This window comes from Lathamus discolor, chromosome 6 (genome assembly GCF_037157495.1).
Source record: "Lathamus discolor isolate bLatDis1 chromosome 6, bLatDis1.hap1, whole genome shotgun sequence".
Classification (NCBI taxonomy): domain Eukaryota; kingdom Metazoa; phylum Chordata; class Aves; order Psittaciformes; family Psittacidae; genus Lathamus; species Lathamus discolor.
In genome coordinates, this window is record NC_088889.1 from 33,523,084 (window position 1) to 33,667,262 (window position 144,179).

The 144,179-nt window shown below is 38.9% G+C and overlaps 1 long non-coding RNA gene across 1 annotated transcript; it reads left to right on the forward strand.

Moving 5' to 3' along the window:
* Positions 1-28,989: 28,989 nt before the first annotated feature.
* Positions 28,990-87,004, forward strand: LOC136017560 (uncharacterized). Its single transcript, XR_010613978.1, has 5 exons — positions 28,990-29,053; positions 31,486-32,825; positions 35,702-35,773; positions 36,618-36,813; positions 86,938-87,004. It is a non-coding gene; the product is annotated as an uncharacterized LOC136017560 (long non-coding RNA).
* Positions 87,005-144,179: the final 57,175 nt, after the last annotated feature.

Here is a 144,179-nt window from a genome sequence, read left to right on the forward strand (position 1 = left end):
TGGCTTAACTAGCCGTTACCTGCTCCTGCGGAGGTGGGTCCTCCTCAGTAGGTCACCCAAAGCCCACCGCGTCCGGCAGGTCGAAAGGGAAGAAAGTGGCAGAACAACTGGGCTCCGGCATGGTACTCTTTTAAGGATCACCACCAAGGTCTCTGTTTTCCATAGCTGCCAATTGTCACCATCACCCAAGGTTTCTCTCAAGGAAAAGAGGAAGGCAATTTTCTTCCCAAGCTGCTGTCCAGCCGGTCATTTGACCCTTACACCCACCGATGGTACTGAAGAACACCCTTCTCAAGCGGCTAAACGCATCCTAATTTCCTTTCTTCTTTTTCCCCCGGCGGCTCCGGCGCAACGCCGCGGAGCGATCTTATCGCCGTGTGCTCATTATTCACCGGTGACAACCAGAGACGCAGAATTCCTAAGTGAGGGTGACAGATTTCAAACGCGGGGCTGCAGCGTACTCAGCCTCAGACACATTCTTCCTCAAACTTTGCCTAGCAAGCAAGTCAGCGACTTAACCCTTCACAGCCCTTTCCTTCGCCGGGGCACAGAGAGCTCAACCCTCGGAGAGCGCTTATTTCAGCGGAGGCTCAGCGCACACGGCTACTCTGCTGGGGACTGGTTTTTGCCTGTCATTTTCTACTCTTGGTTATTTTCAGTTGGAACAAATCAGAAACGCCAACTCCGGGGAGTAGTTGGAGAGCTGAGTACTTCTCTGTAGTTAGGAGCTGGAAAAATCCTCTCGGCAAAGGAGATCTCGAGGGCTCACCTGTGGCCCCTGCTTTGTCACCGAGTCGGGTATGCAAACTGCCACACGCATCGTATGAATCCCTCTCACACACGTATATATGGAGCTTTTGCACTTTCCTCAGCATGGTTTCGCTGAAAGTACAGATCCGAAAGTGCTGTTTCACTTAGATCTCCGGATCCAGCTCGTTTACAGGTTATTAATTATAACAGAGAAAGGAGCAAGTGAGAAAGATATTTCCATCAAATAAAAAGTAATTTTAAAAGCCTTTTTTTCACACGTGCACTTTATAGTCAAAGGAAGTATTTGCCACCAGCAAAGTCCAGCATGACAGAACATGTTTCCTCTGAAGCCGAAAAGAGCCTTAAAAATGAAGGAAAAAGCATGTGCAGTTCAAAGATGAAATGAAGTGTATAAGAGCTTTTCAAACTCAGTACCACCAGCCCAGAGACTGATGTCAAGAAAACAGTGTATCATTTTGATTCGAAGATGCAGAGAGAGAAACAAGGAAATTAGCAAACTGCATTGGTTTTCTAATATTATTTAATTTTTTCAGTAAATTATGATGCTTCTGTTGCCCTTCCCCCCCCCCCCCCCCCCCCCCCGAAGAAACGGACACACACCTCTAACTGAACGACACTAAGAGCCTGGAAGTAGGATGGGCTGCCAGGAACTCCTTCCAGAGCCCCTGTGGTCAGGCGGTAGGAAGGGCACCGAGGCAGGCCGATGCATGTGAAGGGGAATCTGAGTACTCTCTTCATTAAATGTGTAAAATAAGAATGGACCAGGGAGGAGAAGAATCCTTCAATATGCAGACGGGCAGAAAAAAAAAATACTCTCCACCCACATTTCTAAGTTTCGAATTTAAGTATAAGGGGCAAATAAACCTCCTTAGAAGAACACCCCCAGGCCCCCTCCAGAAAAAAAGCAGACCCTTTAGACGTTGTATGCATCCTTGTCCTGTTTATAACGTCCGTGGAGAGGGTGACTAGACCTCTCCGGCTGAGGTTTCCCAGGCGGGAGGACAGGGGCCGCAGGTGCGGCGCGGAGCAGGGCCGCCTGCATGTCCCGCGGTGCGGCCAAGGTGGCAGCAGAGCACAGCTCTTGGAGAGATGCTCGGCGGCCGCAACCGGAGCCGCAGCCACCGCCGGGGAAGATTTCCCCGTGGTTTTCGTCCAACACACGCTGTTTAACCTGGTTCGTCCCCTCAGCCGTGCCCCTCCCCCCCTCCCCCCCCCCCCCCCCCCCCCCCACTTTCCCCGCATTTTGATCTTGGTCATAGTCTGATTACTTGGACTCTAAATATACAACCCACCCTCACTCCCCCACCCCCTACGCCGGAATGTGTTAAACATGTATGTATTTATTAGGAAACTGCTTTGCATGGCTGAAAGGCAGTAAACCAAAAGAAGAATACAGACACATATTCTCTTTAAATTATCTCTGATCATACAGGATGGCTAGTCTGGAGTGATGGTCCACTGAACCATAATACAACCTAACTTATTTTAAGAGAATGTGAAATTGGGTAACATTAAGAAAGATTCTAAAAATAAAAGTGTCTTTTTCCTTTTTTTTTCTTCTTTTTTTTTTTTTTTTTTCCCTGGCAATACGGTTAGAATCATCTCTGCAGCTGCTAGAGAGAGGATAAAAGGAGATGGAAGTAGTAGTTTTGTAACTGGGAGGGCTGGTCTAAAACACTCAATAATGTCAATTTTTGTTGTAATATCAAATTTTGGTTCAGGCCTTAAATTCATACAGTTGACAGAAGAAAAATATCACAAAGCTAATTTTTCATCAAATTTGGGAAAATCGGCGTCTAAAATATTTAGAAGGAAAGGGAAAGGGAGGAGGGAAGGGGAAGGGATGGGGAGGAGAGGGAAGGCAAGGGAGGGGAAAGGGATTGGGAAGGGGAGGGGAAAGGGAATGGGAAAGGGAAGGGGAAGGGGAAGGGAATGGGAATGGGAAGGGACAGGGGAGGGGAATGGGAAGGGGAAGGGGAGAGGAAGGGAAGGGAAGGGAAGGAAAGGGAGGGGGAAGGGGAAGGGAAGGAAAGGAAAGGAAAGGAAAGAAGGGGAGGGAAAGGAAAGGAAATAAGGGAAAGAAAGGAAAGGAAGGGAAGGGAAGGGAAAGGAAGGGAAGGGAAAGGAAAGAGGAAGGAAACAGGAAAGGAAAGGGAAAGGAAAGGACAAAGGAAAGGAAAAAGGAAGGGAAGGGGGAAAAATAGAATAGCAAACCAATGAGTTATTAAGATACTGTTAAGTTGCATTGAATTCTAGACAAATTAAGTGCTTTAACTATAACTACATGAGACTGGGAAAAAAAAAACAAACACAACTATGTGTATTTACCCTGAGCTCTTACTTCTATAGTGACCTTAAAATGAAAATACCATACTGGTTCTGAAACAGACTTTGGCGGAGTTGGTGATATGAGTCAAATGGAAAATTACTATAATTTTGGAATGTAGGCATTATATTTTATTTCCAAATAAAATTAATAATAAAACTTCAGTACGCCATTAGATTGTCCTTGATTGGTTTGTTCCTCATAAGCTATTTCTTCCCTCCCCCTTTCCTTAAGCCCACTGTTGCCTTTTTTATTTTTTGAATTGTATATGTTGTTAGGTATAATTTTGTAATAGTATTCATAATGCCTTGGGTTGCTATTCTTCACAGCCTTGACCTAGCAGAGGTTCTCTCTTCTTTACTTGAAGAGATTTCTGATTTCTGCATTTAGCTTCTGACAATATCATGACAAACTGTTTCTAGGGCCATCCTTCACTGTTTTATCCCAGGAAACACAGGAAGCTGGGAGTCTTACAGATTCTTTTTAATTTTTACTTTGATTTTTATACTTTTCTAAGACTGAGGAGGATGTTCCAAGGTTTTCTCTTTGCAACCTCTTTGCCTAGTAGTTGATTTCCAGTAAAATCAGAAAATAAGCTGGTGAAAATCAGTTGAAAATATTTTTCTTTTTTTTGCCTTTTTGAGGACCTTAGAGATTCACATCAAATCTTGTTCAAGTCAGAATAGATCTACCTAGCTGCCATCCAATAGACAGGTTGGAAATAGATAAATAGGTAAGATGGACTGAACTGTAACATTTTATTACATTTGAAACAATAAAAATCATACTTTTCTGACCACACTTTATGACCAAAATAAACTATGATGAATCACATCACCTATTTTGCCATCTCATTTCAAGCAAAAATGTCTATAAGGAAGACAGAATTCTATGTATAAATTTCTGGTTACTTAATTTTCATGCTGAAAATAGTTGCACAATATAGATTACTACAGCCAACAATTATTTGAATCTAATGAAATTGAGGTAATTGAAATGGCTAAATCATAATGGACATAAGAATCCATCAGTCATTAAACACTGTTATGCATTGTTTCTTCAGTGGCTTCTTTTTCATATATGCAAAATGCAAGGGGAAAATAGAAAAAAAAGTAACTGATGTGGTTTAAACCGAACCACAAACCTCATTCACTCACTCCCCCACTTCTTGCCCTCCCCCTGCTCCTGGAGGGACGGAGAGGAGAATCGAAAAGAATGCAACTCCCACGGGTTGAGATAAGTAAGAACAGTTTAGTAACTAAGGTATAACACAAATCACTGCTGCTACCACCAATAATAATAATTTTAAAGGAAATAACAAGAGGAAAGAATACAACACCTCAACACCAGCCGACCAATAACTCGCCCCACTCCCTCCATCCGAGCACCAACCGATACCTTCTCCAACCCTGCAGTTCCCCCAGCCCTTCCGGGTCACTCCCTGTTACATCCTGGGCATGACGTGCTGTGGTATGGAATACCTCTTTGGTCAGTTTGGGTCAGGTGTCCTGTCTCTGCTTCCTCCCGGCCTCCCTCGTCCCCAGCAGAGCATGAGACTCACAGAGTCCTTGGCCAGAATAAACATTACTTAGCAACAATTAAAAACAATCGGTGTTATCAGCTCTCTGCCCAGGCTGGAAGTCAAAACACAGAGCTGTACTTGCTCCTAAGAAGGAGAAAAAATGACTGCTGCTGCTCAACCCAGGACACTGAAATCAACATATTATGAAAAATTAAAAATTATGATTGACTTAACTACTTACTGTGGTGGGAGTGGAAGGCATAAGTAAAACCTTGTGAATGGCTTACAAATGGTCAAAGTAAGTTCGTTCTTTAACATTTTCTAAGCAAAATAGGTAAGGTCCTTCTCATTGACATTATCATCTTTTAAAATAAATCTTTTGCACTTTGGTTCTGTCACTGACCCTTTTTGTTTCTATAAAAAAAAAAAGCCACACACTTCTATCAGACATAGTCTAGCTGCACCATAGAGAATCGAAACACCACCTCAGTGAAAATCACACAGCATTCATTAAGTTGCACCTTATGCATTCATCATTCTTTTTTTATCCTAAGAGAAGGCTAGAAGGCAGACTATCAATCTACTCTAGAAAAAGCATCTCTTTTCTGATGGCAAGGCCATCTGCCCTGTCTCCCAAGGGACTTCAAGAGCTCACTAATTCTAATTTTCTACTGATTAAAACCCCAGATTCATTTGTACTTTCTTACCCACAGGTTAAGCAAGCTAAAATCATTCCATCACTTTTGTATCTGTTGAGTCCATTTCTGTAACTTTTTGTATTTTCAAGGGGATGGTTACGGTTATGGAAGAGTGTCTCTAAATAATCTAAGATGAGGCAGTTTTCTTTCATCACAATAAACATGAATGGACAGATTTTAGAATAATGAAGATTTATAAAAGCTGGGCAGGAGAAAATTGTTTTAAAACAATTAGCCTGGTCAAAGTCCTTCAATATTATTTAAAGAGATAACATGAAAAAATTGCTACAATTTATAATACGGACCCCAGGGTTCATAGCATAGCTCTTAGAGCTTTATAGCTGCTTGATTGCAGTGCAGCACTTTTGCAAGGCTACCAAGCTTTTTTCTACAGTATTTTAAAAAACCTTGAGCTGTATCTGGCAATTGTTGTTAGCTCTCTTTCAATTCCAGTATAAGCTAATTATGTGTAATAGGATACAAAGGAGAATGTAGGTTTTCTATTGAAATTTATCGATTTTTTCCTTTTCCTGGATTAATCCCTTGATTATTATAGAGACATAATACTATTTTGTGAAGCCTTTTCTAATACTTCCTGTTTATTTAGTTTAGAACATATTACTGTAAACAGGCTAGGTGAAAAGGGAAATTGGTTTCAATTACGTAAAGAAGGAGGTATAAAGCCATTTCCCTGACCATCAAGGTCAAGAATCAGAGGCTACATGATTACACCTCAAATCTGAGAAATAAATGAGCAATAACCTTTGCACGCTGCAAGGGGACCAGAAGGTCCCTTTTCCAGGACTGTTACTAGAGGATAGAGAAGCGTGTCATTGTGGTATGGAATGATTACCTGAAAAAAAAAAAAATACAGGCAGAATGACTAGGCAGATGGTATCTGTTTTGAATCCTGATAAACTGGCAGTAAGCTTTCAGGTCTTTGAAAGGATTTTGAGGCAGTGAAAATATCTTGTGAAACCATTTGCCTTGATCTTCAGCAGTGCAAAGCACAGATTTGTGGACTGAGTGGAATAGGAATGTTGTCATAGCAGTCAACAACTCTTCATCAGTTTCGAAACATAGGGCACCTGCTTAATTTTGTTCAGTCCTAAATTTTTTCTTAGGATCTAGTAGAAGAAAGCTTATGCCACTTCAGTAATCCCTTTATGAACAGGAATGCATTGCCTTTTAGACTTAAGGGAAATGTTGTTAGAAGGAGCAAGAATCTCTGATGTGATCTACTGAACCAGTGAAAGGTTCAGCAGTCATTCAGGTAACTGTGTCCTGCTGGCAGAGAAAAAAAGAGGATGTGATTTAATGAGGGATATGTGTTATGTGGAAGCATGAAAGCATTGCTGAAAGGTATGAGTATACTTACACTGATATGAAGAATATTTAGTTGCTAGTACCAGTAGATTTTTTTTTTTTTTCCCATTCTGTAGCAGAACTGCAAAATATTCTAAATTTATTTCCCCAGTGGAATGCAGAAGGAACTTTCTGGTGAGAAAACCCATCTGCAGAATTATACCAGGACTGCAAATCTATGGTGATCTTAATTCAGCTAGCGATCATTGTTATGAAGTTCCAGTCCTCCTGGTTTTCCATTTTTGCAATCTTTGCAGTTCTCAAGACCTTGAACAGTCCCTGGGGAATGATCTATATTGGCTTTGTGTGTACTATATTCATTTAGCCTGTGAGAGAGTGCTGACCATTTTGTATAAAGAAAACAGCTGTATGCAAAGGTAACAGCACATGAGAACAGTCTCTGGGGAATGATCTATACTGGCTTTGTATGTACTGTATTCATTTAGCCTGTGAGAGAGTGCTGACCATTTTGTATAAAGAAAACATCTGTATGGAAAGGTAGCACATAAGGTTTTTCTGGATCATACATATATACATTTAATTATTTTGCAGAATTAATAAGTAATTGAAGTCTAATGCTTTACTTTTGACTCAAATACACCCTTCTTCAATTCATGATGAATTTTCTCTTCAGTTAATTCTGCTTACTTGGTGGTGATAAATTTCACTTGAAATCAGCCGTGAGCTTATTTAGCCACACGTACAATGTCCTAAGTGGAGTAGCTACGAAGATGAGTCAGGAATATGCCCCCAGGCTAAACTGAACTTTTTGCGTGCATCATAAAATGATCTTCCTTTCTGTGCCTTAGGCAAAAAGAATGTTAAGAAATTAAGCTATTCTTTTGGTAGGAGAAGGCAGTGAAACCCCTCCCTGAATACCATGAAGCCACTTGAGTGTAATAGTTTGTTGGTGACTTTTATTGAGTCCAAACAAAATGAGTTAGGCAGAGGAGAGTTTTCAGGATTTGACTAATTTGTTTTATTTTTGAAGCATATGTAAGGTTGTCAGCATCTTTCAGCAGAGAGGCAGATTTCTGCAAACTCTACAAGCTTTCCTACAAGCTGGGTTTTCACTATGAGAACATCTTTGGAGTTTGTTTTGTGCATTTGCTCAACAGAATTTGCCTCAATCACTGCTAAACAAAATAGGCTAATTATATATTTTCATTGTCCTTGTCCTTGTATTTCTTTGGTCTCTGACTTGTTTGCTACTGAATATTGTTATGGCCAGTATTGGCATTCTCATGATTACTGGCTTATTGCTGGACTTACTGTCAGGGAGAAGAAGCAAGAGCAAGGCTGCTCCACAAGGTGGGATGAGCTGTAAGCCAAGGGTGACCCTAGGCAGGGGCAGTGCCCTCAGCCATTTCTGCACAGGGAGGGAGGGTGGGCAAAACAGGGTGCTGGGGACACTGTCCGTTATCAGTCCCAGACATAGTAGTCTGGGGAGTCAGGCCCAGGATCCACCTAGGACCATGCTGGAAAGAAGGCTATCGTGTGTCCAAGGTCTATTTGGAAGGACTGGAGACTTGCACACCTCCAGCAGTGATCAGACCAGGTCTGGGTGCCAGCCCCGAGCTGACATGAAGCCCCTGCACCACAGCAGAACATGTGTGGGGGCTCCCAGGTGATGATGGACCTAGTCAGGGCCTATGGCTGTCCCCAGGATTTTGACATACATGGTGTTAACCACTAGCAACTGTGTACTTGACTTATTAAAAACACATAATACTTCATTAATACATAACTCTCTGAAGGCTTTCATGAGCTCACAAGCAAGCTCCAGCTCTTTCCTCAAAGCAATAGATGATTTTACCAACCCATACTAGAGAATCTATTGCATTAAGTATTTGAAAGATACAATATTTCATCTACATGTAAGGAAGCTTTTAAGATCATTTAAGGTAGCATCAGTGCTTCACTTTTCTTAGTTTTTCTCATTGCTGTACATGCGATTGGACAGCCTCACAAGGGAGATACACTTACCATTTTGAGCAATTGTATTATGATTTAATTTAGAATTAATGATAATTTGATAGAGTTGACTTCTGGAGTAAGGTGACTGCTTGAGACAGTCAGACTTTTCCAGTAACCCAAACTAAGGTGGTTTAAGCAATTATTGCTTAAAGCTCTTTGTATTCTCGTATTCTTGAACATCTGCAATTGACAATAAAAGATGTGCTAGCACTGACTAGGCTAAATTTTCATCTTCTTTTTTTTGTGGTAGGGTATAAACTGGAAACTATCAGAAGTTGCTGCCAGTCTAAGAAAGCTCTTCCTGTTGAGGGAAAATGAGGAAAGATATGGGCGGACAAGTGGAGGAGGTAACAACTTTAGCCAGCCCTGCCTGATCCCCCACTGCAAATGAGTCAATAGTCACAGCTCTAATTTAAAGGGGGGTGGGGGGGGGAATCACAAATCCTGAAACTGGAAAAAAAAAAAGCCAAAAAAGCCTCAACAAACCAATCAACTAACCAATAAAAAGTAAGTGAATAAGATAACTACTGGATATAACTGGAAATAAATTCCTTATCAATATTGCTTTAGTTTTCCACATCATGTTGTAGATTGCCATCATGATTTCCACTAGAAATGCAGGTTTTGAATCTCATGATTTTCAGTTGTGTATCTGGGAAAGGATTGGAGCTAGCAGTTGTGGCTTGATGTCCTTTCTTAATACTAAGGTTGCATTTTTGCATTTACTTGTTTTGAGTTGTTTTTGCCCTTTCCCACCCCCAGGTTTTTTTTCTGTGGTTAGTTTGTTGTGGCTTTTTTTTTTTTCCTTTCTATATTTTAAACTGGACAGGAATGCTGAATCATGTTTGTGCCATGAGCACATATATCCTCAGGGCCTGATCTACTTACCTTAGGTTTCCTAGAATTGATTTGACTTATTCTAGATTGGCAGGGGATAATATTAAGTCATTTATCATCTCCTAGGAGATCTGTCCTTGCAGACAGGTGAGTGTATCTTTTGGTACTATCTCTTCTGTAGTTGTACTAAAAGGGAGGGCATGAAATTGCTTCGAGTGTATTTGGTTACTGTTATGAATCTGGAGTTCTATAGTTCTGAGAGATAAACGGGCAAAAAATGTCTCCTGCTTTTGCAGGCCAAAATCTGTTGGGTCAGCTGAGTCAGATCGCACTGACTGCACAACTTTTGATGTCATGAATCAAAAAACTGGTATAGCTATGCCAACATCCTGCTACTTCTGGCCATGCCATTGTTTGACACTTTAGAGAAATGTGCTGAAAATCCACAAACCACCTGGCCAATTGTTCAAGTTACATATCTTGATTAAAAAAGTTACGGATGAAGAAGCAGAAGTCAGGGAAACTGATGATCTTCTTCTAGCTGACTGCTCACGTAGACACCTTCTATTTAACAGTACATGAAGAAACTCCTTTTCGTTTCTCATTATTTTTCTAAATGCTCATATTTTATGAAGCATACACGTTTGTACAATTAAGACTCGTTAAATGCATTGATATGTCTTTCTTTCTGTTTCTTATCAGTCATTAATGAAGCACAATGACTTGTCTCCCAATTTTTTCATCTGTTTTCATCTGTATTCCTCATTATTTTATCTTGAACAAAGAGTAGTCTTGTGCCATGAAGGCGCATCAAAGTCATAATTACATTTCAGTCATCTGCACTGAACTGTCTGTCATCTGTTAACATTTTGAATGCTCTATATGTCTTTCTGCATTTGCCTGCATTCTTCCTTATTATTTATTCCTCCTCGACCATCCATTACTGATTGCTAACTGCTTTCTGCTTTGAATTTCTTTAATTACCAGGTGTGTTTATAACCTTCTAGCAGCTTCAACCCAGAAATACTGGTAATGCTTTTTTTCCACATTTAGCAAGTGTTTATACTGTTAACACTAATGTTTATGTACAAGACCAATGTGCCAAAGCAAGGCAGGATAAATCTCAGGATTGGGGATTTGTTGTGTTCCACAGCTGTCTACACAATTTTCCCCAGTCTATCTTTTATGCTTTGGACATGGTCCTTGACATAGCCTAAAACTTAAAAACACTCCATATTCCTTGTTGTCAGTAATTTCTTTTGTGTTGTAAAATTGTCAACTGATAATGACTAGACTGGTGACCAGGAGGGGTTAAGGACTGTTAGTGATAGTTTTCATTCCTTCTTGGTTTTATTACGCATCATGTTTTATTTTTATTTAATTAAAATATTTTGTTAGTATTTCCTTCTCATGTAACTGCTTATGCTTATCTTTTAGGTCTTTTTTCCCCTAAGTACCCATTTCATCATTTGTTACATGTTATTTTAAAAGCAAAGATGTTATAACAAAGATATCTTTTCACATATGCTAGCAAAATTGGATCCCAAAAGGTGATTTACAACTCAAGTGAAGAACTGAAATTTCAAAGGCCTGCTTTGAAAGAAATAAATGTCAAAAGCATTAATTATGTGCTGTACAGATACTGCATTCCTTTTCTGCAAAATGGGACAAATGAGCATTATTTCCTTCACAAGGAAATCCTTCTCGGGATTAGGTGAAGGATATCAGACAGAAGGTTCCTGTAAAAGGATAAAAAAGTATACACTTTATGGTGTAGCTTCTTAACTGATTTGCACTGGTACAACTTGAATGGAATCAATGAAACTATGGTGGTTTATACAGAAGGAAAACATGAATGTGCATGGGTTTATTTTTTTACTTTTAACAGAGATTCAGGCAGCTCTAACTGTGGTATCATTACATTATGCAGGCTGATTTCAGAGTACTAGGAACTTTATTTGCATGAGTTTAGGTGAACAGAGTACTCCTAAGTGCTTAGTAATACTTTATACTAGAAATAGTAACAGGCCACAAGAAATCTGCTGAGGCTCAGTTTATATTCATATCTTTCTGTAATTAATTTTTCTACTTTCACTAAAACAGAAATTCTTTGATAGTGTGTGCAAACTCTTAAAAAACATTAAAAAGAGCAGAAGCCATCACAAAAATGAAAAATACTTCACCAGACTTCTTAACTTTTGATATACTGATTTAATTTCAATTAAGTTTGCAAATACCAGAAATAGTTTATATCTTTATACACTCTGTACTATGAAATTAAGCAAAACATTCTTTAACAAGTGTTATATTTTAAAAGTAGCAGTGTAATGATCTAAGGGATCTATGAAGCATTGCTAGAGCATGCCTAATTTGATTTAAAAATGTTTGTATTAAACTAGTAAGTTTTAGCTGAGGAAGAACATACAGCTTAGAAGCATAACCATCATTATGGTTAATTGTCTTCAATGCTAATTATACATTTGATTTTGCTTGTCCTGAATTTTCAGCCATTGATCCATCCCTACTACAAATTATATATTGATTTCTTCATACAACTATTTACAGATGATGATGAAATCATATATGAACCTTCTCTACACAAGTAAAATGGATTCATCTCAACTCCCTTGAGTAATATTTTTTCTTCTTTTCCAATCTTTTGTTGATTACCAGTTCCTTGTCAACTACAGCATCACCTACCCACACATCCCAACTGCCACTCTCATTTTCCATCCAAAACACCAGAATTCATCACCTGTTAGCAGTACTGCCATTCATCCTCCAGTAACAATGAAGAAATCGGTACTTATCCAAGACTCCTGGGAGCTATCCATGTTTGAAAGATTGAGAAATTCTATTTCTAGTCTATTTCCTGATCTTCATCAGCATAGAGCATAACATGGCTTTGGGGAGACTTCTGAACTTCCACTAGGAACAGCTAGTCACACAATGGGAATAGATCAAGTCTGATTCTCTATTCTATATTCTCTAGGCAGCGCAAGAAAAACTTATTTCCAACAGCAACAGCCAGAAGGATCTCCATTCTCCTGGCCCTCAGGGCCACAAATGGACTGTATCTCTGACCTCACATGTCCTCTGCTTCTCTGCTGCTCTGTCATAAATTCTATCATTTTTTTGTCCACCCATTTCACAGCTTGCTTGTTCCTGCCATTTAATTTGCCTTGCTAAATGCTATAGCAAATTCAAGTCTTTTGATGAAGTCTTCTTTGCTGCATTTAGTCACCTGTTAGCTTTCACCCTCTTTCTGCTAATGGATTGGTTCTTCCACCGCAGACACTTATGTGAGGTGGTTATTTTCTTCATCTATGCTCAGGTATATTGTGAATTAACTATTTCTTACTATTCTCCAATTTGACTTATATATTGCTTCAGAGGTCATATCTCTTCCCCTGCTGCCTGTTTTTCTCTTCTTTCCTTCCTTCTTCCTTGTACACTTTTCTTTTCTTAACTTCCCCGTATCTTACCACAGACTGTCAAGCCCTAAATCACTAAGAGCAATGTAATAAGCGGAAGAGAATGTGCTGTTATAGCTTACAAAAGAAAATGAAAAAGGGTCAGGGAAAATACCTCAGTTAATCTTTGCTGCTGTATTTTCCTCACCGCAGGACAGATAGCAAATGCTAATAACTTTCAGCTTTGCCCCAGCTTGCCCATAGGAAAAGATAATGCAAGGTGGAAGATGAATTGGCCATGCCCCATAGACATGCATATCTTCTAGAAACTGTATATTCTTGCTTTTTTCTTTTTTTTTCTGTTTTCCTCCCCAGTATGTCTTCCCTTAAATTTTTCTCCTCCTGTATTACCACCAGTGCTTTGCTGCATCTAAACACAGCATATGTTAGTATAGCAAGGACCACCACAGTCTTCATTCTCAGTTCTGCTCAACAATGGCAGATGAAAGTGGAAACTGTTCCAGCTTATGTAGCTGGCCACATTATTTAGAGCTATTATCCCCTCGACCGGTTATTGTTACAGCCTCTCCATTTAAAAATAATTTCTCAAATTCAGTGGATTTTGGCTCTACTACTCCTGCCACACTACTGCCAAGGAGGTTTATGAGACAGGCTGTAAGCTAAAGAGATATTGAACCAGAGGCAAAATCTGACTATATTTGGGACATTGTGGCACAATTCCTGATCAAGGTCTCCCATTCTGTGGAGTTGCCACTGAGAGTCTTTTTTGTGAACCAGACTGTGAGCAAAGAATTCTTGACTGGAATGTCAGTGTTTTAGGCCACATGTCATCTCAAGTCCTTCTCCATCTTCTGATAACAGTAAGTCCACGCTATGACCGAAGATTAATAGACACCTTCTGGATATCCACCAGAGCACAAAAGCATTTTGGAAAAAGGAAGTATGTGACGTGTTTTACATTTTGGGAATGCATTGGCCATATTTTGGTCATTTGTTGAAGGAGGATTATGAGGGCCTTCTACAAAGAGGCAACCCTCACTGTCATCCTCCAAATAGTTCTGGCTTGTATTTTCTGCATGTCTGTGACCTCTCTCTCATCATCAGCTCCTCCCTTCAGAGTGAAAGAGTGACAAGATGCCTGGTGTCATCACATTTGATTTGAAAACTGTTAACAAAATGAATCCCCAAAGAAAAAGATGCAGGGAACATATAATTCACACTATTTGTGCAACCTTCAGTGAAAGTGTGAAAGGAAAGCTGAAAGGAAAATCAAAGCTATAAAAACTAAAATGTAAGGTAAGGATAAAGAAAAGTTTGAGGGTATTGGATATCTGAAAGCTGTTTCATATTCGTTTAGATTCAGTGTATTGTTAATCAGTAGTTTTGTTTTGTTTGGATGTGCTTCTCATACCACGAAACAACAGGACAAACCAATCACTTTTCAGTGTTAAATGCAAATTAAGGCTGTTTGCTGTATTACTTTTTGCAACTCAATATTTTGTGAAAATAATTTTTCATTCTTTCTAGCATAGTCAGGAATCTTCATCCATACACATGTATAGTGTACAAATGCGTGTATACACAAGTATATTCATATAGCCAGGGATCTGCCTATATGGGAACAATCTTTAAACGAAATTCAACGTTTATGCAACTTGTTTCTCTGTATTATCTTAGTATGTTTGCATTAAGCAACTATACAGCTTTCTAATTGTGGTGTAACCCCAGCCTGAAATTAAGCAAAACCAGCACACTAATAAAAGGTCATACATTCTCCCTTCCCACTCTGCACAGTCTGTACATCTGGGAGATGATTTTGTAAGTGCTAAGAGGAAAGATGATAACTTCTTGGCATGTGTTCTACTTCAGCTGAACATGGCAGCAGGCTATTTTCTGTTGTTTACCTAGTGTTAGTGCTCTGAGAATGGATCCCCTCACCACAGGACTCTCTTCTGCTCAAGTTAGTGGAAATTATCAATTCATATGTCAGTCCTTTACCAATCCCAAATCCAGCTGGACAATGGTGAAAGAGCAGTGCCCCTTCTGAGCTAGTGTGAATCACAAAGAATCTACTCTGGATGTCTTTCTCAGTGATGAATCACTGAATGCTGGGTGCAGAAGTAGTCTCTCAGTATTTTCAGGGTGGAAGATCACCCTCTCCTATCTTCTTGGAAGACAATGATTAGCTGAAGTTAAACCGTCATGCATTCCAGTCTTTCAAAAGAACCTATACAACCCATGTCTATCAGTAAATGCCTGTGTTGAAACCTCAGAAACTTCAAGTTTTCTTGCAGGCTCTGAACTCTTGATTCATTAAAAATGACAGTCTGATTGCTGTTTGCTTTTCCTCTGTGTTTTGCTTCTAACTTCAGAGGAGTAGTTACTTTCACAGCAATTGATGGTATCATCTCTCAAAAGCTGGAAAAGCTTTACAAATGATTTTGCAAAGCTTTGATATTTTCTCAGGGATGGCCACACCTGTGCTGTTTCCTTCATCCTCCCGTTCTGAATTTCTGTTAAGTAGGCAGGAGTTGTTCTCACTGATTTAATCCTTGGTTTCAGTTATACCTGTTACAAAGAAGATGGCAGATGTTCTGCATCCTCCACATCTCAGAAAAGGGTTTACATTGGTAGCAACTGTATTAGTTTTTAGATCTCTTAAGAACATGCAGATAAGTGGAGCATGCCAATACTTTTGGCACTGGTAAGCGAAAAGTTTAATTATGAACAAGTTGCTGCTGTGATCTTAGCAGATCCAGTGATTAATTGTGTGCCTATTGGAAGTTTGTGCACATTTCTGGAGGTTTGTAGCAATATTCAGGTTTAGCATTTTTTTTTCATAGGTATACTTGACTTGAAGCTGAATAATAAATAGAACTTAAAAAAATATGAATACATAATAGAATATCATTATATGATTGGATGTGCATTTACACAATTTAGAAAAATGGTTCCAGATAAAGTTTTCTGTCCTATTAGGTCAATAAAATGCATTTCTTAAAGCTTTCCAGTAGTACTTCTATAGTATTATGGGGAAAATGGGCTAATTATTCCTAAGGATGTTTAAATTAATTTACTTTGTATGCTTACCTGGGAGACTCATGCTTGTTGATAGGAATTTTCAGCAGTTATCATCTGACCTCCTAAATAATGTCACCTTTAATTTTAATGGAAAAGAAATAGGAAAATCATAAGCATGGATTTATTTTATTTCATCTGCTTACATAACTAAAGAAAATTTTAAGATGCTCACATTTAAAACCAAGACACCACAAACCCAAAGAGAAAGAGATCTTTTTAATGGAAATTCAGTACGCCAGAGATCTGGGACCAGAAATCACAAAGATTCATGAAATATGTTTCTGATAGAGATATTAAGAAGTGCATGACCAATATGTACAGCTTGGCTGGCATAAATGTCTTTCACATAGTCATTCCAAAATGTGCTGTGACTGGAATAGCTTATTTTCCTTGGTGCGAAATTAGCATGAACCAGAAGAGGAAAAGTAGATGTTATTCAGAATGATATGTAATAACTCTAGTAGTATCTTGCAGAAGTGCTAGAGAGGTATATGGGCAATCCTTACTGAGGCAACTTGACACCGATGACATCTCTCCTGGTGGCTTCCTTTCCACTGTTACTACAATACCGCTTTGCTCTAGTTGAACACATTTCTGAAAGCAGGGTCAACTCATTGTCAGATGAAATTGCTCACAGTTTTATCCCATCAGACCTTGAAAATGTCCAAGGATGGAGACTGTACAACATCTTTTGGCAGCCTGTTTTATCTTGGTTGTTCCTGTGGGGATAAAGTTTATCTGTATATCATATGAACCACTCTTCTTTCAATTTATGCTTCTTGTTTCTCATCCACTCACTGCAAATCACTGTGAAGAGGCTGGCTCTGTCTTCTCAACACCCTCCAGATAGCTGCTAGGTCACTCCAAGGCCACCTTCTTCTCCAGGCTGATCAAGTCCTGGTTCCCCAACCTCTCTTCACAGGGCAAAAGATCCAGATGCCAGTCATGTTCATACTCTTTCAGGACTCCCTCCTCTTTATCAATGTCTTTACTGTATGTATTGGGCCAAAACTGGGCAAAGTTGTCTCGTAGTGGTCTAGTGAGTGGTATATAAATGGGAATAAGTATTTATCTTGATTTCCTGAGTGTGTTCTCCTCCTGTTCCTACAGCTCAGGATGCAACTGGTACTTGCTGTTACAGGTGCACACTGCTGGCTCATGCTCAGCTTGCTGTTCGTGATGACCCCCAAGGTGTTTTCATCAGAGCTGCCTGCAACTGGTTCATTTCCAGCCTGCAGTACTGCAAGAGGCTCTGCTTCCCATGTGCAGGACTTTACATTTGTCTTTCCTGAATTCAATAAAGTTCCTGTTGGCCCCATGCCTTCAGCAGGTCTGGGTACCTCCACCCTCAAGTGTATCAGCTCTTCCCCCTGCCTTTCTTGGTGTCACCTGCAAACTTCATCACCTTGAGGTTATTGTTAGAGATGCTAAACAGGACAGATATGTGTGGAACATCTGTGTTTCAAAAATTCAAGCAGTTAATTGAGTCTTTCTGGTTCTCAGACTCATGAGGTCTTTCTCACTTAACTTTGATCAGCTGAAGTAATTTGAAATAAGGGCAAATCGATGGTCTGTATTGTAACACCAGAAATGCATTTATTTCACTGAATATGTTGTTTGAATGAAGACTGTAAGATTGTGTGGTTCATAGATTGGATATAAGGAAGAAATTCTTTACTGTGAGGGTGGTGAGGCACTGGAATGGATTGCCCAGGGAAGTTGTGAATGCTCCATCCCTGGCGGTGTTCAAGGCCAGGTTGGACAAAGCCTTGGGTGGCATGGTTTAGTGTAAGGTGTTCCTGCCCATGGCAGGGGGGTTGGAACTAGGTTATCTTAAGGTCCTTTCCAACCCTAACTATTCTACAATTCTATAATACTATAATATTGGGCAGGCTTTTAACAAAGGGATTTGAAGAAAATCTCTGGTTTATCAAATGCATAAAAGCAAGTCTTTTTATTTTCGTAGCTGTACAGTGTGGTGCTGGCAGGGCGAGCTTGGTATATAATTACCATTTCTAAGAATGACTTCTATTAAAACTTAAATAAAAGATCTTTGTGAGGAAATATAAGCTCTAAATGTGAGTGCTACATTCTACAGATTGTCATTATTTTGAAGCCTTAAAATAATAAATGTTTCCAGGAGCAAACACAGGCTATTCAGATGTCAAATTCTTTTGTTTTTATAAGTGTCCCGTTGAATGTATTGAATCCAGCATTTAGCACTTGGCATCTAATTAATTTGCTATCAGAGAGGAAGTCATGGAGCAATGCAATTCCCCATTCTTGTATGCACCAAAATCTGTTTTTAAAACTGTGGAGGCAGAGCACTAATAATAAGAGGTTTCTCAGCTTAAATACTATTTCCCTTCCAACTCCACATCATACTTTAAAGAAACCCTCCCCCAGACTCAGGGAAAAAATACCCAAGAAACAAATCCACAAAACCCCTCATTTGCAAAATATAACCCTCAGGATTTTTTTTTTTTTTTTTTTCCTTTAGTAAAGTAAATCACATTGTTCTTTATTCAATTTTGATAAAGCTCATTCTCATTACATTTTTAAGTCACTGGAGATAATATTCTGGGGAAGACGAACCAAGATGTTTGCATATTTTCTGTAACTAGAAGACTTCCAAGAGACCAGTTAATTTTAACTGGAATGACGGAGGGACAGTTCTGTTATTCACCTTTTTAAAGTACAGAACAGGCCTTACATTTACTGAGTAAGCTCATCAAATTTACATCACCATTTAATTAAATGTTTGTTACAGTAATTGACCTCAGAGTAAGTCATTGGGTAATAAATAGATTCTACTGCTTCTAAATAGTGTTTTACTGACTCTCAGATTCTATTCATAGCCTGGTGGCTTTGCCACAAACCTCATCAGCAATTTACTTAAATGTATAATTCCACTGTAAAATTGAGAGTGAATCAGAATTAAGTTTAACAATGGAGGTTTCAGTGCATGGTCCAAAACAGAAAATAATATGCTTTTCCCTGAAACTTTTATTTTCAGGGACAGATGAAAACCGAGATGGAAAAAAACCCTAGACAAACAACCCAAACCCTGATTTCTATGGTGTTTCTGTTTTCTATTTTTTTTTACCTGCTTAAATAATTGCCTAAAGAATTTTGTGCATATCTGAATTTGAATTCAACAATGGTTCAAATAGAAAAGCAGGAGCTTTTTACGAGTTTTGATGAAATACAGTGATAACCTCAAGAAACCGAAATTGACATACATTTAATGTCCTCCCTCTTCCAAACTATCGATTTATTACTCTGCTTTTGTTTAAAACCTATGAGCTAAGTTCAGAGGTGATGTGTAAAATGTGTAATTTAGAGTTCTTTATGCTCAGTTAGACACCTTAAGACCTACTTACACTCACTTAAGTCAGTATAAGTCAGTGAAATGGAGTGTAAATTAATGTGATTTACATGTGGAGGAGCTGGAAGAGTGAGAAGGTATGACCTATAGGAGGGAATAGAATTCTTATGAGCTCTTTCCAATATTCAGCTGTTTTTCTTGCTGCACCTCTGTACCCCTGAGTAAACGTGTTTGCATGTGCCTGCTTAAGCTCCTGTGCATTCAGTGAGACTTTCTGGGCCAAAATTGCTGATGATATGTAAGAAGTGTGATAGAAGTCCCATCTAAGGTACTTGCTCTGCTTTCTATCTGGAAGATTTTTACATCCACTGCACACTGAATGTTGTTCCCTGGTGCCTTGTTTGGCAAGCTGGCAGGTAAGAGGTAAGCTCAGTCATATTTTCTGTGGGATAAGAATATGTACCTGGCAGCTATCACATTTCTGTAATTTCACACTCTTACCCTGTGGTAAGTTGCTCTTTTGCCAAGCGTGCTATGTAAGGCCCTGTCAGCTCCCACTTGAAACATGACTGTTGAAGCACTACCAGTACAGAGGCAATTCCTGCAAGATAAAGAACCATAAATCCATTAATCTCAATTTCTACTGCCACAAAAAAATCTCTGATGATAACATACTAATTTAATAATTAAAAAAAACCAAACAACCTCAAACAAAAAAGAAAACAAAACCCCAAACTGACCAAAATAATTACCCTAGGATCATGGTTACATGGTTATACGCAAGTAAGACTAAAATTTAAAATTAATCTGAAGCATAATGAACATATGTGGAAAAAGAAGAGGAGTAAAGGAGATAAAAACTATCCTAGTTAAGACTCTGTGAAGACTTTGGCCTGGAATCCTCCGGAAAGTTTTGCAGCATATGTCAGATAAAGTGTGAAAAACAAACCAGAAAAATCTATCCAGGTTTTGCTATGCTGGAGAAACCAGCATAGCAAAATTATTCTGGCCAAAAATGTTTTAGCAAGTGTAGTTCATATTGCTCAAAGAATTGACATTGCCTTTTCTTTCTTTTTTATTTTTTAATGCTACATTTTGATAGAAAGCCTTTGCCAACTCCTTGTAGTGATGTAATTGTCTGTTTCAGTATGCAAGATGGTAAAGGCATTCATATACGTATGGTCTATATGTAAAATTTTTTCTAAGTATATTAGTATGATATATAGTTTGACTTTTTATATTCAGGAAGAGTTAAACCCTCATATGAATCTTAATTTTCCTGTGCAATATTGGGGTTGGTTTCCCCCCCACACCCCTTCCCTCCAAGCCCCTCCCAAATTAAACTGTAAAGGTAGCTAAACCACAATAAGAAAAGCTACTCTGGGATTAAACTGGTGTTTCAGTTTGCGTTCAAATCTTGATTTGTATCAAGAAGATTTTCCAGTGCAACTAAAAGCTTTTTCTGTGTAGGACTGAATCCAGCTAATGCTTTCTGAAACTGTAGTCAAGACAAGGCAAGGCACTTTTTGATACATATAAGAATGATCCTATGTCCCCATAGTAACTCAACCCAGTTTCTGTACAATGAGCTTTGTCTTGATTAGAGTTTTTTAAGGGGCTAATTAGTTCCTGCTTACAAATAAAATAAAAGTTTTCATCCTTTCTTTTCTTTTTAATTATTTTCTGAAAAAAAACTTAGAAACACCCTTGAATTTAGGCATACGCTTTTCCCAGATAGTAATTTTGGTTCTAAAATTACGTACGTTTGTGTCAGTCACATCTTCTGTTAAGTCGTTCTTTCAATAACACACACATGAAGCCATCAAAGAATTTTGCCTAGTTGTTGGTCACAGTTATAATCCATTTTCAGCTCATTGTTAAACTGTGCATCACAAATAAAAACACATTTCATCCTGTTTGTTTCTATTTCAAAACATTATATTTTAAAACACGTTTTAAAAATAAAATTAAAATTAGACAAAATACAACACTAATTCTGAGATGATAAATATAATGGAGAACTTGGGAGATCTTGTAACTTAAATGAAAATAGGGATTTATCATCTTTCTCTTTGTCAAAAAAGAAAAATGGAAGCACACGGAACTAAATTTAGAAGGAAGAGGAAACATGCCTGCTAGCTTACAAGGAATATCTCCAAAGAGGATGAGTATGAGGTCACTTGGAGAAAGTGCTGATGTTCATGTGAGCAAATCTTAATTTTAAGGGAAACTGACTCAGCAAAACAAAAAGTTACAGCAAATGTCAGTGAAGGAGTATTCCATGAACCAGCAAGGCACTTAAGAGAGTTTGTACATGTAAATTCAGCTGAGGAACTAGCATGCTGTCCCCACATGAGCTCTTTCACCAGCTGTGCTCAGCAGAACCACTTGGAGCAGGGTGAGACTGGGGCCACCCATGGGGTAGCCCTGGGTGACCTGGGAGCTCATCATAGCATAGTCACAAGCATGGAAGTATTGGTTTACCAGCATCACTTTGACATTTGAAAAGTCTCACTATAGCTGCGGACACATGCACAGATGTTTTGGAATTAATGAAAGGGAATATAATTATCTATGCTATTTATGTGTTTCCAGTTACTGTTCTATTTTGGTGTCAGCTGTAAAGCTAGGATAATGGCACTGTCCCAAGGAGATACCTCTCTTGCCATGGTTCTAATGAACATATAGCAGAAGCTTTTATATTTTCTTTTTGCATTTTTGGTTTTTACAGAATACCTGGGGAGACCACATCGTGCCCCTTAGATTTACAACTAACATGGCAAAAGACAGACAATAAATCAGGATGATGGATTTTTTTTATACAGTCACTGGAGATATAAATCCCTGTTGGCACAGACTAAAGGAGTTCAGGAAGTGGATATTCAGACTGTGAACTTGTAAGATGAAGTCCAAAGAATACTTCATAAAGAATTTATAACCTAGATTCAGTCATTCTTCTTTTTCTTTTTTTTTTTTTTCTGTTTCACTTAATCAATTTTCTTGGTAATTTTTGGGCTGAAATTATGTCTAAATTATAGGGGTTTCTTTTCAATTCTGTTTGACAGACTTTGGGTAGGTAAATTTGAAGATAACAGAATTCATCAAATAAAATTAGAGCTGTTTACCAGCACCTTCTTCTCCCTCCATTTTTAGTACACATCTTCAATATTTTTGTCACCAAATTCATCATCATTGGTATCAGGCATGGGAAGAAAAGCAGACCTGCATAATTGCCTTTAAATATTTTAAAGACAATAATTTTTGTGTGTGTATTAACTGATTTTCTGCTTTGTAGAAGCCTTAATAGCCTTAGCATGAGTAAATGAGACGTTTTCTTCAAACATTACCCTTATAGCTAAGCAGTTCCTATATATGTGCAAAATTTGTAACATTAGCCAAATTCATTTGTTTGTTCAAGCCAGGATTCTTTTTTATAAAAGGGATGCATAGTTATTTGTAGCTGTTTCTTGTGTAGTTGCCTATTGACTAATATCCTGACTTCCTTGGGAACAGTTTTTAAAAGACATATTGTAGTCTTAAACAGCAGATAGGTTGCTAGGGGGTTTTTCAAAAGCACCTCACCTTTCTATGGTAGTTCTGCACATTAAGATATTTTAAAATCTGATCCCTGAGGTTTATATATAGTTTTGTGTAGTTCCAATCCTTTATCTGTGCTCTTCTGTTTTGAAAGACAGGTGTGCGAAATATTTTGTTCATGGTATATGTATTTTTGGGGAGAAGAACAATACACCTTCAACAGTTTATAAAGCCACCCTAAAGTCAAAGACCCACATTCTGCTATGATTCAATGACTGTGTCTTCACTGAAGTAGAAAGAGGTGCTCCAGATTGTCAGAAGTGTGAAATCAGAACAGGATCTTTCCCTAACATGCACCACTGTGAATTTTAACACCATGCATATGTCTAAAACCCAAAGAAACTCATATCTATATTTGGCTTTGGAAGCATATGACATTTGAGTGAGCAGATTTCTCAACCAAGAAGAGTTAAAAATAGAGAATAAAGGTATCTAATGCAGAGCAAAATCAGTAACAAATGGTATATGAATCAGTGAAAAACTCAGGTTATGACCTCTTTGATTGATTCATGAATAGTTTATGTCCTCTCTACCTTTATATTAATCACAGTTATTCCTGATTTTATGATGCTCCCTGCATTGAAAAAAAAATATTCCCTGATCACTGACATGTGTCTGTTGGATCAGGTTTTTGCTACTGTGTTTATCAAACAAATTCACACTTGATACTATTGAATGAGAAAAAACATCCACACTTCACCACTTGTATTTCAGCTTCAGCTGTAAAGTTCACTATTGGTATTAAAAGAGAAATATATTGAAGTAATAACTTAGGAACTGCCTAGACCAGAGTCACAGCAAGCAACTTTCTAAGATCTGGTCTAATTGGTTGGGAGAGCTTATGAACATTTCTTAGAGCAGAAAAATGCTCATTGAGATCTTTAATGGAACATAGGCAGACTCTCTGTTTCAAAGTGATTTCAAAGAAATAGTCAATGGGGCTCTCATATCCCGAGTTTCCTCCTTTCTGTATTTTCTTATGTAAGTTTTTGTTGGTTATATTTTGGGCTGGGGCCTACGCCACCTATGATCTTGTTGAAACTTCTCTTGCATCTGATATCTCTAGCTACTAAGAAGAGCACTGTTCCTGGACACAGTTCCAGAATGATCTCCATCTCCTTTTTCCTTTTGCCTGAAAGATGCATTTTCTGCATGCATTAGCAAAACCCAGTAAAAACTCCATGGAGTATTTTTCATATGGGCACACAGAAGAGCAGTTTTTCATTGTTCAGGGTGCTCAATCTGCATTGCTTTCAGAATGAAACAATAAAGCTCTATCCATGCACGCCTGAATCTTTTTGACAAAAAATCCAGGCATGTGTGTGTCGCAGCTGAAACCAGGCCAGTGTGGAACCACAGGCATATTCTTCCTTTTAGGTCAATTGTCTGCCCCCTGAGCAGGCACTGGTTTCAGAACAAGCAGAGAATGGTGGTGGTTTGACCTTTTCTCAGTGAGGACTTGCTGCTCTTTAGCTGGACTCTCTACTGGATGAAGCTGAATAGGACCCTGAATAACTCAGTCTTTCAAAGCTGAATCTAACTTAGATATCTGCCCTGCTTTGAGTGGATATTAGACTAATGGTCTCTGGAAGTCTTTTCTATCCAAAATTACTCCATGATTCTAAGACAGTATTTTGCTTGTCTTTGATCCATGTTGTGGGGATTAAGACTGAAGTTTTGACCTCTCTGTTTCTACAGGGAAAAGTTTAGTTTGAAGAATAACTTCCTTAAACTAATCCAGTAACTTGCATCCTCAGGAATAACTGAGTTAGTCAGGTTAAAGAGTAGGTGCCACCAGTACTTAAAGAAAGTGCATTATATTTCACCATTAAAATTCACCTCCTTATTCTTGGGATTCACTTTAAGGACAGTGGACTAGCCAAGTAAATCAGATCCCAAGCCACGGTTCAAACCCTCAGAAATCACAGAGTACAGCCTGCCTGTTGATGTAGACTGGTACCCCAGAGAGCAGACTCTGCCCTGACAACATGGTGTGGAAAGCATTAATTCAGTAAGCTCTCACTGTTTTTGGAGGGCATTCTGGACATCCTGGTTAACATGTGACAAGTGGCTTCTCTCTTTCCCTCGTTGCCTGTTCAGATAGACTTAAATGGAGTAAAATGAATGACAGTGGTGACATCTTTCATTGTTTGTCTATCTTGGCTAATCATTAGTTGGGAGTTTGTCTTGACATGGATTTGAACTCTTATTATTGACTCTCAGTATGGTATGTGCTGCCTCAGAAGGATGACAGGGTAAGCATGAAACTCTCTTATAAAGGACAGAAAAAGAAAACAGCTAGTGCAAGGCATATGCTATGGCAGGAACAGCTGCACTAAAAGCTCTCTCTGGGATGGAGCTAATGAGAACTCAGAGAAGGAAGGAAGAAAATCTAAAGAGATACTATACTGTTGCAGCAATGATTTTTCCAGTTACATTGTAAAGACCAAACTGCATCAGTCATTTCACCAGTGTTTGCATCTGGGAAAAATGGAGAAATAATGCATGAGTTCCAGGAAGAAGTTAGAAATACATTTATAAATGTATTCACTAGGATTATTCTACAAAGAACTCGTAAGTGAATGTTGAAGACTTGACGCATTTATAAAACTCCTGGAAAGTTCATCTCTGTAATTCTGATGTTATTTCTGCCTTCTGAGTACATTATAATCTGGTTAGATAAACAGAGGCTACAAATCCAAATTTATATTTTTCTGGTGTGTCTCTGAGCAATGCATCACTACATGTGGTAGTTACGAGCAGAGCAACATCAGTGTCTGGGTTTAAGAACAATAAAATAGGGGATCAGTTGGAAGATACATAACCTCAGATAGATAGAAATAGTAGCTGTGGTTCTTTTCACAGACAAGAGCTCTGCTGTCATGTCAGGCTCTTGCCATGGTCTAAAATGAAAGAATGAAATCAGCTCAGAATTTCAGTGTAGCAAAAACCAGTATCTCAAACTTCACTCTGAACTTCTGATCCCATAGAGATAATGGTGAATTCTTATGCTATAAGTAATATCTGGAGAGTCCTCTCTATGCTGTCTTCTTCTCTAAAGAAAACTTTCTATTTTGTGCCCATGAGTAAACAGATAGGCTCTGAGTATTTCTTTTAAACAAAGCTTAGGAATCCATCACTCTGCTTATCTACATTTCTCTGGCTATATCCTGAAGGGCAGAAGAGAAGAAAATTGCTTAAGTACCTTTGAGGATATTGCTATTAGACACTAATGTTGCTCCTTTTGGCACAATGACATAGATAAAGAGAGATAGGCAGTAAATACCAACTTATCAGGGACCTCAGCAGAGAGAGATACTTATATACAACAGATTTATATAAATAATTTCATCTCCTTGTTTCAGTTTCCCTATTAAATAGCTCTGGTTACTCTTATCTATCAGAAAGGTCTTGTACAGATCGCCCTCATGAAATGTGTTAGCATGCATTCAACATTAGCTCAGCTATTCAGTAACTAATAACAGTATAAGTTCATAATTGTGATTGCAAAAAATGTGGTGAATTGTGGCTTACAAAAGGTACTATAGAGAAAGTTTATAAAGTTATTTAAAATGATGACTTCTGAAAGATGCCTGCTTTTGCTCTGCTGTTCAATCTCTACAGGGACATGGATTTCCTATGAAAATACTGTTGCTCAGAGAGAGGATCATACGATCTCATGCTACAAATATCCTTTGTCCTCTAAGCCAAGAAATTTTGAATCACGTACAATTTAGGTCAGTTTATACTCAAATCAGTTACATCACTGGACATCTGGTTGTGTGTAACTGTCTCAAGTCAGTTTTCCCTTTAATTTGCTTTAAAGTCTCTTTAATTTGCTTTAAAGTTCCCTCTGTTGGGATAGCTCATTAGTGGACCAGTTTCACCACCAGTGGCCACAATTCTTAACTAAAATATAGACAGAAATAAGGATTAACTTGACCGAAATAAATTGTAGCACAAAATTGGTGGGACAGCAAGATAAGGTTCCAGGCACTTTGTGGCATAGTTCTATTCTAGTGGAAATTATCTTAGTGTATATAATCTTAACACAACTTTCATGAAATGTATGTTAACTCGTATCACTTATCTCAATTTTACTCTTTTTCCCTTGAATTTTGTTGCAAGGCTTGGAAAAAAATATGCATCAAGACCTTTTAAATTAAGACTGCTGGAACAAAACTCCAGCAAAGTGTTAAATAGGTGTGCCACTGGCAGAGGAAGTCTAATACTTTGGTGTACTGGGCCCATGGAACAGGAACAAAAGTTCCATTGGTGATGAATGAGAATTCGTGACTGATTTTTAGCCTGAATATCAAGGCTGTAAGTACAGTCTTAGGACCTAAGTGACTCAGTAAGGCACCTCAGATTCCTCTTTATAGATTGTTTTTTGCATAGCCTTTCTAACAGTTTGTGAGCATATAATTCTGGGTAATACATGTGCTTGTGTAAGCAATGTAAAAGAAGTTCAGTTAAACAGAAAGCATGAACCACTGCACTGTAGTATTTCAGTCACCCTTGCTTTCTGCTTCCAACATCCAGATTTACAACATTCCTTGACAGAGTTATCAAGGTTCTTTTTTCCTAAGAAAATAAAATTATAGATATCAGATTTCCTTTTAGGATAAGGTTTCTAAATAGCATCACCTTGCTTTTTACATAACTAGGACTCTGGGAGTGGCTTTCTTCTGTGCTCTTTGATGTTGGTGTACTGGCTTCCCTAGACTACCTTCTAAGATGTAGTGATTTTGGTGAGAAAAGATTCAGGTGTATCATGCTGGAGATTTGCATAAGCAACTCTTCACTCCGTGTGCAACACTGGGGTTTAACTTTTGATGAGAAGGTAGAAGTCATGGTGTCTGACCTATTTATCACTTTTTTTGTTCATTTTTTTGAGATAAAAGTGTCATATAGATAAATCACAGACAGCAGAGTGTGTGTGTTTGGTAACTGTGTCACTTTTGGTAAATAAAATAAAAAAATTTTTTGTAATCAGCTAGTCTTTAACTTAATAACACTTTTGATAAATTGCTTGTGAACAGTAGGTTATCAAACCCAAACATTAAAGACTTCAGTTTGACACTGCCAGGAATGAATCATACAGACAAGGCCAAATTTGCAATTCTTTATCTGGAGTAAAGAAAAAAAAAAGTCATATCCATTTCAAGACCTGCACTAATGACTAAATAAAGAATTACAGATCTGACCTGAGGAAGTTAAACATATGCTTGAAGCATATCTGTTCCTTACAACAGCATTTCCAATTCTTTTACCAGACAGTTTTAGCACTCTGTGGATCATTGTTCTGCAGTTTATGGTATTATTAGGAAAGTTCTCACTATATTATTTTTTTCCATTATCTTCCAAATTTATTCCCATTTCTTGTACCTTTTCAGGTTCCTCCACACATCCCATGCTGGAGCTGCCACGCTCCAAATATGTGAATGACAACAGGTTTGACAGCCTTTGAGGTGGTGAAGGATCTGGCAGGATCAAGCCTCCCCAGCATGCTCATCAGGTTAGTAGGGATAGTGTCATGGATGGCAGCACCACATACTTTTTACAGCCAAAGGTGTAAAGTGATTGCAGCCAAACCTGTCCTCACAACAAAAGAAACCTTCACAAAATAGTGAGTTGAAAGATTATAATGCTTTCCAATTTATAAAACAAGGCTCCCTTCAAAGTACTTTGCAAACCTGCCGGCATCTCATTTCTGTCACTTTCACACTGTAAAGAGGCCTTACAGTGGCTATAAATATAATTTATTTTAATTTTATAGCCTTTTATGCTGTTGGAACAGTGAGCTGAGGCTTCTGTGTAAATATGAATTAAAAGCTAGCTTGTGCCATTAAGGCCATTAAGAGCTTCATTGCCCTTATTTAGAAATTCCCCTATCAAAAAGGAGATCACAGAAGCAAACCAACTTTATAGGGTAACTCTGACTGCACAAAGGAAATACCTGCTGCAGGACTCAGGAATGCCTTCTCTGCAGCAGCCTTGTTTGTATGTACACCTACCTCCTTCCTGTATCTTTAGGTGGCCAGCAACTGCAGAGACCCTCTCCAAGGAGATGATGGGAATACAAGTATACCTGGCCCGTTCTTTGGAAAAATGTGGGTACGTCCTGGCTCTGATATAGTGGCAGGCATAGGAAGCAGTCATCCATCCCAAGGCCAACACCTCAACAGCAGGAATCTCAGAAGGAATCTCAGAAATCAGCAATTTCAGTTTATGCTAATATGTTAAAACAATCAATCTTCCCCATTTCAGTTTGCATTAAAATGTGCTCTTTTTTACTTGCTGCAAATGTAGTAATCAGAATAACCATTGGCAGATGAGCAGGATAAAGTGTAGTGAGCATTTATCATGTTTGTTGTCCCTATTATATCACACCACCCAACATGATTAAACATCCTGACACTGAGAGAAAAAAATAGTACATCTCCACTCCCATTGAACACCCTCATAATAGCCGTGTAAAACATGATTTTCACAATCATGTACCCCTTTGATACAGGTAAAAATAATTGCAGCCTATTTAAATCTGGCAGGTGAAAGACTCAAAGTTAACTGACTTTTTCTAGGTCAGAAATAAAATCAACATCTGTATTTCAATGAAGTGTCGGAGCCCTGACTTCTGTCTTGTGCTTCCACAGCAAAATCGTATCCCATAGAACTGAACAGTGATGATGAATGTGCTGTGGAATTTGCTTTGCAAAACAAATATTTAACTTTCTACATACCACTGAAGACCTGATAAAACTCTTTAAGTGTCACATAACCAACTTCCTTTTCTTTTTAATCGAAAAATCTTATCATTCTTTTTTGTCTAAATGTATGGTTCAAATAAAATCGGAGAAGTCATTTACTTTTCAAACATCATTCATGCAAATAGGCTTTACTAAGTCAGAGTGTTTTAAATGAGACACTGAAGGAAAAATTCCCATTAAAAGCATCAGCTATTTAAAAAAAAAAAGAATCACATTTGCAATTGAATAAGAGGACCAATGATTCCTTCTTGGTTTTGGACATAAAGAGGCAAATGGTCAGGAAGGGGGAGTGATGTTAGCAGCTTCCACAGCCTGGGTGATGCTCCCCTGTGCACAGGTTTGTAGAGCAAATTCCATGGTGGGGAAGGGCAGACCAGGAGCCAAGCAAGCACTCCAGAGAACAAGATAGTGAGATAGATAGTTTGTTCCCAGCAAAGACCCTGGATTGCCAGCAGAAGTTAATAATTCATCTAGTTCCAGTCTCCAGAATGGGATACTGAACAGCACAAAAGGCATTCAGCGTGTGACAGGAGAGTGCTGGGGTTTCTTCTTGTTTATTGTTTACAGCAACTTCTGAGAATTGAAAGCTTTCCTGTATTTTGGCAGAAAGTCAAAGACAGCATAGCTGCTGAAAAACTTATCCAAATACAACATTGGTAGGAAATGCCAGTCTGAAAATGCCAGCGTGATGGAGGAATTATGTGCAGGGCATTTTATGCAGCTGGCAACACAGTCTAATGTGAGGTATCCCTGCCCATGGCAGGGGGCTGGAACTAAATGATCTTAAGGTCCTTTCCAACCCTGTTTTATGATTCTGTAATATATTAGCTGCACCATTTGTTGTTCATGTTCACTTAGATCACTCTGGCTATATCAAGATTCTAATCTGACAATTCTTTTTTGTTTGGTTTTTTTTTGGTTTGGTTTTTTTGGGTTTTTTTTTTTGTTTGTTTGTTTTGTTTAAGATCTTGTAGATGTAAACTTGAAATATTTAATGTCAAACTTTATTCCTCCTTCACTCTAGAAAGCAAAGAAGGCCTTCTACAGTTGTGGACATTTTTAATGTTGTCAAGTTCTCATATTAAGAAAAATATTTTTTTAAAAAAGTAATCAAAGCTTAAGAAATACTAGGAAAAGGACTGAATATGAAATGGAAAATATCATGTATTACCATACATGTTGGTGGATTGCCCATAGATGCAACATTGAATTAATTTCTGATCTTCTTATTCAAAAATGGGATACTGTAAAACAAGATAAGGTGAAGCGAAAGGAGAGAAGTTTGATAAAAGAAACAAATGGCTGGCTTCTGTATTAAGGACATACAAAAATACTAGGATTATACAAGACAGAACCTCCACACACACACACACAAATAAGGGAGAAATTACAGAGATCTAAAGCAGCATTATTTTCTTGGGGAAGGCATGTTTATATGCAATAGACTATTCACTGTTTCTCTGAATACAGGAAGGAATGGAAATCAAATTAAGTTCTCATATAGTAGGTTCAACCCAAACAGAAATGTTGAGTTTGTGTAACATTTTTTCCTACATAAAAATGTATTAATCTGTGTAACATGTTGCTACAGTATGTTGACCCAAATTTAAAAACTCATTAAGCAGACTCTGAGAACAATAATCTATCAAAGGTTAATAAACATAAGATACAACCTGCTACTCAGGAATATCTGGAACTTTGGATCAGAGGAAGCTGTTAGATTATAGTAAGAAAGCAAGTCTTTAATAAAATTTGCCATGTTTCTATACTGTTCTGTAGATGACTACATCTTGCATCTCCCTTGGGTAGCATGGAAGACAAGAAAGAGGATATCTTTTGTTCTATCAAGATAAGTTAATCTTTTTTCTGAACAAACTTCCAAAATTTAGCAAAACTAAATATTTTGATTGTCAGAGAAATGTTGACAAGTTGCTGTGACTTAAGGTAAAAAAGAAATAGTGAAAAAGCAAACTATCTACTTACAAGACAGAAAATCTTCTTTTCCTCCCACACCTATTCATAGCTGCTTGCAGTCATTACAGGTAAGAACATACTGCTGCTAGGGATACTTAAACATATAATTACACTAAAGATAGAGCTTGTAAAGTAGTAAAACAGGCAGAATCAGATAATGCAAAAGTAAGACTCATTTCATACTGGACTATATTTAAAATCAAATTTTATCATTATTTTTGGACCAGCTCCATTGAAAAGATCAGAGAATCCCTTCTTACCGTTTTAGTGATATTTTACCTTGAATTATTTTGTTATATTGCTTGCCTCAGTCAGTTTGCCTGTCACCATCTAGACATCTAAAAGAGCAATTTAGAAGATGCATTTTTAAAAAAACAAAGTTAGTGAAATTTTATTATGCTCTGCTCTGCAACAAAATGTTGTCTTCTGCTCTTTGCAGCTAATTATACAGTTTTCAAATTCTTAGTAAGCATAAATCTGCCTTTTTGGGTCATACAGAAATACCCTTATTTATAAAAATAGATCACACCTAATCTTAATAGCACATACCAAAAAGAACTGAATAAGAAAATAAAACAAAAAAGAACAAATTTTCAAAATGCAAAGAACAAAATTGACTTTATTGCCCCTAAATATGATGTTCTAATTGTGCAAATTGGGTTTTACATCGTTATATCTGGAACATCTTAGTTACTATTTATCACATTTATAGTACTATTACCACTTTTAGTTCAAGGAATCCTGATGTTGCATAGGAAGAATTTTTTTAAACCTACTGAAGCTAAACTAACTGTAGTTGGAAAAAACAGACAAGCTTTTACACAGAAACTTTCAGCCTTAAAGAGAAAACTTTTTCTGTCTTCGAAAGCTAGACTTTTTGGGGTTTTTTTATCACTCATTTCAATGGCAAATATTTCCTTTTCCTACAAAATCTGAATTTCTCCTAGCCTTAAACAACCAAGTCTGTGACAGTGCTACTGAAGAGATCCTGAAGGACCAGCAGACTGGAAGGTGATTCAGAAGAGTTTGGAGCCATGACTACTTATTTAGAAATAGATGTCCTTCCATTACCAGTATGAAGAGCAGTGATGATACCGCACAGTCCAAACTTGATATGCTTGCTCTGAACAGCTGGGAGAGCAAAGGTGAAGCATGTGCTATTTAGTGTAATTCCATGTGTTAGAAAAACCCAGTGTCATGGGAGTGATGCATTGCCTTGGTTTGTCAGACTGATCTACTGTGGTACAGATTATGTCTGTGTCTGCCTGAGTTTGGTCAGTGTTTGAGATAAGGAGACTCTGAATCATTCTAAAATCCCTTAAGAAACCAGCCACCTGAACTGCAAACAGATGACATAAGCAGCAGTGGTCAATAATTTAGAAGTTTATCTCTCCTTTATACAATTCACTGGGTGTTTAAACATCAATTTTCTAGAAATCAGGACCAGACTTCTGGGTTCTAAATTAATTTTTAACTAATGTACAGAAAGAAATGCTTCATTAAATTGCTAGTACTGTATTATTTTCTACAACCCCAACACCACTTTTTGCTGTTGCAGAGGCCTCAGTTCAGCAGCTTCTCATCCTTTAAGCTACTTTAAATAGGTAGCACAGTCTTCAGCCCTCTCCAAAATAACAAAAAGACTGTCAGCTTAAACATCACATAGAGCTAAAAAGATACGAAGGGTCATGTGATCATTAGTTGCATTTAAGAAAAAAATTAGTGCTGAAAAAGATTAGTTTTAATCTGAAGTGTTATTGTTGGGTTTTTTTTACCTACGGCTTTGTGTAAGAAAATTTCTTTGTTTCATGGGCTTTGTGTGGATTCCCAGGTGTGTAATAAGTCCTGAGCTGCAGCCCAGGGTCAAAGTCTGAATGTCCTGTACATGAAGTTTTCAACTTTGCATAGAGCTGCTTGACTAGAGTGTACTAATGTGATGATCAGTTTGTCTGTGTTTTTCTTCCTTTAAGGGAAACGTGGACGTTCAGTAAATCTTCCCTTGGCTTTACTGGACTGGGTTAGGCAGTCTAAAGTTTTATGAAGTGTCTTCCTTGCAGGAGCAATTAGAACCTATCTTTTATTTGTTCTTGTCACATGCAGGCTTGTTTTAAATATAATACAACAGTAACAAGTACAATGATTTTTATTACACCAAGCTCATTTAGCATTGGTATGTCAGGTTAAGTTATATTTTTAAGGGGAAACCACCAAATTACCCATTTATGGGATGAGTTTGTATGTAGCTGCTACACATTTTATTTTAAAATAAAGCTGCTTATGTGCATTCTGGTGCATGTTCCTGTAGCTGTAAATGGACAAAGCATACTTTGCATGTGAAAGCAAATATTGTTGCTCATCCACAGGAGACTACACTGACCCTTTGAGGTCAATGAAAACTAACCTTAGTGATTTGAGTGGCATCTTCAGTTAGACTCTGGGTATTTGTACCTGTGTCACTGAAGATGTATATTTCAACTGTAATGGCAGAAAAAAGTATTTACAGGAAAATGAATCATCCTTAAGGCATGACTATTTTGCTTTCAATTACTAACCAAAACTTGTTTAGTTTGATTCAGGAATGTTTTACAGAGCTTCACTCTCATTGTAGTAAAATAAAAATAAGAACTAATTAATATTTTTTTTCTCCTTGCATAATCTTGCAAAAGAGTTTGGTGGTTCACAAATGGTTTTAATTAAGTAAATACATGTTTAATTTTTATAAATCAGTATTTTGAGATAATAATGTTTAGAAGTTCAGATTAAAAGAATGAAAAGAATAAAATGCCTCTTCTAATCTTGATATTGTTTTAGGTTGAACATATTTCATCATTGACATTTGATTTTTTTATTGGTTGAAGTTCAAATTACAACTGTGGAGGCATACTTGTCTCAGATTTAAATTTATTTTTGTTTTAATGTAACTGTCAAGTCATGAAAAAAGTCAGCTCATAGGAATGACAGTTTTAAATATAAAAGTATTTATAAGTCAGTTAAATTACATTTGTCTTAGCTTCAAGAAGAATGTGTTATTTCAAATTTGAAGTCACTGACAAACAATTTTGTATGTGATTTGCTTCATTTGTAAAGGCAAGCTGAAGCAATCCATTTCCTGCTGATGTTCACAGTAAACATAGCCCCACATTTCACAAACCATCAGTGATATTAGGTTCTGAAAGCTAATTTGAAATAGCTGATGGAGTTTTTCTGATAGTTTTCTGTTTCATCTACTAATGTTTCTAAATGCTCTGGCAACAAACAGGCTTAAGGGTACATTTTGTGTCTATTCAGAATGATTTCCAAATTTCAAAGAATTGAAAGATTTAAGAAATAGTCTAGGACAAAGAAATCTTGAGGGGATCATATTCTGTTGAAAGGTATGATTCTGTCAAGACTGCATTTCTTATATTTGATACAGTTTGCAAAGTTTCATTTTGTGGGGGGACAAAGAAATAATCACCACAATGTTACAAAATCTAATTTTACTATTTTCATAACAATGAAGTTTTGCTTTTGCTTTTACCTCTTGCATTTTACTTTCTGTTTCTGTTGTGTTTTATCCCACTCTGTAAATTATAACACTTGGAAAAATTTATCAGCCACAGTAATTTTTCCTTGTTTGAGTCACCCCTGCTAAGACTTACCTTCCTGAATGGTTTGGAGTCTGGGTGGTTTGTTATATGTTGGAAATTCTTCAGAAAACAGAACTTCTAGTGCCTACACAGCTCTAAGATCTGTAAAAAAAAATCCTAAAAGCTCTTTACTGTCCTATGCATTTTTCACATAAAAGAGCAATAGTTCTGAAAGAGCCCACTTGCAAAGTGTCCATTGTTTGGTGCACCTGAATTAGGGATGAAAAGACCAGTTGAGAAGGTTATAGATACACATCTCAGGTAACTCAGGACCCAAAATGAAAAGGGTACACTTCCACTGTGACAACCTAGGCCTGTGGGTTATTTTTAAAGCAAAACGAGTCCACCCATTTCAGCATGAAGAAAGGAACAAACACAGGTTCTCCCTCCAGGAGGATGATCGGGGCTGAAGATCAGGAACAGCAAGTGCTCCTATGCCACTGGGACCCACCACTTGAAGGACGGTGAGTGACATTTCTGATGTGTTCCTGACCACAGAGCGTCCCTGTTGGCTAATTGTCATCTAGTGATTGCTGAGCTGGAGGAACACTGAGTTGCTTCAGACCCTGTCCCCGGCTTCCTTTTGGCATGCTGCTGTGAGGGGTCTGTCTCCCTGAATGGATTCTGTAGGGAATCTGTGCACTCAGCTTGGAAGTTTCTGTGCCCGATATTTTTTAGTCCCCTAAAAGTCCTTTGTAGGCTCTGGCCTTTTGTAAAAATAAAGCTGCAGCTGAATCTGAGGGTATTTAGGGCAGGACTATCAAAACTGAAGTTGTTTAACAAAGATAATCTCTTGTTCATATATCACAGTGCGCTGTTTTGCAGTGAAACTATTTGCTGAATTTTAATTACATGACAAATCTGAAGAAGAAAATTTTGCTGGCTTGATTTTCAAAGTTGTGTGTATTTGTAGTTTCAGTTAGCGTCAGTGCTTATATACAGCTGTTTCTGTTAAGTATTCTTCATTGTTATTAACATTCATATTTTTCATACCGTCACTTTGGCTTTTTGTTTTGTTTTGTTTTCCACAGAGGTATATACATCTTTTCCTTTAAGGAAAGAATAAATATATTTCAGGGATGCACACAGCTCACTGTTTTCCCCATTGCTGTGTATTTCTGATGATATATTCAAGCTTTTTAAAAAGTTTTGATATAACCGGCTGCCAGCACTAGAAAGAGTATTTCAGAACTGGTGCTTGAAATATATTCACTTTTTCCCAGGCCAATTGAATAATGAAAACATGTTTAATTATTTCCAGCCTCCCAAATGGTGCATGGTGTAATTTTCTCTGATGTGTATTTCCAGGCTAACTAGTGAAGACCATAGCACCGAGCAAATTGAAGACAATAGTCTTCTCTAAAGAGAAGTAAAACAATTTTATCATTTCCTGCAATTGTCATAAAAGTCGTATGAACACAGTATGTAAAACAATATTAGGAAAGATGTGAAAATGATCTTCGTGGCAAGATAAATGAACTGTCACTTCATTTCAGAATCAAAGGTGTGTCTGCCTTATTTCATCCAAGCCTCCTTCCTTTTAAGTGTAGCTGCCCACTAGCATGCTGGACCTCACCCCTCACAACTTCCCACACCACCTTCTTCTATAGGGGAAAATCTTCCCCAATAGCTTCCCCAAAAACTCTTAGGATTTTATGACACAGCTCACTGGCATTTGCTATTTGTCCTAAAAACTTAGCTTCTGAAGTCGTACAAAGTACAGCCTACATCTTTCTCTCTGGTTTTGTGAAGTATTTCAGGGGTTGACTTCTGAGGCATAGTACGCAGCAGAGTCAGGAAAAACTCAGCGGTGTTTAATGCCTGAGCAAAGTTGTTTCTCACTGTGGAAGTGAGAAAGTAGCAGAAATTTTCTTGTTATTCACAGAATGGCTACAAGACAGACAAGTGAGTTGCTTCTTTGTGTATGTCAAAATCCTCAAAGTAGTTAAAGATGGCAAATTTAATTTTACCTTTCTCCAGTACCAACCGAGACAGTAGGTATGACTCTTGCAGGAGGTGACAGGTGGCTCTGCCACTTCTCTTCCTGACACAACAGGGTCAGGAAGTATCTCTCTTACAGCTCTGTGGGGAGGGATTTGGTGTCATGTGGTTGCTTTTCATGAAAAGGAGAATACAACACTACATAAGATCCCTTTAAATGACATAATCATTGTATTTGTTTCTTTGATTATGAACATGGGTTGTGGTCAATACTTTCTCACCTGATCTGGGATATAAATGGAGTGTTAGGAGTGGAAAGCACATCAAAACCAAAACACAGATGAAAAGTTCTTTCAGATCTTAGAACCTATACTAATACCAATGATCTTTACAGTAGTCACAGGGAACTGTCTCCACATTCTGCACTTTCTTCTGGCAGTACCAGGCAGTCATGCCTGTGACAATGATAGTGCTGGGAAAAATTAAGAGCGGCCTGATCCAGCTCCCCATATGCACAGACCCACATGTCAGCTATTAACAGAAGGCATCCTATTGCTCAAGAGGGAGCATATAGGAGGTACACACCACAGGGCACTCTATGGTTTTACCTGTGGGATCATGGAGAAACATGAGAAAGTGGGATAGAAAACGTACCTCAGTTCTGGAGGAACGGGTGTGTGAGTTGAAAGGTCAAGGATGATCCTCACAAGAAAGTTGATAATCCAGTCTCTGGTGAGAAGCTTCAAGATGGAGTGGAAGAGCTGATTTTACTCCAACTCCTATGATAAGGAATTCTAATCCTTTTGTACAAGAAATGGAGACTCTTATGATCACTATTAGAGGGGCCCCACCTCCAACCAGGTTGAGGTGAGAGACAGTCAGGTTTACTGGACTGTGTGGGTCAGATGGCCTGGCACATCAGTCCCAAAGGAGTATAAGGCTAAGGTAGACATCAGTGCACAGTGTACCCTGATGCCATCAAGCTATCAAGGGGTAGAACCAAGTTGTATTTCTGGAGTGACAGAAGGATCCTAAGAGTTGACTGTACTGGAGGCTGAAATCAGCCTGACTGGGAGGAAGTGGCAAAAACACCCCATCGTGACTGGTCCAGAGGCTCCATGCATCCTTGGCACAGAATATCTCAGGGGTGGGTACTTCAAAGACCCAAAAGGGTACCGATGGGCTTTTGGTATTGCTGCCTTGGAGAAGCAGGAGATGAAGTAGCTGCCCACCTGTTGCCTGGTCTCTCAGAGGATCCTTCTCTTGTATTGTTGCTGAAAGTCAAAGAAAGATAGGTGCCAATCACAACCACAACAGTACACTGGCAGCAATATCGCACCAACCGAGGGAATCGAAAGAACGTAAACCCCACAGGTTGGGATAAAAACAGTCCAATAACTAAAGTATAATATAAAACCACCAATAATAACGATAATAGTAAAGGAAGTAACAAGGGGAGAGAATATAAAACTAAAAAGGGAAGGGGGAAAAAAGCACAACAACAAATGCAACTGATGCACAATACAATTTCTCACCACCTGCCAATACCCAGCCCGACCTGAGCAGCAATCTGCCTCTTCCAGGTAACTCTCACCAGTTTATATACTGGGTATGATGTGCTGTGGTAAGGAATACCTCTTTAGCTAGTTTGGGTCAGGTGTCCTGTCTCTGCTTCCTCCCAGCTTCCCCTCCTCCCTGGCAGAGCATGAGACTGAAGTCCTTGATCAGAGTAAGCACTACTGAGCAACAACTAAAACCAGCGTCCCACACCACATCCTTCTCTCTAAATTGGAGAGATATCAATTTGATGGATGGACCACTCGGTGGATAAAGAACTGGCTGGATGGCCACACACAAAGAGTTGTGGTCAATGGCTCGATGTCCGGCTGGAGACCGGTAACGAGTGGTGTCCCTCAGGGATCGGTGTTGGGACCAGTCTTGTTTAACATCTTCATCGCTGACATGGACAGTAGGATTGAGTGCGCCCTCAGCAAGTTGAGGCCGATGACACCAAACTGTGTGGTTCAGTTGATACGCTGGAGGGAAGGGATGCCATCCAGAGGGACCTTGACACGCTTGTAGGGTGGGCTGATGCCAACCTTATGAAGTTCAACCATGACAAGTGCAAGGTCCTACACCTGGGTGGGAGCAATCCCAGGCACAGCTACAGACTGGGCAAAGAAGAGATTAAGAGCGGCCCTGCAGAGAAGGACTTGGGGGTGCTGGTCGATGAGAAAATGAACATGAGCCAGCAGTGTGCGCTCGCAGCCCAGAAAGCCAACCGTATCCTGGGCTGCATCAAAAGGAGCGTGACCAGCAGGTCGAAAGAGGTGATCCTGCCCCTCTACTCTGCTCTTGTGAGACCTGACCTGCAGTATTGTGTGCAGTTCTGGTGTCCTCAACATAAAAAGGAGATGGAACTGCTGGAACAAGTCCAGAGGAGGGCCACGAGGATGATCAGGGGACTGGAGCACCTCCCGTATGAAGACAGGCTGAGGAAGTTGGGGCTATACAGCCTGGAGAAGAGAAGGCTGCGTGGGGACCTCATAGCAGCCTTCCAGTATCTGAAGGGGGCCTATAGGGATGCTGGGGAGGGTCTCTTCATCAGGGACTGTGGTGACAGGACAAGGGGTAACGGGTTAAAACTTAAACAGGAGAAGTTTAGATTGGATATAAGGAGGAAATTCTTTCCTGTTAGGGTGGTGAGACACTGGAATCGGTTGCCCAGGGAGGTTGTGAGTGCTCCATCCCTGGCAGTGTTCAAGTACAGGTTGGATGAAGCCTTGGGTGGGATGGTTTCGTGTGAGGTATCCCTGCCTATGGCAGAGGGGTTGGAACTGGATGATCTTGAGGTCCTTTCCAACCCTAACTATTCTATGATTCTATGATTCTATGTTCTCATACTAAAGCCAAAACACAGCACTGCACCAGCTACTATGAAAAATAACTGTTACAGCTGAACCCAGAACAGGTGGGACCTGTTTATGTCTAAGAAAGTGCAGCTCTACAGGCCTTAACTACAGTTAAACTGTAACTTGAGATTGCTTATATGCATTCAGACATGAAATGAGACTGTAAGCTCCCAAACCTTTGGCAGTACAATTCCCATTGATGTTATCACCAGTTAAACTGTACCCACTGGGAATTAATTGTCAAAAAATTCCAAGTATAGAAAAAGCCATTGTGAGTGGTGCTTTTTTTTTCATTGTAAATGGAGAGGGATTAAAAGTGTTATAAAAGAGATATTTTCCCCACACGTCCCATTGAATTTGCACTTGTATAGATTAACTACGAAATGTTATGACATTTTTTGGACTTCAACATAAAATGGCTTACAGCAAACAAAAGGAGACAATTCTGCTAGCTTTGATACACAGCTGTTCAAATAAATTAGGCATTAGGGGGATGACCTGCACTTGGGCTTTTCTTTTTTGAAGGAATAAGTCTGTGTTTTAATTTCTTTAAGAAGAGCTGTAGATCTTGTGTCCTCAGCACTGAGATGGTCAGCACAAAAGCTTAAGAGGAAACAGACACAGAACTGAGGTTTTTTTGAGTTTGGTTTGTTGCTGTGTTTATATTGTGTGTTTGGGGTTTTTTTTTTGGTTGGGTGTCCCACCCAAAATCCTTTCCTATCCACTGCAGTAAGAGGCAGCAGCAATATCTTAAAATGACAGAGCCTTGAGGGTACTGTCCTGGGTTCAGCAGTAGCAGTCATTTTTTTCTCCTTAGTAGCTGGTGCAGTGCTGTGTTTTTCACTTTCACCTGGGAACAATACAGATAACACTGATGTTTTTAGTTGTTGCTAAGTAATGTTTATGCAGCAGAGCAAAATCCCCCTGTCCTTTTCATTGTAGAATAGACAATTAGTACCACAATTGGTGCTAATGAGGTTGAATGTCCCTGACCTGCATCACCTGGGGCATCCACCCCTTGCAATGGTCCCAGGAGACCCATTTAAATTCAAATTAAATAACCTGTCTCTTAGCTGTTAGTTCTGCATTCTGCCTGAACCACTTTTATGGGTTTGTTGCATTGTTTCCCTCAGTATTTTTTGTCACCAACTGGATTTTTTGCTTGCTGTGCTCATGGCTCTGTTGTACACTGTTGACAGCACAGAATCACAGAATCACAGAATCCCAAGGGTTGGAAGGGACCTCAAAAGATCATCTAGTCCAACCCCCCTGCAAGAGCAGGGTAACCTACAGTACATCACACAGGAACTTGTCCAGGCGGGCCTTGAATATCTCCAGTGTAGGAGACTCCACAACCCCCCTGGGCAACCTGTTCCAGTGCTCTGTCACTCTTACAGTAAAGAAGTTCTTCCTGATGTTAACGTGGAACTTCCTATGTTCCAGTTTACACCCATTGCCCCTTGTCCTATCACTGGACATCACTGAAAAAAGCCTAGCTCCATCATCCTGACACCTACCCTTTACATATTTGTAAACATTGATGAGGTCACCCCTCAGTCTCCTCTTCTCCAAGCTAAAGAGACCCAGCTCCCTCAGCCTCTCCTCATAAGGGAGATGTTCCACTCCCCTAATCATCTTTGTGGCTCTGCGCTGGACTCCTTCAAGCAATTCCCTGTCCTTCTTGAACAGAGGGGCCCAGAACTGGACGCAATATTCCAGATGCGGCCTCACCAAGGCTGAGTAGAGGGGGAGGAGAACCTCTCTTGACCTACTAACCACTCCCTTTCTAATGCACCCTAAGATGCCATTTGCCTTCTTGGCCGCAAGAGCACATTGCTGGCTCATGGTCATCCTCCTATCCACCAGGACCCCCAGGTCCCTTTCCCGTTCACTACTTTCCAGCAGGTCAACCCCCAACCTGTACTGGTACATGGGGTTGTTCTTCCCCAGATGCAAGACTCTACACTTGCCCTTGTTAAATTTCATCAAGTTTCTCCCCGCCCAACTCTCCAGCCTGTCCAGGTCTCGCTGAATGGCAGCACAGCCTTCTGGTGTGTCAGCCACTCCTCCCAGTTTTGTGTCATCAGCAAACTTGCTGAGGGTGCACTCAGTTCCCTCATCCAGGTCATTGATGAAAATATTAAACAGCACCGGTCCCAGCACCGACCCCTGAGGAACTCCACTAGTCACAGACCTCCAGCTAGATTCTGCGCCATTGACCACAACTCTCTGCCTTCTTCCTTTCAACCAGTTCTCAATCCACCTCACTACTTGATCGTCAAGCCCACACTTCTTTAGCTTATCTATGAGGATGCTGTGGGAGACAGTATCAAATGCCTTACTGAAATCTTCCTTGTTTAGCTCCTGTTCCCCTTGGCTCCATGATACTGAGGGGAGGAGTCGGCTTTTTCTGGGCCCTGATGTACAGTGCACGTATGCCATTTGATTTCCATGCAGTGCTCTGCAAGATAGTGATCTGCAATCTTGATACCTTTCCTGTTATGTTCTGGAAGAAATTTCCCTTTGTACCCTTGTTGAGTTCATTACTTTTTGTCTTGTGCATGAAAAGAAGAATGATTTTTCTAAAGTAATCTAGGATTAATGAAAACTTAAAATACAGTGGCCTAATACTTAGACAGTGAGCAAGAGCTCTTTCTACTGGCATCAGTGGCAGATATGGTGTTTGGGATTTCTGCTACTCAACCTTGTACATGTTAAGGTCCTGGCTCAAGCCTTGGATAAGTTTTAATAACTCCAGTTTTTCTGATTGCTTTGAAAAGTGTTTTGTGCCTTTTGAAGGTAACTAAAGCACAGAGTATTTGGGCTGTGCTCTTAACCTGTTTCTGTAATGGAGCAAGAAGCAGATGATTATTGCATATACGCTAAGAAGGGAAGGAACATCTTTGTTGGAGGTGCTGAACAGACTATGTTTGATCTTATCTGTGCATTCACAGCAGTAAAAAGGGGGCAGAGGGAATATGTATGTCTCAGAACAGGCTAGCCTTGCCTATGTAAGTTCTGTTGTGTCTGTATCCACTACTATTGAAAGCATTTGAAGCAGTCACTGGTATATTTCATCCTAATGCATATAGAGCTCAGGGATGGGTTTAAGTCCTTTTGGTTTTTTCTGTGGTAGCATAGAAAGGAGATTAATTTAACCACCTGATGCCCTTTGTTGAAGTGAAATACTAGTCCAACAAAGCTAAAGCAAACGTTAGAGGTATAGTTATAGCAAAGATTTAAAAGCACTAACATACAGTAGTTTTCATTTTGCAAAACTTTTTGTGCATGTGGGAGAAGGAAGAGCTCAGATTTTCATATTTCACAGTGAAACATTTGTTCTGACTGGAACTGGACCTGAGGAAACGGTCTTTTTCTCTGGGTTGCCAGCTGACGATCTACGGGTAGCAATGCTTACAAATAACCATCTTTTGTGCATTGTCCTCATCTTCAGTCCAGATTGTGAAACAAATAAAGGCATGGAGGGACAAATCAAAACAGAATTTCTGTCTGTACAAAACCTCAGTTACTTTAAGAAAAGAGTTGTAAGAGATTCATGTGTGAATGACCCTTAGAATGAATACATACATGTGACATCTGCAATGTTTTTCAGTGAAGGATAAACAAATACAAAGTTATGTATATTTTGTATGTCATGTATGTTGCTTTTACAGCTTTTTTTGCTGTAAAATATACTGGTGTACTATGCTGGGAAGGATTCCAGTGACTCTGCAGCCACACTGGGCCAGAGGGATATTTACTAAAAAGTAATAGCTTATACCACCACCTCCCTGGCTAAGCTTAGACAAATTTCTCACCCATTGGTTATGGTAAATAAAAGGGGACTTTGAGCTACCTTGTTGACAGACTCTTTCATGACTCCATTAGGTTTTATGAGCGTATAACAAGCAGGGGCAGCTTCTTGATTTTTAGCAACTTATGGTTGGGCACACACATGGCTGAAGACAAGATTAGTTAGGTCAGCTGTAATTCTTACTCACCCTTCACCTCTCCATTTACACACTGCATTACTCTCCTTTACTCATCTGTGCTTAGTTCTTATTCTTTCCTCTTTTTAAAACATTTTTTTACAGAAACAAAGATTGATTAAACTAACACTTACAATGCAATTCTGTTGTTCAAAGCACGATACAATTCTAATGAAACTGTTGAGTAAATACATAACCAGAAGAAGAAGCTTTGTGAACAGTTATGTAAGGAGAGCATGGAAGAAGAGCATGGAAAAGTTGAGCGGTTTTCAGAAAAATTTACACGTCTTGTATGTTCTTGTCTGAGTTTCAGGAAATATTTAGGAAAACAAAGAATTGATTTGATAAGTTAAAAATGTTCATATAATGGAACAGTCTGGAGATATTTGTCACCTACTGTTGTTACTGGAGTCATGTTCATTAGCAGATTTTCAAGTGTTAGTACATGTTGATTAATGACAGGATTAGAAGGATCACCAACCACTGTGACATGCATACTGACAGACACTTTTGCCCTCTGCATAGGTACAAATTTAACTAAAAGGCTGAAAGTGAAGATTCTTAAATGTTGTTATTGCTGTGCCTCTTCTTTGCATGGCAATTGCCTAGAGTTTGAAAAACTTGGACATACTAAGTTTTTGTGCAAACTGCTGGGGAAGTAGGCACCAGGACAATCAAACCTCTAACATGGAAAGGGGACATAGGAGAGGAAGGTAGATTAGGCACCTTAGCTAGTCAATAAGAAAGACAGAAAGCTGGCTTTTGTTTGATTGTGCCCCTCTTCCTTTCTCCACTCCTAGGCTGGCGTTTCAGACTTTTCAATGTTTATTCAGTCTTCTCCTTTGAAATGGTGACAGTGGTGTGGACAGTGATGATCATGTTCCTTTATATTTATTGACCACTATAAGGAGCCAGTCTGGTTGAAACTCTGAAATGATTCAAATTCAAGTTCTTGCCAGACTATGGACATTCAGATCAGCATTGTTCAACCTCCTAATAGAACAAACTATTCAGGATAATGATAGATTGTCTCTTTTCTTGCTGCTTTCAAATCAAGTGGTGTTTTTCTGAAATCATACTTCAGTTGATCTAAGGCATTTGGCTGTCTCTTGGTGATAGCTAACTAAAATTTCTTAGATTATAGCAAGCAACAATCAAATACTCACCTCTGGCATTAAAATATGTTGTCAAGAGCCCATCACTTGTAGGTCAACTGCAAATCCTTACTAGAGTGTTCAGTGCACTATGATTTCACCTTCACTGTTTTTTCTCTCACTATGTACCTTGTATTGCTACACATTTTAAATTATTTTCCTAGTTGTGGAATTTATCATTTCACAGAACTGATAGAACCGTTCTTGAGATTTACTGGTGGGCTTGGATCCTTTTCACATGTTGATAACTTATCTGGCATATTTGTGATGGAATAAGATTGGAGTTTTTAACTTTTCTTTCTTTTCAGTATTATTTATGGGTCATTTCTTTTTTTCTTGCATTACAGTAATATCTACAGGCTAGTAAATAGCAAGCATACTTTCTTGAGCTTACTTGCTACTAATTATTGCCCTACCAGGCAACTTCTGGTCTGTATTTATGTATTATTAGCATGCTTTTTTTCCCCATTTCATCACAGGGAACATTTATACCAATGCTGGATGGCTGCCTAGTTTTATTTTTCTGTATATACAGAAATAACAGAGATGTGTGTATGGCTTTGCAGGTGAAATTGGTCAGATCATGTGAAATCAGATGGAAGGATCTGCTTCTGATTCTGTAGCAGAAAGTTAAGTGAGATGCTTTTCCTAACAATAGTATTAATATGCTGAGTAGAAATGAGCTTCAGCTTCACTGGTAGTAAAGAGAATTTGACTGTTCTAGGGAAGGACTGCAAGAGGTGTAGAGACATCCATAACTATCAGCAGTATATCAAGTGCAGGCTTGAGGTTTGGTGATAAGCTGGAGGTAAGGCAGCAGGCAGTGTGTTGGAGATTCTGGGAATGTTATGTACTATGGTACACCTGATATATTTTTTATTTATACTTCCAGTTTTCTACTAAATACAGTTGTGAGGACCCTGGACAAAAAAATGGGTTAGAAGAAGGGTGGCACTTAAAGCCTGTGTAGATTTTTTTCTACAGCCACACAGATATGTTCTACAGCCAGAAAGTAGTATTATATTTCTTTTTCAACAAAGGATGTCTAAAAAAATAAAAAATAAAAAAAAAAAATAGAAAGAACACCAACCTATGTAGAATTTCTGTGATCCTCTCTATCTATTTATGTCTTAAAGATTTCACTTTCATATAGAATCTCAAACTCGCTGTCCACCCACTCTGCTGGGGAGTGATGTGTGTCAAGCGAAGCATCTCCAATCCCCAGAAGAAAATGTTATCTTTATCTTCGTAAGCTTCTCTGCAAGGCATCTTCCTGATAGGATAGTCCCCTTTTACCCTCTCACTTAGTCTGCAGCAGTTTTCCCACCCAGTCTGCTCTTTCATGTTTTATTTTCTCAAGGCTTTCCCATCTCCGTCTTTAACCTATGCACAGTTTTTCCAGATGTGTGGCAAACAGTGCCTTTTCAGAACACAGTTCTAAAAACAAAAACATTCCAGGGGCTGATTTATCTCAGAACATTGATGTCTTTGTGTGAGCAGATACCAGATGAGTTCAGAAGCTTGGGGGAGGCTGCTCTTTCCAGTCTTCCTGGTAATATGAGTCAAAATTCTGTGTACTCAGCATGAAGAGGAAACCTGCTTCCTCTGGCACCGGATGGGGCAGAAAAATATCTGCAGCTGAGCTGATACTAGTCCTTATGATGTTTTAGTTGTTGATTTTGAGATTTTGTAATTTTATGACTTATGTCCATTCTGTAATGATTACAAAGTGTTCAGTGCTTTGAATTCCTCTTAACTTCCTGCTTGAAGCTGACTTCAGTAACAGATTGCAAATTTTAAGTTAGAATTTGGTCCCACAATTTGGCCTCTCTTCTCTGATGGGGTGACCTGACCCATATAAGAAAGAAAAGTAGTACCTATTGGGTCTGCAGGAGCTCATGGCCAAGGTTTATGGAAGTACAAGACTTTTTAATAAGCCTCTATTTTATCTACTAGTGAAGGAAACTGTGAAAATTAAGGCACTGAGATGAATGTATTTTCCTCTAATGTATGAGCTAGACCTAAGCAGTAGCATGAAGTTTGTCTCTGAGAACATGAATACCTAAACACCAGTCAGATGAGACCAGAAGTTTGGGGACACCTTGAGATAAAGCTCCTAAAAAACCTCTTGTGTGAATTTCTTCTGAAACTACAAGCATGCTGGAGAAAGTGTAGTCTTCGAATTAACTTTATGAATCTGAAATTATTTACAGTTTTCCTGTATGTAGAGATGTAAAGGTATTTTGGTTAACTTTTGCTTTGAGGCTGTTGACTTTCCTTGTAAACTAATTCAAGCCCTTGTTTTGTTTATTCAACTCATATATTTTCAGATTATTTCTTCAAGCCTTATGGAAAGAGCCTGAAATGGCTGTTGGGTGTGTTAACTAGAAATTATGCATTCCAGGAAGTATCTAGTGGCTCAAACCAAGCCCAGTGAGGCTGCAGTAGAAGGGATGTTCATAATCTTAAACATTTTGGAAAGGTACATGGATCTTAACAGCTAAAAGTAAGGTCCTTTCTGGACTTTGTCATTGCTCAGTAAGACAGAGACTTAGCACTACTTGAATAATGTCAAGAATTATTCATGAGTAACTTAGTTCACAAATGATACAAACACTATTGAACACAATCTTTCTACATGTAATCCATCCTAGTAGTGGCATAGTTTGAAAGCAAATGTACAGAACATTTCCTTTTAAGCAGGACTTTCTAAATGCATATTAAAAGTATTGATTTACTACTAAAATATTTCTTGGAACAGGACAAACTTATCAGGTAACACAAGTATTTACATAGTTTTTGATCCCAAGCTTTATATTGTGACAAAATTGAATTGACTTTCTCTGACCGTTCATTCCTTGATCACAATTTGGAGGTTGACAGTGAAGTGGAACCTTGTTTAGGTAGATCGATAGGGCGAAATCTAGGCAAAATACAGTATTTTCCTACTGAGTGTTTTCCTGTAACTTGCCAACCATTCACAAGACAATAATTATATTTAGTCTCAGACAGCTTGGATCAGAAAATAAGTATTGTGCTTGTCATATCTTTCTATGTCACACACATACTAGTATAGTACTGGCTAATTTTCATTTAATTTCTATTACTTAGAAGTTTTTTCATATGTGCATCTGAAATAGAATATTTTTTATTTATTTATTTATTGTACACTTGCATTTATTTTGTTGCATTTCCTTTGGATATTCAGACTTTGAAGTCGAGACCTACCTTTTGTCTTCAGAGGATTATGGGTGACTGTTAGTATTGCTCATGCATTAAATGCAGGAGATGCTTCAACAGTTTGAAGAAAAGTATGAGTGACATTTGATTAAATAGATTAGATTAAACTACTCAAGATTGTCTTGTCAATTGTAAACACTGTTTCATTCCCTCTCCACAGATAAGGGACAGATTTATATACTGTATACCCTTAGATCAATATGCATTAAAGGCAGGTAGTTAAAAAAGTAAGAAACATTTTGTGTAATTGGCTGACTAAGGGCTACAAATGAAATTATGGCAGGTTGTAGTTTCAGTAGTGTAAATTATCAACTGTCTTATTATGAAGCATAAAAGGAAGGATAATCTAATATCATTATGGGATCACTTGCAGGAATTAAATTTCCTTTTCTGGAAGACTGATTTTTCTGGCATCTATTTAAGAAATTTTCAGTAGTGCTTGTTTTTCTTTTTTTTTTTTCTTTTTAAAAAAAAAAAAAAAAAACACAACAATGCACCACTGGATTTCCCTCAGAAAGAGTCTTTAGTTAAGAATGTTTTAATTCCTTGTCATGTTTGTAATGTCCTGTCTGTGTAATTAAAACTGATTTCTCCTCATTTAATTGCACCATTCACTTTCAAAGGACTAAAGTGCAATTTCTTGGTTTAATATTCTTAAAACTGTTTCTTGAATGTGATTTGTATTCTTAACAGTGTTTTTAAAGCCCAAAAGAAATCCATTGTGACTTCCTGTGATCCCACAAGGCCAACAGGAAACCCATCATTCACCCTTATTTTAGCTACTTTTAGAGAAATGTGGTTAATCCAGGATAAGAAGGATCAGTTTTTGGAAGAATCATTAAGAATGTGCTAGAATGCCATACAGATTACCCTGGAGGCTGATAAAAACACAAGCACTAGATTTCCCCTAGATTTCCTCTTGGTTTGAGTTTGCGCCTGAGAAATGGATGAGATACTTATTTACCAAAACTGCCTGTCAGAGGCTTATAGTTTAATAGTTTGTAGCTATTAAGGATACTCCTTTCTGGGTAGCTATTAAGGATACTCCTTTCTGGTTGCATTCCTCTGAGCTGATACAAAGGAGGAAGGATGTAATCTGCTTTAAGAGTGACCAGGCAGGACCATCTGAGCATTAACAGATTTTACTGAACAGTTTTTGCTGAGAGGGTGATGCCTAAAGACATCACCTTTTCATATGATGACTGCAAAGCTGACAACCGCAAAACTCTCTGGGGTCCTTGACTGTCAGACTGTTACTACAGTTTGACAATGATGCTTTCTGTGTCTTCCAGTGTTGCAGTTTTATTCATTATCAACAGAATCATAGAATGGTTTGGGTTGGAAGTGATCTTAAAGATCATCTAGTTACAAATCCCCTGCCATTGACAGGGACACCTTCCACTAGACCAGGTTGTGCAAAGCCCTATCCAACCTGGCCTTGAACTCTTCCAGGGATGGGGCATCCGCAACTTCTCTGCGAAATCTGTTCCAGTGCTTCAGCACCCTCACAGTAAAAAACTTCTTCCTAATATCTAATCTAAATCTATCCCCTTTCAGCTTAAAGCCATTCCCTCTCATCCTATCACTACATGCCCTTGTAAAAAAGTCCCTCTACAGGATTCTTGTAGGCCCCCTTTAAGCATTGCAAAACTGCTGTAAGGTCTCCCTGAAGCCTTTTCTTCTCCAGGATGAACGACCCCAGCTGTCAGCCTGTATTTGTAGGAGAAGTGCTCCAGCCATCTGATCATCTTTGTGTCCCTTTTCTGGACTTGTTCCAATGGGAATAAATTGTTGTATGTTGGGGGTCCCGGATCTGGATGCTCTACTCTGGGTGGGGTCTCATGAGAGCAGAGTAGATGGGGAAAATCACGTCCCTTGACCTGCTGGTCACGTTCCTTGTGATGCAGCCCAGCATACAGTTGGCTTTCTGGGCTGCAAGTACACATTGCTGAGTCATGTTAAAGTTGTCAGCCAGCAAGTCTTACTACTCAGGGCTGCTCTCAATCCATTCACCCAGCCTGTATTTGTTCTTGGGATTGCCCCAACCCACATACAGGACCTTGCACTTGGCTTTGTCGAACTTCATGAGGTTCACATGGGCCCACCTCTGAAACCTGTCAAGGGATTCCATCCAGAGGAACTTTCCCTTCTGCATGTCAACTGCACCACACAGCTTGGTGTTACTGGCAGCATTGCTGAGGGTGCACTCAATCCCACTGTCCATGTCACTGGTAAAGATGTTAAACATCTCCAGTCCCATTACTGATTCCTGAGGAATGCCACTCATCACTGGTCTCTACTTAGGACATAAAGCTGATGACCACATCTCTTTGGGTGTGACTTTCCAACCAAAGTCAGTAGTCTGTCTTCTGGGAATGAGTCAACAGAATTAACTTCAGACTGGTTTTCAACCTGCCTGGCAGGTTTAATGCTGGGTATCCTTTACTTTAGAGACACCAGATCTTGCATCCTCAACCAGTCTGGAAGGTGGTGTCACCATGCTGGTTCAGCCAGCTGGGAATGAAAACATGTATGTGTGGCTGTACAGACTTGAATCCAGCTCCCACAGCTGCTGAGATTAGATCAGCCTGAAGGACACGATTAGGAAAGTGGAGTCTGTGCATGCGCAGCAAGTACCAGTCAAAACTGACTGGATCGTTTTTACTTTTCTGATGTTGCAAACCTAGAAGTGCTAGGGAATGTTACATTGCTATAAAAATGTATTCTTTACTACACCTACCATTAAGCACAATGTGCTCTAAGGCTAGAAATATTTTATCCAACTAATATGCCAGTTTAATTTTAAATTGACTACTTGAATAAGAAATTAAAGATGATGTGTTTTCTTTAGCTGTACTAATTAATATATTTTCACACTAAGGATGATTGATTTTAAACCTTGTCTGCTCCATTAACCTGTGCCAGCACTTAGCATTAATCCCAAAGTTCTCCAGTACTTTATTTTACAATTGAAAAATAAAAATATTTGTCTTGCAGGAGAATATTGTTTGTAAGTTAATAAATATTTCAGATACTGAGCCAAAACTCCATCTGCAAGTGTCTGAGGACTAATGTCTGTGATTTTTTTTTAAGTTTTTTTGTTTGGTCGGTTAGTTGGTTGGTTGGTTTTGTTTGTTTGGGTTTTTTTTTGTTTGGCTTTTTTTTTCGGCATGAACAGAAGTGATAATAGAATTGAAAGCACCATAGCCAGATTGCTCCTGGGGGAGGGGAGGAGTGGTTTGGTTTCTGTGTTGGTGCTGCTGTTGCGAATCTGCTGACATCCCTGAAATCTCACAGGGTTGTTTTGAATTTGAGGGCTACAATTAAGATTAAAATCCAGTTCCTCATCATAGCCCTAAAGGCAGTCTCTGGGCCAGAACAGGTTCAAGGGATGTTTCATCCAAACTGTGCTTTTATACGGGGGGAGGTTGAGACTGTCTGGCTGAGCAATAAACAATTCTGTAACAACTAGCACTGCTTATTGCTCCTGAAAGTGGCTTAGCATAAAAACAGGTAGATATCACTGTACCACGATGCTTACACTGATGGAGGGGACACTTTGGGTGTCTAATATGATAGCCATCTCCCATGGTGACCAAGACTGGGTGCTGATTAAGAAACTGGGATCCAGATTAGCATGGTCTTTGTTCAGTTCTGCTGGACAAGCCGTGTATCTCATTGTTTCTTAATACTTCCTTATTCTTTCATCAGTAAGTCGAGTAATTCTTACCTGTCTTTGGAGTCTTTGGAGAAGCAATGGATTTAATTTTAGGATAATTTACAGTTTTCCACTAGAAAATACTGTTTTTCAGTGAGTAGAGCTTTCTCTGAGAATGTCTGAAACATATTTTCAGCTGTTTTTAAAGTAAAAAATCTGGGTGGAAATAATGAGCTGATAAATATTGGATCTGAAAACCCTTGGGCATGTGCAAGATGTGCAGGAAAAGTAGAGAGTATAGATCAAAAACTGAGTCAAAATCATGCATGCTGTCACTAAAAAGCAAGCATCAAATTGGACATATGAATAAAGCTGTAGTATGTAAGGCACCAGGGTGAACTGTAAAATTAAGATTTTAGACATGAGTACTTTTGAGCTCATTGCTTGAGTGATTGCTAGCCCAATTGATGAGAGCTAAGAAGACAGTTCAAGAGATAACCTGCAAAACTTGAATAAAACAATGATGTTTTATGTCACAGAAGATAAAGAGAAATATGCCAACAGTTTTTAAAGACACGAAAGTATGCTGATGGAGATGTAATTTGTCATTTGTTTACATGGTGAGTGGAGCAAGAAGTAATGAGTCTGAACTGCACAAAGTTCCTCATGAGGTCTCTTATAACCCCTTTTTTCTATGATGATATAGTACTATAAATATTCTAAGATACATTAAATGCAGTTGGAAATAGAGTCTTCTTTCAGATAAATGTGAAAAATCAAGGAAGCTGATTAAAAAACAACAGAACACCCAAACAACCCACCCCAAATACTACAACAGTAACATGAAAATCTCCCAGAGAACTGAAACTGTGTGGTCTGGGAGCTTTGAAAGGCAGTGTTTTGGGTAGGGAGATGAATATATTTATGGGAGAAATCAGGAAACTAAAGAAGTTTCAGAGAAGTAAAAAATCAGGACTATCCGGAGATGAACTCATAGGAAGGGGGTGAAGGCTGCTTAGTTGAGACCCAGTTCAGAGACCTGTAGAAGTGGTGAAGCTACCGCTGATTTCCTATGTTATCTTCTCATAGAAAAACTTAGCTCCTTTACTTAAGAACAGGAATCAATAATAAATGCCTAGTTCTCTTGATACAACCCTTCTTTATTACTTTTTTTTTTTTTTTAATGTGAAAGATATACTTGGTTTATAATTACTGTGGTCAATAAGGAATACAACTTATTAAAACGTTTAGCAATTATTTTAGTCCTGACTTGGAGTTGGAAGAAATTTCTGAATGAAAAACATTTCTGTGTATGTTTTATTTGCTGTGTTTTTTATTGACATACCATAATTGACTAGTCATAGAATTACTGAGTGTACTCAGTATTTTGTCATATCAAGTGAAGGTTTCAGAATAATATCTGAATCAAAGACTTTTTTAGAGACCCTTAAAATGCATAAATGTCATGGGCTTGTAGTAGTCGATATCAATTTTGGGTAGTGAAGATACTTGGAGAAAAAGATGTTTCTTTTAAATGAGAAAAAAAAAAGATAAACTGTTTATAATAACTAGAGATATGACAAACATGCTTAACTTCTCTTCAAGGATTGGCTTGGTCCCCATTGTAGTTAACATTTCAAATGTCCCCAAAGATCAAATCCTGTGTCCTTACTTTTTCAAAGTGCCAGTGATCAGACTAACCCTAAAGACTTTTTCTCTTCTGTCCCCTTTCTACTTCAGGATTATATATAAATCATAGCATAGATAATGCTGTTTATTGTATAAATTAAGTGTGTTGTATCAGGTTACTTCTATGTTTGAGAATAGCATTCATATATGTGCTCATAAACATGAGTGATGAATCTCATGCTTCAGGGCATTTCTTGATCACCTTTTATCACAAGAAAGCCATAGTAGCATAGCTTCTTGGAAAGCATTCTACAACTGACTTTTGATTTCAGCTCTCTGATAAGTGCTTCATTCAGAGGAATATGGATTAGAAAGCCTGTGTTTGTAAACAAATTAACTTTATTAAATATAAAAGACTATGATGCTCAGCAGGTAAATGCCTGGTCACTGGCAGTACTGGACCAGACAGACAGGGCTATCAACCTATTTGGAATGTTCTTAAAGAGATAAAGGACCCTAAGAAACTAAAGTTAGGGAGGAGCCTGATGGTGTTATTTCTAGTGGAAGCTAGGATTTATATTCAGAAATACATAGATAATATTGACAGTGAGGTGTTTTCTACTTGGAATTCTTCATTAAGAGCAGCATGATGACCTACAGGATATACATTGAGGAGCTCTGTGTGAAAAAATCCTATAAATGACTATAAAACTCTTTTGGTTATGACATTAACTTACCTTTTTATGTAGTATTTATTTCTTTTTGCATAAAATTAGCCCTAAACTATCAAGTCTGCAAAAGATCCTATAATACTGAATTATTACTATTAAGGTTTTTTTTATAGCCACTTACTTCACATTGCATTTTTTTCCTAGCACACATTAGGAAAGACCATGGCCTGTCTCTTCACCAGAGTTGACAGAATTAGTTCTATAATTTTTTTTTTTTTTTTTTTTTTTTTAGGGGTGTAGGAATTAGTGGAACTATCAATCCTAGAACTATGTCTCCTGCTATGAATAATGGTGGAAATAGGAAGTTTAATGCACTCCTTCCCATTCTTACTCTCACATACCACCTAATTCCAATATTTCATCACAGTAAAACAATTCTTTCTGACCTCTCCTCATGCTTTGGAACACACTGACAAGCCTTGTAGTTTTTACCTGTAGGTATCTGTAAAAGTTCATTTTTATATTAGTAAATATATAATCCTTTTCAAGAATGTTATTGTTTGGGACAGTGAATTCCATGGTTTAATTATATATTATACTGATTATGATGTCTATACTTGAGGGTTATCTACAATTTTGTTGTTTTAAATTTACTGACAAATGGTTTTGTGAAGCAAATACATTTTGTGGTACAGCACCAATGAGGAAAGAAGAGACCATACGCAATTACAAACAAATGCAGCACTAGCCTTAACTCCCTGTCTCAGGTTTCAATATGTTCACTTTTCATAGTTGAGACTGAGAGCAGATTTCTCTTTAAGCTTTGACAATGACTGAAATATCTTGTTACAAGACTGAGTACTGAAGAAAGGTTTTGAAGATCTGAGGAAGACAGATCTATCTTCATAAATATTAGATGGAGAAATAGATATCTCATAATCATGTGGGAAATCTTATAATTTGGGTTATTGTATCCAGATGATATTAGTTGTATCTCATTTAAAAATAATCTTGCATAGTTTGCACAGTCTGCATAGCTGTTATGCAGAGCAGCTCTGCTGGCCCCAAATCACTCTGGTGCTGCAGCTGAGTTTGTTTGTCAAGGCAATTCTTCCAGAAGGTTAATTCCTGCCAAGCTGTAGGACTTTGTCATCGGATGTCACTCCTGATGTCCATTGACAAATTTTACTGTGGAGCAAAACTGTTTCTTGCTGGTGACCAAGTGAGGTGGGGTTTCTTCCTTGAGTAAGTGGTTGTATTTAATTGTGTAAGTTTAGATTTTACATTTTTATGCCTTTTGAAGGAATAACTTGACTGGGCTCCTCTTTCAGTGCTCAGGAAACTCCTCCATCAATCCTTGTGGACTTGCCAAATGAGCCACTTTTACCTGGTGCATATAAATGGGGTCTCCCTCTCTCTTCTGTCAGTGAGTACCATTTTGTTGCTCAGACACATGCAGATGCAACAAGAGTGCAAATCATACACCAATATTTGTTGTGTGTGTGTGCCCTGTGTGTGTACTATAGGAGGTATTGGGAGTGCCTGACTCATGTTTTTCCAGCAATCAGAAAATCTTACCTATATTGGAAACAGGCTAATTTCAGTGAGTTAAGGTCTGATCACATCTTCCCCACTGATTGCAAAACTAGATTGTTCATTGGCTCTGTCCTTTCAGGCCTTATTATATGGCTTCAAATCAAGCACTGTCAAAGCAATATACTACTCTCCATTCACGGTGTGACAAAAATTCACAGACCCTCAATTGTGAAGCCATGATTAACTTGATAACTCTGTTTAGTGGAAGCTCCATTCATTACTCTATAATACTGTCATCCTTTCCAGATTTTCCTTCCCCAAAAGCTCCTAAATATAACTTATAAGAATATATTTTCTCTTAGTCCCTTTTAAAGACTGATTTATTATCTGCTGCTTTTGTTGAGATTTTTACTTCAATTGCTCTAAGAAATTCACTCCTATGCCTAATGTGAAATATTAAAATAGATTCATAGATGCTTAAAACTAATATCTACTTGTTAGTCATGGAAATATGATCCACAATTAGCATAGTAATTTACATTTAACTAGAAATTATCTTAAAAAAAAGTTTATTGCCAAAAAAAAGTAATACATAAAGCCATATGTTACTCCTATTTTCATTGTGCATCTTCAACTTTCAGTCAGTAACATTCTTTTGCTTTTCTCTGTCTTTTTCTTAAGCACCTTAAATGCTGTAATAAGATACCGTTTTTTTTAGCAAGAAAAAGAGATGGACCTCTTCATACATCCATTCACTATATTTGTTTAATTATTTATTTTAGCCTTTTCACAGTGTTTTCCTCAGTGTCCTGTATAAATAGTTAATCTTGCTGTAGTTCAGTAATAAGCTTACCAATTCCTTACTGGGAAGCATTTTCAATCTTACTTGCCACTCCTCTACTCACATTTTCTAGGATTTCATTATGTATTCTTCTCGTGGCATTATGGTGATATGAGAAGTGTGTCCACATCCTTTACGTGTCTAGACAGCTGGGTAGAAAGCAGAAGAATCATAGCATAAGGAATTCAGTCATGTACAGTGCTTGAGCAAGATGATACCCAGAATTTGGCTGTGTTTATGAATGTTCCTGTAATATAAATCATGTTTAGTAAGTCTTACCTGGCTCCCAAATCTGCAATCTTGCAAAAAAGTCACATGCTTTTGTCTCATAATTTTCCACTTGATAAGCCCTGTCTGTATTTCTTAAAGATCTTTTAATAGGTGAAAAAATCATAATTTCTCAGGCTTTATTTCTATAAACAACCATTTTGGCTTTGTTTCCAGTCCCAATCAGGTATGATGTATTGAAGTTATGACTCACTTTATAGTTGGAGGGTTGAGTTGTTTAATTTTTTTTTTTCACAAGTCTTTTTTTGACATGAGAGAAAAAAAATAATCTGCTCATTAGTATTAAGCAACTGAAAAGCACAAATTTTATTACAGAAATTTCTCTGGAGCTAAAAGTATTTTGGGAAGCATGTAAAAGTGTTTCAGATTCAGGTGTCTGTCTCTCCTTCAAAGACATGAAAAGAAACAGATTGACTAACCAGTAGGTGTAGCTTAGTCACAAAATCCTATGTGTAGTAATCATAAATGTAGACTATTATTCCACTGTCTATTTTCATTAGTGCTATCAATTCCCCTGCACAGCAGGACTTAGAGGCAAACCATATCTTGTACAGAATTTTCAAAATAAATATTCTCTTTTCACTGAAGTGTCAAAGTTGAAGAGTTTATAATACCATGATGATCCTTAAAAATATGTGAAATAATCCAAAGAGATGGTGGAATTTTTTTTTGCATATGGAGCTCCTACCTCAGTTAAAATTAAGGATTTTATTTGACTTTCCTCCCTTTCTCTGAGCAAATTCTGCAAGATCTGAAACCAAAGTAGTCTAAATGAAAAGTGTATTTCCTACTGGAAATGTCATGAAAAATACTTTGCTTTGCTAGCATGATAATGTTTCCAAAAGTAATATGCTCTACTAGAATATTTGAGTTTAGTTTTTATGCAATTAGCAACCCTTTTTCTGTGGTCATGAATATTGTATACAGAGATGTTCAGGTCCAAACAAGGTGTTGTGTATCCCAAAATATATCTGAAAGATGTCACAGAAGGACTGTAGAGCTATACGGACTCCAAAGCATGAGTGGCTCCATAAAGGCATATGACATAACGTATTTCTGAGAAGCAGTAGAGGATTTTATATGTAATTCAAGAATAATCTTATTTTAAATAGGTAATTAAACTATAGCTACAAAATTAAAAATGTGTAAAACTTTGATATGACATTTGAGTAATTAGATTAATTTTAGAGATTGGGTAACTGAAATGCAGAAGTATCAGTCGTGATTATAGAAAAGGTTGAGTCTATTGAACTCACTTTAAATCAGGTTTGAGTTAGGCCTTCTCACAGTCTTGGTGGGCATGCTTAATATTGTTATAAGTTGTTCAAATTTATGGAAAAAAGGTCTGTGTTACAGATAGCAATAGAATTCTTCTTGAGAAAGAAAAGCAACTATCATTTTCTTCCCAGGTGGGCTTTCCTGAACTTCGTTTTATTTGTGTGTATGAGAGATCAAAATCAATTGGGCCTTGTCTCTTGAAAGATGAAATAGAATCAATGTCATAAAAGATTTTGGCTGTCACATCCACAGCCCTCATTAGCATATGCTAGGTTGAATTTAAGTACCGAAAAGGCTGGGAAGCACAAATCTCTCTGCCAATTGTGAAATAGCTAGCCCTTGTGCAATGAATATTAGAAAACTTCAATTTCAATAGATGTAAACAATGTTGACCCACAACTGTTTTGAAGATATCTAAAGCTCTGGCTTTGAAAAGGAGTCAAACATAATTTAACCAGGAAAACACAAAGCTGAGTTGCTAATTGCTCCACTTACACGATGATGTGTAGCTCTTGGGAAGATTTAGGAGCTTCCAATGGGGACTAAGACTAATAATGGGCCATGAAATAGCCCGTGGGATTCTTAATGGAATGTGGGATATTTTGCTTGCAAATTGCTTGATGAAATTCAGTCTATGTCCTTTATGACTGGCTATCATATCCAGTAGTAGTTAAGTGCCTACTGTGTAGGAAATTAATTGCCGTCTTTCAATTCAGTACATTCCCAGTGAGTGGACAAGGTTCACAACCGGTGAGGTTTTTTTTAGACCCTGCAAGTTAGGAAGCTAAGAATGAATAGAACCTTTTGGCTCATTAAATCCAATCCCATACTTCTGTAGACCCTCTATATCTTGAGATTTATTTTATAAACCAATCTAATTCCGTATTAAATCAACCTTTTTGTGCTCAACTAAAGAGGTATTATTGTAGAAGAACATCTGGATTGTGAGAACATGATGCAGATGTTTTTTGACCACTAGAAATCTTCCAGACACATAGTAGATATGTTGTGCGCGTAAACCACTGATTTATCTAACAGCTTGATCTTATACTCGAGTAACTCTTAATCTTCCATAATGCTTAACTCATTTGCTGTATTTGTACATAGGAAAAATAGTTTTCCCAAAACTTTTTTTTTGTGGACTATAAAAGTAGAATTATTTCAATTTTCTGTATTTTTCTGTTCTTTCAATCATCTCAAACTTTTAGTTAGTTGTTCTGAAAACTGGTGCTAACAATGCATGTCTTGTATTCTAGACGAGATCTTACTGCCTTCTGTTTCTTTATTGGAAATATTGCTTGATGCTCACTAAAATTATTCTTTTTTTAAACATGGCTTAAACCCATCTTGCAGTCAGTCTCTAATTCACTCTCTTTTTTGTGAGGTTCTTATCTGCTGTGATTTCAGGTCTAAGAAATTTTGGTTTTAGTGTAGATCCAGTCCTGAAGTAAGACTTACTGCATGACCTTGCATTTCATTCCGTTGAACTGCATCAGTTTAAATCTTACTAAAATTCCCAAGGTCATCCAACCCTTTTGTGTGTCACCCTGATCCTTGTTTACCAAGAATAGTTACCTGCTACTGAATATTTGGAGTATATGCGTAAGTGACACAACTTTTTGACAAAGAACTTTTATCCATAAGGTTATTTCAGTATCATAACCAATGTACTTATATGGAATGAATGCATATATATAAAATGGTGTAAGTTGATTTATACACACATATACACTGTATAAACTGTACATGTAGTTGTCTTTCACTTCTTACATTCCCAGCTATAACCTCCCTCTTGTAATGTTATGGCTTTAGATTGCATCTTGGATAATACACTTTGTGGTAACTGTGCTCTTCAGTACACAGTATATGTTTAAGAGTTGTGCTGTTAGTTATTTGAATGGTTTTCACAGTACATTTTCACTCATGAACTAGAAGAACATAAAGTCAACCTTGCCACATAATAAAATAGCTAGTAATGGATTTTATATGTAAATATACATAGGGATAATAATGCTGTGTTGATTGCTACAGTGATTTCTTTTGCTGAATATGATTAAAAGATGATGTTAACCTTCAGCTATTTAATGTTTTTCTTCCTGAATTAGAAAATAAACTTCAATCCTAGTTGATGAAGAAAACACAAAAGCATATGGAGTGATAAATAATATAGTGGTTATAATAAAAGAAATAGATCAGTGATACAGGCTTGATCTACTAGTGACCTGGATACAGAAGAAGACCATACAGTTACTAAAGATAGAATCCTTCCTATAGGGAAAAAAAAAAAAAAAGTAAAATTATGTGTTCAGAATGGAAGTCTTTTTATGGGAAATAATAAGGTTGAAGTCTTGAAGAATGGAAAATACTTATATTACTGTATAATTTCCGATTGCTTACAAGGCATCTGTGTGATATCATCCTTGATATAAGGAGATAAATCAAAACATATTAGTAAAAAAACCTGACAAGGGTGGTAAAATGGGGACTTTGAAGCTTCATTTCCTCAAAGATGATCTGGATAATAATTATGAGGGGATATGTCATACCCTCCACCTTCCTGATGGAGAGTTTTTTGCCAAAGCTGAAGGAATAGATAAGAGATCAGTGATTTGTTAAGATCCAACTAACAGACTAAAACCAGAAGTTGCAGGCTTCTGCATGCTGCATGGACTGAAACAGGATCTACAGTGAGACTACTATCACTTGAATGTTATGAGATCAGAAAACACCAAAACACAGTCAACCCTATTTAATCTTGTAATAATGAATTATCTCAAAATATGCAGAACAAACTTATTACAGGATTGATTTTATACATATATGAGTATTGCATAGTGCAACAGAAACAAAAGAAACTACCATTCAAAAATAGTATTGCTGTTCAGTTAAGGAGTAAAATAACAAACTATATTTAAGGAAGGTGTTAGTCATGTGTATGGGCAGCAGTATCTTGACAGGTTACAAGAAGCTTCCTGTGCCCTCAGAAGCTCAGATGGTTGAACCATGAGGTACCATCCCCCCAAAACAGGGGGAATAGACTGATCATTTCCACAATGTAGAAAGGCAAGCTGGAAAGTGGCACCTAGCCATCGACTGTAAAGGAAATCCTTGTAACCAATGAGCTGAACATGTGCTTAAGGCCAAAAAGGCAAAGAAAATCTGAGAATGTTCAAAGTATTACAGAGAAGAAAAAAAAAATTGTTAGGGAAAGGAAATATGCAGCTTGCTAATTACCATAGTAAACAGGGAGTTAAGGCTCAGATTTTTCCTTTTTCTTTAGATCTCTATAGCTACTTTATTCAAAATAAAAGATTCAATTTAGATTTCATAAATAACCCCTCACTGACTAGTCAAGTGATTGATATATCTGAAAATAATTTACTTATCTGAAATCTAATGAGAAATTTGTACCTGAAAATCACATTGTTCTTTATAGAAAATGTTATACTGCATACTGACAGGGTCCCTTTCAGCACTCACAATATATAGTCATTTACACTTGTGAAAAGCAACACACAAAAATGTGTGTTCATTTTGCATCCATATCACAATCATAATTTGTATGGATGACTACTTAGAATTCAAGGCAAGTAAGAACTGGGACACGTATAAGCCTTTTTGTCCTGCTCATCTGAATAAGTTTTTTTTTTCCCCTCAAGGCTACAGAAATGTTCAAGAAGTTAAGTGTTCACTCAGAACAGAAGTTCTGTAGGCTGCGTGGGGGCAGAAACTACCAAGGAATGTTTCATATCAAATTTACACCCAACAGAGTGGGGATGAGTAATTGTTAGGCGAGAAGTAGCTTTAACTTTGTGTTAGCAGTTCTGAGTTCAGCTACAAGATATTATCTAAGACTCAATGGAGAGCTGACTAGGTGACTCAGAAAATTAGTAATGACTTATACAATAATTTCTAGGTCATCATCTTCTATATATTGAACTTTATTGTTGCAAGTAATCACTAGCTGATGACTCTTCTTTTGTCTCTGAATCATTGTTAGTCTATATTTGTTTTTGTGGATGGACCACTTATTAAAATAACTGCCATGGCAGGCCTTATCTGGCATAACTGCTCACTACTGCAGTAGCAACTAAGACTTGAATGAGAAGGAAGGGTATAACTTCTCTAGCAGCCCTAGAAGTAATTCTTTCAAAGCAAAAATAAGATGTGTGCAGTGTAATATAAAAAAGGTAGAACTGAAAAGTTTAAAACCAGCTGAGACAACTGAACTGCCTAGTCTGATACTCCCTATAAGAGACTTAAATACACCAAGTTTTCCCTGAACTGACCTTGGTATCTTGTATAAGTAGCAACCAGAAAGACATTCAGAAGCAGAATCACCCTTATAAGATGCCTTGCCCTCTCAGTTCGTTCTTTGTTTTGAGCACATTATTTAAATGCTTGAAGCAGTATGACACAAATAAAGGTGTCTCTGGATTCGAAGAATCACATTGCTTCCTTTGGCTGTAAATCAAATCTCTTCTAGTGCTTTTTTACTAAGAAATGTGTGCCTTATTTCTGATTTGAATTTGCCTGACTTCAGCTTGCAGTATGATTGTCTTTTCTTAAGTGGATATATCTCTACAATCAAGTAATGTCTTCCTGTGAAAGTTACTATGTACCATAAGTAAGTTAATTGAACAATTGTTAATGTTAGTAATTCATTAATGAAGAGTACACTGTGCTTGAATTAGACCTAAACAATAACAATGACTTCAAAATAATGAACATTTCCTTAATGCTTTGAAATTAGCTAGTAAGTTTAAAACAACATGTTGTCCAAGGAAACTGGGTTATATATGGATTAATAAATAATAGGAATTCACTTGTTATACTGTAATTCCTATTTCTGTTGCTGCATCTGAAAATAATTTATTATATGTTGGTGTTTGTCGTGGTTTAAACAAAGTCAGCCATAAACCACACAGCCCGTCCACTCACTCCCCCCCTTCTTGCCCTCCCCCTATTCCTGAAGGGATGGGAAGGAGAATCGAAAGAATGCAACTCCCACGGGTTGAGATAAGAACAGTTTAGTAACTAGGGTATAACACAAATCACTACTGCTGCCACCAATAATAATAATGATAAAGGAAATAACAGGAGGAAAGAATACAACACCTCAACACCAGCTGACCAATAACTCACCCCACTCCCCCCAGCCAAGCACTGACCGATACCTCCTACAACCCTGCAGTCCCCAGCCCTTCCAGGTAACTCCCAGTTACATCACGGGCATGACGTGCTGTGGTATGGAATACCTCTTTGGTCAGTTTGGGTCAGGTGTCCTGTCTCTGCTTTCTCGCAGCTTCTCCTCCTCCCTAGCAGAGCATGAGGCTCAGAAAGTCCTTGGCCAGACCAAACATTTGAGCAGCAACTAAAAACTTCGGCGTTATCAGCACTGTTCCCAGGCCAAAAGATCAAAACACAGCACTGTACTAGCTACTAAGAAGGAGAAAAATGACTGCTACTGCTGAAGCCAGGACAGTGTTATTTGCAAGAATTAGGTGTTTGAGCTAATTTTAATGAGTTTTATTAGTTGCTGAAGAAACCCCAGAAAATTATGTTAATTTTACAAGATTTTTTGGATTTGAAGTTTTGTCCACTACTATAAAACTTAATGCAATAGTTTGGAGTAAAGAGAAACAGTTCAGACTAGTGATATGGCCAGACCTTTTTCCAAAATTCCAATAAAATCTTTTTTGTAAAAAATTATACTGCTCTTATTTAGAAAGCAGTATTTTAATTTGTGAACACCGTCTGTTGCTTAAGAACCAAGCAAGAGTAAGACCGTAATTTCTGATTTTAACAGAATCAAAAGTTCTGAAGGGGAGGTTTTTTGAGGTTCATAATTTAAATTTGTATATTCAATATTCTTTATTAGCTCAGGAATGAGGGGCAACTGATAGCTTTGGGCATCTGGACCACCAGCTTCTACTTACACATTACCTATGAAATGGACACTTTAGAAATTGTGATCTAGTTCTTATTTACCCTTAGAATATCCATGAAAAGGCTTACATTAAAGGGATCAGAGAAGACCTTTCTCTTACATTTAGATTGCATCTGGATGCATCTTCTGCCTACAAAGCAGTTCCACCCAATGCTTTCTGAAGACTAAGTTTGTTCTTTCCTTACATATTAATTTTACAGGTGTTAAAACTGGTTGTCTACTCTTCTTATAGTAATTTTTGTGAATTTTTCATTCCAGTGAGTTGTCATTTCAGCGTAGCCCAAAAAGTACCTTTGCGATCTCATGAACACACTGTTTACCTAATATACATGTTGATACTGAACACATGTCAAAACCAGCAATAAATTTTCCAAACCACATTTTCAGAGGTCATAAGGAGATAGCATTTTCTTCAGAAATTACTGTTAGACAGTACTTCAGAGCATGGTTCTTCACAACTGCAAAGGACAACAGATACCAAAAATCAAGACTGCTATATGCAACATCAAAATAGAATGAGAGCAGTATCTTTATCCCCAATGCTTTTCTACCCCCTCATTCTCTTCTTCTCTGACAGCCTGTTCCTTCTCAGTTTCTTCCCTGTGCAGATTAGTGTTGAGCCCACACCCCCACCCTCTTTGAAATTTATGTCACTTTCTTGTTTCTCAGGGAGAGATCATTATAGAGTGCCAGTGTGACTGATGAATTTGAGCAGCTATGGGTGGGAAGTTAAAAAAGAAACGTTTGGGAAAATAACAAAGCTCAAGAAATAGGTGGACAATTCAGCTTGTAATAGAAAAACTTGAAAGGATAACAGAAAATAAATGCACAGTGTAAACCTGTCTGCCATATCCTATAGCAGTGAAAGACCTGCATTTATTTCATTGATTCCATCTTAGATTGTTGCTAGAGATTAAGTTTCTTTTAGGATGAGATATTACATAGGTAATAATATTTACCTGAATCAATGCTGTTAAAAATAATGTGAAAGTCTTGTTTTACTGTTTGGGGTACTTCTGACACTGACTTATCTGGCATAGACACATAACCTAGGGAAAATGCCCAGAGACCATCACTTAGCTAGGCAAAAAACTTTGAGCAATATAAACAGGTCTAGATTTAAATTCTGATGGCACTAGAAAGTACCAGCACAAACTAGTGTGTGACCTGACTCTCACTCCATAATTTACCATGGATAGTTATTCAGTTCCTGAGCATCTAGTACAGGAATAAATTTGATTCATCACTCCATCAATGCTGATCTGTAGTTGCATTTTGGTGACAGTTACATGAACTGGAAGGACAGAATTTTGCTTACATTTTAAACATAGTGTGCCAGGTTGATGAGGGAAAGGCTGTAGACATTGTCTCTTTGTACCTTAGTAAAGCATTCAACACTAGTTCCCACAGCATTCTCCTGGAGAAACTGGCTGCTCATGGCCTAGATAGGTGTATTCTTTGGTGGATGGCTGAGCCGAAATAGTGTCACATCTAGTTGTCTACTGGTCACTAGTGGTGTCCCTCAGAGCTCAGTATTGGGGCCAGTCTTCTTTAATATCTTTATTAACAATCTGAACAGGAGCTTTGAGTGCCCCCTCAGTAAATTTGCAGACAACACCAAGTTGGGCAGGAGTGTTGATCTGCTTGAGTGTAGGAAGGCTCTGCAGAGGGATCTGGACAGGGTGGATCGATGTGCTGTAGCCAATGGTATGAGGTTCAATAAGGCAAAGTGCTGGATCCTGGCTTGGCTTTGCTAACGAAGATTTGGGAAGGGCTTTACCCACGCTTACTACAAGCACGATGACTAAGGGCAATGTGGGATAGGCAAATCTGGTTGGAAAAAAGGCTGCTTGGTCATTCAGGATGTTTCCGAACAAGGCTGTCATCTGCTGGGTCAATCTCGAGCGACCAATGTCACAACTCACACTTGCAAAGCCCTGTAGCGACAGGCGAGGGACAAAACAGCAGGTGTTAAGGTGCACTGGAAACTGCAGATCCAATGTTGCATGCAGGCGGTTCAGCAACACCTTAACACCTGCTGTTTCATCCCTCGCCTGTCGCTACAGGGCTTTGCAAGTGTGAGTTGTGACATTGGTCGCTCGAGATTGACCCAGCAGACGACAGTCTTGTTCAGAAAGCGTGGGTAAAGCCCTTCCCAAATCTTCATTTGTGAAGCCAAGCCGTCTTCACACTTGCCTTCGGGCAACCATCCTAAGAGAAGAAAAACTCTAACTTCAAACCTGGGCAGATGGAGCTCATCTACCCTTGTAAGGTCTTCCATCTAAGAGAAGGGCTGGATCCTGTACTTGGGTCAGAACTACCCCATGCAACACTACAGGCTTAGGGAAGAGTGGCTGGAAAGCTACTTGGTGGAAAAGGACCTGGGGGTACTGACTGGCTGAACATAAGCCAGCGTGTGCTCAGGCAGCCAAGAGGGCCAACAGCATCCTGGTCTGTATCAGAAATAGCGTGACCAGCAGGGCCAGGGCAGTGATCATCCGTCTCCCTGTATTCAGCATGGATGAGGCCACACCTTGATCCTGTGTTCAGTTCTGAGCCCCTTGTTACAAGAGAGATATTGAGGTGCTGGAGTGGGTCCAGATAAGGGCAACAAAGCTGCTGAAGGGCTTGGAGCACAAGTCTTATGAGGAATGGCTGAGGGAACTGAGATTGTTTGGTCTGGAGAAGAGAAGGCTCAGGGGTGACCTTATAGCTCTCTTTAAATACCTGAAAGGAGGTTGTAGTGAGGTGGGTGTCTGTCCCTTCTCCCAAGGAACAAGTGATGGAACAAGAGGTAACGGACTCAAGCTGCACCAGGGAAGGTGTAGATTGGATTAGGAAAAACTTCTTCACCAAAAGGGTAATTGGGTATTGGAACAGGCTGCCCAGGGAAGTGATGGAATCACTGTCCATGGACGTGTTCAAAAACCATTAGATGAGGCCCTTAGTGAAATGGTTTAGAGGTGGATTTTGCAGTCCTGAAGTAACAGTTGGATTTGATGATCTCAAAGGTGTTTTCCAACCTAGCTGATTCTTTGATACTATGACCTTTAGGCAGCAATATATTAGAATTACATCTGAATGCAGGAAACTAAGCAAAACCACAGAGTTTGTAATTCCTCTGCAATTCCATGTTTAAATTTAAATGTTAATTTAAATGCTTTCCTAAATAATGTTATCTTTGTTAATTTGAGCTGTAATGAAGATGAGAAATTTTAATGAATGGTGTGATTTTCATCCCCCAATGATGTTGTTCGCCAAGGTGTACTGGAATAAAAAAAAGTATAAATAGTTCCCTGCTAGAATAAGATTTTTATATGCAGAATATTTAAAGTTGGCTTTTTTTTTTTTTTTTTTTGCTTTTCTAGTCTACTTTTGAAAGTCTCAGTGGATAGAGATCTGGTAAACTTTTTTCGTAAACTACTACAAATTCTAGTAAAAGTAACTTTGATAGGCTTTTTTTTTTTCTCTGTTTTGTTTCATTGATATTAGTTTTCCAGACCTTGAAGTGGACTGTAAATTCTAATACATATGCTTAACAGCTATAATAGTTCCATCTTGCAGGATCTAGGCCTTTAATCTAATAGTATACAGGTGTATGGAAGTTGTGTAGAATATCATATTTCAGTTTTCTTGTCATCCCTTAGCCAACCCCAATCTATACATGTGAATATTCCCTGTGAAAGATTCTTGTTAAGACGATATTTAATAGATCACACTTTAGGAGGTGTTTATTACTACCGTTGTCACATACTTAAAATTATGTTAATTGAGCGTAATTTCTTCCTTGCAACTCTACCTCATCAGAAGATGTCTTTTCTTAGACCAGTTACTAGAATTGGAAGCATCTGACAGTTTTGGGTGTATACAAACTTATTTGGCTCTAATCTTAGACCATTAATTCAAGCAACGCTTTCCCTCCTGATTAAAACTCCAGGGCCACACTGCACATAAAAACTTACTGTGTTACTGCCTGTGGCTGCTGGGAACACCACATACCTGTAAACATACCTATTACCTATTGACATAAAAAGTAGCATATAGGATGTGATAGAAGCATCTCTCCAGAAAAAAAAAGTATGAATATTTGGAATATAAGGAACACATCTTTCTTTTCCCTGAATGTTTTGCACAAACATGCTAAGGTATGTTTATAGCAGTTAAAATCCTCAAACCTAATTTACAGTCAGTTTGCAAACAACTAATAAATGATCAGACAGGAAGCTCTACCCCGCTGTCAAAAGAATGTGTTGCTCGCATGTCTTCATTTAGAGATCTCCTTTTTTCTTTTTTGCCTAGAGGCAACAAAGTAGTTGTCACACTGTTATTAGTGTACAGTGAGGTCAAAATAGTTTGCCCTTTTCCATGTATCATTTAGCTTCTCTGTGAGCAGTGCTGAGATCCTTGGTAGAGTGGAGAGATCCTCAAATTTAGTACACTTCTGAAATGATGCAGATAATGCAATAGGTAACTGACAACTGCTATGTATACACTGCTGAAATGTATGCACAAGGTGCCATTTACTTGTCTTATTTTGCACTTATATGGAGGAAGAAAATTATTTCAACCTGAAAAAGACTCCAAACAACAACAAATGCCACCCACACTTCTCTGACTTGCAAAGCTAAATTGGACTTGACGTTTTGACTTCTTTATGAATCATTTGGCCTTGAGGCTCAGTGTTCCTCAGTTTGTAGCACTGGCACAGTTTTTATGCAATTGTCCATTTCATATTAGCAATGCAGGTATGACCTCTTCCTGTTCTAGAGGAAGATTTGCCCCCCCACAAACACCTTTTAGTCCTCCAGAGTCCAAACTTTTATGTTCTTTTACTAAAATAATATAAATTTAGTGGAGTCTTACAATTTTTCTATTTTCTTTGAGAACTTAATAAAAGGTTATTTTGGGTGGAAAAGAAGGGAAGGAGGAACTTGTCCTTCAGAAAAGACAGGCTCTTCAGATGAGAGGCAGATCTTACCAAGGGCATGTTCCATTTGGCTTGTTTCCTGAGTGTAAGATGAAACAAACCATGTTCCTTCAGGCAGATGAAAGCTGGGAAGTAGATGGGGGTTGATTCTGACCCCAGCTCCTGCTTGTCAAAAATGTGTGATTTGTTCTCTATTTAAATATATTATAAAGAGCAGATGGGGGCGGGTGAAAAATGGAGGAAGAAAGCCAGAAAAAAATCAACCATTTTCTGGCAGGTTAGCCTGAAATCTCATGGAATGACTATTACGGTATGATACCAACCTTGCAATGTGGAATGCAAGTATGCCTTTTGCTGAAAGTGTCCAATTTGTTTTAAGGGGCCTGTGCTCAAAGAGACTCTCCGGGAAACAGTTTAATAAGGCAATCTTAAGGTAAAAAATACATCATTTTAACAGGAACTTTGTTTTTTGACATTAACAAGCCCTTAACACTACCTGAAGAAGCAGGTTATATCAAAGTAAAATGCTATATGTATACCTTATTTGGGTCTACTGCCTAATTTAATTTTAAAAGCAGAGTGCTCAGACCTGCTGCAGGATGGACAGCACTTCATTCGGAGAGAGTTCTAACAGATTACAAACTTCAGGGTCAGACCCCAAGCATATCACATTGTCACTGTTCTTTATTAATTTTCAGTAGTCCTTATTAAATGAGATGCATCAATCTCAGCTGCTATGTGAACAACTTTCATGTAACTGGGGAAAAAGGTTATTTGTTCTGAGTATAGTTCCCTCCTTAGAGAGATCCAGGTTAGTATTTAATAATCCTTACATTTAGTGTGCAGGCCTGCAGTCTTTGCTTGACCAAAACGTCTGCTGAAGTCACTAGCATTAACTTTATAATTTAAGAAATAACATAGTTATTCTATTTGCACATGTTTTTCAACATATAAATGCTAAATTTTCAAGCTAATATTGATGAATGAGACCTTTTATCCTGGGAGAAATTTTCTTCTCCTCAAAAATCTCAGGGTTGCATGTGATTCTTGTCTCTTGTGAATTTGTGGTCTGTGTTTTATCCTCTGTATACATTAAGCATTCAGGTGAAGTCATTAGGAGTAAGGGAATATTAGAAATGTTTGGCTAGAGCCAGAGTTTGTACTACTGCGTGTTATGAGGTGTGAATGATGGCTTTGCCTAAACTCAAGCACTGTCAGAAAATGCTGGTAAACTGAGCATGTATGTCTTTAGTTCCAGTATGTTCTGCTGTATAATCTCCTGCAAGTTCTTCATGTACCTTGTTTTGTTCTGTATCTACCTGCAACTTGAAAAGAAAGGGCAGGAATCTGGTGGAAAGATATAGTAAATAGTTAAACATTGGCAGTCAGAAAAGGAAATACCAAACATGGCTAGACTAGAATATTTATGTACCCATCACCAATAAATACTTTTTTTTTTTTTTTTGTCTCACTTAAATTGTGTAATATGTCACTCAAACCTCAGTCTCATCAATATTATTAAATTGCACATTCATCAGGTAGATTATGTCTTCTTAGAGGCACCGATTACTTTTGAGAAATTAAGCAGCTTGTTCTATGCATAGCCTCTAGCTGTACTAAACTTTGGAAATGTTGCAAACATATGCATTTGGTATGACTACTTCTTTTATCATAATTTGTGAAAAATAGTTGTCACAAGTCAATAGCTTCAGTAGAAGTACTATTTGTTCTCTGAAAGCCACATCAGAAAAGCAGCTGACTAATTTTCAGAAGAAGTTCTACTGGACGTTTACAAATTTCTGCAAGAAATAACTAGTGCATTTAGTTAATCTCATGATATTAAAAATCAGTTCAAACTTCAGATCTGAAGCTCAGACTGAATCTAAGCTTCCAGACATTTGGGAAAATAATGAACCAGATGTGCTCATATAGTAGTTGAAATCCTTCTACTTAATGAAAGGACTTAAACACAATATCATAATAAAATTAATAAGTACTATAGATCTAAATAAAAGTGTGGATTTAAGCATTAATAACAATAGTGATGCCTTAAACAATATTAAAAAAATAAAATTCCTCTGAAAAATAGCTTTGTCAAAGCATTTTTAATTCTCTAAAATTTTGGTTAAACTGTTTGACTTCTTTAAATTAAAATATTGCTTTAACAATGTCTAGGAAGGCTCTTGTATCTGGATTTGAGATCAGATTGTGGAGCACTGATATTACTTAAATCATCTGTATTTCATGGAATCCATGTTCTCCAGAATTTTAGGAAGTGCCCAGGCAGGATTAATTTTTGGATCCCTGGATTTTTCAGATAAATACAAACATGGCAGGATATTTTTACCAGTGTTAAGTCTGTTTTATCTATGCTATATCTGTTTTATCTATTTTATCTACAGGTAAATAAAAACATGCTGTTGTCTCTGCCATATGTCTAGGCAACATGAAACATCGTATCTTATGTACCAGAATCATGGATAGAAAGAGGAGTTCCAGGTTGTGTGGTAAAAACTTGCAACAGTTACTCAGAAATTATGCTACCTACTTTCTAATTATGGGTCCTCCACCTACTAGCTGCATATCATGGAACAACTTAGTTAAGTCCAGAATTAAAAGGCACTCAAAGTTCTATGTGGATACACAAGACTGGGTATCAAAAAAGAAGCTGTTTCACCCCTGGTTTAGTTGTTATCCTACCACTGTAAACCAACACAGTATAGCAATGGTTCTTAAGGGTAGATGCATGCCTTGGTAAGGTGCTATTAAGCAGATAGTCCTGCCTGAACAAGGACCTCAGGGGAGGCTAAAGGCACCAGGTCCAGTCCAGAACTAGGTCAGCCAGAGGAACTGGATCTCTGCAGTGGCAAAGAAGGTGGCTGGGGTAGGAGAAAGAACAAATGAGATGGCAAGGGTTCACCCGCGAGCATGAGGTGTGGGGAGGAACTGCATGCAGTGTTTCATGTGTTTATTTTCCCCACTAAAGAAAGACTTCAACAAGTTTAGGGATGGCTTTGCTATACTCTCTGTGTATGTATACTTGAAAGAAATACAGGGAAATAGTTATCTCACATAGAACGGAACTGGTCTGCTGTGTTGCCTGCATCCTTTACCTCTGTGTAAATACAGTGTGCTGTGCCTAGATGGACTCCTTCAGCTTATCTGAAAGGAAGTGGTTCAGTACTTCTGTAGACACTATGGAAGATGCTGTCAGTGATGTGATCAAGGTCTTTTTCCCTCCATCCTAGTAAATTAATGAAAAAGAACCTGCACATACCATTTTCTTATGTGACAGGTATCTTTAGTGAAACAAGTTTAAATGGTTAAACTGATCTAGGTTATTCCACAACTTGAAGACTAATAAAATTCTTGGCTGGAATAATATGTACAGGGGTATGTGTGCCATTCTGCATATGTGAAAGTCTGTACTTATGCAGAATACCAGAATAATAAACTTTTGAGGTAGCTCAATAAAATTATGAATTTATTGAGTCTCCATATGATCTTTCCTTAGCAAAGAATGTATTTATTTCAATTAACGGTAAATTTATTTTTTACCTACATCTGTCACTGTGGGTATGCAAAGTTAAGTCAATATCCTAGAGTTTTTTCTAAGTGTACCTCATGATTCCTTTTTCATATGCTGAAAGCTAATACACAGAGGTAGACCTCGAACTATGACAATCAACAAACTAAACCACGACTTCATTATTAATGTACACAGCAAAGCAACATCCAAGGACCAAGTGCTCTCATGGTATGTTTCATGATGAAAGGGATGGAATATCTTATGTGTCAGGCTGGGACACAGCCCTTTGTAGACATCTGGTGCTTTGCCCACAGGGGTAGCACCTGAGCCAGCTTCATCCTACTTCTATGGTTCAAATCTTTGCTGGTCACAAAATAGCAAAAGAATAAAATACACTAGATCTGTGAGGAGAATAGGGAGTCAGCTGCAGATGACAGCACTCTAAAGTACTGGTTTAGCTAAAGGAATTTATCAAAAGAATAAAGAAGTCTCTGCATCCTCCTTTTAACATCACCAGCTGTGTCAGAGCAGTCTTTACATTAATGTCTTTGCAAAACAGTACATATAGTGAAAGTGTGCATGGGGGTGGGGAAACTGAAGGAAAGAAAAGGGGTCTACTGTACTGGTATAAGAAGTCACCACAACTAAATCCACATCTAGGTTGTACTTTCTCCTCATGTATCACAATCACACTCTAGTCCAGGCAAGGAAAAAATTAATTATAAAATCTAGAGAGAAGATGTCTTCTAGTGTTTTTTTCATATAGAGGAAATTTTCCCAAAAGTTGTAACTCCTGTTGTGTTTTGAGCTGCATGCTACTGCCATTTCCCTTCTCATCCAGAAGAAAACTGAAGTTCATGCAGAAAGAAGTGAAATTTTAGGCACTCGGACAGAATACAGTTGAGATTTGGTGTATTTAACACTTTCAGACAAAACTGTCTGAACATAGTAACCAACTACATTGAGAGAAGCTAACACATTATTTTTATGCTATACATTTTTAGGTAGATCCGTAGGTTTTTGAGAGGGCGGAAAATACTAGTGGCATTTCGTAGTACCTTTAACAGGTATTTCAATATTACTTTGCATTTCCTTGGATCTCTTAATTTGAACCCAAACTAGGCTAGGCACTTTTCAAAGGGATTAAGTGAGCTTGATGAAACTGTTCCTCTCCAGCTTCCCAGCTGCACTTCCAGCTGATCATCACACTAACCAGCCCTACATGGTACAGAGGCTTTTGTGGCAGAACAAAACTGCTGTTGTAACAGTGTTGTTACTGTACAGCCAGACACTACTCCTGAGAATACACCTGGGGCTCTTTCCCAGTCCTGCATGTCCTGTGTGACCTAGTGCTGGCTCAGGGTGTCACTTTGCATGTCTAACTGTAGGGCAGACATCTTCACTATGTTCCATCTGCTCCTTAAATCAAGGTTGTGAACATCTGTACTAACACTGCTGAGCAAGAATAGTTCCCTGTCCCAAAGCACTTAAAACATTGGAGAAAGGGAGACCAAAAAATATTAAATGAGAAGTGTTTGCAAATAAAAAAATATTGGTTAACAATATCTAAAATAATGGCAAAATTTCTAGTAACAAAAATCAGGACCTGAAGATTTTTTTTTTTTTTATGTTTCCATTGGAGATTAATTAAAGTGGCATATGTATATCCTGAAAAGTAGATTTCTGCTGAATGCAGCGGCTGTTCACTGCAGCTTCTTGAGTGTGATATTATAATGCAGGCATCATAATCTCTTAAAATGTTTAATGATGTATGAGAGAGAATGCGGTTGTGAATGATGACAAAGAGTTAAAAAGTCAAGAAATGTTAGGGACACTTTAATTACTAACTAGATTAAAATTTTTGCTTTCTTGTATATAAACATGTACAGTCATTTAATACTGGCAGATATCTAATAGCTTGCTAATGCTACATAGGTGAAAATAACTTTTTGGCTGAAAAGAAAAAAAATTACAAAATCTAAAAACAGCAGAAGCTGAAACAAAAAATGAGAGTACAAAGTATTGTACAGAAAGCACTATAAAGAAAAATAACTGTCTCCTGTTTTCATTTTATAAATGTTGATTTACTTAATAAACACTTGTGGGTTGTTTTTTTTTTTAATTTGTCTAAATTTTGTCATGCTAATCCAGTTGGAATCCTACTGTATTAGAGAAAGAGTAGCCACACACACAAGGCAACTATGGGTTTATTATTTATTTTTATTTATGACGTTAAAAAAAAATCTTTACAGCAAAGTGAATGAACATATGTACCTTATATTTGCATTCAGAAATCAAAAGATCTCTGTAGGACACTTTAATCCTGAATGGTAACAAAAGAAAGGACTATTACACATATAACCTTATGATTTAGGCTTTAGCAGGCTTGCATTCACTTTCTTATTCATACCACTGTCAACAAACAAACAAAGAGCTTAAGTTTTGGATGTTAGATAATGGCTAAACAAATTGTATAAATTTAGCAAAGGACTTAAAATGGTATAATGCATATTGGAGTTTCCTTTTGTGGTATTAAAACTCACAAAACCTACTTCACCTTTCCCATGTTAGTTTTTCTCACTAGGCCTAATTAGTCCAGTCCCATAGGAGAAAAAAACATCACCATTCCACTATATCCCTGAGATAGAGTAAGGGTGGGGACTATAGAATGAAAAATACGGCAATTGAGATTTATAATTGTTATATCATTAGATTTTTCTAAGACTTTTTCCTAACTCTTCTGGGCAAGCTAGTGAATGCATTATATTCCTTTGGTTTCAGAATGAAGCACATAGAGTGTAGATAATGTCAAAGATGTCTAAGGAACCAACATCTTTTGTTCCTTCTTTTCCCAGCTGTTTCTTCACTTTGAATTATCTGTTCATTCTCTAACAGATCATTCATTCCCTGTTTGTGAAATGCCTTATTATTTGTTGGTCAGAATGGTGTTCCTATTGAGGAAAACAATGCAAAAAAGCAAACTTCTTAAACCCATTGCTTCCTGAATTCCAAATCCCACTTTAGGAAGTTGCACAAAAGAGCACAGACAATAGTAGGGCCTACAAGGCTTTTCTAAACAACAACCATGGAAAGGATCTCATGCTTGCAGAACAATTGTATGCTAATCCCAATTCTAATACTATAATGCTTCTGTATAGTCAAACAGCTAATTTACTTCAGACATGGTTAACCAAGTGGGATCATCTTCTCTGTTTCAGTTGGTAAAAGCTTTCAGCTCTGGGAATGTGTTTATAGAATAAAGAAAGTAAAAATTAGATATAAAGAAAATTATAATCTGTTCTTGTGTCTGCCTTAAGTGTTTTTCAGCCTGATTTCCAATACTTTGGGAATATCAGTAAAATGAGTGATCTAAAAAACCAAAATGTCAAAAGTTAATTGTACTCATGCTTTAGGATCTAAAAAAACTGCCCACAGACATAAGGAAGCATAGGTAATTTTCATTCGTGCACAGTGGGCTTAGATTTTTATTTTCACCTTCATCCTGCTAATGCATTTGGACAATTTTAGAACCAGAGCAAAAGTAAGAGTAAAAATGTGAGTGATCTGATTTATTATGGCAAATCTTACTTTGTGTTGGTTGCTTCTTCTTGAAATGCTGAAAGTTTTTTATTCAATCTTCATAGAAGAAAAGCTCAGCTGTGCTTGATTTAAGTTTTTCTGTGCTTTAGCCTATGTTTTATACTCAGAAATGCTGGCATAAAACTGCTGGTGAGAGCATTAAAGAAACATTTTATGCTATTATCAAAAGAAGCGTGACAAGCAGGTCAAGGAAGGTGGTCCTGCCCCTCTACTCTCCTCTCGTGAGACCTCACTTGGAGTATTGTGTGCAGTTCTGGTGTCCTCAACATAAAAAGGACATGGAACTGCTGGAACAAGTCCAGAGGAGGGCCACGAGGATGATCAGGGGACTGGAGCACCTCCTGTATGAAGATAGGCTGAGAAAGTTGTGGCTGTTCAGCCTGGAGAAGAGAAGGCTGCATGGAGACCTCATAGCAGCCTTCCAGTACCTGAAGGGGGCCTATAGGGATGCTGGGGAGGGACTCTTCGTCAGGGACTGTAGTGATAGGACAAGGGGTAATGGGTTACAAGTTAAACAGGGGAAGTTTAGATTGGATATAAAGAAAGGTTTTGTTTTTTCTATAAAGAAAGGTTAGATATAAGGAAGAAGTTATTTACTGTGAGGGTGGTGAGGCACTGGAATGGGTTGCCCAGGGACGTTGTGAATGCTCCATCTCTGGCAGTGCTCAAGGCCAGGCTGAATGGAGTCTTGGGTGACATGGTTTAGTATGAGGTTTCCCTGCCCATGGCAGGGGGTTGGAACTAGATGATCTTAAGGATCTTTCCAACCCTAACTATTCTATGATTCTATTACTAAACTATATTTTAATGAATAGTTCAGTATAAAAAATGCTGGTCTCAAGTTTCTTCCATGACATGGGTTCAGGCTTAAGTAGTGAGCATTCCAAGGCAAAACTTATTTGTTTTTCTGTGTCAGGAAGGGGTCCTTCAAACTGTCTTACATTGATAATATAGGAGTTTTGCATAGATGCCTTCATCAGGACAACAAGGCAATCTTGATTGTTCTGAGGAAGGCTTTGATTGAGGCCACAAAGGTGAGTGGCATCAGTGGATGTTTTTGATTGGTATGGGTCAGTGTGGATAAGTGGACCTGGGCTTTGTGAGCACACAAAGCTTCTAGTTGCTTTCAGTATAGGTCATCTCAAGGCTAATGTAGATGAAGCATAATATGCCTGAAGAGGCTGTCACTCAATTTCGGCACTTTTTATTCAGAACTATGATCCTGAAGCACCCAGTCCTGATCACTGAAAATGCTCAATATTAAAATAAAATTCTGAGCAAGCTGTTTAATTCCCTGAGTGCCAAAGTATCTGCTTCAACTACACTAACATCAAGATGCTAACATGCCTCATAAATCCTGTGTGGTGCCAGTGAGATTATAGAATCATAGAATCGTAGAATAGTTAGGGTTGGAAAGGACCTCGAGATCATCTAGTTCCAACTCCCCTGCCATGGGCAGGGATACCTCACACTAAACCATGGCACCCAAGGCTTCATCCAACCTGGCCTTGAACACTGCCAGGGATGGAGCACTCACAACCTCCCTGGGCAACTGATTCCAGTGTCTCACCACCCTAACAGGAAAGAATTTCCTCCTTATATCCAATCTAAACTTCCCCTGTTTACGTTTTAACCCGTTACCCCTTGTCCTGTCACCACAGTCCCTGATGAAGAGTCCCTCCCCAGCATCCCGATAGGCCCCCTTCAGATACTGGAAGGCTGCTATGAGGTCTCCACGCAGCCTTCTCTTCTCCAGCCTGAACAGCCCCAACTTCCTCAACCTATCTTCATACGGGAGGTGCTCCATTCCCCTGATCATCCTCGTGGCCCTCCTCTGGACTTGTTCCAACAGTTCCATGTCCTTTTTATGTTGAGGACACCAGAACTGCACACAATACTCCAGGTCAGGTCTCACAAGAGCAGAGTAGAGGGGCAGAATCACCTCCTTCGACCTGCTGGTCACACTCCTTTTGATGCAGCCCAGGATACGGTTGGCTTTCTGGGCTGCGAGCGCACACTGCCAGCTCATGTTCATTTTCTCATCGACCAGCACCCCCAAGTACTTCTCCGCAGGGCCGCTCTGAATCTCTTCTTTGCCCAGTCTGTAGCTGTGCCTGGGATTGCTCTGACCCAGGTGTAGGACCTTGCACTTGTCATGGTTGAACTTCATAAGGTTGGCATCAGCCCACGTTAGAAGCGTGTCAAGGTCCCTCTGGATGGCATCCGTTCCCTCCAGCGTATCAACCGAACTACACAGCTTGGTGTCATCGGCAAACTTGCTGAGGGCGCACTCAATCCCACTGTCCATGTCAGCGATGAAGATGTTGAACAAGACCGGTCCCAACACCAATCCCTGAGGGACACCACTCGTTACCAGTCTCCAGTCGGACATCGAGCCATTGACCACAACTCTTTGTGTGCGGCCATCCAGCCAGTTCTTTATCCACCGAGTGGTCCATCCATCAAATTGATACCACTCCAATTTAGAGGGAAGGATGTGGTGTGGGACAGTGTCAAATGCTTTGCACAGGTCCAGGTAGATGACATCAACCGATTTACCCTTGTCCATCAATTCTGTAGCCCCATCATAGAAGGCCACCAAATTGGTCAGGCAGGATTTCCCCCTAGTGAAGCCATGCTGGGTGTCACCAAGAACCTTGTTGTTTTTCATGTGCCTTAGCATGCCTTCCAGGAGAATGTGCTCCAAGATTTTACCAGGCACAGAGGTGAGACTGACTGGTCTGTAATTCCCCGGGTCTTCCATTTTCCCCTTCTTGAAAATGGGGGTTATATTTCCCTTTTTCCAGTCATCGGGAACCTCTCGTGACTGCCATGATTTTTCAAATACGATGGCCAGTGGCTTAGCAACTTCATTCGCCAGCTCCTTCAGGACCCGCGGATGGATTCCATCAGGTCCCACAGACTTGTGTATGTTCAGATTTTTAAGATGGTATCGAACCAGATCCTCTCCTACAGTGGGCCTAGGGTCTTCATTATTACAGACCCTGCGTCTACCTTCTAAGACCTGAGTGGTGCAGTCAGAGCCTTTGCCAGTGAAGACTGAGGCAAAGAAGTTATTCAGAACCTCAGCCTTCTCCAAATCCTGTGTAGCCAGTTCTCCTGAAAGCTTCCTCAGGGGGCCTATGTTCTCCCTAGTCTCTTTTTTTTTGTTTGCTATGTACCTTTAGAATCCCTTCCTGTTATCCTTAACATCCCTGGCTAGGTTTAATTCTAACTGGGCCTTAGCCTTCCTAACCTGGTCCCTAGCTTCCTGGACAACAACCCTGTACTCTACCCAGGCCACCTGTCCTTGCTTCCATTTTTTATAAGCCTCTTTTTTCCTTTGAATTTTCCTCAGCAGCTCCTTATCCATCCAAGGTCTCCTGGCCTTCCTGCTGCACTTCCTTCTAGTTGGGATGCAACACTCCTGAGCTTGTAGCAGGTGATCCTCAAATATCAACCAAGAGTCTTGGGCCCCCCTGCCCTCCAGGGCTATATCCCATGGAACCTTACTAAGCAGGCTCCTGAAGAGGCCAAAGTCTGCTCTTTTGAAGTCCAGGGCAGTGAGCTTGCTACACACTCTTCTCCCTGTCATGGGGATCTCAAATTCGACCATCTCGTGATCGCTGCATCCAAGGCTGCCCTGGAGTACCACATTCTCAACAAGCCCTTCCTTGTTGGTGAGCACAAGGTCAAGCATGGCACCTCTCCTTGTCGGCTCCTCTATTACTTGCAGAAGGAAGTTGTCTTCCACACAATCGAGGAACCTCCTGGATCGCTTGTGCCGGGCCGTACCGTCCCTCCAACAGATGTCAGGGTGGTTGAAGTCCCCCATGGGAACAAGGACCTGTGAGCGTGAGGCTTTTCCTGTCTGTCTGTAGAGTGCTTCATCCACAGATTCTCCTTGATCAGGCAGCCTGTAACAGATTCCCACAGTAATGTCTCCCATGGCTGTTTTCCCTTTAACCCTGACCCACAAACTCTCTGTTGACTGCTCACCTGCCCCCAGACAGAGTTCCATACTCTCCAGCCTATCCCTAACATAAAGGGCAACTCCCCCTCCCCGTCTGCCAGGCCTGTCCTTTCTAAAGAGCCTGTAACCTTCCATTCCAACACTCCAGTCATAGGAGCCATCCCACCATGTTTCTGTGATGCCTATTATATCATACCCCCGTAGATGTGCACATATCTCTAATTCCTCTTGTTTGTTCCCCATGCTACGGGCGTTTGTATAGAGGCATCTGAGACGAGCTCCAATTGAAGCCGACTTGGTGGCTGGAGCAGCCGGTATATATGTACATTTTTCCGAGCAGTTATTGTAGGTTCTGGCAACTGACTGGGTGTGTTGGGATGGAATGATGCCCCCCTCCCCCAACACATCTAGTTTAAAGCCTCCTTGACCAGTCCGGCAAGCCTCCTACCAAAACTGTTCTTCCCCTTCTTTACCAGAGCAGCTCCACCAGCCCCCAGTAGACCTGGCCTAATAACTTCAGTCCTATGTTCAAGACACCCAAACCCCTGACTATGACACCACCCTTTTAACCATTTATTAACCTGGCCAATCCTCCTAGCTTTTTCTTGGTCCTCCCCTGTGTCCTGGAGAATTAATGAAAAGGCTATCTGAGCACCGGAGCCCCTAACCACCTCTCCCAGGGCTCTGTAGTCTTTCTTTATGGTCCCCAGTCTACTACTATCTATATCCCTAGCACCCACATGGATCACCAGGAGCGGGTAATAGTCCGTGGAACTTACTAGAGCAGGCAGCCTCTCTGTAACATCCCTGATCTGTGCCCCTGGTAGGCAGCACACCTCCCTCGAGATGGGGTCAGGCCGACAGACGAGTGCTTCCATCCCTTTCAAAGTAGAGTCCCCTATTACTACAACCCGCGGCTTTTTTTTTTTGTAGTGCCAGTAGAGATCTTTACCTTTGCATAATTCGGCTGTTTGTGGTGCAAGTGTGTTTCCTCCTTAGTCTTCTGCAGGACAGCAAAGCAGTTCTGCATGGGGACAATAGATTTAGGAGGTAGCCCCTTGCCTTTAATTGTCCTTTTCCTCCTTCTTTTGTTATTTTTCTTTGTCACTAATTCCCAGCTTCCCGGGTTGGTGGCTTCCTTCTTTCCTTCATGAGCTGGAGGGGAAGCTTGAGACCCCCGCACAGTATGGGGCTGGAGCAAGCAGCCCCGATTCCTCTCAGCTACCCTGACATCTTGAAGCCCGCTAATAGCATTCCGCAGCTCAGCCACCTGCTGCAGGAGGGCCTCCACCAGGGAGCACCGAGCACAGCCCTGCCCGTCGTGCTCCTTTCCCTCACGAGACCAGTGCAGGCACCCTCTACACTCCGAGCTCTGCACTGCAGCCTCCCCTCTCATCTGCTCTGTCTGGGTGCCTACGCTGGCCACCGCCAGGGCAGCCAGAGCAGAGCTCCCAGAGCGGGCCCTGGCCATACGACGGGTGCTCACCATCCCGCTCGCCTGCCCGCGCGAACTGCCTCATCCCGCTCTGTTTGCTGCCTCACTGCTCTCCTGGTCGCTCTCGCTCCCTGGCAGGTTTTTAACCACTCAGGGCTGGTGCTGCGGCTCCTGGCTCTGCCCCCTGTGAGTCAGTGGCTCGCGTCAGCGGAGCTGCCGGCTCCTGGGCAGGTCTCTTGCCCCCATTTATGACTGAGCAAAATAGCCAGGGTCATTCAAATAAAAATAGAAAAAAAATCATCATTTTAGGCTCTTTTCCATATTTTTCTTCTGCAGCCTTGTAGTTATTGCTGATATCCATTAAGTTGCAATAATTCAATAATTATTGTTTAGTTTTCCTTAGTGTGTTGGGATTTACATATTAGATTCAAATAATTCCTCAAGCAGTGGCCTATGCTGACCAAAAAAAATGCTCTACTCTTCCCTCATTTTGACACATTAGGACCAGGTGGGAAGGAATACCAAATTCATAGATTAGAAAAGCAGAGATTGCGTGTGATGCATTGACCTTGGCTGGTTGCCGGGTGCTCACCAAGGCACTCTATCACTCCCCTCCCATCAACAACACAGGGGGACTAAAATACAATTAAAAGCTCATAGGTTGAAATAAGGACAGGGACATAACTTACCAATTATCATCATGTGGAAAACAGACTTGACTTGGGGAAACTGATTTAATTTATTGCCAATCAAAAGCAGACAGGGATAACGAAAAATCAGAAAAAAATCTCAAAACACCTTCCTTTCTCCTGGCCTCATCTTAGTTCCTGACTTCTCTTCCTCTTTTCTACAAGAGGACCAGGGGGATGGGGAGAGAGAGCTATGGTCAGTTCATCACATGTCGTCTCTGCTGTTCCTTACTCTTCACTCTCTTCCCCTGCTTCAGTGTGGGGTCCCACCCACAGGAGACAGTCCTTCATGAACTTCTCCAATATGAGTCCTTCCTATGGGCTGCAGTTCTTTATGAACTGCTCCAGTGTGGGTCCTTTCCATGGAACAAGACTGTGGGTTCTTCAGGAACAGACTGCTCCAGAGTGGTTTCTCTGTGGGGCCACAAATCCTGCCAGAAGCCTGCTCCAGGATGATTTCTCCCACAGGATCCCAGCTTCCCTCAGGGTGTAGCCACCTACTCCTTTGGCTGGAGGTGGAGATCTGCTCCACCATGGACCTCCCTGGGCTTCAGGGGCACAGCTGCCTCACCATGGTCTTCACTATGGGCTGCAGGGGAATCTCTCCTCTAGTGCCTGAAACACCTCCTCCCCCTTCTTCACTAACCTTGCTGTTTGCATAGTTTTTATTCTCACATACTCTCATTCCTCTCCCCAGGTTGCTTTGCAAAGTGTTTTTTTACCCCTTCTAAACATGTTGTCACAGAGGTACTACCACTGTTGTTGATGGGCTCAGCTTTGGCCAGTTGTGGATTCCTCTTGAGGCTGGCTGGAACTGCCCCTGCCAGATATGGGGGCAGCTCCTGCATCTCACGGAAGACATCCCTGCCAGCCCTCTTGTACCAAAACCTTGACACAAAAAAAAACAATCCAGCGAGCAAGAATTAAAATGGGTAAAAAAGGTTCTAAATGTCAGGTCAATAAGGAGCCAAGGAAGTGTCAGTTGAATTACTGCATGTCTTAAGGCACAAACAGTTTAAAATTGGATTACTTTATTATTTAGATGATTCTGCAAGTGAAATGTGTAGTTTTGAAGCCCATATCTAATTTCAGAAAATATGTAGATGCAATATAATTGAACAACAACCTAATGTTAGTTTTTTGCTCTTAGAAAAAAAAAGGAAAGAGCAGTATTATTATTGTGACTATTATAAATCACAGATTTACTGTCTGGATAAAAAACATCTCGTAGAAAGACTAACCAGGATATTAGAAACCAGCCAGGAAAAAGGGGGACAAGGAGGGATCACTGGGATGATGGATTTTAGCTGGAATACTGTGCACTTTTGCAAGTAACGAGAACTCTTGATCTAGTGATCCAGGTACAAGGTCACATAAGCAATCGTGCATTAAAGATACCACTTATAAAATTCCTGAAAGCAAGCATCTGAACCTGTGTAGGAGGCTTACATCATGGAAAAGATGCTTCCCGAACATATTTCATCTGATAGATGACCTTATCAGAGTTGAAGAAGATTGTAAATAAACTGAAGTGAAATATTTTGGCCAAAGCTTTGACTTTTTTTTTTTTAATTTTAGAAAATGCTATCAGTGACTCTGAAGCATGTTGTGAACTTCAGTCAGCTTCACTGTGCTATGTATTTAGAGCAATCTAGAAAATTTAAAATGTTTCATTTTTACACTTTCAAATCAAATATTTTGCTTTCTAGACATAAAAATAAATAAATAAATCCCTATAGCTTTAGCTTATAAACTCGTAACAGTTACTAGGACTGTTACAAAAAGTCCAAACTGAAGTAATGTTTTGGTTTCTCCACTGAACAAAACCTTTTTTCCACTGTTCTAGAACTTCCCCTAGAGCAAAGGGAGCTATTGCAACTATTCCAGACATAGCTTTAGGAGTTGAAAACAATCCTGTGAATTTGGTTGTGATCAAGGCATGATCAAACGAAATGTTAGGGGAGGAGGCTAGAATCAATCATGTCCCACTTAGATATGCATAGTTGCTGTTTCAGGTTTCTGTATGAGGACAGTCCTTTGTTATCTAATGCTTGGTCTGCACTTGCATATTTTATGGAAAGGAGACAAGCCAGGAGAGGAGCAATCTTTAAGTTTCAAGGCTGTAGAGACTGCAAAACTCCGATTAACTATTAGCTCTGAGCTGGAGCTATGCCTTTGCTAACAGAAAAGCAGCAGCAGAAGTCACTGAGGTGAAGGCTTATTAATTCTTCTCTGCCTTCACTGGGTTTACATGGTTTCTAAAGTTAGAGCTTTGTAAGATAAGAGTAACTGATATTTTATATGCCAAACCTGTATAACTTTTAATAAATGCTACAAATTACTGTTTGAGCAGCAGTTTAGGACCAGTCTCCTCTTAATCTGTTGCTAGTTGCACAGGCTCCAGATTGATTGCTGAGAAGACTTTGCTGTGTTTGGGAAAGAGAAAAAGTAGGAGTCTGCTATTCTTTTCTAGTTCTGAAGAGGACACACAAACAAATCTTACAGCTATGCTAAAAAAAGCTAAAACTTGGCGGTAATACAGGCTTTAAGTATATATTGCTGGGGGTTATGAACAATTGTAATCACTAATTAACTTAGCTAAGCAGATAAAAAGCTGTTTTGTCAACACAGGGAGTTTCACTGAGGAGTGGAAAAAACAGGGTGGGTCATAACATGCAGCTCTCTAAAAAAAGTTTTGCTGTTGTGGGATAAAGTTCTGCTTGTCTATACTGGCAAAATACTTGTAGTATAGACATCTAATAAATCACCCACGAAAGAAAATGGTAAGAGGGAGTGTTTGTGTGCACACACTAAAGTGCAGAGCTGTAAATGTTGCACTGAAATTTAGTATTTACATTTTTTGGATGAGTAACAGTGAAAGAGTTTATGGGGAAGGGAAGAAAGAATTACTTTTACTTAGAGGTAATTCATGGTATTATCATATTGTTTGCTTTCTTTATAATAGTTATCATAGTTTTCAAGGACATTGAAATGTTTTCCTGACTCAGAAATTACTATGTACCGTCTCTTTGCAAACTGACTGGGAAATGTGAGAATTATGTAAGCTTTATTGTTGTTAGCACTTAAGATTTACAACGAAAGAAAATAACTAAGCTGAGTTTCAAGAGAAAGAGTAGGGTCAGATTAGAATTATGGGTAATTTTGCTTCCACGACATTTTTTCTCACTATATTTACAGAGTTTCAAAATAAATGTGATAGGCAAGGAACCAAAAGGGGAGGGTGTAGATAATATTTCCATACTAGTTGTTAGGTTGTGAGAGAGTAGGCTGGCATAATTTATGGGCTGACAGTATGAGAGAAGATGTAATTTACATCACTTTATTCTCCTTTAAACTTGTTTACACATCAGATCTGAGCCTGGATTAAGGACTAATTTGTCAGGTAAAATCTGTTTTGCAGCCTTCGATCCCAACAGTACTATTCATAATTTTGTTTTTGTTGTTCTTTTCTCATTTGAGCCTTTGTAGGCTGTTATGGTATAAACTCACTTGTTATTCATGTTCTTAGTATGGCCTAGATATATAGAAGAAATGTGAGAACATAATTTTACTTACTGGAAAGAGCAATGATGGTCTTATTTATATGTTATATCACTGCCTGGAAGAAAAAGTTCAGTTAAAGTAACAAATACTCACTGTATCACATGTCAATAACCCCAAATTGTACACAGCAAGGATTATGAGTGAACCTGTAATAGAACATTGAAGGGGGAGGAATAGCTAGCTGTCAATTTAATTTCATCCATATAATATTGCAGTATATTGAAGGAAGAGGCATTATCCTTTCCACCTATGTGAATATTTCCTCTTTTTTTTGTAACTACTCTGAGGATAGAGATACTTACATAGTTGCATGTTCTATGTCTGAAATATATTAGTGACGAGTGATCTGTTTAAAAAAGATCAATTTTTTTTCTAAACACTTGCTCGTAAATGCTATACCACTGTATTATGGTCTGTATCAAGCCTCAAAGGAACTAAGGAAGTCACTTTATCTGTCACTTTATTTTAAACATAAGAAACATCTCTTCTCAGTTTTATAGAACTTACCTCACCTTAAAAAGGCAGGTGTTGACCTAATGCAGTTAAAATCAAATTAGAAATGTCAGATGTCAAGTCTTTAATCAGTTTCAGCCTTCTGACTTATATATTCAATCCTATTTCTACTTCATATCAACCATATGTATTTGAAATAACACACCTCTATTTTTTTCTCCCTTTGTGGTAATTTCTAACAAATGGTACTTTATGCATTGCTTGCACTGAATCTGTTCAAAAATTATGCTAAAATGAAAAAGCATACAAGGGTGCTTACCCCTTTACAGCAGTGAAGATGATCACTATTTACCTATCATTTCTCTTTTCAGCATGTACCACTTCACCAGAGTCCAGGGGAAGAGACTGTGGGAAAGTCTAGCCTCAGCCATTTTTGGTCCTGATGCAAGGCCCATGCCACCCACTGACCAGTGGCCAGAGCCTTTTCTCTGGCTCAGAGGTGGGAGGCTGCCCTGTCACCAGCTCTGCTCCTACAGGTTCCCACCACATCCCTGGAATGAGGTGATACTTTTCTGGATACTCCTCTGTAACAGCTTTACCAGAAGTGAAACAGAATGGAGAGGTACCTGATATTTCTGAGCAAAACAGTGCTACTTATTTTAACAGAGTTCTATAAATATTTTATTAAATCTGTGTTGTCTATTATGTTATGAATCCTGAGAAGGAAGTTCCTGCAGAAGTGAGTTTATTAGGAGCAAGAGTTATGCCTCTCTAAACTGAATAAATGCACTTTTTTTTTTTTTTTTTCCCACTACTCTCAGATTTTAATTCCATTTGATTTTCTCTGTATTTGGAGTGGTTTTGATTTCCAGTGATCAGTTTTGACACTGACTTACCCTACATCATTTTCCACACAGATTTTACTTAGGTGTGCCATGCTGTATCAGATTAAAGAACAGAAATTTTAGAGGGTGCCAGCCAAGGGAAAGGCCGAAGCAGAAGAGCTCTGTGTACTTAAACTCTGCCTAAATTTGAGGAAGTGACTTATGAAATCTGCACAAAAGCATTTGTTAGGAAAGTCTTTTGGCTTATCCTACCTAACTGCAGGCATTAAAGAACAAGTATGGATTTTAGTTTCTTAATAACCCATTAAAGTGGAGATGATCTCTTCCAAAGAGTCAGTCAACTTGCTGAAGATCTGAATGCCTCATAGACTATTGCTGCTTGTTCAGAGAATAAGCCTAGGTTGGCTAGGCTCCTGACTAAACTCTGAGGTTATATAGAGACTAAGTTTGGTTTATGTGTGCTACTATGTGCAGTCAGAACTGGACTTCACTAGGCTGAGGCAGTCCCAGAGCTGGTCTCAGGCTTATTCTTATGCAGGCATCTCATGACAGGTTTGGCTGGTTTTGGCACATGCGTGTTACACATAGCACAACACCTAGATCCAGGTTGTGAATCCAGGGGTGTTTAATTTTGGCTGTCATTAAGAACCCAAAGTAAGGAAAAAGACCAGATTTCAAATAATCTCTTCTCCTCAGTATTTCTTACTACTTCTTACCCTACTCAATAAGGTGGCTATAGTTAATTTCACTTTAATGCTCCAAAATACCATCTTTATTAAGGTAAATTAATAAACATGTGATCTATTGTTTGTAGATACCTAAATAAGCTTTGTAAATTCAAACAGTTTGGAAGTTGAAAGTTAGTAATATCCACATGAATATTTTTCTGAATCTGGGATGAAGTCACCTTGCAACATCAGAGAAAGGCTGTAAAAGAGCATGGCTCCGAACTAGTATTTCTTCTACACACCCATTAGGTCATATTTCCTCTCCTGTTCCGCAACAGATTTTTAGTAAAGGAGCTGTGCCTCCAGGTGCGTCTGGACTACACTTTTTGTTTAGACAGTGGAAATGGAAGTAGCTGCTACAGCCATCCCCAAAGTTTATTTCTGATGACACTGAGAATTTTATTTGCATATTTGTATGACTGTCCACACACACACACACAAATAAAAACAAGAAACAACCAAACAACAACAAAAAAAACAAGACAAAAACACCCCCCCCCAAAAAAAACCCACACCCAAACTCAGAAAAAAACCCACCACAAACAAACCCCAAACCCACCACAAACAAACCCCAAACCCAACCAACTCAACAAACCACCAAAACCCAGAACCAGAAAATTTATTCTGAATATTGTCATTGGTTTAGGACAAGTAGCATCCGTTTTTCTAAACACAGTCTTATCTTTTTTGTTATTCACTCACAGTTTGTCCAGCTTATTTAACTAGGAAGAAAATATTAGGAGGCAAACAGAGGATTCATTCAGTTCAGTAAGCCATATCCATGCCTCCCTGAATTATTAACGTAGTGAGCTATACTGAAACATGCATTACTATAAATGCCCTCATTGTAAGTTGGACATAAATATTGTCTATAAATATCGGCTCCTGAATAATATACTTTCTTAAAAAGGTTCAAAGAGGTACTGTATTTTAAACTGTAGTAATACTAATGTTGCCTGAATTACAAACATCTGTTCAGAACATTTCTTTAGTCAGCACTGCTTCTTTTACAAGCAAAAATCTGAAGAAATGTCAAGCTAGAGTCATTACATCAGTTAAAGACTTTTCACACCTCTGTAGGGTACAAGTTTACACAAGCTTTGACAAATCAATAAACTTTAAATGAAAGCCTGCCACCATTTTGTGCACAGAAGCATTTCCAAAATTCTCTCATTGACAGGTAAAAAGAAAATATGCCTGGCTACGAATGGGTCTTTTAATTGTGTGTATAAACAAAGTATTTTCTCAGTCTCTTCTTGACTAGATTCTACCTCACTAAGAAAGTAATATCATGGGTAATCCTATCAGAAAACTGGTGATAGAAGACATCAAATGTTTAGTTATCAGCAGAGAAAAGTTCTTTTCAAAACTTCCCTGGAGAAAAGCCTTAAGGAATTTAAACCTTTATTACAAACATGTAAGACTGGCCACTATCTTACTTTGATTTCTCAGGCAGAACTACAGGATAAGTTTGGAGGACCCTGCAACAGCACTTCTGTAAGGACAGAGATACGCTTAAGTCATGGCATGAGCTTATTTGCAATAGGAATCAAAGGAATAAAAGTGTTCTTATTAACTAACATTCACTGGTGTATCAGTGTGCCTTTCTCAAAAATGGCAGGTGGATTGAGAGGGTTAATGATGTATATCAAACAGTATTAAAAGGGACTTGTGTATATTTACTGTATTTATACTGATAATTCCTTCTTTGGTGTCTTTCTCAGGAACTACCACTATAAAACCTATTATGAATGCTTTTTGCTTCTTCATATGACTTGAATATGTTTGCTATATATATCTATTACTTTCTTTGGGTAATATAATTCAATAAAGTTTTTAAATTTTGTTTCCAAATTACTTCAGAGGCAAGATCTCAGGAGATGTGTTTTACCCCTCTTAGTATGTTCAGGAGCTTTGGCTAGGTCAGCTGAAGTTTAAATGAGATGCTAAACTACTTCCAACTAAATCTCTAAGGCATTTGCAATTACTTTATTAATACTTTTTTCCTCTAATGTGATGTGCTTTTCTGTGACTTTCAAATTATTATTATTATAAATCCCACCTTGTTGGGGATAGATGCCATCTTTTTATTTCATAAAGGAAGTTTCTAAATTTATGTTCTGATATCATATATACCCTTGGCACTGTTAAAGGCCAGGCTGGACAGGGCTTTGAGCAACCTGGCCTAGTGGAAGGTGTCCCTGCCCGTGGCAGGGGAGGCTGGAACTAGATTATCTTTAAGGTCCCTTGCAACCCAAACCATTCTATGATTGTATAATACTATGATGTACAATAAAGCCAAGTTTAGCCAACTTGTGTACTTAATCAGATTGCCCTTTCAAATCAAAATGTTTTGATTGAACACTATTATTCAGCTGGAATGGCCTGAGATTCATTTCACCAAATCAGAACAGGCCTGTGCCAGTTCTCAAAACCAAAATTAATTCCCTTTTTATGCCTCTGCAGTTCTGTTACTGTAGAAGTTAAAATTTAAAGGTGAAAGCATAATAAAATTTAGCTTTGTCTTGGCTTGAGTGTTGGTAAAATGTTCTTTGTGAACCAAAAGGAAGCCTGCTTAGATTAAGTAAGTGTTTACTGTTACATGCTAATAGATGAGTATCTGGGAAGTTAAGAGTCAATGAACAGAGTTACTGTTCATTCAGAGTACATGATGTGCTGTAGATTTACACAAATGACACCCTGTTACTTCACAATTATCAGCTCAAGACAGGGGCACCATCTTTCTAAGACACCGAATATAAATGACACCTATTCCCTGAATAGTCTCTTATCACTTCATTACTTCCTTTGAAGATTCACTGCAGAGCACATGTGATATAAGGTTATTTGTAATTACCACTTACTTTTCTTGTGTGTTCTTTTTTCATCTTCAAGTTATTTCATTAGATCTCAGATTTAAAAAAATTGTAGCCACATGCCATTCCAAAATTCTTATAACTAAAAGATATTTGATTCCTGAAGCTTTTTCCCCCCCTTTTTTTTTTCTTGTTTGTGCTTTCTAAAAGCTTTCTCTGGTTTTCAGATGAACATTTGTTTTATTCATTTATGAATGGTGTGGGGTGTATGTGTTAACATTTTAATACTCATTTTAAAAGATAAATGACCTTATGTGGTTTACTAACATCTTCAATGGTTAAGTGGAGAAGAACGCTGACTTCTTAGCAGTAAAATAGATTCTCTAGTTTATACAACACATTTTGTGTACAAAGTGTTTATGAAAAAGTTTACAGAGAGGGTCAAATTCAAGGATATAATCCCAGGCATGGACACCAAGTTTTTTTGCAGTATTTCTTCAGAATTTATCATTCTGTAAGTACTGCAGATGGAAAATTAAATGAGTCAAGCACTGTTCTGCATTGCTGCCATTTCTCTCCATTTTTATGTTGGTTTTGTTATATACATTATATATTGTGAGAGTCTATGTGGGAAGATATAGAATCATAGAACAGTTGGGGTTGGAAAGGACCTTAAGAGCATCTAGTTCTAAACTCCCTGCAATGGGCAGGGACACCTCTCCCTAGATCATGTCACCCAAGGCTCTGTCCAACCTGGCCTTGAAAACTGCCAGCGATGGAGCATTCACAACTTCCTCGGGCAACCCATTCCAGTGCCTCACCACCCTCACAGTAAATAACTTCTTCCTTATATCTAACCTAACTTCCCTGTTTAAGTTTTAACCCATTACCCCTTGTCCTATCACTACAGTCCCTAATGAATAGCCCCTCCCCAGCATCCTTGTAGGCCCCCCTCAGATACTGGAAGGCTGCTATGATGTCTCCACACAGCCTTCTCTTCTCCAGGCTGAACAGCCCCAACTTTCTCAGCCTATCTTAGAATCACAGAATCATAGAATAGGGTTGGAAAGGACCTTAAGATCATTTAGTTCCAACCCCCCTGCCATGGGCAGGGACATCGCACACTAAACCATACCACCCTGTCTTCATATGGGAGGTGCTCCAGGCCTCTGATCATCCTCGTGGCCTTCCTCTGGACTTGTTCCAACAGTTCCATGTCCTTTTTATGTTGAGGACACCAGAACTGCACAAAATACTCCAAGTGAGGTCTCACAAGAGCAGAGTAGAGGGGCAGGATCACCTCCTTCGACCTGCTGGTCATGCTCCTTTTGATGCAGCCCAGGATACGGTTGGCTTTCTGGGCTGCGAGCGCACACTGCCAGCTCATGTTCATTTTCTCATTGACCAACACCCCCAAGCCCTTCTCTGCAGGGCCGCTCTGAATCTCTTCTCTGCCCAACCTGTAGCTGTGCCTGGGATTGCTCCAGTGTGGGAAGTGAAGGTGATAAGATTTGCATGAAGAACAGTTTGGGAATGAGCTCTGAGGCCTTGGTGCTTTGACAAGCCCTGGGATGATGAGCTGGGATGTGTAAGGCCAGAGGATGTGGGGGTTGTGAGAGGGTCTGCAACATTGTGATTAGACTATTTACTTGGAGAGTTTTACAGGGGCCAGTGGGATTGAATGTTGCATGTATGTGTAGGTTGGGAAAGTACCGAACAAGTGGATAAAAGGGCCTTGGTGGTAATAAATGAGGATTTGAGTCTCTGCATCAACTTGAGTCTCTGCCGTGAAATGCCACAAATGGTGCCCAACGTGGGGCATGAAAAACGACTAGTTGCTGAGCCGGTGGCATGGCTCAGCTGAACTGCTTGCTGAAAGTAAGCAAAGGTGCACACTGAAAGGAAGCAAATTCAAACCGTACAGATTGCCTCTCGCATGACCGGGGTAAGTGGCTGAGAATTATGGGGTCTGCTTTAACAAAGGAGCAGGGAAAAGTTCTAGAAGTTTTTGCTACAATTCTTAAGCAGTATGGGAAAAAAGTTGACAAGGAAGAATTGAAACATATCCTTCTCTGGGCATCAAAAGTTGATCCATCCATTAATTCCACTAATATTTATACCCTAGAGATTTGGGACAAAATTTGTGTTAATTTGTGGAACTGTGCTACAAACAATGATTAAGTTGCTGCCACTTTATTGAGCCTGTGGCGAGTTACTTCTGAAACTTGAAAACTTTATGCCAGCTCCCAAGCACAGGGGGTAGAAGCGGCACCTTCGGTTCCCTCACCACTGCCCTCTTTGCCAGACTGTGCCGTGAGATCAAAAAGTCAATCTGCTGTTGCTGCTCCTGTGGTTCTGCCACCTGATAATTCTGATGATGACCTGGATGGTCCTTTTGACATGGGGCCTATGGATCTGGAAAAGGAGCCTGATTTATATCCCCCAGATCCTTATGACAAATGGCCAGCTGTAAAGGGAGAAGCGAGATGGGCTGGGGGTGTAGATGTATTGTGTGCTTTCCCAGTGGTGTACGTGCTGGATCAAGACCCACAGTGGGAAGGTCTCTCGTATGCTCTTATCAAAGATAGCAGGCAAACGGTGATGGACAATGGACTCGAGGAAACATATACAACTCTTTCGATACAGTCTCTCTGTGATACTCATGTATTTATCCCAAACAATTTCAAAACGTTGTTTTGTTTGATAATGACGGACATGCAATATACTATGTGGGAATCGAAAATGAGGCAGCTCGCAGGTGCCCAGGCTGCTGAAAACTTAGTATTGAGGGCGCGTGACCCACTGTGAGTGATTACTGACGATGTATTACTGGGTCAAGCTGATTTTGGCACCAATGCTGTGCAAGCTAGGATTTGCCAGGTGGGCTTGCAGCAAGTTAAACAATTGGCACTCCAGGCTTTGAAAACTGTCCCTGAGGCTGGTAAACAGAGACAGCCTTTTGTCCAAATCAAACAAGAGGCAAACGAGCCGTTTATGAAGTTTTTAGACCGACTTAATGAGGCTCTGGAGAAACAGATTGATAACGAGAAAGCAGGTGAATATATTTTCAAACAACTTGCTATTGAGAATGCTAACCCTGACTGTCAGAAAGTACTGCAGCCATTATAAGATCTGAGCATAGATGATATGTTAAATGCTTGCATGAATGTCAGGTCTAGACAACATGATCTGTCTCTGATTGCGGAAGCATTTGCAGCACTGTCGGTTAAGCCACAAGCAGTGCTTTTTGTGCTGTCTGTATGGCCATTTGAAAAAAGACTGTCCGAAAATAGAAGCAAATAATAAAAGGGGAGCACCTGGAATTTGCTTGTGCTGTCATAAAGGGCGCCATTATGTAAGTCGATGCCAATCAAAATTTGACTGGTGTCGTGGTTTAAACCCAGTCAGCCACACAGTTTCCACTCCCCACCCCCATCTTTCTATCCTCCCTCCAACCCTCCTCCGGGAGGGATGGGGAGGAGAATTGAAAGAATGTAACTCCCACGGGTTGAGATAAGAACAGTCCAGTAACTAAGGTATAACACAAATCACTACTGCTACCACCAATGATAATAATGATAAGAGAAATAACAAAGAGAATATGATACCACCCGCCAAAACAAGCCCGACCCAGAAGAGAGCAAGTGCCCTTCCGTGTAACTCCCAGTTACCTCCCCGGGCATGACGTGCTGTGGTATGGAATACCTCTTTGGCTAGCTTGGGTCAGGTGTCCTGTCTCTGCTTCTTCCCGGCCTCCCCTCCTCCCTGGCAGAGCATGAGACTCACAAAGTCCTTGGTCAGAGTAAACATTACATAGCAACAACTAAAACCATCAGTGTTATCAGCTCTGTTCCCAGGCTGAAAGTCAAAACACAACGCTGCACCAGCTACTAAGAAGTAGAAAAACTGACTGCTACTGCTAAACCCAGGACAGTATCCACCCCTTATTCCCTACCATTCACGTCATGCTCAAATCTCATATTTTCAATATACCATCACTCTTACGTATATATACATCCACATACACCCACAGACAGAGAGAAAGAGATCATTACTTAGCGCATGGACCAATCCCAATAATGCTGCTGCATCCATTCGGTCCATGATGTCAGGTTCCATCCCTTGTAACAGTCTTTCGGAGCAGGAAAGGCTGTGTGCAGTGTTGGATTGTTGCCTGCTGATGCTGATCGTTCCTTTACTGCAGAACTTGTCTGGTTCTATCACAGTTCATTCTCTGTTGGGATGATGGTTTGAGGGAAGTCAGGGCCAGTCGCTGGTGACCTGAAGACATCTAGTTGATGGGCTATAAAAGTATTACACAGCAGGCAACAGCATATGATTAAGTTCATTGGCTGTTTTCCCTTAAAATCAAATCCCTTTGAGGTATACATCGGACTTCCCCATCTTCCTGCATTACCCACCAAGTATATCCGGGTCCCTGAGCAAAAGCAATCCCACGAGTGGGTTTGCCTTTACCTGAAGCAGGAATAACCCAGACTGTCTTCCCCAGCAAATTCTTCAGGTATACCACAGGAACTTTGTCCCCCTCTACAATATGTAAAAGTTCTGACTGGGCTGGACCAGCCCTGTTGGCAGATTTTCTGGTGTTGACCAACCAGGTGGCCTTTGGTAAGTGTGTATCCCAATGCTTGAAAGTTCTCTCACCCATTGCTCTCAGTGTAGTTTTTAACAGCCCATTGTACCATTCGATTTTCCCAGAGGCTGGTGCATGGTATGGGATGTGATATACCCACTCAATGCCATGCTCTTTGACTCAAGTGTCTATAAGGTTATTCCAGAAATGAGTCCCATTGTCTGACTCAATTCTCTCTGGGGTGCCATGTCACCTGAACCCAGGACAACCAGGATGGCCAACCTTTAAACTTACCGGAAAACCCCAAGCAGACCTCGGGGAGGGGCTGCGCCATGACAACAAATTACCCCTCCGAATGACCCCCTTGGGGAGCTGCCACAGTTTGTGCACCAGCACAAGCACAGAGCTGGAGTGGACCTGGCCACCTAGGGAGAGATAATAATTCAGGATGCATTAATTGTGCTTATTCCAACAGGCACATATGGCCCATTCAGGCATGGAAAAGTAGCATTGTTAATTGGACCATCCTCTACAGCCATAAGGGTTTTTTTTTTGTGTTGCCAGGGGTCATTTGCAAGGACTTATTGATAGTGGAGCAAATGTTACAGTCATTCTGCATGACAATGGCTCCATCATTGGCCTTTAATGGACGCTTATGCCTCATTAGCAGGAATTGGTGGTCCACCCTCTCCAAAGCAGAGCAGAGAGCTTCTTGTAATTTTTGGGCCAGAAGGGAGATCTGCCTCGATTAGGCCTTCTGCTTTATCTGGATCTCCTACCCTATAGGGCAGAGACTGTTTAAGCCAATGGGGAATACATTTAAGTATGGATTTTTCTTAGGGGCCACTATTTTGCAGCAGGTCCCACCTTTAACCTGGAAATCAGATGAGCCAGTGTGGGTAGATCAGTGGCCCCTCCCAAAAGAAAAACTGGTGCGATTGCACAAATTGGTAAATGAACAACTGAAAGCTGGTCACATAGTCCCCACGACCAGCCCATGCAACACACCTGTCTTTTTGATTCAGAAGAAAAATAATGCTTGGAGGCTTTTACATGACCTAAGAAAGATAAATGAGGTAATTGAGGATATGGGAGCTTTGCAACCTGGGCTCTCCTCGCCAACAATGTTACCACAAACATGGACTCTTATAGTCATTGACTTAAAACACTGTTTTTTCATGATACCTCTTGCTCCACAAGATGCACTGTGATTTGCCTTTTCTGTGCCTTCGATCAATGCTGCAGAGCCGCATAAAAGATATAATTGGAAAGTGTTGCCACAAGGCATGAAAACCAGTCCTACACTATGCCAGCAATTTGTAGCGACAGTTTTGAGCTCTATACGAGAGTGTTTTGAGAATGTTTTAATCTATCATTATATGGATGACATTTTAATTGCTGCAGAATCGGAACAAACAGCCCCAAAAGGGAAATGACAAGTGATCCAAGCAGCCTCAACAGCAGGATTCCAAATTGCAGAAGAAGAACTTCAAGAAGCCCCACCCTGGAAATATTTAGGATGGAAAATATCCAAACAAAACATTCAGCCTCAGAATATCAAGCTACAGACAAGAATAAAGACTCTAAATGATTTATAAAAACTCTCAGGAACCATAAATTGGATCCATCCTCTCTTGGTAATATCTACGGAAGAACTCCATCCCCTCTTAAAATTATTGGAGGGGGATCCATGTTTGACGTCTCCTCGAACACTCACCCCCTCTGCGTGAACCGCCCTTGATAAACTGGTTGTAAAATTAACCAGTCAAGTTGCTCATAAGCGAAAAATGGATCACCCTATTAGCCTTTACATTTTTTATTCATCTTTTCAACCCTATGGGCTCTTAGCACAGTGGGTTCGCAAGATGTAGATCCATTGATTATTTTGGAATGGATATTTTTGTCACATAATTTTGGAAAAACAGTTACAACAGCCATTGAAATGATAGCTATGGTCATTCAGAAAAGAAGAGAGTGGATACTGACTTTAGATGGTGTTGAACCCAATATTATTTATCTGCCTCTTGGTATAAAACAACTAACCTTTTTAACTCACCAGTCTTTTGCTTTTCAGTGTGCTCTAGCAGATTTTACAGGGCAAATTAGAATTCATTTCGCAGAACACAAAACTGTGCAATCCCTACATTCTCTTCCCCTTTTCCCTACTTCACAATTAACTATTATGCCAATAACTGAGGTCCTCACAGTATTCACTGATGCCTCTGGCAAGACAGGCCGAGCAGCAATAGCTTGCAAAGATGATGAAGGACACTGGAAAAATGATATGCACATTGTCACAGGATCACCTCAGATAGTAAAACTCTCTGCTGTAGTCTGTGTTTTCAAATTATGGACTACTACAATAAGTATTATCACAGATTCCATGGTTAAACTTCATAAGGTTGGCATCAGCCCACCTCATAAGTGTGTCAAGGTCCCTCTGGATGGCATCCCTTCCCTCCAGCGTATCAACCGAACCACGCAGCTTGGTGTCATCGACAAACTCGCTGAGGCTGCACTCAATCCCACTGTCCATGTCACCAACAAAGATATTGAACAAGACCAGTCCCAACACTGATCCCTGAGGGACACCACTAGTTACTGGTCTCTAGCTGGAATTTGAACTATTAACCACAACTCTTTGCATGTGTCCAGCCAGCCAGTTCTTTATCCACCAGGTAGTCCACCTATCAAATTAATGTCTTTCCAATTTAAAGACAAGGATGTTGTGTGAGACAGTGTAAAACACTTTGCACAAGTCCAGGTAGATGACATCAATTGCTCTACCCCTGTCCAACAGTTCCATAGCCCCATCATAGAAGGCCACCAAATTGGTCAGGCAGGATTTCCCCTTAGTGAAGCCATGCTGGCTGTCACCAAGCACCTTGTTGTTTTTCATGTGCCTTAGCATGCCTTCCAGGAGAATCTGCTCCAAGATTTTACCAGGCACAGAGGTGAGACTGGCGAGCATGAGGCTTTTCCTGTCTGTAGAGTGATTTATCTGCAGGTTCTCCTTGATCAGGCGGTGTGTAACAGATCCTATGATAATGTCTCCCTTCGCTGTTTTCCCTTTAACCTTGACCCACAAACTTCAGTTGTAGTTTAAGTACTCAATGAGCAGTTTTAGTGACAAAAAAGGGAACAGCGTTATTTTGTCCTTGCAACATTTAGAAGCTATAAGATTAAATTTCATGTGCGCTCCTTTTTCATGCCCGCTCCTTTTTCATGCCCAACTGCTTGGTCCTTATAGCGTAGTTTGTATACACTTGATGTCCATATTCTATGGTGATTATAAATCATCCTATTGCAAAAACCTGTGTTAGATTGGATATTATTGTGCCACACAACAGCAAGTTTGGTACCTGAAAATACATTTAACAGGAACATTTTGCCTCCCAAAGAGTTTTTTAAATTTAGGCTACCAAGATTTCGCAAGTGAGTTCAACGCTCTTATTTGCTTCCTTCCTGTCAGGCATGCTTAAGCATAGAATCATAGAATAGTTAGGGTTGGAAAGGACCTTAAGATCACCAAGTTCCAACCCCCCTGCCATGGGCACGGGCACCTCACACTAAACCATCTCACCCAAGGCTCTGTCCAGCCAGGCCTTGAACACTGCCAAGGACGGAGCATTCACAACTTCCCTGGGCAACCCATTCCAGTGCCATCAAAGTTTAGGGACAGCTGTCACAACAGACAGTTTGGTACCTGAAATACATAGAAGGCCACCAAATTGGTCAGGCAGGATTTCCCCTTAGTGAAGCCATGCTGGCTGTCACCAAGCACCTTGTTGTTTTTCATGTGCCTTAGCACACGGGTGTGTTGGGATGGAATGATGCCCCCCTCCCCCAACACACCTAGTTTAAATCTTCTTTGACCAGCCTGGCAAGCCAAAACCCATTCTTCCCCTTTGTTAGACCAGCTTCACTAGCCACCAGTAGACCTGGCCTACTAAATTGAGTCCCATGTTCTAGGTACCCAAACCCCTGACTATGGCACCACTGTCCTAACCATTTATTAACCTGGCCAATCCTCCTAGCTTTTTAAGGTCCTCCCCTTTATCCTGGAGAATTGACAAAAACACAGTCTGAGCTCCAGAGCCCCTAACCACCTCTCCCAGGGCTCTTTAGTCCTTCTTTATGTTCTCTGGGCTACTGCTATGTATATCCCTAGGACCCACATGGATCACTAGAACTGGGTAATAGTCCGTGGAACTTACTAGAGCAGGCAGCCTCTCTGCAACATCCCTGATCCATGCCCCTGGTAGGCAACACACCCCCCTTGAGACTGGGTCAGGCCGACAGATGGGTGCCTCTGTTCCTTTCAAAGTAGAGTCCCCTACTACTATGACCCGCCACTTTTTCCTGGCAGCACTAGTGACCTTCTTTAGCAGTGCATCAGCTGGTTGTTCATAGTGCAAGTGTGTTTCCTCATTAGCCCTCTGCAGGAAAGCAAAGCAGTTCTGGGCGGGGACAACAGATTTAGGAGGCAGCCCCTTGTTTTTAATTGTCCTCCTTTTTTTGTTACTGTTTCCCAGCTTCCTGGGTTAGCAGCCTCCTTCTTTCCTCCATGAACTACAGGGGACACTTGAGATCCCTGCACAGTTTGGGCCTGGAGCAAGCAGCCTTGCTTCCTCTTCCCTGACATCTTGCAGCCTACCGAGAGCATTCCGCAGCTCAGCCACCTGCTTCAGAAAGGCCTCCACCAGGGAGCACCGAGTGCAGTCCTGCCCATCGTGCACCCTCCCCTCACGAGACCAGCGCAGGCATTCTCTACGCTCCGAGCTCTGCACTGCAGCCTCCCCTCTCATCGGCTCTGTCTGGGTGCCTACGCAGGCCACCGCCCTGGCCATAAGGCGAGCACTCATCAATCCACTCGCCTGCCCGCACAAACTGCCTCGCCGCGCTGCTAGTCCTTCGCGCTGCCTGGGTCAGGTTTTTACCTGCCAGGGCTGGTGCCGCTCTCCCTGCCTCCGCCCCCTGTGAGTCCCTTGCTCGCGTCAGAGGAGCTTCCGGCTCCTGGGCAAGCCCTGTTGAGGAGTTGAGGCTCCCTCGGTGGCTCTTGTCTCTCCGAGTTGAGGCTCCTGGACGCTGATCTCTCCCCCGCTCAGGTGTTGAAGGCGTCCTCTCTCGAGCTGCTCACCTCAGCAATTCAGTATGTCCATTAAGACAGCATTTCTAAAGGACTTGATGAAAATACATAGGTGTCTTGTTTATAATCGTGACTATTTGGATCAATAACATAATGAGAACATATTTTTAGATTTGATCCATGCTTGTTAGTTACATGATAGTTCACACCCATACTTTATTAGAAAAGCAACATTAAAACTATTAAAGCGTACTATAAGGAGTTTGTAGGTTTTGGGGGGTGGGGGTGCTGGGATTTGTTGTTTTGTTTGGGGGTTTTGTGTGTGTGTTTATTTTATTTTATGATTTATTTATTTTTTTTTTTTTTTTTTATATTTAGCAGCCTGGTTGCATCAGGAGGATTAAAATTTTCATCTCTATATTCAGCATATTAGCAGGCTGCCCTGCTTTGAGCTCACCCTGTGGTAGCTGAATTGGTAAGGTTTCTGTCATAATTGATGTATTGCCACTTCTTTATGTCGACAGAGCCTGAGACTTTTATTAAAAGGACAGACTAAAACAGTGAGAACCAGATTTTAGTTCCTTCTTTGTGTTGCAGAGAAGGTGGCAGGCATGAGGAAAGAGTCACTTCAGGTCCACAGACCTACCTCCCTCATGCAGAGTTCTCTCACTGTTCCAAGTATTTTTTCAATAAATCTGTTTCGGGATAATCAATTTTGGTAATGTGTCGGCAGGAATCTTTTGGCTGCATACATTTGTATGTTCTCGGACTAGGAGTAGAAATATAAGTTTCTAGAGAGATAAAACATAATTTTCTAACATATTTTCTGAAAGGTGCAACTCCAGCTTGCTGAGGAAACATTAATCTTCACATAAATGCAGTTTATTAAGCTCAAACAAGCATTATGTGTTAGGTATTATATAATGGAGGCTGGGCAGAGACTAGATTGAGAACAGCCCTGAGAAAAAGGACTTGGGGGATTGGTCAGTGAGAAACTGAACATGAGCCAGCAGTGTGCACTCACAAGGCCAGAAAGCCAGCTGTATTCTGGGCTGCATCAAAAGGAGCATGACCAGCAGGTCAAGGGAGGTGATTCTACTCTACTGTCATGACATTCCACCTGGAGTTTTGCATTTTGTGAAGCTATTTAACTCATCAGAAAGTTGTTTTCTGCATTTGTGCCTATCAACCATATTGTTTATTTTTATTTACAGCTAACTTTATTTTCATACTGGAGCAAATCTCCCATTTCAAGTATGGGCAGTGAAATACCCTTCCTAGAAGCAGAACTATTACACCTTTAATACTAGAAGTACCTTCCTTAAAAGAACAACAGTAAGATGCTGCAAGTCAGTTCTAAGGTTTTGTGTTTTGAAGAATGTATTGCCATAATTCATTTGCTACTAGTAAGTTCACATATCAAATATCTGCAGATATTTTGTTTATTCTTTTCTATAACATCACAGTAGTAGTGCATGTTACAATGTAGTCCCTTATTCTAAGTCTATGTAATGTAAGTATGTAAGTATATATTTTCATAGTAAAAAAAAAAAAAAAAATCTTATCTAGTGGAGTGTTCTTTTTGATCTTGCTGTTACCATTTATTATACAGACACTGAATGAAAACATAACTATGGAAAATTTAATTAATCAAAATAAGATATTTCCTGTTTTTTTTTCCCCTCCTTGCTGAAGCTCAAGCTCACAAAATGACACTACTTTTCTTTAGGTGAGATCTCCCTAAAAAATAAATCTGTGATTGGCTGCAGATCCAGAATAGCAAGTTATCTTTTTTTTTTTTTCAGTCCTTACTGTAACAAGTGCATGTAAAGCTTTCACTATTTAAGTGGTGCTGTAGCTATTTCTTCATCAGCAATTGGTGAACATAAGCTATTCATTAATTTTTTTGCCTTTACAGGTACTCATCCTTGAGTGTTGCAAATTGAATTCTTGTTGTACAGAGCTGTAATCAACACTGATCAGCCACTGATGTGACTTTCCTCTTCATGATATGCCAAAGCACATGATTGATATTCTAGGATGATTACCAACTCCTAGAAAGCTCCTATTTTTCCACTGTTTACAATAATTAACGAAAGCCACATATGTAGACCAATCTATTTTTATTGAACTGCAAATGACTGTACAGTACAATTTCAGAAATATATGGCATACATTGTGGAGGCCAGCATGATTATAAAGAAAATTATTCATATCTATGCAGTATTTGCTTATCTTTCACCTTTTGGAACCTCCTATCCTGTTTTCTTTATGAAATGATACCCTGAGAGATATTCTTAGGGTAAAAATATAAAAAATATTATGAAAGCTAGTGCACTTAGTTATAGGCAAATCTCATTATAATGAAAACTTCTGACAAAATCATTGCTTTTAATCAAGATTCTCTCAGGCTTGAATATGATTCTGCTTGTTCCAGAAAGGAAATGCCTTTGTTTTATTTCAGAGTGGTCTTTTCTAAGAGCACTGTGAGGCCGGCTCAGCTCTCAATGCATTCACTGGAAAGACAGTGGGTTTTTCAAAGCATCAGATGTGCAGCAGGGCAGTATGAAAAGTAGGTGTTATGTGATGAACATCTCAATAATTTTTACTGAGGCTTCCCAGCACTGGAAAGAATTCAAAATTTGTGTTAGATTAAACTCAAAGATGACACCTTATTTCAAACTAACCTGACTTTTGTGCCAATCGTTCTTTGGAATAATGTGCAAGTAGCTTAATTTTAATTGATTTTCTTCTTTTTTGAAACCTGTGGTAAAGAACCAAATGAAGTTAAAGTCAGAACATATATATCATGACCAGTGCTTGAAGAAATTAGACAAGCAGCATTAAAGGCAAAATTCGCTTGCACTCTCTTGAAACTTTACGCATTTATGTGCATATGTTTTATCCATATCTGAATATTTCTGAACAACCCGTAGTTCAGTTAAAAGAAAAAAAAAAAAAGCAGACTTGTCTTTCTGCAGGTAATTTGTATTAGCAATCTAACAAATAAGAGCCAAGCAAGGAATCAGAAATTGATGGTACAGTGAAGGGATAATATGGTGTCATGGTTTAAGCCCAGCCGGCAACCCAGAAAACCATGCAGCTGTTTGCTCACTCTCCCCCTGCCCTTCCTCCCCCCACTCCCGTAGGGATGGGGAGGAGAATCAAAAGAATGTAACTCCCATGGGTTGAGATAAGAACAGTCCAGTAACTAAGGTATAACACAAACCACTACTGCTACCACCGATAATAATAATGATAAGGGAAATAACAAGGGAAGAGAATACAACCACTCACCACCTGCCAACTGATACCCAGCCCTACTGGAGCAGTGATCTAGCCCTTCTGGGTAACTGCCCCCAGTTTGTATACTGGGCATGACGTACTGTGGTATGAAATATGGATCTTGTTGATCATATCTGTGGGGATCTGGCAATGTCCATCTTCCCATTTTGTTCCCAAAAATTGAATCTCCTGTGCAGGTCCCTTGACCTTACTCTGTTTTATGGGAAAACCAGATTTCAGCGGGATTTGGATTATTTTCCTCCCTTTCTCAAAGACTTCTGCTGCTGTATCACCCCAATGTCATCAATGTATTGCAGGTGTTCTGGAGCCTGCCCCTGTTCCAGTGCCATCTGGATCAGTCCATGGCAGATGATAGGGCTGTGTTTCCACCCCTAGGGCAATCGGTTCCAAGTGTACTGGACTCCCCTCCAAGTAACAGCGAACTGTGGCCTGCAGTCTGCTGGCAAAGGAATTGAGAAAAATGTATTGGCAATATCAGTCGTGGCATACCACTTGGCTGCCTTTGACCCTAGTTCATACTGAAGTTCTAGCATGTCCAGTACAGCAGCACTCAATGGCGGTGTGACTTCATTCAGGCCACGATAGTCTACTGTTAGTCTCCACTCTCCATTAGACTTTCGTACTGGCCATATGGGGCTATTAAAGGGTGAGCGGGTCCCACTGATCACTCCTTGGCTATCCAGTCTACAGATCAGCTTACGAATCAGAATCAGGGAGTCTCAGTGTGATATTGCAGTTGGTGCACTGTTGTGGTCGCAATTAACACTTGTTCTTCAACCTTCAGCAGCCCCACAACAGAAGGATCCTCTGAGAGACCAGGCAAGGTGGAGAGCTGCTCAATTTCCTCCGTCTCCAAAGCAGCAATACCAAAAGCCCATGAGGGCCCTTTTGGGTCTTTGAAGTACCCTCTCCTGAGGTAGTCTGTGCCAAGGATGCATGGAGCCTCTGGACCATTCACAATGGGCTGCTTTTGCCACTTCCTCCCAGTCAGGCTGATTTTAGCCTCCAGTACCATCAACTCTTGGGATCCTCCTGTCACTCCAGAAATATAGACGGGTTCCACCCCTTGACAGCTTGATGGCATCAGGGTACACTGGGCACCAGTATCTACTAGAGCCTTATACTTCTGTGCCAGGCCGTCTGATTCACACAGTTCAGTAAATCCGATTGTCCCCTACCTCTACCTGGCTGAAAGCAGGGCCCCTCTAATAGTCATCACAATGTTGGACACTTAAGTCTTGTAGAAAGGGATTCTTCTTCTTTATCACAGGAGCTGGAGTAAAAAATCAGCTCTTCCATTCCATGTGGGAACCTGCTCACCAAAGACTGAAGCCGCAGCTTTCATGAGATGATCAGCCTTGATCTTTGTTCTCCAATTCACACACCCGTTACTTCAGAACTGAGGTAGGTTTTCCATCTCACTTTGTCTTCTTCGTGATCCCGCAGGTAAAACCATAAAGTGGCCCATGGCATGTACCTCCTTTATCTTTCTCGAGCAGTAGGACGCCTTTTTGTTAATAGCTGAGACCTGGGTTGGTACATGTGGAGAACTGGATAGATCTATCATCTCTCAGTTCTTTGAACTTCTGAGACAGTTTTTCCACAGCTGAAAAGATGCAAGAAGTGAGATTGTCTTCAAACTCTCGGAGCTGACGAATCATTTCATCCACTGTTGGTGCTGCTATATCATTCCAGGTTATTGCTGCCAATGAGTGGGCATATGATGACGGTGCATTCCGTGTAAATTTCCACCACATGGGTCATGCACATTTTACTTCATCTGGATCTATGGGTCCTTTCCCTGCATCCTGCTTGTGATAGATCATCTCTACAGTGGCTGATTCCCTCAGAGACTGGATGCTTTTCTCTATAGTTCACTTGGCCGAATGACTCATAACATCGTCCTTGTATGGAAACCTTTCTTTTACAGCTGCCAAGAGCTGCCTCCAAAGGCTGAGGGACTTTTTCTCTCTTGCAATTGCTTTGTCAATTCCCCCTTCTCTAGCAAGTGATCCCAGCTGCTTGGCCTATCTACCTTCTAGTTCATGACCGTCGGCCCCATTGTCCCAGCATCAGAGCAACCAGGTGATGATGTTCTCCCCTGGTTGACAGGTAAAAACTTTTTGCATATTCCGTAGCTTGGTTGAGGTCTGGGGTCAAGAAGTCACCTCTTCTTCCTCTTCTTTCTCTGATTCACATACTAATAACTCCTGGTCAGATGCTGTCAGTGGTGAGTACTTTGTTTCTTTATCTTGTTTCATTTTTCTTGCCTCTTTTTTGCTTTTCCCCTTGCGTACAGGGGCAACTGATATTGGCACGAATTGGTCCTCTGTTTTAGCTGCAGTGATTATCAATGTGGTCAGAGTGGCTGCAGTATCTGTTGTTGGGGTTTGAGTAGCTGCTGTACTTGTCGCTGGAGTAGCTGCGCTGTCTGTTGCTGTCAGAGTTTGAGTAGCTGCTGTACTTGTCGATGGGGCTGGTGTAGCTGCTGTACTTGGAGTTAGAGTAGCTGCGTTATCTGTTGCAGCCAGAGTCTGAGTAGCTGCTGTACTTGTCACTGGGGGTGGTGTAGCTGCTGTATTTGGAGTTGGAGTAGCTCCATTGTCGGTTGCTCTGCCATCAGATCCAGAGATTTTTTTTCCCTTTTGAAGGTGCTGGACAATGTTGAACAGGGCTCTATAAGCATAGGCCAAGCCCCATCACGTTGCCATGATTTGTCCCTTCAGAACTCTCAAATGATGCTATAAATGGTCTGGTGGGGAGCTGGGTAGGTAAGGGAATGTCTCTTTCACAGGTTGACCACCCGAGGAGCGGAAAATAGATGTGTAATTGCTAAGCACTTTTATTATATACCTCCCAAAGTATAAAGGTGGTGACCGCACTGGGAACATAAGCCAGATCAGTTTCATGATCAATGATTCTATTGTATTACAAGTCATTACCATAAAGTACAATGAAACAAGAACCTTAGCCCAAGGCCCCCAGCCAGTAAACACTAAGACAGCAAATACCGGCTGTAAGTAATGTACAACATGCTGAAACTCTGAGATCAACAGCACCATCTTTGAGAGCCAATAAATCAGCATTGTGAAGAGTGACTATTAATCTGAAACAATGAATGCTTATCACAAATATGATTAGACACATTCTGGTCAGATCAGTCGTTATCTCAACCCTTCGTGCCCCATGTTGGGTGCCAAAAAGAACTGTTGTGGTTTAAGTCCAACCGTAACTCAGAAAGAAACATGCAGCCTGCTCTCTCACCACTCCCCATGCCCACCGCCCTTTCCTCCCCCTGCAGCCGGAGGGATGGGGAGGAGAATCGAAAGAATGTAACTCCCACATGTTGAGATAAGAACAGTCCGGTAACTGAGGTATAATACAAAACCACTACTGCTACCACCAATAATAATAATGATAAGGGAAATAACAAGGGAAGAGAATACAAACGCTCACCACCTGCTGACCGATACCCAGCCCTATCTGAGCAGTGATCTAGCCCTTCTGGGTAACTGCCCCCAGTTTGTATACTGGGCATGACATGCTGTGGTATGGAATACCTCTTTGGTTAGTTTGGGCCAGGTGTCCTGTCTCTGCTTCCTCCAGGCTTCCCCTCCTCCCTGGCATGAGACTCAGAAAGTCCTTGGTCAGAGTAAACATTACTGAGCAGCAACTAAAACCATCGCTGTTATCAGTGCTGTTCCCAGGCTGAAAAACACAGCACTGCACCAGCTAGTAAGAAGGAGAAAAATGACTTCTATTGCTGAACCCAGGGCATATGGGAATTTACCATCTTATAAAATACTACTAGCCAATCCTTATAACATCTGGGGTGCAGAAGGAGGTTGACGATCACTCAAAAATCTAAGTTTTTCTGTGGAGAAACTAGTCTCTGTCTTTGTGGTCTTCTGTATAGATGATTTTATTTTTTTTTCTGTCCAGAATGGTGCTGTTTTATATTTATCCTGCACTGATGAAAGAGTCTTTGCACTTCAAAGAACAGAAAACTTATATTTCTTCTTCATTTGAATCAGTCCTCTTGCTTTTTCCCCCTTTACCCTTGTTTAGATACTTTCAAAGCATAATAATTTAAAATTCAAAGTGCTTCATAAATATAAGGTCCTTGCTTGATGGCTTGAATGAGTGCTTTCTTGGCTAAGAGCCATTTTAACGAAGACGAAAAATTAAAACTGGGGATGGTAGGTAGAATTGCAATCTCTGCTCCAGCAAAAGAGTGTTTTTGAAAGGCATGTCTACCTGAATTTCTTATGAATCTTATTGGGTTGAGTAGAAGTTAAATATAATAGCACGTAGTCAAGAGGGATGTGATTCTAATTCTAACTGGAAAGGAAGTCCAAAATATCTTTCAAAGCCTAGAACAGTTAGAGAAGCTAGTAAGAGCTTTGGATATGTATACACATGTATGCATGTATGTATATATTTATGGTACCATTTTTTTCATTCATTAGATCTAAATTTCAGTGTAATAAATATACACAGAAAATGAATATTGACATTTGCTGCAGAGTCAAATACATGACCTCAGTGTTAGGATGAAGTGTAATATGAAGTACTCCTGAAATTCATGACTGACTTGGCAGATTACTACTAGGGACAATGTTATTACAAAGAGATATTTTATAAATACTGATAATATGATGAAAAATGAAGTAACAAAATAACATATACAGTGAAATAATAGTATGTTAAAATTTAGAAGAAATTTTCTATTTTATACAGAACTGCTGGGATGGAAAATTTCTCTGGGGACTGGATGCTTGAGAACAAGTCATGCATAAGCTAAAGCAGCTTATGGGTAGCAAAGGTATTTCTGGGACTTAAAACACAGTGCGACAGTAATGGCAAATTACAATATTTTTGACCTGAGTCAACTGCGCCACATAATGTGTGAGAGAGGAGCTCTCCCTATTTCCTCCATGCATATATCTTGTCTGTTTTCTTACTGAGAGAAATATGCTGTGACAAGGAAGGGAATAATTACGTCTTTCAGGCATTTGTTATCTAATTTAGTGTTTGGGCATATTTGCTGATTGATAAAAGTAATGAATCGTTCATCTCACAACAGTTCGTTAACCAAACACCTTTCTTCCCATAGTTCATTATATCTGTTGCATCATTGTATTTAATTAGCCAGTGGGTAAATCTTGAAACCAGATTTTAAGTTGATGAGTGAGATGCTGCCTAAGAATTAAATCACTGCTTGGCCAGGTAGAGAATTTAAGGGCTATGCTTTTTATCTAGACACCTTGGCTGAAGTGTCTGTGGATCAGAGAGGCACAAGGAGTAGCTGTGGCTGTATAACCAGCTGAGAAAGACCTTGCAGGAGCATTTTGGTGGCATAATTTATTGACTATTTTCCCTTAAGTATATTATACTACATCCTATATAAAAAGCTTGTAAATTACTAAATGCACAATTACAATAATACACCTTCAGGATTCCTCTCTGAGTGATCTCTTATTCTGACCATCACTACATGCAGAACAGAAGGTGCAAGAAAGCCATAGTTTAACGTATCTTCCATCTGCAGAGGGTAATAAACTTGGAGGGATTACTGTATGAAGAAGCCACTCCACTCGTGGACTACAACAGGGCTCATCTAAAGCCATCCACAGCTGAGTAGTACATGGCTGCAGTTCTGATATTTTGGTCATTATCTAAGATCAAATGACAAACAGTAAGAAGAAAGGCCAAAAAATATACCCTGAGGTCGTATCAGCCAGTTTTCCCAAGTGGTCATTCCAACCTTTTTTAGACCAAGTTTTACTCCACTTTTGATTCAAACCCCTTTTGTATGTGGTAAAAAAAAAGAGGAGGGAACAGTTACACACTAGGTTAGGTGGGTCTATAATAATTTCTCGGAACTGTGATGGATGTATTAAGACTATACTATGTAGATTACAGTGAAGCAGGCCATACTTGGAAGTTGAAAAATATGTGCATACATCTATTTAAGCATGGTAAGAGGTGGTAAAGTATTTTTGAACTTTGATTATTTTAGGAAAATTTAAGAGATGATGTCAAATTCCTCAGCAAAACCAAAATTCAGGCAGGCTGTATGTGGAACTTATGTATGTGGTTATTGTTGTTACTGTCAGGAAACTGTTAAGACATTAAAATATATGAAAACAGTATTTCAACCCTCTATATTTTATTGTACATTAAGTGGAATTTGGTTGTTCTGTAAGCTTTGTTCCAGGTGACATGGTAAGACTTCAGGTTAGAGATAGGCAGGAGCCAGAATGAAGGAAGAAACTGCAGAAAAGTCAAGAACTGTTTTTATGTATTACTCATGGGGAAGAGGTGACATCATCATTGCTAATCAGTGAAGATATTTTTGCAAGTTACTTTAAACATTAATATCTCCTGAATAAGATGGTTCCTATGTGATATGAATCCACAGTTACCCTTCATACAGTGAGGAGGTGCCAAGCTGCTGAATGCCAAGTGGCATCTCTCAAACAAAATTCAAATATAGGATCCCTTAATACAGAAGGCTAGAAAAGCAGTCAGTAAAGACTGTATATAGAAAAAGGGACTTTTATTATATTTTTTTATTAAGAAATCTCATGGGAGCTGTTTATTTGCTTCCTCTCTGAGAAACCCAGCTGTTCCTTCCATCTGTGGTCTTAGGGCTAATTACATAATGTCCCTAATTTATACTTGCTGGTAAATCAGATCAGAGCATTACCTGGAGGGCAAGCTCTAATTAGAGGAATTTCAGAACAAATTGTCTAAAGAGCTTGTTTAGTGTGATTAAATACAAATGATGGGCCTCCCCCTTCCCCTTTTTTAAAAAACATGAATACTTACCTTACACAAAAACCTTGCAGACTAAAAAAATAATCTCAGCAATGACAGTTTTAATTAAAGGGATATGAAACAAATGGCAGTGTTACCCAAGAGAGTAAACTGAATTCCCTGTATATGCAGATGAGTGCTGTATATTGTTACTACTGGTTTAGTATCTTAGAAATAACAAAGTGGAGAGGAAGTAAACTGAAATGGCAAGTTCAGGTTAGATATAAGGAAGAAATTCTTTACTGTGAGGGTGGTGAGGCACTGGAAAAAGAACATGTTGCCCAAAGTGGTAAATGCTCCATCCCTGACAGTGTTCAAGGCCAGGTTGTTCAGAGCCTTGGGCCGACATGATCTAGTGTGAGGAGTCTCTGCCCATGGAAGGGGGGTTGGAATTAGATGACCTTAATGTACTTTCCGATCCTAACTATTCATGATTCTATGATTCTAAATGGCTTACATCATGGCTGAGTGGTAGAGAGATACGTATGGATCCCGTATTCATATTGTGTCTATTGCTTGCTGTCTAGAAAGAAGTACTCAGTCATTTATCCTACATACTACATAGCCTTGGAAAATACATGGTTTCATCTTTATAATGGCACATATTGGTTGAGACGTGTTGTCAAAGTCCTTGCTGAGCAGTTGAAAGGACTAAGTAGAAATGACTCTGTATTTTGGCTGGGAAAGAATTAAAAGCTCCTCAGTTTGTATCACCAAGAGATAAACAACCTGGAAGTGGGACAATCCCTGTCTCATGCAAACTGTTTCAAATAGCTGTATAGAGTTCATCAGGAGAACAGCAGGCAGCAAAGTATGAAGTCAAACAAAAGGAGAGGTATGACTCTTCTGTATTGTTTGTGGCACAGAATCTGGTTGGAGGCTTTGGAATCAGATTAACCCACCAAGATGCACCAACAAAGGAAAAGAAGTGAATGGAGATTTAAGAAATTAACACTGACATTTTAATACTCTATCTTGTATTGTGCTTATGGAAATGTAAATGACCGGTTTTACAAGCAAATGAAGAGGGTGATATATTACTGTGCTCTGCCCTGTTCCTGATCCCTTTGAATTCCTACTGTAGTGTGTGAAATTGAGGTTCATAGAATATAAATATATAATGTCTGACATTCTATAATTAAATTTCCTGTTCTGAGATGACCTTGAATAGGTTGACTTAATTATCACTCAACAGGTAACATAATGTCAGTCTTCTTCCTGAAGTAACATTGCACTTGTGTGAAAACACATTAAGTAAACTTTTTTTCTCTGAAGAAGATACCCTGAACTTTTTTACCACATTCTTGTATAAAAACAACAAGAATCTGGGACCAGTACTACAAAGGTTATTTTAACATGTAGTGATTTATTTGGTACGTTAAGGTAATGTAGTAATAATCAGTTGAAATAATAGCTCCCCTTCCTTGATTCTTGATTAGACACAAAAATAAGCAAATCATGTGAGCAAATATATGAAGCCTGCCGAATGAGTTTTGAGACACTTTGATTTGCTCTCAGACTGATCTTTACAGCACTTAGGATCAAGTACCTTTCTAGTCTTCCCAGCTAAACAACTCTGTTGAGAAAATATTAATCAGCTGAAAGTAGTATATAGATTCCTAAGGGAAAATCCCCCCTTACAAAACAGCAAAATGCTGCTAGAAGTAGACCAAGATTTCTGTAATAGAAGCAGTAATTCATAACACAGGCAAAGTGAAATAAAGAAAAACAAAACCTTCATGGGCTACAAGTTAGAATATGGTTCCAGTCTCCCAGAAGGCTTAAGAAAAAACAATATTTTTTTTTTTTTTTTAGAAGAAAAGCTCTGTGCTTTTCCTTTTATAAGATAGGTTTGTTTCTCTAAGTCTTTGGTTATAGCATTGGCAGACATATCCTGACTAATATTAGCTGGTGAAGTTTGTTTACAAGAGCTCCTCTGCATATATATATGCACTAACAAATGCCCCAAAACTTTTGTCTTGGACATTGAAAGAGCTAAAATTTACAATTTTCTGCTAGTTTGAATACTAAGTATTCTTGAAAGCCTGTATCCATATCCCAGCTCTGTTTAGCTGGGTTGACTACAAATACAGTTTCTTCCACTTTCAGGATGCAAGAGCCCATTTCCTACACGGAGAAACCATATACAGAAGCTGTCTTAGATGTGTAGTGTACAATAAAAAAGTTATTTGTTATAACTTCTGTTTTTTCATTCTTCCTTCATAATGTGATTCCTTTATGACTGGCAAGGTCTGCAGTTTCAAAATATGGTTTGTGCTAGTGTCTGAGAGGCTATGATCTACCTTGACACACGGAACTATGATTATACTGTAGGGGAAACTTCGAGGGAGTAGAAAATAAGCAGAAAAAAATCTCTCCTCCTCAAATTTTATACTCTTTTAATTGTTTTTGGAGTTCCCTGAAGAAGTAGCCAGCATGTGATGAAATCAGCTTGCTACAAGAACATCATGTTGCTCTAGTACTACCAGTAAGGTTTCTCTGACATGTCTGAAATACCTGCTTAGAAAAATAATTTACAGTTTGGAATGCTATGAAAATAAAATAATTTCAGTTGTTGAAAGACTCATTCAACTTGCCTCAGTTATATGGCTGTGGGAAGAAATGTGAAGAATGGTGGTAAAATGTCACACTGCAAGATAATGGCGTAGGAATGGGGACAGAGGTGGCAACAGACCATGGGAAAAGATTTATCTTCTTACTTTCATCTTTGAGACACAGTGGTGGTTCTTCCTGCAACTCTGTGTCAGAGGGAGGTGGGACAGTGCTAGAGCTGTTCCCCAGAGGCAATGCTGTCCGGGTGACTTGGAGGCACAACCTGATCCCTTGCAGCACTTTGAATGGCTGAAAGGTGGTGAAATATCAGCCATTTCCTACATAGTAGAGATGCACCTACTTACGTGCTGGGTAAAACTTTCAGCAGTACACCATTAGGTGTGTCTTCTGCAAGTGGCTTGGGGACTGCCTTCTGGATTAGCCTTGTAAGCTACAGTCAGAGAATGGTCCTATGTGTTTTAATTTAGGTATATACATTCTACATGTGCACTCGTTGTGCCAGAAGAATGGAGATTTCTGGCATATCCAGGTTCAAAATCACATGGACAACTAAATCACAGTTTCCACAAGAAACATGGCAAGCTGCCTAGAATGTCTGTTGTGAATGCCCTATCCTTACTTTCTGTGAGTAATCACATATCTATATGAACACACGAGTGTGTTCTCTGTGGCTTGAGGATAACAAGAAAAAGAAAAGCTAAAGATCCTACCATGTGGTTAGCTTTAAATATAGAGGTAATAATAATAATATTGGAATAACATGGAATAACTGGGAGAGCTTGGATGCTCTCCAAAGACTATGAAGATTTGTATCTTGACTCCTGGTATGATCTTGAATAAATCCTTTAACTTACCTATGCCTGAATTTTTCTTCCCTAAAGATGTGCCAAAGAAAGTGCCTTTCTCTTCAATATTTATTTCTCTTGTCCGTGTAAGTTCCTGGTAAAGGAACTGTCTGTTTATTGTCACTTGTGCACTGAAGCCCAAATTTTGGTTCATACTCTAGGCAGTACTGTAATATAGGTATTAATGATACCGATACACTTTAGAGGAGTGTAATATGTATAAAAAGACTGCTTGGAGTGAAGTAGATGATTGATAGACTTATAGTGAATGGAGATTTTAAACTCTGACACCAAGGACAACATTTTTACAGGCATTTTAATGTGCTATTTTTAAAGCAAATGATTTCAAATATATAAATAATAGTTATGCTGCACACCTTAATTTCCATTATGTAGCAATTAGCTATTATTAGATATATTTGTCTTTGAAAAAAATCTTTCTAAATCAGATATATAAAAAGGCATTGCTGTTAAATGGAATAATGCTACACGTAAGTTTCTAAAACACATTTAAATTTCCTAATTCATAATAATTCATAGTAATTATTTGTGATGTTCATAGCTGGAATAAATGCCAACAAATGCCAAACAAATGGCAGTCTGAAAGCAGACGTCTTACGTACTAGTCAAAACCAGGTCAAACCTCTTTTTTGACTGCTTCATCCATTAGCCAATACAAAGCGCACAGTCAATAGCTAAAGCTTGGTTTCATGTGCCAGAGATCCTGAGCAATGGAGAGTGTCAGGAAGACATTTTTAACTTTATAACTGGTTCATATTCTTTCTGCTAACTATTGTGAAAGTGAAGTTTAAATTGCTTGATTGAAAATTTATTTTATTTGCTCAATCTTGAAGTTAAAACTTTGCTCTTCCTTGACTCTCTGTACCTATGAAATGGATAGAGTTGATAGACCATAAAATAGACTAACTTTTGGCAGGCATCCTATCAATATTTTGCCATCTGAAAATATCAGGGAAATTAGAAATATGTGGTTTTGTTTCTCCTTGGAAAAAGATGTTATAGAAAACTGAAACTTTAATTCTGACAGGAAGTGGTAACATTTATTTGATTTTGTGTTTTGTTGTTTGGTTGGTTTTCATTTTCTTCCCTTTTAAAATGAAAAATGTTTTATTTTTAAAGGGAAAATATTGCTAAAGCTTTTGGTTCACTAGAGATTTCAAAAGCAGCTGAGGATTTTGCCTGCAGAAAGAGATTGCCAGATGGATACCCCGATATTTAAAGGATATTTAATTTCAAGGTTGTTGAAAATATTTGTCACTAAATTGTATATTGTTTTGAATAGAGATTTAAGATTCTAGTACTCCACAGTGTACATAATATACAATTTAATCCATGTTTTCACTGTCCCATACAATTTAGGTAGTGTTGTAATGTGTGACTGCATCTGAACGACTTGGCTTTTCACTCCTGATAGCTCCAAACTTATTGTTACATGTAACATACCACCCCCTTTCTCTCAGCTTCTCTATGAATGCCCTAAGAGCTTATAAATGGGTACAGAGCAGAAGGTGTCTTATAGAGTGTCAAACCTGTCAAATTGGAGGTGGGATAGTGACAATTTATAAGTTAAATCCCAGGAAGTATTTTGAGAAGGAAAGCTCAGGGGCCAGCAGTTTTCCAAAGAGCAGTTTCAGAATATGTCTTTAATATGCCTGTTGGAAAAAAAAAAAAAAAGAAAATCTGGTTATTTTAAAAGTAACTGACTGTTTGCATTCATCTGTCAAACAATAAACACAACTAATGACCTTTCTGTTTTAGCAAGAAAAAACTACAGTTTTTTTTCTTATGCATATAATAATAAATAATCTTTACAAGTTAGTAGGTTCTAACAAGGTTATTTGGTGATTTTCCAATCTGTTTTCAGAAAGATGGTATGATGAAAATCCTAGTCAAACCACTGTCATAGAAATGCAGAACCACAGAATAATATAGAATAATTTAGACTAGTAGAGACCTCCAGAGATCTCTAGTCCAAACCCTGTTGAGGGGAGTAGGGCTAACCTCAAAGTTATATCAGACTGTTCTGGGTCTTATTGAATTTTTTTATATGTGTATGATTGGAGAGTCTACAACATTTCTTTTCCACTGCACATCCATCCTTATTATAATTTTTGTTTCGTTGTACCTAATCAGAATTTCCAGTGTTTCAACACACACCTTGCAGCCATAAAATATCTCAGCCTTCTCTGCAATCCCCCTCCATGTAGCTGAAGACTGCAACTAGATTCCCCTTAACTGGGCAAGGTTCACTCCCTCACATTCCCTTCATGGATCATACACTCTGTATCCCAGCCAAGCTTGCTCCAGTCAGTCAGTATGTATTGGAGAATCCAAAATTGAGCAAAAACCCCATGACTTCAGAAGTGCCTTAGCGAGGAGAATACTCCATTTGGTCTTCTAGTAATGCATTACCCTATGCAGGGCGTCTCTGAGCACTCTTACTTGTGTTTTCCTTCTTGTGGCACTAGATCCTCTCTGAGTCAAGCATAGCTTAGCCAGAAGCCTCTGAGCAACACCTTCCCTGTTTCACCTTTTCACCTGGCAGGTGCCTCTACAGGTTCTTCAAGTGACCTTTCATAAGTAAAAGCCTCCACCATCTCTGTCCCTGTGTGCCCCTTGCTCAAGCATAGACTCTGGCTCTTCTTCCTGGGAACTCCTTCATCTCTCATGTCTATGTCTCTACCAGAACTCGTCTTACAATGGTGAATGCGCAGTCCCCAGCCCTGGCTTTGGAGAGGAGCTCAGCCACACCCTGGAGTCAGAGACCGTTCTCAGGGCCTGGGCTGCTGCAGCCCCAGGGGTGATCATAGAATAGAATCATAGAATCATAGAATGGTTAGGGTTGGAAAGGACCTCAAGATCATCTAGTTCCAACCCCCTGCCATGGACAGGGACACCTCTCACTAAACCATCCAACACAAGGCTTCATCCAACCTGGCCTTGAACACCGCCAGGGATGGAGCACTCACAACCTCCCTGGGCAACCGATTCCAGTGTCTCACCACCCTAACAGGAAAGAATTTCCTCCTTATATCCAATTTAAACTTCCCCTGTTTAAGTTTTAACCCATTACCCCTTGTCCTGTCACTACAGTCCCTGATGAAGAGTCCCTCCCCAGCATCCCTATAGCCCCCCTAATCACTGCAGCTTGTACCCAGCACTGTGCTCTCTGGCATGTCCCCATTAGCCTTGATGGACAGTCACCCTCCATCCAGCACCCCTGGACTGAATGGACATCCTATTTATTATGGCCTATCCTATTTATTGTTTTCTATTGGGTTGTTGAGGTAAAAGCAAATTAAATATATCCTGTAATCTGAGATTCCCCTGCACCCCGGCAATGAATAGCAGTAATAAAATTGGAGGGAAACAGAAAAAGAACTTCATCTAGTTGAAGGGAAGAGTTTTTATATGTCTGAATGAATTCTATCCCTTTTTGAAAAAGTAACAAAGCTCCCACTGATTTGAGTGGGGTAGGACTTATCCGTGTTATTTATAGGGAATCTCTTCTCTGGCGAGCATCTGGAATCTTAAATAGCCTGTAGCTTCTGTCATGAAAAATAGAACTTTATCTTAATCCAAAATGTTATGAAATTAATATAATAAACCCAAATCAACCCTATGCCTGCCAAGGAAATATGCCTTTAATAACTGTATGCAAATATGTTACATGCAAGTCTCATTCTACTAAGTGTAAGCGGTAAATATATCACGTTGGATATTGAACATAACTTTAATAACCATTCATGAAGACATTTTAATCCCATTATCATTGAGTATTCATAGTTCTTACACACTTCTGTTAATTTTTCTGGAATATAATTAATCAATTTAAATTAAGTTGCTCTGTGATCAATAATGATGCTACTGTGCCACATGAGGGTCAGGAAAACTTCAGGAAGTAGGGAACACAAAATGATTGTGAATGTATTTAGGAGAGACGAGAGGTATTTTACAAAGCACAGGAGTGACTACTTGAGGTCTTTTCTTAATACCTTTCTCTAATGGATCACAAGGGATTTAAAACTGAAAGACAAAATGGCATGAATCATGCTCTATCTGTTGACTTCCTTGCCGTGGATAAATCTGTAGAATTGTGGATCAATAAAGTTCACGTAAAAATGTAAGAATGTAAAAGAAGGTAGGAATAACATCTGAAGTTTTTCTAGCTCAGAAAATGGCTACAAAGGCTATTTATTAATTACTCTGGTGATAAGCCAAACAAACCCATGATAAGAAAAGAAACCACAATTGTGATGGATTTCATTTACCACTACTCATGGTCTACTTTACCTTTCTTTTAAGGATCTTCGTGTACAAAAGCTGATGCACTGATCTTGCCAGGTAACAGCAGATTTTGTGAGACTTTTCTTGCTGCTAATCTAAACAAACACAGACCATGATGGCTGTAGATTCTCCCTTATTAGAAGAAAGGTAACAGGTCAGGTTGTGGGTTTATATTGTGGCATATATATATCAGCAGCTTGTTCTTCCTTCAGTCAGGTCATTCATCTGTGGAAACTTCTCCCAGTTTAAAAGCCCAGATTTTCTTTCTGTGGAAAACAGCGCAGGAACAGAAGTGATCTCAGAGCTAATCTCATCCCAGTATCAGGCTGGGGCATGAGCTAGGAATGGATCCAAACTCTAAAGCTCAGAAGCACTCCTGGGTCCTCTAGACAAGCACAACATATCTAAAGCTATTTATAAGAATTGATGCTCCATTTTGAAATATCTCCTCTGAGATTAAAGTTACAGACCTGTGGTTTTAGGAGTTTTGGCTGAGGCTATTGAAACTCTCAAAATGCCTTGGTCACTTTTGTACATTTCTTTAAAATGTATTTTTGCTTGCTAGAACCTGCTCTTGCAGACCCCCATTTCATGCATGACCAGGTTATAGATAACCTTTAGAGAACTTAGCAATTGCCTTTTTTATACCAGTATCTGTACCAAAATTCAATATATTAATAATTTACAATTATACCCAGACTGTGGTAACAAAACCCTTATAAAAGAACAAGAAAAACAGAAGCCCTACAGATTCAATGTCAGGACAATATTTCATGTATTACATAAATGTAGCATAACACTAAAAGCAAAAATAATACATGGTCACAGATAAAGCATTCTCAATTTGGTAGAAACTGGACCTGCTGGTTTACTGAGTATCCATTCACTTTCCTCCTTTCTTCTTGGTGCATTGCAGCCGGTAAGACAGCTGCCTTATAACCAGATGCTATTTTTTAGAAGACTTTGGTACATTGAATCCTGCTTCAAGAAACACGATTCCAGTGAACCTATATCAGTCACATTCTAGTTTTAGAACTTGGCAAGTGTGCGTATGTTGTATGTGCATGTTCAGCAATACTCTGACAAATTTAGAATATTTTAATGTATGTTTTTGGTACAGGCACTTTATTAGCCTATTCTGAAACCAGTGGGCACTTTAGGGATGTTAATTAATAGAAACAAATGCATTAATAAGGAAGGAGGACTTAATTCTACAAGTTCCTTATTCAAACTGGCTAATACAAGGAGTTTAGATCTGATCAGAGAGATTTAATTTTTTATTTCTGTTGTGATGTTTTAAGCTCTCTAGATATTTCAGTGAATTGTTTTAACACCTGCATTTACTAACCCTCTTTCATGAAAATTTAAGTGCCAACAAGAACAAAGAAAACAGCATAAAGACGTATTAATTTCTTAAGGTGAATAATGTGCTTAAAAGTAACTTTCATTAGGTGGATCTGTAAAGAGCATATCGATTTTTTAAAATAAAAGTTATTGAAATAGTTTTAACTTTAATTATCATCATTAAAAAAGAAATTATCCTTCACCAAAACTGTTTTGAGCTTCAAGCTCGACTGAACTTGAAAGATTTAGAGCAAAATTCTGCCAGATTTTATCTGAGTCTTTCTCTGGCATATAAAATTTGGATGAGGTTTTGATACTTCTGGAGTATATTGAGAAAACCTTCATATTTGTAAAAAAACTTTTATGTTCTTTTTCAATGATTTTCTTTTTTAATCTTTCTCTAACTTTATATAACCTTGAACAATGTAAAACACTTCAAAATTCTTTTTTGCGCAATTTTTCCTTAATCTAGGAATGATGTATATGGGATGCTATGGGTTTAAGTAATTAATTTATTTTAATCTTTCTAATTTAATTTTTAAGGCACAGCAGTAAATGAGCATTACAACTTCACAACTGTGTAATTTTCACAGTGAGACATAGAGCTACAACAGTATCTCTTCAGATATTCTTTCCTATTTTAAAATCAGTTCACACGAATCAAGCTTATGCCCCCTTTATTTTGTCTAAGTGCTCATTCTCTGAAGCACTTTGTGTGAATAGGTTTAGCTGGCTAGACTGTTTCTGAAGCCTTCATTTAACATTTATACAGAATGAGCATTCACTATACTGGCAGTGTTAACACTGCCAGCCAATCAGAGATTGGTAGCAATTTTGTGCAAATGAATTGGCCAATCACATCTAACAGTTTAAATAGCAAATATAACATGGGACGGAGTTTGACATGTTTGAATAGTCCTTTTGTTTGCTACCCTTAGTCTCCCACAGAAAGCTGCTATTCAGGGTAAACGAGAGTACTGACTGAGGGCTAATCCACATTTTATGCAGACAAGAGGTTTTCATGATCAAGCTATAAAAATTAAGGAATAATAATTAATTGGACAATTTAAAATACTTATCTAATAAAACTGTTACTAATGGTCAGAATTCTCTTGTGAGCAGAAAAATTAGATCATTGCAGAATGATTCACTGTGATTATTCACACAACTGTAGAAATGATTCAGACTGACAGATTGATGGGTAGAACATGCCTATAAAAACAGGATATTCCCCACTCTTTGTTATCCTTTTTGTGTTACACATTCTAAGGCTTTGACTGAAATTTTACAAGTACATGCAAAGCCATAAACGCTACTCAGCAGAATGATCTCTGATTTTCCTGCAAGCACAAAGTTAAAGGATATGACCCAACAGGAGCAACTGGCTGCATGAAGAAATAGAAATTACGCTCTTTGTTAACAGTAGAGTTATCAGCTGAAACACATACTATGTATCCTTTGGCTTCAGTTTTATGATAGATATACTTAAAACTTTGGAGTCAGCTGATTTTTTTTTTTAATTTTTTTTTTTTTTCTGGTAAAGTAAAACACTTCTTAGTAACAAACAGCCATAGGAAATGGGTCATCTTTTTTTTTTTTTTTTTTTTTTTTTTTTTTTATTGCAATCCAGAGCAAATTTACAGTGTTTAAACAAAATATGCTGTGAAACTTCAGTGACAAGGGCATAATATTTTTCTGAAATAACATGTTTTGGATCTGATGTCTTCCTTCTTCTTCATGTAAAAATAATATTTCTGTAGTTCTAGATACATTTTTTTCTGTTGAAGTTACAGTAATACTGATCTCAGTCAAGTTCAATCTGATTAATATATTAATAGTTCCTTTCAATTTTTAACATGAAGAACTTTCCTTTATCTGAAGGTAGCTTCTGTACCAGCAGTTTAACAGCTTAGTGACTGTAAAGCACTGATGAAAAACGTAACATAGTCTTCAAAAAGACAGAAAATAAGTCTCTTGTTCTTACTTGAATATGGATCTGCTCCTTTTAGTATAACACAGCTGGTACCCTTTGATTAAGTAATGGCTATCAAGTGGATTACTGTAAACAGAAATTTTATAGTGCTTGTGTTTGGATAGGAGAAGCTAGATTTATATACACGTGCACTGTTTCAGCTTCACAATGCAATGAAGGCTTTAAGTAAAGAAGCAGCATAAAGTATTTGGCTTTTTTGTTTTTTACTTTTACTCTTTTGAATCTATCCCAGTAAGATTTTATGCTGAACATGAAATCAGAAGATATTTTGCCTTTGGTTTTGTATGCTATGGTGTCCTAAGTACCTTGTGTACCTTTTCTTTCTGTGAAAAGAGAAGAAAGTCTAGTCTCATTCCTCAAAGAACTGTAGTGGTATTTTTTCACCCTGCTGTTGCCTTTGGGATATATTATAAACTCAGATAATTTCACTTACCTAAAGCTCCTAAAGGATGTTACTTTTTTTTATCAACAGGAATGAAGAAATGAGTCCTATCTTAAATATCTTCTGGTCTCTTACCAGAAATCTGAGAATCCTTGGCCCATGCAATACAGCAGTTTCAGTAGATAATCATACGCATGGACCTCAAACCCTACTTTTCGCTAAGAAATACAGGTGGCAAGCATCACTTCATTTATAATTTAAATGTTTAGCTCAAAATCTTATTTAATTGCAAAGAAGTCTTGTGATGCATAGCTATTATTGTTCAGAAAGTTAGCATCTCTGTACAGCCTGATCCAGTTATTATTTATACATACAAAAAGTTAATTCAAAAGTCACTGTCCACAAATACTATTGGGAGGAGATGGCCAAGAAAATTCAATGGTGAATGAGATAAAAACTTTGAAGTCTTTTTAAAAATGAAAACATGGTTCTGAGGAAAAGAGGAATTAGCTTTCCTTGCAGTGCCTAGGAGAGCTGCACACACTGAATAATGTAACAGGCAGCGTGGGTGGGTGTGCATGTGCAGGCAGAACATCCCAGTGCCACTGCTGGTTCACAATGAAAATTCATTCCCAGACATGTCTTTTCCACACAATCACTTTAACACATTCCTCCTAACCTGAACATGTTGAGCACAAAGGAACTTCATGCATCATGCTGTTTATCCTTGACCTTTCCTGTTGGGTTCAGGGAGGTACATGTCTTCTACTTTCTCTTGGAAAATTCTAATTAAAAAAGAAGGGAGAGATTTAAATGTGTGAAATTTTAATAGAGTTTCCCACTGTAGCAATTGTACATTATGTCATCTTGGATGAATTTTGACTGAATTAGCTTTTGCAGAATGCCCACCAGACCTGATTTCACAGGCTGTTTTGCCATCTGCACTATTAAAACATCCCCGTTAAGTGTGCCTATGGCCTAATCTTTTGCAACTGATTACAAATTGTCCATAATGCAGCCTGAAATAGAATCACAGGAATTAATTTTTAAGAATTAAACTTGCAAATTAGTTATATCAAAAACAAAAGGATAACAAAAAGTGATTTTAACCTTGAAAGTATGAAGATTGGGTTGGTCACAGATGCTGATAATAAAGATCATATATTAATAAAATACAATCATTTGACTCATGGATGTTCAGGAAAGTTTTAATGTGTTTATATTGCAAGTCTGTCAGAAGCTCTTCTATTTCTCTGGAAGTCTGGTAGGAAAATCCCACTGCATATGAGTCACTGACCTCTCAGTGGAGTTAAATGATATGTACTCATAGGCTAAATTAAAATTACCAAAAAGGCTGCTTCGTAAACCAAATATATGTTCTATATATCTGTGAGAAAGATTTGCTATTTCTTGTATTCCCCCGCTTAACAATGATCTTGTTATAAAATAGTTTTTTGTCATTTTTGTGTCTGAAATAGGATAAAAAATAAGGATGAGTCTAGAAGGTATTGCCTGGAAACTGGGCATATAGGTTTAAACCTTACTCTGTGATTGCTACCTTCCCGCTGTTCAGACAAGTCATGTATATTTTGCCCTGCGCTTCAGTTTCCTCCTCAGTCATCCTTACTGATTTCATGGAAGATAAGGTTCCTGTATTAAGACAGAAGATGATAGTCACATGGAGCTAACTCAAGGTCAACTTTAAAGCAGTTAAGTCACAGACTCAAAGGGTTAATAGAATGCATGTCTATTGTTCTACCATTAATGATTCCTATTTGAGTGTCTCTTCTGTTAAAAAAAAAAAAAAAAAAAGGCACTGTGGGGATTTGGCTAAGAATCTGGATTCTTAAAATGAAGGATTTTAGCCTGGTTCTGTAGCTATTTAGAAATAAGAAAGATACGGGTGGAGAAGGCACAGAAATAAAAGTAAGGAATAATTCAGGCATTTTTAAATATCAGAGCTCTATAAAACCACAAAGGGTGTTGTAAGTCTTGGCCTGAACTGGTAATCTCATGATTTCCAGGCTCATTTTGGCAAAACTGAAAGCTGAAACCCTATGAACATCCCTTAGTTTGAACTCGTAATCCTGCCAACCTTGAGGTTTTGTCTGCAATGCAATTTACATTATGAAAGTCCATCAAGCCACAGCAACTGGGAGCCCTAGCCACTGTGAAAGAAAATGGGCATATGTTGTCATTGTTCGACACCATTTTTTTAGAACTATAATGCCTCACTAGAGTTCAGGCATTCAATAGAAAGCCTGCGAATTATGATTTTGGATGCAGAACATGTTTCTTTTGAAAATTACTTATTCTATTTCTAGCATACCAAAGGAAATGGCATTTTCTGATGACAGCCGTAGCATCTATCCAGTGGAGCTGTATGATATATACATTTATGTTCCTGCACTTTTCTCCTCTCTGTGTCCATCTTTGTACCTGAAAATGTCTCAAAAGCCAAAAATCTAAACACTCCTTTTCTGAAGAAAGATAGGAAAAACACTCTATTCATATTTTTAAGGTAAAACGTCTAATATTAAAGCTGTTCTTAAGGGAATAAAGAGAAAGCACATTCCTCTCAATGCCGAAACAACATCCTTGCATTCCTCTGAAGAATCCATCTGTATTTCTCAGGCTATCGGTACTGCTTGGAGCATTCATTCCTTGGATGTCTTGGACTTGGAAGTTTGACTGCCACTTCAGGGCTCAGAGCCTTGAATCCTGGTTCAGATGTCGAGACTACCTTTTCTTTTATGGCTGCTGACCTAAGAGCAGCAATGAAGTATGACTGGGAGATAGAGAAATCTGCCCTCATCCAACCCTCGAATGGCTATCACCATTCTACAACAGATGAGTAATGCTTTTATCAGCATGTGCTTCTTAACTTGTGCATACAAAGACATTGTAGTGTCATATCTCCTCTTTCTCTTGCACTTCACACACCACATCTATCAAGAAGTATGGGCTGGGCAGCACAAAAGGCAAAAGAAGCAGTTTCAGCAATATGGGGCTGACTCAACAGGGAAATGACATAGTATTCAATGTTTACCCCTTCAGAAGGATGCAGACAACTCACTACCCACTCATTCAGAAGCATGAGGTGTGGCAGCTCTTAACTCTTTCTCTGATCTTGTATCCAGTCTAAACAGTGGCTCCTAACAATGTTACCAAAGATGGCAGTGGATTTAAAAGGTCCAAATTAATACCCACATTGTGCAGCTGCCTTTCCTTGAATATGGTCTGAATACCAGGGAGGGAATTTACCAATACTAAACTTCAAATAACTGGACTCTAACAAGCAATGTCTTAAAATGGACATAGGAAGAGAAAGAATCCAGTTCAGGCTAGTGTGAGGCTAAGCTTTTTTTTTCTTTTTTTTTTTTTTTTCCCAGAAATACCCATCAGCTCTGATTTATTTGCATTATATTATTGCCCATGAGGCACAAAGGTCGTACGTATTCCAGACCAGCTGCAAGAGCAGAAGGGAAAGGGGATTCTGGAGTTTGGGGAAAGGCCAGAGTGTGAGCAATGCTGGTCTCTCTGTATTCTCTAATATCAGTATTTTCTGAGCCCCTCAGGAGGTGGTTTGCCTGTACGAGGATCAATATTTAGACTGCCAATAGAGGAAAAATAAAAAGAGGAAACAAAGCAAGTGGATGCGACAACACACTGATTCGTACTTTAAAAATTCCATTCCTGCTGCTAAATCAGCAGCAGCAGCAGTAAGGATTTTCTGTGGGTTCTCTGAAGAGAAGGGAAATAAATAAAGTCCTCTTTTTCAGCTATTGCCTGGACATGCCTCAGAGCTGGGCCTTTCTCAGGGCTGCTGAAAGCCTTCTAATCCTGGCTACCACCTGCTCCAGCACATCATATTTCGTAGCTCAGCAAGACTCTATCTTTAGTCTCTGAGTGGTGGGACATTTTAGGCAGAAGAGGATTAAGCAGGCGAGAATATATTTAAGTACAGCCTACAACTAGCCACAAATGTATTATCTGCTTAAGCTGTCGGTATCGGCAAGAACATAAAACAAGATTGTTGCTTTGCACTGTGTTGGATTAATTGTTTTTTATTAAGACATTAAGGAAGAGGTTTTCTGGCTAAAATAATAGTGATATTTGTTACAATAAAATTTCATTACACCATGTTGCATAATTTAACATTTGTTTGAACAAGGGAAACTGAGCCTTGTAAAGAATCATAAGGGAAAAAAATGACTTGACTGAAGAAAATGTGCCACACCAAACTATTGCTATACTGCCAAAGTGACATTTGTTGACAAATGTAGCTGGCTAAATCAAAGTATGGGCATGGGAACTTTTAATACTGGTATCACTTATGCTTCAGTTTTACAGTGTTAAAACATGTCGCTAAAATCACAGTGGTTTACTTCATCAGATGTTGTACAGTTTCCTCATTGTAGAGTCACAGCAATGGCAGGAACATGATTTTATTCCATTTTGTGTTTTTTACAAAGACTTGAAGGTGTGTTGGGATTCAGAAATCATTCATAAGGAACCTCAAGAACAGGTGATTTAAATTTGAAAGGCTTTTATTACTGTGGCTGAGTGCAATACTCATATGCAAACATCTTTGCTTTTGTGAGGATGAGGCTCCTTGTGTAAGTTTTTTTTCCTTTTTGGAAATATTCTTCTTTTGTAACTGAGATGTGTCCTCATTCTGAACTTGGGTTTGGCAGAGTATTTCTCTGTAGCTGGGATCCCTGCCAGAAAAGCATGGGGTGGGACAAGGGAAAGAACGGGCTAGCCTAAGGGAGAGGTTAGCAGCCTGTGGCCAAGGGTCACAGAAACTCAAAGTATGAAACCTTCACTGAAACTTAGTTTTAGAAAACATAAAATGTTTTAAGGGACAATTCTACTGACCCATGAGAGCATTCAGATGGAGATGTTCTGGGCTGGACTCCTAATTTCTGCACTACACAGAGCTCCACTGATGGTAGCTGAAGTCTTACATGTTTATAGTGATAATGATGATACTCTGATTTGGATGTGTTATTTCTTATTTTTCTTCAGACCTGCAGGGTGAAAATCAATTATTTGAGGTGACATATTTACTGTGTTTTATTCTGTCAAGTTTCAGATTATTTTTCCTTTTTTTTTTTTACTTTATAAAATTTAAAGCAAATCCACATATCTGATCTTTCTGTGCAAACCCACACTCAAAACCAGGGTAAATTTAAGCAAGTACTTTGTAATGAGGAGACAGCTTTTCCTGGTCTGAAGAGAGATAGGGTTGAAATAATAGATGCACATCTCTTAAAAAATCATAATATTTTAATATGAAGTACAGTGCTGTGTTTCTTTAGGCAGCTATGGCAAAGTCTTTATCTTTAATGAGCACAAAAGAGTTAGAAATGAGGCAAAGAGTCAAAAGCATTGTATAATATTTTTCCCCTCAAATAACTGACCCTTTGAGCAATTAGACTTTAACTTCTATTAAACTTGCATTTGACTCCTTTATGCTGGTAAATAATAAATCCTTTTATCTGGCGTTTCCATTCCCAATAGAAAATAGTCCATTTATGAAGAAAAAAATTGTTCTTATTGCAGGGGTAGATGAGTTAAAATTTGAAGCTTGCGTTACCCAGGAAGACAGACTTGATCAGCCTTTCCAACTATTTTGTGATAGCTGTTTTACTCTCCGAAACCTGTCACAGTAATCCTGACCTTTAAGAGTAAGTGCTCAAAGCTGCAGCCACTTGGAATTGGGTGTGTAGCTATCACTGTTGTGGATGGACATAAGCTGTGTAATTACATATGCATTGTCCCCTAGCTACACATAAAGAGTCACAACATTTGTAAGAATTATTTTAATTGAAATAAGCTTTGCCTTTGAAGCAACCAAAGACTGTACGCAAACACTGCATCATCTCTGCCTAGAAGAGCAGTGAGAGCAGGAAAATAGGGAGTGACACCGTTTGGATTCTACTTGCAAATGTATTTTCCAGACCTTATGAGTCATTACGTGCATGGTTCAGACTATAGGAAATCTTAATTGTTGCTGGAAGCATTAGTTTTTGTCTAGTGAGACCTTCAGGGCAAGTAATCCAGAGTGAATTCTGTGTATAGCTAACCTGTCTTCTTACGTTGTTCAACTTTGCCCACACCCCATGCTGGGAAAATTGTCAGAATTGTCTGATTTATTAGTTGCTGCATTTGCTGGTGTGACAGAGTAGCTCCTCTTCCTCTGAGAGTGCAAATGTTGTCCTTCTACAACAGGCAGTCATTATTTAGGGAAATATAGGGAGTTCTGGAGATCGGGAATATACATAGCAAGACAGTTTTCAATTTGTGTGAAGTTTCCTCATGTTGTGTGTACTGCCATATTGATTCATTCTTTTAAAGAATAGATATCCATGTGAATGGTGTTGGCATAGTAATAATTTTCTTAATTTGTGATGACCTTGGTCAAGTCACAGATATAGTGAATGCCTCAGATAGTATTAACATTCCTCACAGCCCTAAAAATACTCAACTCCTTTTTGTAAAGCTAAGATTCCAATGTAGTTTCTCATCAGGCTTTTTGTACAAGTATCACACTTGAGTTAAAGCAGAAGATCTATGCTGATGTGTATTAATTTCATCATAATCTCTCTTCTATACCTCTAAGTATATGGATGGAAAGAATCAGTCTTTATTAAAAGGATTAGGGACTCTTCTTTCTAGTTCTCTACCTTTATTGTTCTAATAGACCTTGTCAAATTTCTTTATAATTGCATGCAATTTATGTATATGATTTGAAAACTGAAACCCAAATTCTCCTTTCAGATTTATTCATCCATCAATCCATCCCTCTAAAGTGATGTTACTAATTTGATTATCAAACAACAAAACAACAAAATGCATACCTTATTCTTTGATCATATTTATAAAATCTTCAATATGGAAGCTGTTGGTTGTCTATATAACAAAGAAACTGAAGGTGGCTACCCACCAAAATATTTCTCAGAATAAAGTTTTTAAAAACTTGTGGAAAAATCAATTATGAGAATGGCAGCTGTTACCCACAGCTGACCGTAAAAAGGTTTTCCAAACTGATAATGTCCTATCAAAGAAGAAGAGAGATGGGTTCAGAAAGTTCAGGATGAAGAATTTGGTCATAATTTTTGAAACCTCAGAAGAAAACAGAATAATTTGTACATTAACCTCTAGCCTTCTGGAAGTGAATGTGGAAAGAGTTAGACTGGAACATCAAAGCATGTTCTTGGGTGTGTGATATTGAAAATTTTGTATACTGAAGGAAGGACATCTTAAAAATGCAGCAAAATAGAAAAGTTTTGTTTGTTTCTTTGTATTAATATGGGAACTTTTTCATACCCATTCAGTTTGGAAATTGTTCACAGAAATGTTGTCACTGAACAAAGACTGTAAGCAAGTATACTGTATATGATTACTAGACAGGTCAAAACAAATATATGATGATGATGATGATGATGACTTCTGAGTTTGTGGCTCATATAAAATTGCATCGCATCCTGAGAGCTAAACGAAAGAGAAATATATCTGAAATTATGCATTATTTTTCAATATTTCAGTAATTGTTTTTATGTTTCTATGGATACATATATGCAGACACACACACACACAGACACACGCATATATATATGGTGTATATATCTGCATACAGATACCTGAAATGAGAACATAATTAAAAATAAACCTAGGAGAAAAATTCTCAGTGTCTTGATAATTGTCATTGATGTTGATGGAGTTGTATTTCAACATATCAGTGTAAAACCTAGTCTGTATATATTATTAAAGCAACCATTCAGGAATATTGCTACATTCAAAAAGACACTTAATCACATATTCAATTCATGTCAAGGTTAATGCAAAAAAAGGTAGTAAACTGGAACCCATCAGAATTCAGTGTCCAAATTTACAGATGCAAAATAAAGTATAAGCAAAAGTTAATCTTTATTGTTTTCTTAAATTGCTGAATTTGGAATTTAAACATTTTGTTAGCAAAAGCTAAAGCTCAGTGAAAAGCAGTCTAGAATAAATAGCAGGACATGTCATATGGCAATGTTCTCACTGAGTAATGGAGCACAAAGCAGAAATCCCTCAGGTTTACATCCACGTATCATAATTAATGTAGACATGACCACAGAATGCTAAAAAGAAATAAAATCTCTGATACTGAAAACATGTAATAGAAAATCCTCTTAAGATTAATACAAATTTGTCTTAAAAAAAATATATATCCTTTATATAGCTATCTGTACCTACCTCTAAATAGCAAGATCTATAGCTTTCTTACAGAGTGTCAAAATATATGTGATGGAAAAACATAGAATCATAGAATAGTTAGGGTTGGAAAGGACCTCAAGATCATCTAGTTCCTACCCCCCTGCCATGGACAGGGACACCTCTCACTAAACCATCCCACACAAGGCTTCATCCAACCTGGCCTTGAACACCACCTGTGATGGAGCACTCACAACCTCCCTGGGCAACCGATTCCAGTGTCTCACCACCCTAACAGGAAAGAATTTCCTCCTTATATCCAATTTAAACTTCCCCTGTTTAAGTTTTAACCCATTACCCCTTGTCCTGTCACTACAGTCCCTGAAAAAGAGTCCCTCCCCAGCATCCCTATAGGCCCCCTTCAGGTACTGGAAGGCTGCTATGAGGTCTCCATGCAGCCTTCTCTTCTCCAGGCTGAACAGCCCCAACTTCCTCAGCCTGTCTTCATACGGGAGGTGCTCCAGTCCCCTGATCATCCTCATGGCCCTCCTCTGGACTTGTTCCAGCAGTTCCATCTCCTTTTTATGTTGAGGACCCCAGAACTGCACACAATACTCCAGGTGAGGTCTCACAAGAGCAGAGTAGAGGGGCAGGTTCACCTCCTTCGACCTGCTGGTCACACTCCTTTTGATGCAGCCCAGGATACGGTTGGCTTTCTGGGCTGCGAGCGCACACTGAAGCCGGCTCATGTTCATTTTCTCATCGACCAGCACCCCCAAGTCCTTCTCTGCAGGGCCGCTCTGAATCTCTTCTTTGCCCAGTCTGTAGCTGTGCCTGGGATTGCTCTGACCCAGGTGTAAGACCTTGCACTTGTCGTGGTTGAACTTCATAAGGTTGGCATCAGCCCGCCTCAGAAGCATGTCAAGGTCTCTCTGGATGGCATCCCTTCCCTCCAGCATATCAACCGGACCACACAGCTTGGTGTCATTGGCAAACTTGCTGAGGGCGCACTCAATCCCACTGTCCATGTCACCAACAAAGATGTTGAACAAGACCGGTCCCAACACCGATCCCTGAGGGACACCACTCATTACTGGTCTCCAGCCGGACATTGAGCCATTGACCACAACTCTGTGTGCGGCCGTCCAGCCAGTTCTTTATCCACAGAGTGGTCCATCCATCAAATTGATATCTCTCCAATTTAGAGAGAAGGATGTCGTGTGGGACAGTGTCAAACGCTTTGCACAGGTCCAGGTAGATGACATCAACTGCTTTACCCTTATCCATCAATTCTGTAGCCCCATCATAGAAGGCCACCAAATTGGTCAGGCAGGATTTCCCCTTAGTGAAGCCATGCTGGCTGTCACCAAGCACCTTGTTGTTTTTCATGTGCCTTAGCATGTTGTCCAGGAGAACGTACATATTTCCTTTGAGTGCATTTCGAATTATATTTGGAAGAACAAGCAAAACATCACAGAAAATACTTTATTCAAAGCTCCTACAGAGCGCAACAGAGACACGAACAATTATATTGCAACTCTCCCTATGCCTTGGGACCACATATTTCTAAATAGTTCTACTTTAAAATGAAGTATTCCAGAGTGGGAACATTCACAGAAGAAACACAAAAAGCAATTAAGATTTATAAAATTTATAGAATAAATTAAATCTATAAATCACTGATATTTGAAATGCATTTTCAATTAGTCATCAGTATTCCTCACAAGAAATGATCTGAGAGAAAAAGAATAACCAGCCTGGATTTTTTTTTTCTGAACGTGGTCTGAAATTTTGATTTCAAGTTCTTTAACAGACTAAAGTGACACTATGTAGTTCAGAATGGGACTCACCTGTAATTTCAGTCACTTTGAGTGCAAATTCCATTTATTTCCACTACAGTTAATTTAGAGAGGTGGACACTCTAAACTTGTAACTCAGGTTCAAGGTGAATTGTCTTTTATATTAGACTGACTACTAGAGGAACTTAGGCTTAGTAAATTCCTAATTTAAGTGTCTCTTTTAGGTATTCAGGGCAAGGTTTCATAAATCTCAACAAAATGCTAGCAATTTGCAGGAATGAAGGGATACATACCTTCTTGTTCTTTATATTTCAGTAATATGGCAGAAGCACAAATGAACTCTGAACTCTATTTTCCAGCTTGTATGAAAGGTCTTTTGATACCTAAATACCTTGCTTTTCACTGAAGTTATTTATCATTCAGATCTTCACTTGTACTTTCTAATGATCTTAGGCAGTTTATTTTTTTATTAGCAGAACCTTTGCCACACTCCTTCAAATCTTTAAATGAGGAGCAATAGCTTACATATATTAAAAAAATGAACACCTATCCACCATAGAAGAAAAAGGATAATTTTAACATATTAAAACAAACAAATAAGTACTTGTTTGACAAAACCACCCCAAAGCCTTGCTGGAAACTAACACATGATATGACAAGTAGTTTATTTTTCCTACCAGTATCTTTTTTGCTATTGTATATTCAAGTTATGGCACTTGATATTAAATAGCACAGTCTAAAACACACAGCTCTGTGGGCTATAATGATCTGTCTCTGCTTTGCCCAGACTGAAGTAAACATCATACATGTGGTACTCATTTCACATAAATTTCAGTTTCTGATCGGTGGTTACTGTCATTCTTTCAAGATAACAAACACAAAATTATGAGAGAGCAATGTGGTGCAAAGTAGCCTGGAAGTTATCCACAGAACACGTCTTTTATATCTCAAGTTGTAATCCAGCTCACAAGAATGCCTTTCATGTATGAAGAAAGAGGTTATTATCCTATCGGTACACAATCTGTTAATAACAAACATCAGGGGAGAGCAATTCATTTGCCCTGACAACTTTGCTGAACAGGCTTAGAAACTGTTCTGAATAGTGAAATACGTTAAGAAAAAGATGGTATTTATGACAGAAGACAGGAAAGGGAGCTTTCCTTCTGGAATTTAGGAAACTTCAGCCAGCCAAAACATAGCAAAATTTTCAAAATATGTTTGCAAGATTAATGAAAGGCAGACCTTCATTTTTCACCTCAGATTTAAAGGTGAAGACCATATCACTTGGTGACACATTTTTCAAGGAACAATATTGAAAAGCTATCAATTTTACTCATTCAAAAGCATAGGCAGATCTGAGTTCCTATGAAAAGCTGGTCATTTTATTGGTCTGACCTCTGATTAAATTTTATTTCAATGATGTTAATCTGAATAATTCATTTCTCTCAGCCTGCATTTCTGCATGCTCTGTTCCTATCTGACCTTTGTCAAGAAACTTTGTGGAATAGGAGATGGAAACAACTTACTCATGTCTACATAGGCCTAGAGGCATAGTCTGCTGATGTAATAAACCTCCAGATTTTACTGTATGTGTTTACTGCTCTCAAGATTATAATTGTATTTATATATATATACACACTCCTATATAGAAGGGTATTTTTGCTACTGAATATCCTTCTCACTGATTATGACCATGGTATTGCCAATATTAACACTTAGAGCTTATGAAACAAATTATATATATAAAAAAGATTAAAACAATTATGATGATCATTATTTTGTGGTACCTTAAGAAGTGGTTGCACAGACAGATAGATATATCTGAACAATTCAGAAATGCAGATTTTCTAATTGCATGTATTTTGTACAGTGAGATTTGTACTATATGGTAGATTTGTAATAGATTCTTGCTCTTTGTAACAAATTCTGAAAGAGCATAGCAAAAAAGGCTGTGTGCACCTTCAGTCAATAAAAGGAGGTTCTCCTTAAAAGCTGACGAATTTCATAAATAACAAGCATTGAAGTTAAGCTTGAGAATTCCTTCCTCCCTTTCCCTCACCATAAATACTAAATCTGAGAATAAAATCCATGTATTCTCCAAGTCTAGAACCTTCATTACTTTCCTCTCATGGAAGCTGCTACCCTGTGTGAGACATGCAGCTACAGGTGGGTTTCAGAGGTGCTGCCTGGGAGGCAGGATGTGAGCCAGCCACATGAGGCCATAGGGCTATGACAGCTGCTCAGAAAATATCTGTGTCTAAGATGGCGAGCATGATATAGACTTTATCAATCTGGGTAAGCACTTCAAACAATAACACAAAAGTCCCATTGCTGACTCTGACTTCCCTTGGTTCCCTATAACATTCCTATCCCAGTCTCCTCCATTAGTTTTTTTGTTTTGTTCTTTTTTTTTTTTTGAATCAACCTTTTTTTTTTGTACCAAGAATATGTACCTCCCACCTGCAATTTTACAAGTGTGAAATAACAACATCTGCAGCCAACCTTTAGTGAAAACGGGCCTAACAATTTCTTTTGCTATTATGTTGTAAAACATAGTTCCTGCCCTTGCTTGTGTTTTAAAGTCACAAACCATATTTTCAAAGAAGCAAAGTGAGAGTTAAAACAAAAATCACGTAATGTAACGTTTAGTTTTCCATTTATGAAGCAGAAGTTACTGTCTTTAATAGAAAATTCAGCAATCTAATTAAATTATTGATCTGTTATGATAATTACACAGTGAAAATATTGACTGTAAGCTATTTTAAGTGTAATTATTTATTCACATCTCATGTTTTGGTTTTTTTTTTAATGAACTTGTCAGCTGATGAAAAGGTGCTGAACTTGCAGGCTGAATTCTACTATTTATGTAAAAAAGACAGGTAAAAGCAGAAATCCAGCATTTCCATTTGTTAAGAGAAAACATTTTCTGTAAGGATCCAACATTTCTTCTCTGCAGCACTTAAAAGGGAAATCCGTGTGGGATAACTAACTTAAAAAAATCCAACAAACTGTATCATAGGTTTTTGTGAAGAGCACAGGCAGCAGACAACATAATGAAGATAATTACTATTGGATCTGGAATTCTGAATCATCAATCAAACATTGAACTTACCCACTCTATTGCGTTAGTATGCATCGTCTTACTCAGATAAGAGCTGTAAATCCTTGGTAAGGAAAACATTATCTGTGAAGAGAAGGCCAAACAATTATGTACTAAATCACAAAGATGGAACTAGTTAAGAAAGTATATTTTGCATCTGTTTCTATCTGATAGATGGGGGGAGAAGCAGAAGAAATATTTAAAGATTAATGTTTTTTCTATCCCAATGGTATTTTTTTGTTATCAGTATTGTATCTTCAGGATTAACAGTTCATTAATATTAGACACATGGATGCCTTATGGTCCAAATTTCTATCAAATCTCCTATGCAAGCTGAAGAGAAATATACATGTGCATTCAAAAATTCACATTTTCATTACCAACTGGTGACTAATAGACACAGTTACCCAAATCACATGTGCAGTAAAGATCAAGAGTGTCATGGTCTGAAGACTAAAAAAGGTTTGCTCACAGGTACATTTTTAAGTTCGAGTGATTTCTCATAATAGCAGTGCTTATTCTAGGGCTTGGGTTGTTAGAAAGAAGGAATTAAATTCTCCAAATACAGGAAAACATCCACCCCTACAAGTCCACACACAAAAATATTTTTATTCTCATTTCAACTTAAATGAATTTTAGGTGGCCTTTCTTCACAAAGGTGATCTTTCTGTAAGAGTGAGGGCATACTGAATCTTCTGATTCAAATGAAGAAAGAGAAGATTGAGAGCTGACAGTTTTGCAAGTTCATGCAGAAGCAAGTAAGTGGAGTTCAGTGAGATCCTTCATTGACACAGAATCAAATGCTTCATCATATTTTCTGTCTGGAAATTTGCCCTTGTTCATGTTCAGAAAAAAAAAAAAATCAGTGCAGAAAGAAATATTCAGAATAGATGATTTTTCAGATAGCTATGGACATTCAGGAGACACAGGCAGCTACACGCATGCACACAGCACCAAACCTAAAATATTAAACTGTTTTGAAATATATTAATAGTGTTTTGCCTTTTCTCTAATGGCTTTCATCTGAGAAGATCCTAAAGAGCGCTATAAAATGTCAAATGTATAGTGTTCCGCTGAAAACCAACCAGCTTTCTATATACGCGTTTGCTAGTACAAAAGGAAGTTATGCCAAAGGCAGAAATATAAAAATCCTTCTGTTTAAAAATTGTATGTTTGTTCCAGGAAGGCCCTGCTAACTTTGGTAAGTCATACTAGATTTTATTTTCTCTCAACACTTCATGAGGAGGGGGGTTGTGGAGTCTCCTACACTGGAGATATTCAAGGCCCGCCTGGACAAGTTCCTGTGTGATGTACTGTAGGTTACCCTGCTCTTGCAGGGGGGTTGGACTAGATGATCTTTTGAGGTCCCTTCCAACCCTTGGGATTCTGTGATTCTGTGATTCTGTGATTCACTCAAGAAAGACTGAAAAGACTGATGTGGAGACAAGTATCTTGAATCTACTTCATAAGCCATCAGCAGCTAAGACATATTATGGAACTTTTTTCACCTTCAGTATGTTCTCAAGGTCTTATTCAGTGTTTCTTTTGGCCCATGCTAAGCTAAGGAAAAATTACTGGTGACATCAGTTATCCCTGAATGGATATTCATAGGCATTAGATTTTTTTTTTTCAAACCAAAATGGAGAAAGAACAGCAAGTACTTTCTCACCTGGATGTCTGAGCTAGTTTCTGTGACTTAGAATGTTACACAGTGAGCAGGAAAAAAATGTTACCAGTCATATAGCCCAAATAGCAAAATAGCTAATTGATAATGCATAAAAAATGTCTAGCATGGGCTGAAATATCTTCCACCAAATACACTTGAAAACTACAGAAATAAACATTTTTGGTTCGCATTTTGGAATTGTTTCTTAAGAAATATTAGACTACAATTTTGTTAGTCAAAATAATTTTTTATGCTCTACTGAATTATTTACAGCTATTTGAAAGGCTTGTTATTATTTCTACAGTGCCAACAGTAAACTAAATGTTCAAGACCTTCACCTTCTGGTATATTTTTGTAATTGTAAATATGATATGTTGCCTAAAATAACTTTTTATCTTTCAATAACTTTGGTTAGAGCTCATGGTGAGCCAGAGTTTTTTAAAAAACAGACCATCTTTAAAGCCCTAAATACTTACTGGTTTGCTTTTATTTCACAGCTTCAATATAACAAACAATATTTCTGTTTTTTTATCTATTGCAGTTATTGCCTGTGAATGACTGTTAGACTGACTTGACACTTTTGTACTGGAAGGAAATGATCCAAGGAAGATGATACGACTAGTCGGAATTGCTCATTCTCTTCCAAAAAGCTGAATCATGATTCCATTTTAAAGTGAAGAAGACATGTGTTTTTAACTAGAATTGTAAGTATTAGAAAATATTGTGATGAAGACACTTCTTATAAGACCCTGTCCCTAATGAACTCAATGAAAAAACCTCCACCATCTAAATTAAACATATCTGGACTTTTAATATAACCTCCTTGAGATGCATAGAGGTATGAAATAGTCAATGAGGTGGCAGTGCCACATATTCCTTTCTATGTACTTTTTTTTTTTTATGTCACTGCCTGAAAGGTTTTTGTGAGCCAGACATGATTCAGCATGTTCCAAATAAGTATGCATTGTATTCTCTAATAGAGACATTATCTCTGTTATTATTTCCATTTATGTTTTCCCCTTATAATAAAATAAATAATTAAAATTGAAATGTGTTTCAGGGTTTTTTAGTTGTCTGGTTGTCTTTGGTTTTGGGTTCTGTGTACTTACAACTATTACATTTTAGAAGAATGAACAGATGCAAGATCTCTCACAAGAGAATTTTTATCACTTTGTATTTCTAGTTCAGATCCCAAACCAGATAACTGAGTAATGAATACATATCCAACAAAAAAAAAAAAAAAAAAAACTTCCAAAAATGTCAGGGTTCAGCAGAAAGTGCCAGTCTATTTCATACACAACATTTTGGTATATTTAAGATGTTATGATGCTAAATCCACTCAGAGGTATCTTAAACTAGGTGTTGCTAAAGAGCCTTAGGTTATAGGGAGCAGTTGCCTGCTTTCTTTATTCCTCCTAGCTATATCTGGCTTAGCTTCAGAAGATCTGTTTTTTTCCCTTTATAAGTCCCATGACCATAAATATTATGTCAAAAGGGGTTGTTTTGTTGTTTTTATTTTGTTTTGTTTTGTTCTGTTTTGTTTGGGGTTTTTTTAATTTTACAATCACTAGATACAAATACAAAACATCTTAAAATGAAATCGCTTTTGGATTCCTGATTTGTGGGAAGTGTTTGAACTGTTTGTAAGATATAAGCGTACTAAAATGTATAGCTGTTAATGCACTAACATTGAAGTTACTACTCTAATGCTTTTAACATTGAAGTTTATATAGTTATTTATATTTCTGATAATGAAACCTCATATTGGTTGTTATTATTTTTATTATGGTTAAAAATAGGGTTTAAATGTATCTGAAGAAAGTCTAGGCTAATTCTATAACAGATTATACAAATGTGAAAGTGTAGACAAATCTTAATTTTTAGCAATCCATATAAACCCCTGTAAAATGGACTTTAAATTCTTTACATATTTTGTGACTGGTATACAAATGCAAGTTAGCGGATTGGCAGTGTTGAGGAATAGTCCTCATCCTCCTGCAAACTGCAGTGTTAGTGTGCTCCGTCAGGGGTCCACACACAATTCTGCATCAGAGTATCTTTCTTTGATTCTAAGATCACACCACTAGTGTATCAGCTAAATATTATCAATATTATCACCCTTTATATATTTTTATCACTGCTTCCAGAAGCAGCAACAGCTTCCTTCAGGCACTATACAACAGAAAATTATGCATAATACTTACTCCAAGGAATTTGCTATGTATAATAGCTAACTATGTCTAATGTAGATGTGGGTTAATGTTTTTTTCTTGGTTTTGACGTTTTTTTGCCTCCACAGTTAATAGAAAAAAGTGACATTTAAGTATCTTGGCTTTGGCTACCACATTGTTAGAATCATAGAATAGTTAGGGTTGGAAAGGACCTCAAGATCATCTAGTTCCAACCCCCCTGCCATGGACAGGGACACCTCACACTAAACCATGGCACCCAAGGCTTCATCCAACCTGGCCTTGAACACCGCCAGGGATGGAGCACTCACAACCTCCCTGGGCAACCCATTCCAGTGTCTCACCACCCTAACAGGAAAGAATTTCCTCCTTATATCCAATCTAAACTTCCCCTGTTTAAGTTTTAACCCGTTACCCCTTGTCCTGTCACTACAGTCCCTGACGAAGAGTCCCTCCCCAGCATCCCTATAGCCTCCCTTCAGATACTGGAAGGCTGCTATTAGGTCTCCATGCAGCCTTCTCTTCTCCAGGCTGAACAGCCCCAACTTCCTCAGCCTGTCTTCATACGGGAGGTGTTGTGTCTACATACACATACACTCATCTCAGGATGCTCATACCCACCCTTTCACTCACCCATATACACACAAATCTAATCAGAGTGCTTTTAAAATACAATAATTCCTGACTGCCTAACTGCGATGGCAACTCTGCCAAGCTCGTTTGGTTCACCATGAATAAAATACATGGAATACCCCACTTGTGAATCTTTTGGTTAAAATGAACATTATTTAAAAAAACAGTATTTCAGCTTCTGGTTAGAGATGTGTTGTCTTCATTGTGATTCTGTGGTGTTGTCTTCATTGTGATTCTGTAACACTGTTAACAGAATTTGAGTTCACAGAGTTCAAGATAAGTCAAGGTCATGAAGCACTGCAGACCAAATGTGCTAATCTCTGGAATGGTGCCTTATCCCATCTGAAAAGTCTGTGTTTGTGTTGAAGACATAACAAAGAGAATTCCTGCTTTCAGACACACTGAAGGTATTTGAAATACTCCTCATGGAAGAGATCTTATTTATCATCACTGCATTCAGATATTAGTTTTGTAAATGAACATTTCTATATATCACCTAGACACTGGAGATTTTCATCTCTCATTTTCTCCACTCAGGGAATCAAAGAAATCAAAGAAAACAATCAGGGTTTTTTTTATAATTTTCTTATTTATGAAAGAGGTAAATAATAGCAGACAAAGAAATAAGATATTGAGAACTGTACTTCTGTAATTATAATGCATGTAGTTGCAAGCTAAGAGCTCTTTGCAGAGACTGTGTGATATTGGCCTTTTCCTCAAAATAGGAAAAGATAATACTTTCACAGTGTTTAGAGAAGATGAAATGCTTTGTACTAAAGACAATAAATTCATCCTTTGGTGCACACTCCTTAGTGAAATTTGTCTCTGCTTTCTCCAATAACCAGTTTTCATAAATGAAGTTTGGGTATTATCTTCAGCAGATTTTATTAACAAACATTAATAAAGCTATGGCTAAAATATAGGGGCACAAATTAGCACATTTCCACATTCACACTGTGTTAAAAGGTGATTGAAAAGATGCTGCAAGCTGAAGGAATCAAAAATAAGAAAATACTGTTTCAATTTCACATACTTAGGCACATCCATTCTGCACAGTTTTGGATTTTGTGGTCCCATACTGCCTCAGTCACTGCCAAGGAGGAACGATGCACTGTAACTAGCAATCATTTTTTTCTTTATATATCAAATTCTTACTGATATTACCGCACCAGTCCAGGTAGGGTCTCAAAGAACAAGTAGAGGGGCAGAATCACCTACTTTGACCTGCTGCCTGTGCTTCTGTTTATGGAACCCAGAATGCGATTAGCTTTCTGGGCTGCAAATGCACATTGCTGGTTCATGGCCAGTACCCACCAGTACCCTCAAGTCCTTCTCCACAGTGCTGCTTTCAATGCACTTGTTGCCCTGTCTGTATCCATATATTCTGTCTGTATTAACCCATATGCGGGACCTTGCAATTGGCCTTTTCATGAGGTTCACACAGGTCCCCTCTGAAGCCTGTCAAGGTCGCTCTGGACAGCATTCCTTCCGTGTAGAGTATTGTCCTGGGTTCAGCAGTAGCAGTCATTTTTTTTCCTTCTTAGTAGTTGGTGCAGCGCTGTTTTTTTGACTTCCGGCCTGGGAACAGTGCTGATAACACCGAAGGTTTTAGTTACTGCTCAAATGTTTAGTCTAACCAAGGACTTTCTGAGCCTCATGCTCTGCCAGGGAGGAGGGAAAGCCAGGAGGAAGCAGAGACAGGACACCTGGCCCAAACTGACCAAAGAGGTATTCCATACCACAGCACATCATGCCCAGGATGTAATTGGGAGTTACCCAGAAGGGTTAGTTCACTGTGGGGTTGGACTAGGTATTGGTCGGTGCTCGCTTGGGCGGGGTGGGATGAGTTATCGATCTGCGGGTGGTGCGGTGCTGTATTCTCTTCCCTTATTATTTCCTTTATCATTATTATTACTGGTGGTAGCAGTAGTGATTTGTGTTATACCTTAGTGACTAAACTGTTCTTATCTCAACCTGTGGGAGTTGCATTTTTTTGATTCTCCTCCCTATCCCTCCAGGAGCAGGGGGAGGGCAACAGGGGTTGTGTGCGTGGGGGTGTGAGAGAGAGACTGCATGGCTAATTTGACGACAGGGTTTAGGGTTTAAACCACAAGTATCAACCACAACACTCAGCTTGCTATCATCCACAAACTCGATGAGAGTGATTCAATCCCACTGTCCATGTTTCTGACAAATAGATTAAATAATACTGGTCCCAATATGGACCCCTCAGCAGCACCACTCATCAGAAGTCTCCACCCAGACATAGAGATGTTGATTGCAACTCTTTGCTTTCCACCACCCAGAAAATCCCTTATCCACTGAGTAGTCCACCCACCAAATCATGTCTCTCAAATTTGAAGGCAAGGATGTTGTGTGTGACAGTATTGAATTCTTTGCAAAAATCCATGTAGATGACGTCAGTTGCTGTACCCTTAAGCATGATTTGCCCTTACTGAGAACCTGTCAGCTGTCACTGATCACCTCTTTGTTCTCTATGTGCCTTCTCATAATTTCCAGGAGGATCTGCTCTGTGATTTTGTCAGGCACAAAATTGAGACTACTAGTTGTAGTCCCTTGGGTCTTTCTCTTTTCTTTTAATAATCAAGGTTATGTTGCGCTTATACTTGTCACAGGGAACTTCACCAGTCTACCATGACTTTTCTAGTATGACTAGTGACTTTTTTTCTCATGACTCAGCAACTTCATTTGTCAGTTCCTTCAGGATCTTTAAATGCATCTTATCAGGTCCCAGGGACTTGTGCACATTCAAGTTCCTCAGTTGGTCTTCAACCTGATCTTCTTCTATGGTGAGCGGTATAGCATTCTCCAAGTCCCTGCCTTTGGTTTCCATATTTCAGTATTTTTTTTAGTCCTTTGGGTACGGAAAAGTAACTATTAAAATCACAGAATGGGAATGGAAATAAAAATCTTCTTAGATTCCTTTTAATTCTTGGAAGAGTGATTTCTCTCTTTTCCTTCCTTCATTCTTAATTATTTCTCTTTGGATTTTGGGCAAAAATTTTAATGCTCTTGAAAATCTGATGATTTGTTAGTGTGGTTAAGTTATGAGAACTCTTGCTGAGAAAATTAAAAGAGTTATTTACCTAGTGAAACGTTCGCCAGTCCTTGGCTTCGTTTGGTTCCTTATGACCACTCTTTAGGGATATTTTAAGAAGTCTAAAGCAAGTAATTTCAAGATCTGCGGTTAAATCAAATAGACAGTATATCTCTTTCAAATAAAATAAAACCCCAGAATAGTAGCCTTTGCTTTCAGCAGGACAGTACCATAAAAAAAATCTAGAAACAAAACCAAACCCAAACCAAAGCCCAACGAATTATGTATTATTAGTACTAGACTTTTAAAGTTACAAAAATATTTTCTATATTACATCTGATGTAGAAATAGATATGCTGGTATGATGTATGTTGGATCAGTAAAGCTTAATTCCCCTTTGCAAGGTATTTCCACCTCCTTAAATATTAATTGCATTTCAAGTCTTCCTGGAATAATTTGCTATAAGAAATCTCTTCTCCCCCCCGCCCCTCAGTAATCCTTCCTGTGAATGAAAAGAAACATTCAGAAGCAAGATTACACCATGTAAAAGGAACAGTGTTATTTTACTGTTTTTAACAATTAATATTCTGTATTAATATTTAGTAGCTTACTACCTATAAATTTGAACAATGCCAATAATAACACGCAGATAAGAGAGCAGAAAGCGACCTATTTTAGATGTCTAAACCTTCTCAGTTTCTAAGTAAATAGCTTTGATTCATATAGTGAACTTCAAAGGGAATCTTTCTCAAAAAAGTGGTTTTGGCAAATACATGTTTATCAAAGTTCACAGTAGTGAGAAACTAGATGGTGCATAAAAGGGGGGGGAAGAGTAGCAAAACCTTTTTTAACTGTGTTATTTAAGTTGATGTGAACTTCTAACAACTTACTTTCTCTGACAGACCTGATTAGCTCAGAGGAAGATACTAAAAGTGATCCATAAAAATAGAGGCTGTGGGAATCCACTCACACATCACTGCGGAGAGAGAACAGAGTGTCTATCATAAGAGCTCCCTTGCTGTCTGGGCAGCATGTGAGTAAACACAACTGCAGTCACAAAACTCGTGGGAAAGAAAACAAAAAACCTGGCACTTGTCAGTGTGAGATTCATTCATTCCACCAGAGGTGTAGGGTTAGGAAATGAGAAGCTCCACGCTATGCTAGGAGAAATTGTGGGTACAGGAAAAAGACAAATAAATTCAAAGTAATTATTGTGATGCTTCACTTCCAAGGAGTCATCTTACATCTAAGTAAAGGAAAAAAAAATCACCACAGGAAAGATAAGATTTTAGGCAAGCTATACAATTGTATCATAGT